Genomic DNA, 144,179 nt, shown 5'->3' with positions numbered 1-144,179 from the left:
GTCCAGCAGGGTGGTGGTGTTGCTGTCCTTGTTGTTCTCCAGGTGGAAGTTGAGGTCCCCTAGGAGGATGTAGTCAGCGGAGGAGAGGGCGTGCGGGCTGAAGAAGTCTGCGATGTCTTCGCTGAATTGTGTGCGGGGTCCTGGGGGTCTGTAGATGAGGGTGCCTCTGAGTGTGGTCTTGGGGTCGGTGTGTATCTGGAAGTGGAGATGTTCGGCGGCTGTGAGGGTGTCGTCGGAGTTGGTCGTGATGCGGATGGTGTTCTTGTGGACGATGGCGATGACTCCTCCTGTCTGGTTCACGCGGTCCCTCCGGGTGCTCTTGTATCTGTCCGGGATGGCGATGGCGATGTCGGGCGCTGAGGAGGCGTTCATCCATGTTTCCGTGAGGAAGGCGACGTCTGGAGATGTGGTGTCGAGCAGGTTCCAGAGTTCCACGGCGTGTCTGTGGACGGAGCGGGTGTTGAGCAGGATGCACTTCAGGTGGTTGCTGCTGGTGCTCGGCTTGGCGGGTGCGATGCAGGTCCGGATGCAGGAGAAGTTGCAGGCTTGGCAGCAGAAGGGTCCGTAGGTGCGTTGCGGGGTGGCTTGGTAGCTTTCGGGGATCCTGCCGGTGTTGAGTGCGTTGAGTGTGGCGTCGTCGTAAGTCCGGCGGGTGGGCTGGCATCTGCGGGGCCAGGGGTTCTGGTGCTGGGCGCGGTCCAGGCGCAGACGGGCGCAGACGGGCTTGCCTTTGGCGGGCCTTCGGCGCACAATCGGGGCGCCCACTGCGCGTGAACGCTGCGCGTGCGAGGGGGCGTCATAAGAAGGGAGCCGGGAGGGTCCGCTGGGTGGCGGGAGCGGGGGTCCTATCGGCTGGCAGGGGCGGGGCCGCAGGGAGGCAGCGGCGGGAAAGTCGGGTGCGGGCGGGCGGGCGGCTCAGCGGCGGCTGGGTCGCCTGCAGCGAAGTTAGGAGCAGGTAGCAGGAGGAGCGTGGGGGCGACCAGGCCTAGGCGAGGCACAGTGGTTGCTCCCGAGGTGGGTCCAGTGGTCCCCTTAAGAAGGGAGCCGGGAGGGAGGGTCCGCTGAGTGGCGTGAGCGGGGGTCCTGTCGGCTGGCGGGGGGTGGGGCCGCAGGGAGGCAGCGGTGGGAAAGTCGGGTGCGGGCGGGCGGGCGGCTCAGCGGCGGCTGGGTCGCCTGCAGTGAAGTTAGCAGCATCAGGATAATGGATAACTGGGAAAAAATATAAGTTACTAACTGGTACCATGCCGTTTGCAAGCAGCTCTTTAAACAGTTTATAGGTCCCTCTGCTAGATTACGATTGTCTCTTATGAAGTGCACAGTAACGAAAGAATCTCTGTGACAACAGCAGTAACCACGAACCTATGCACATAGAATACTGCTTTTTAAAATGCATGTTACACGTTCTTTGCAGTAGGCACATTAACCCTCTGTGCTACATTAGTTAAATCAAAGCTGCCACTTGACAAAACTCTCCTCACGCTCCAGCAGGTACATTAATCACTGGCATTATCTTGACACTTTTATTGTTGCTGGAAGGTTGCTAATTATACAAGAAACTTCTCTGTGCTTTTAAAACTGTTGCCACGGATCCTAGTTTGGGAAACACTGCTCTAGGCCCACATACTTGCGGAATAAAGCACACACACACACTAGTAGGGTACTGGTAACTGGCCCAGGGCACTTGCGCCCTGTGGTAGCGCTCTAGTGTTTCTAGAGCGGAACAGGAAGCTGTGAGAGAGGAAGCGGAAGGCGGCCATATTGTTTGCCTGGCGCCGACCGCGAGAACAGCTAAGCCCCGGCGCTCCGAAATAAAGATTTAATTAACTACACAAGTCTGGTGCTTTACATCTTTACAATGGCGACGAGTCGGGATGCTTAAATACCCGAACGCTCACGAGAACCCAGCGAGCGCACGCATCTAGCGTGAGACACCGAAGGACGACGGAGCGCGGCAGAGGAGCCCAAGCAGAGCGGCAAAGTGGCGCGAAAGGGAACCAGCACACCCTCAAACCAGGGGGGAGCCCAAAACTGACACCAGGGCCTAAAAACGGATTCTGCCCAGTGGAACCACACCCAGAAGGGGAAGAGTGCACAGCAGGGCATCAGAGGACAACCACAGAGAGACATCAAGGTACCAAGCTCAATACATCACTGTGGGCCCTCGTTAGTGTCCAGGCACCAAAGCAAAGCGGCGCACGCTGGCGGAGTCTGCAGGCCCATCGCGTCCAGGGACAGGGGGCAGCTCGCAAGCAGCATCTATCACCACAAAGGGTGGACTAGGGGAGGACAGCGAGGGAGAGAACAAGGAGGACGACGGAGGGGAACAAGACGCCCCGGGAAGTCCGGCCAGACAAACAGTCACTGTAGCTAAGGTCAGGAGGAACGCCCCAGCCATGGCCAACCAGAGCACGTCCCTCACCCAACTAGTCCCATTCCTAACGAAAAGCGGGGAACCGGAAAGAAAATGGGAAGACTGGAAGAGGTACTTCCTTAATTATCTGGAGGCACTGGAAGAGGAAGGAGACACCCAATTTACGAGCAAAAGGAAAAAGAAGATTTTGCTTCATAACTTAGGTCCAGAAGGGCTCAGGATATATGACACCATTGTGAAAGGTGAGAGAGCCGCAGGGGACCCTGAGGTGTTTGATCATGCCATCGAAGACTTAGACGCACATTACAGGCCTGTGGTGTGTGTCGCCATTGACAGATTCAACTTCTTTCAGAGGAAGCAAAAAAGCGGAGAGTCTGTTGACGAGTACGTCGTAGCACTGAGGAAGTTAGCTCTCACGTGCAAATTTGGGGGACTGCATGATGAATTCATCAGGGACCAGATTATTATGCACACTTCCAGTTCCCACATACAGGAGAAATTGTGGGTGAATGGCGACGCTCCACTCAAGGAAATCTGTGCGATGGTCAAGAAAGCCGAGCTATCGAGAAGGTGTGCTCAGGCAGCGAAGAGAGACGCCCAGGAGTCGCAAACTGTATGTAAAGTAATGGCGCCAAATAGAAACGATCGTTGGAAGCAGAATGAGACACGGAAGAACCAGGGAGGAAATAGAGCTGATTTCTCCGCCAGATCACAAGCGGATACCAAGTCACACAAAACAGGAAAAACCCAATGTTACAGGTGTGGTAGCAATGCCCATCTGGGAAACGACAAGGCGTGCCCCGCCTTCAAGGCCAGATGCTCATACTGCAACATCTTTGGACACTACGAGAAGGTGTGTCGCAGGAAACCGAAAAACGCCGTAGTGCGCTTGGTGGACCAAGATCAGCGAGACGATTCCAGCGATCAAGAAGACAAGGTGGAGGAAGAAGAATTCCTGTACATTGATGTCCAAATTTTAGAAATGGATGGTTCCAACTCAGATAGACCCCGGCTCGACATGCACATAGGGGGAGTACCCCTGGAGATGATTGCAGACAGTGGAGCGCCTATATCCATCGTTCAAAGACGGGTATGGGAGGACAACTTTGCGTCGAGAATCAAAGAAACGCTCTTGCCCATGGATGTGAGACCGGTTACTTACACCGGACAAAAGATTCCCATGTTGGGATACTGTCCACTCATGTTTGAGTTTAGAGGCCGTCACGCACAGTGCAATCTGTATGTCGCAGAGAGAGGCCCGTCCGTGCTGAGTTGGAAAGATCAAGGAGCCTTGGGGATCCAGCTCAACCCGGGTGGTATTGAGAAGATCCTACTCATGGACATGGAGGTCAAAGAAAATGTGCAGCTGTGGCAGACGACGTATCCCAAAGTCTTCAACGGACAGATTGGTGAACTGGGAAAATACACGCACCTCATCAAGCTGAAAGAAGGAGCGGTGCCGGTGGTGCACAAAGTGAGGAACATCCCGTTCCGCAGCAGAGAGGCCGTGCAGACAGAACTGGACAGGCTGGAAAGGGAAGGTGTCATCAGGGCGATTGAGAGCGCAGAGTGGCTTTCTCCCCTGGTTGTTGCCCAGAAACCAAACGGCAAGGTACGTCTCTGCGTGGACTTAAGGGAATTAAACAAGAACATTGTCATAGACAAATTCCCCTTACCGCGCATCAGTGAAATGTTGGCGAAAACAAAAGATGTCACATGGTTCTCCACGGTGGACTTGTCGTCGGCCTACCATCAAGTGAAGCTTCATCCGTCGTGCACCCACCTCACATCATTTATCACACCGTTCGGGTGCTATGAGTTCGTGAGGATGCCTTTCGGCCTAGCTTCAGCCGCGGCGGTCTTCCAGAAGATCATGCACAAACTCTTGAAAGACCTGAAAGATGTCCTTTTCTTCCAGGATGACATTCTGGTAATGGGGAAGTCGAAGCAAGATCACAATGTAAAACTACACAAGGTGTTACAGAGACTGCAAGACAACGGGTTGACTGCTGAATGGACAAAATGCAATTTGGAAGTCCAATCTGTCACGTACCTTGGCCATGAAGTGAGCGGACAAGGAATAACCCCAAAGAAGACAAACATGAGAGCCATTAGGGAGGCGCCCACTCCGGAAAAGAAGGAAGATGTTCGGTCATTCCTGGGAATGGCAGAGTATTACAGCAAATTCATTCCTCATTTTGCAACGAAGACCCACTATATACGACAACTGCTCAAGGAAAGGAATAGATTCCAGTGGGGAAAGGAAGAGCAAAGGGAGTTCGATGCGCTCAAGCAAGAAATGGGCACAGCCATTCCCCTCAAGGGATTCGACCCAAAAGCAGAGTCCATTCTCACCACGGACGCCAGCGACCGCGGCCTCGGAGCGGTACTGATGCAGAGAGCAGAGTCAGGAGAGATGTCAACGGTCAGCTTCGCCTCTCGCTCGTTGGCGCCCAATGAAGAGAAGTTCAGCGTGGTGGAGAAAGAAATGCTGGCAGTGGTCTGGACGGTGGAGAAATTTCGGCAATACTTGTTGGGAGCCAAGTTCCTGGTGAAAACCGATCACAAACCCCTAGTTCGTGTCCTGACATCAAGCGGACATGATCATGCTACACCGAGAATCGCCAAGATGACCCTTCGGCTATTGGACTTTGTCTATGAGGTTGAGCACATTCCGGGGCCACAGAACAAAGTGGCCGACTTCCTGAGTATCAGGATTCAAGCAAGCCGGGCCGAAGACGCCTGAAATGGCAGAAACCGGTCCCCGGAAGCTTGTTTCCTTCCCAGTGTAAGAATTGGCTTTTGTAGTCTGGTCTGCCCTGTTCCCATGATGCACTGGGCCAGGGACAGACTAATTTGCATACAGCCAGGTTCTGAAACTGGGATGGTGCAATGAGCTAAAAAACGGTGTTGGATCTAGCCCTGATCTCTTGACTGGGTGAGAGTACTCTGCTTAATTCAGAGACTCTGTCCATCACCACCCCTTGTTGTAAATTATTTTGTCCACCCTAAGCGTGGAAGGGTATACTCAGATGTGAGTCCCTTGCTCATTGCACCATCAGGATTCAAGCAAGCCGGGCCGAAGACGCCTGAAATGGCAGAAACCGGTCCCCGGAAGCTTGTTTCCTTCCCAGTGTAAGAATTGGCTTTTGTAGTCTGGTCTGCCCTGTTCCCATGATGCACTGGGCCAGGGACAGACTAATTTGCATACAGCCAGGTTCTGAAACTGGGATGGTGCAATGAGCTAAAAAACGGTGTTGGATCTAGCCCTGATCTCTTGACTGGGTGAGAGTACTCTGCTTAATTCAGAGACTCTGTCCATCACCACCCCTTGTTGTAAATTATTTTGTCCACCCTAAGCGTGGAAGGGTATACTCAGATGTGAGTCCCTTGCTCATTGCACCATCAGGATTCAAGCAAGCCGGGCCGAAGACGCCTGAAATGGCAGAAACCGGTCCCCGGAAGCTTGTTTCCTTCCCAGTGTAAGAATTGGCTTTTGTAGTCTGGTCTGCCCTGTTCCCATGATGCACTGGGCCAGGGACAGACTAATTTGCATACAGCCAGGTTCTGAAACTGGGATGGTGCAATGAGCTAAAAAACGGTGTTGGATCTAGCCCTGATCTCTTGACTGGGTGAGAGTACTCTGCTTAATTCAGAGACTCTGTCCATCACCACCCCTTGTTGTAAATTACGACTTCCTGAGTAGGGCGGCAGCCATGGACGAGGCAAGGAGCGAAGAGAGGCAAGAGTGGGAAGGTTACGTGGTAGCCACCATCCAAGACACTGAGGAAGTGATAAGCGCCCAGGACTGGGAAGAGGCCTACAAGGAAGACACAGACCTAGAGGCCGTGAAAGGATACGTAGTCCATGGATGGCCAGAGAAGAGACACTTGAAGGAGGAACTGAAGAGATACTGGGAGGTCAGAGAGGAACTGTCATTGGCAGAGAACCCGGTGTTCCTACTCCGAGGTGACAAGGTAGTACCGCCCAGGAACATTCTGGAGCGTTTGATGTCCTTACTGCATGAAGGGCACCAAGGTATCACGAAAACGAAAGCTTTGGCCAGACAAGCATACTGGTGGCCTGCCATCGATGTGCAAGTAGAACGGCACGTGCGCACATGCGAGTCTTGTGCAAGGTCAGACAAGTCCCAGAGCATGATGAGACCGCCTTTGGGAAGATTTCCGATTCCGGATGGCCCATGGGAAATGTTGTCAGTGGACATAATGGGGCCAGTCCTAGACAAGGAGGGTACTCAGAAGTACGTGGTGGTTGCAATCGATAAGTATTCCAAGTGGCCCCAACTACAAGTCTTGGAACGAGTGGACACCGAGGCGGTAATACGTTTCTTGCGTGCCACATTTGTCAGTGAAGGCATCCCAAAGATCATCACCTGCGACAATGGTCCCCAATTCACTTCGGAAAAATGGATCGCTTTTACCAATAGAAACGGCATCGAAGTGAAGCACACCCCGATCTACCACCCGGCGGGAAACGGCCAGGTGGAGCGTTTTAATCGGGTGATAATGGGCACCATACAGGCAGCCATTGAAGATGGTTTGGACTGGGAGAAGGAGCTAGAAAAAATGATTTGGGCATACCGCATCACGCCAGGGAGCACAGGATACAGCCCTTTTAAGATCTTAAGAGGTAGAGAAGCCTTCACCAGAGACAACACAGCATGGAGGAAATTGGTGATACAGAGCAAGTGGTCACCGGCGGTGGTCAGAAAGAATCTAGAGAGAGCACAAGAAGTCTACACTGCTCATTACAACAAAAGACGAAACACTCGCAGTACAGAACTGGACAAGGGGGATTGGGTGAGGGTGAAGCTAGCCATCATGAAGAGAAAGGGGGAAAGCAAGTTTTCACCTCCCCTCAAAGTAGTGGAGCCCTATGCCCGGTCAGCCCTGCTGAGCGACGGAAAGATATGGTCTATGGACAGAATGGCAAGGTGCAGCAAGATACTGAAGTGGGAAGAGGAGACGGAAGAAGGAACAGAGCATGTCTTCGAGGAAGGAGAAAGTGAAGGTGGAGAAAGGCAAGGAGAGAACGAGGAGGGTGCAGAAGGACAAACAGTAGGTGAGGAAAGCGTGCGGAGAGAGACAACAGAAGGAGGAAGCAGAAGCGAAGAAGGTAGTGAGAAGAAGGCAAAGGACAGAGAAGCAGAAGGTACGAGAGAGCGGATGGAGCACAAGACGACAGGAGGAGAGAGAAAGGATGAGAGAGTGGAGACTCGAGCAGGAAGAAGAGTTAAGGTACCTGAGAGATTCAAGGACTATGAGATGGACTGGAAGTAAGACTTTTGTAAATTTGTTTATTGTGCATTAAGGGGGGAGATATGTGGTAGCGCTCTAGTGTTTCTAGAGCGGAACAGGAAGCTGTGAGAGAGGAAGCGGAAGGCGGCCATATTGTTTGCCTGGCGCCGACCGCGAGAACAGCTAAGCCCCGGCGCTCCGAAATAAAGATTTAATTAACTACACAAGTCTGGTGCTTTACATCTTTACACGCCCGGGCCGGACTCTTTTATTTGCAGGGTTATCTGAACTGTGACGCCTGCGATGGACGGGTGTAAAGAGTATTCACATCACTCTCTGAACACTAGAACGTGTTCAGCAGGATACTAAACACCTGACTTTTTTTCTCATTATACACTGTGCCTAATGTTTGTAAATAGATAGCAACAGCCTCGTCTGCTCCAGTCAGTATTTTCCAGCTAAAACAATCACCAGAGTCTCTCTTTTGTTTGGGTTTTATATAAAAATAGTTATTCTCCATCCAACCAAGAAATTCAATATGAAATAAAACACTGGTAATGGAAAGTAGGATAGTGGGGACAAAGTTGAGAAACCACCTATGATAACACAAACACCGGAACTGCTCTACGTTTACACCATGAGAAGAGCACATTCAGAACATTTGGCAGACTCAACACTCTGAGATCGGCTGCTTCTGCCTGTGTGTGTAGGGGCGGGGCCTGTTTGCAGACGGCAGCGGGACACGTATTCCATGGGATAGTTGATAAACGTAAACAGCGCCAGGCATGGAGGAGGTGTTTCCGCGGGAAGAGGTCGACCTCTTTTCCGAGTCGTACAGCGACGAGAGCCGGTTTCAGTACTGCGGACAGGAGCTGAGGATCACCCAGAACTACGGGGCCCGCCTGGGGGTGGCGGCCCCGGTCTGGGAGGCGGTGAGGGCTGAGAGGGAATGTGGGTGAGCACGGACACTGGTGCAAAGTGAGCGCGGCGCCAGTGCAAAGTGAGCGCGGCGCCAGTGCAAAGTGAGCGCGGCGCCAGTGCAAAGGGGATGCTTCTGCAGCGTTCGGTGAAAAGTGCCCAGGGGATTTTTTTAATTTATTTATTTAATGCCATTTTCTATAGCGCGAACATTACCCGAAGGTGTCCCAGCGCTTCACATAAGAACCAGTAGCGATACACAAGGATTTATGATTACATGAGTTACATAAAAGATAGAAACAGAAAAAATTTGCAAATGTACAAGTTGTAAAGTCTCACAAGGAAGAGATGCAAACAGAAAAAAAAATTGCAAATGTACAAGTTGTGCAGTCACACAAGGAAGAGATACAAACGGATTTTTTTGTGCAAATGTACAAGTTGTAGTCGCACAAGGAAGAGATGCAATATAGTGCATTATATCATTTATAGGGAAGCACGTGTATCGGAATTTGGAGTGTGCTGGCGTTTCGTTAGCTCAGGCGCTGAAAGCGGGTCGTAGCAACCATGAAAATCCAGTCAAAGAGATACAATAAGGCCAGTGTTATTCGTTACGTTTAGCTGTTGAACTGCGCGCAGCATTTAGCCCGACCGTGATCTATTGCACAGTAGTGAAAATGCGATGCAACTTCTCGGTGCAGCAGGTGTAGAGGTATTAGAAGACAGTAGATCGCCTTTTACCAAGTTGCTACCATTTATTAACTTATAATTGTAAGCGAAGGCGTGTTTGGGAGTGGTGCATTTTTATTTACTTTTAACTTGTATGTTGCAAATCCTCCGAAAGAGTTGCAAATATTACAGATCCATGTCTACTGATTGTGTTTTTTTAATTTTATTTAAATAAAGTATGGATTAAACACTACAATCGAGTCTCGTGTATGACACGTAAACATTAGCCCCACTACGCACTGGAAACGATCTTGGGACAATGCTTGCAGTATAAGCAGCTCGCCGACGGATGGCGACATTGTATCATTGCAGTAACTGCGCCGTTTAGTTTCATTGTAGGTTGTGTACTGCTGCCAGACATGGGCGGGGAAGCGTGTTGACCTATTTTCACATACTCTACCTTTTTCTGTAGAGTACATCATACACGTGTAGGAGACTGGTCGGAGGCTACCTCCAGGTATATATGTATTAATATTAAACACCGATGAGCACAAGCTTCGACGGTTTATGAGATCTAGACTAAAAACAGCAGTCAGGACATCACACGAGATGTGTTCAATCCAATGCATGGGAGCTACCGTGGGAGGGTTTGGTTGGGAGTTCTATTATTACCACCAGAAGGGTTGTCTGGTAACTGGTATTGTTGAATAGATAAAGACATGTCGTTTTACCACTGTCGATTGGAACGTAGGAGGACGGACAGACTTTGCCAGTATTGGGGCCTTTTTATCCTGAACACAGTCCCCCTTTTTGTTCCTACAAATGTTAGGGGGATGCTTGGCCGTATCCTATTATTGTTTGCCGTATTATAACGTGTGCTATTACAGATCCTGTATGTAATTGGAAAATGTCAATAAATACATTTTAATAAAAAAAAACCCAGATGGGCACCATGTAATTGGAAAATGTCAATAAATACATTTTAATAAAAAAAACCAGATGGGCACCATGTAATTGGAAAATGTCAATAAATACATTTTAATAAAAAAAAAACCAGATGGGCACCAAGAGCGAGGCACTCCACGAAAGAACTAATCTTAGAATGCATTAATACAACTTAGTGGGTTGTTTTCCTGTTCTCTTCATGTAAACTGATGGGTCAGTGTTTGAAATTCAGCGGGGTAACACAGCTTCCATCTGGTGCTAGAATTCTAGAAAAAATATGCCAGTAAGTGCACAGTCCTGAAAAGGCTTCTCCATCACTAACAGTTTTCTGGTTTTTGTTGCAGGCTATCGCCCTCTGTGACTACTTTGAGGAGCAGAAGTTTGATTTCCGGGGGAAAAAGGTCATTGAACTGGGAGCCGGAACCGGCATTGTGGGAATCTTGGCGATTTTATTAGGTAATGAAAACCACTTCTTTCCTAGTGTGGAATAACAGAAGGACGCTGTTTTTAAGAGACCAGCCTGTACTTTTCTTCATTTAAAATGTATTATTGTTTGTTTGCAGTATTGGAGACTCGGCACAAACTATAGCCCAGAAAGAGCAGGTTACAAATTAGAATTACACACATCTCATCTTATCTCATCTCAAACCTTTGACACGGACTACATGAAGATCGTAAAATATCAATCCTCTATTTTCAATAAAACCAGCCTCTTGGCAACATCTCATGTACACACTCAAAATTCCACTCTTCTGCTCATTATTTGCACCACCCTACCCTTATTCCTTATTATTTTACCTCTTAGGATTCCATAAGGCAGAGGTAGACTGATGATCTAAGTTTGCCCACAACTACAGACTTTCTCTCAAATCGTGTATTCTGTCTTTGTCACGGTCTCCGTTGGACCCACTTGCTCCCAAATACTGGAAGGTATTGGTCGATCAGTTAACCGTCCCTCTTCTGACTGTTCTCAAATATTTATTGCAAACAGCTAGTTCTAGCAGGCTGTAATAAGCCCATATCCTACCTCTGCTAAAGATAGCCACATCCTATCCCACTTACCTTAGTATTTACCGACTTTAATCACTCCTGCTGTTTTCAGGCAAAATTCAGGAAAAATGTTAACAAGAATATCAGCACAACTGGATGATCATTCGCTTTTGGACAAGGCTCAATACTGCTTCTGGCCGTGACATGGGACTGAGGTGGCCATGACCACAGTGGTGGTTGGCAGTGGACATGGGTCTTCGGGTAGCACTGGTGCTGCTGGTCTTGTCCGCAACTTTTGACACTGTCAGTCCTTATGTCCAGGTTGGCGGAGGTGGGAGTTTAAAGGCCGGCCTCAACATGGTGCAAATCATACCTATAGGGCAGGTTACAGGCAATACACCTACCACTGTATCGTTCTGTTTTTAAACCAGTCAATCGTAGTACCTCTGAGTTCTGCCTTGAGCCCCACATTTTTCAGTACTTATATGAGATCACTAGTCCTTCTGATAAGATCACATGCCTTAATCTTAGCTACTAATGCAGCAGGCACCCAATTAACCATTATTTTTTGATCACACCACCCAAGAGTCCAAATCCCCTTTCATAAGATTTCATAATTGCTAGGGTGTCAATTTACCTAAATTTAATATCACAATTGCATGAACTTAATACAATCCATATCCATACTAATATTATAAAGAGAGCCCAAGCCTTTGAGGCGGGTAATCTCAGTAACCACAGCACCAATCACAACACCCAATACAGCGTTGGAAAGGGCAGTTGCAGCAGAAGTACATAGGCTATGCAGATGGCCACCATATACATTTAAAAGGTAAAAGAACCGTGCCAGCAAAGTTATTGTTATTATTATTAAAACAGTTTTGTATAGCGCGTAGTTACCCTTGAGCATCCCAGCGCTTCACCAACCAGAGTATAAGATTAGAAAGAAGAAGAGCAGAGCGGTCTAGCAAAAGAGAAAGGTTTTCAGTTGTTTACGAAAACGCAAAAGGCATGTCTCTGAGCGTAAGCCTAGGGGAAGTGAGTTCCAGAGAGTAGCAAAGCAAAGTAGTCCCTTGTGGGCGTGTCTGCGTTCTGCTGTGGGCGTGTGCTGGGGGCGTGACAAACGCTGGGGGCGTGTGGTACGTTCCGCCCTTTATACCATGTGAGTCGTAACTGCACCGCACCAAGGGGCACGCTGGGGGCGTGACACGCTGGGGGCGTGACAAACGCTGTGGGCGTGTGTCCGCCCTTCATACCATGTGAAGCGCTAATTACGCATTTGCGCCGCATCAAGGGGCACGCTGGGGGCGTGACAAATGCTGGGGGCGTGTGCTACGTTCCGCACTTTATGCCATCTGGGTCGTACATTAATCAGATCGTCTGCTGTGGCCGTGTGCTGGGGGCGTCACAAAGGCGTTCACCTCGAAGCGTGGTAAGTAACCATTCGCAAGACTCCCTTGGGGGACTGCCCGTTGTCTCACACATACTGGGGGTGCCGAATGCAGTGTGTGCCTTGGCCTGGGTGCGTCTGAAAGGGCCGAACGCAGTGTGTGACTTGGCCTGGGTGCGTCTAAAAAGCACTCGGGCCAAAGAGCGTCGGAGTGGGTCATAAAAAAAATAAGAACAGCGGGAAACAATCATTCAAGACTCACACAATTCTAATTGTTAGACGGTCGCCGCTGGCCCTCAAGCGGGGGCACACGTGACTGAGCGTGCCTGTGGGGACAATTACTGCAGCCTCTCATGCGCGCTGTTACTGAACTATCACATTAAACCAAATTACACGCGCCTGCTAACATCAGCCAGGGCTGTAGCCGTGCTCAGGCGGCGGATCACTACACTAATTACATGCGCCTGCTAACATGAACCAGGGCTGCAGTTGGGCATCAAGCGGGGGGGGACACGCGCCTGCTAACATTAACCAGGGCTGCAGCTAGGCCTCAAGCGGGGGAACACGCGAATGACCGTATCTGAATACACACATTACACACATTCTATTTCATACCCCGACAACGTTGGGACGGGCTGCTAGTGGTTTATAAAAAGAAATAAATAGCACAAAATCTGAAATCACGTTCTTCCGTTTAGGAAAACCTAGGCAATTTTTGCCCAGTGGCGTTTGGCCCTTGGTGGGCAATTCTGCCCCAGTTGTATCACCCTCTGTTCAGAACCTGGGGCTGCAAATGGATTGTAAAACCTCGCTTGTGTCCCATGTTAACATATTGTTCACCTCCTGCTTTTCTCTGATTTTTTTTTAAAACAAATTTTATTAGTTTTTATGCACAGATTACACATCTTAATCAATCATCATCCGCGTACATCAACCCTTCCCATATTCCTTCCCAGCTTAATACCTAAGGGTCATCCAATAACCTATCAATTCAACCCAATAGTGCTCAAACTGTTCTTATCTAACCTTATTATACATCCCTGTACTGTGATCCATAAATCTCTTGCTAAAACTGTCCCCAGCCTCGATCTCTCTCCCCCCCCCCCCCCCCCCCCCCCCCAGTGTGTGTTACTACAAACAATCTGCCAGGCTTAGTTCGTGATGTGGCTACCATTCATAGTAATTCATATTATACCAGTAAGGGGACTGCAAACTGCTCAATTCCCTCCACCTGTCCTTCCTTTGCATGGTGATCAGCTAAGGATTGTACTAATGCCTCCCATGCATGTGCGGATTCTAGTGCTTTTTCGTTGTTCAGACATCGCGCATGCTGATATCTAATGGCGCTCTCACTACTCGCCCACTTCAGGAACTCAGCTCTCCATCTCCTGCTGTTAGGGCCATCCTTTGATTTCCAGTGCCTCGTGATTTCCCTCTTATCTAGTATTAATCCCATATCTACGAATTTGCTTGTCACCTTGGTCTTGGATGTGTGCGCGAACCAGTGCAGTATGCATGTTGCTATGTCAAAAGTTATCTGTCGCTCCGTGATCACATTCAACACGTCTCCTACGTCTTCCCAGTAGTCCCCCAGCTTAGGGCACCCCCATAGCATATCTTCCAACTCTACTCCTTTGCTCGCACACCGAGGGCATGCTGTGTCCTCTACTTTAAAATACTTCCTGATCTTACCCGGAGTTAAGTACGCCCTATGCAGTATAAAGAAATGCACTAACTGAAACTCCTGCTTTTTCTCTGATGACACTCTTGCATTCAATTCGGTCTCTACTTTCCACTCACTGGCACCTGGTAATAGTGCATGGTGGCATACTGAGTAGACCAGACTATGGAACGTCCTATTCCTGGGAGCCCATCTTTACCTATTAACCAACTATCCAGGATTCAGTCCACTGCAGCAAAGTTAGCCTTGTCCTTACCACGTGGAGCCCCACTACAGCAGCATTGGCTGGCCTCTAGTAGCTCTTGTTCACAGGCGTATCGTGTTTAAGGCTTTATGCATGGCTCACAGGGCTTTTTTTCAGGCTGGCCAAACAAATTATAACAAAACACACAAAAAAAATTAGTTAGGGTCAGAGGCCAAAGTTTAAAGACCAACTGGAATATGTAGCCCCAAACTGACATGTAAATACCTTTTTGACATTCGAAAGCTCTGGTATTTATAGAGCCAGTTTGTCACCTTTTACAATAAAGGATACCCAAATGATAAAGCTGATCACCAGGCTTGGTGAATGATGGGAATCCATACACATACATTTTTATGTTATTTTGCCATTTCACAATATTGATTCTTGTTAAGAACTTTCTTCCCTTGTTCTCTTATCACTTAGACGCTGGACTATACTTTGTATTTACAAACAAATTATAACACTATGTTCCTCATAGACTCCTCTGGCCCCCTAATGGTAACTTGCCTAATATAACTCGGTTTAACAAAGCACAGACTGGTGGGCGAGCTGTTCAAGTTGCTCAGCTCCAGCATAGTCAGCCCCTCATCCTTAGGGCTACGATCATTCATCTTGATTTTAGGGATTGGCTAAAAATGTGGCTTGGCAATAAGTAGTTCATTTCCTTTTTTACATTTGATTAATTGATTAAGGTGTAAGTGTACTGGAAGGTAGCAGATACATTTTTTTTGGAGGTTAGTGTCTTGATCTGGGGTGAAGAAATGATGCCGCCTAGGACTTTCAGATTTAAAATTAATGACATGGTGAAAGAGGGCCATTTAGGTGGTTCCATGTGATATCTTTTTCCAAAGCACATTTTTCTAAACTGACTTTTACAAACCAATTTTACAATACTTTTTTTAGGATGCGCCTAGAGCCAGGGCGCATGCACTGCTCTGCGAGACTTATTGTAGAGGAGTAGGAAATAGAAGCCCCGCCCATATTTGCCATTGGCTTGTCATTTTCCGTCCTAAATGCTGGCTTTTGATTCATCAATAGGCTTTTTAGTCCCTTCTCCTCTTCATTTCTCATCACCCATTGCAACTGACCCCTATACTTTGGTTTTTGCACGGTACGTCTTATTTAGACTGTGTGCACTATTTTCTTTAATGAGGTTCTCGTACTGCAAGCCTGATATGCTTTTGTGCCTTCTCCCCCACCCTGCCCTCCAGTTGTCTGTGCCTTCTCCCCCGCCCTTCCTTCCGTTGTCTGTGCCTTCTCCCGTTGTTTGTGCCTTCTACCCCGCCCTTCCTTCCGTTGTCTGTGCCTTCTCCCCCGCCCTTCCTTCCGTTGTCTGTGCCTTTTCCTCATGTTGTCTGTGCCTTCTCCTCCCCGCCCTTCCTCCCGTTGTCTATGCCATCTCCTCCCAGCCCTTCCTCCCGTTGTCTGTGCCTTCTCCTCCCTGCCCTTCCTCCCGTTGTCTGTGCCTTCTCCGCCCGCCCTTCCTCCCGTTGTGTGCCTTCTCCTCCCTGTCCTTCCTCCCGTTGTCTGTGCCTTCTCTGCCCGCCCTTCCTCCCGTTGTCTGTGCCTTCTCTGCCCGCCCTTCCTCCGGTTGTCTGTGTCTTCTCCGCCCGCCCTTCCTCCCGTTGTCTGCCTTCTCCCTCTCCCGCCCTCCCTCCTGTTGTCTGTGCCTTCTCCCTCTCCCGCCCGCCATCCATTTGGCTGTGCCTTCTCTCTCTCCCCCGCCCGCCCGTTGTCCGTGATGCCTACCATTTGCAATGCAATATGTCTAGCATAAATTTGAGACCTATTGCATTGCAAATGCTTGTTTTTCTGTGTAGTCTATTATTTGGAGACATTATAAATTTCAACCTCCCTAAATTTCGTTATAATTTTGTCTTTTTTGCATAATATTTTTTCTGCGCATAGACATGTGGCGGGCATAATAATTCCTATTTGTAAAGCGCAAACAGGGCGATTAACTGAGCTATTGCCCAGAGTCACATGCTGAGTTGGTGCCCGGGATCGAACTGTGAACCCTGCGCCCCGGAGTCAGACGCTCTGGCCGCTGCACCACACATCTCCCAGGCATGAATATTAAATGTTTTATTTACCAAATTTAAAATTGTGACTCTAAATGTGTTAGTGTGTTACTTTTGTTCAACTTTTCGACCTGAGTGTCCAGCTTTTTTTCTGTTTATTTTTTCGAATTGGGGCAGTGGTGAGGGGGTGGTCTTGGTTTCACAGAAGGACCATTTGGTGCCTGGAACAACTTTCAGTGGGAGAAATGGGACATGACAACAGAAAATAAAGCAAAAGGACCTACACTGTGAGGACATCAAGCCAAATTAAAACACTAAGGGGCATATTTACAAGCCCTTATCGCAACCACAGCGCCACTTTTCACGACATTGTAGTGGAGATAAGGGCTTTTCTTTATTTCCAAGGCCGCGTTAAGCCACTTAACGCTGCCTTTTAAATAAGGCACCTTTTCACATTATACTTATCATGAAAGGGGAGGGCAATGGGTGTTGTGGTGGGTGTTCCGCTGCAACACCCATTGATTTTGACGCTGCCCCATATTTACACGGGTGGCGTAAATATGGGACGGGGACAAAATTAAGACCAAAGAAAACCTGGTCTTACCCTTACGCAATGAGCAGAACATTTTAATTTCTCTTTGTTTTTGCTGTTTCCACGTGTGGGGTTGATTGTTTATGTGCAGGATGGTGTCCATTCCTGCACATAAACAATCATTAAAAAAAAGACATTTTGCAACTTCTATGTGTGCTGCATTAAGCAGCATACATAGAAATTACAAAACGCCATTTAAAGATTGAAGGGACCTTCCTGCACATAAACAATCTTCCCCTGAAACACAGACACCCTTGCACTATGGTGCTAGGGTGCCTGCATTGGCACTAGGCTGCTAATTTTAGCGCGGGCGCAGCAGGAAACGCAGGGCTGCACCATATTGTTGTAAATATGGTGCAGCCCTGCGTTTTAGAAGTGATGGAGTGCGGCGTTAAGCCAAGGAGGCTCCGCCGCTTCTATTGTAATTATGCCCCTACATTTAGAGACTGGATTGGCCTGGTATTCCTCTTGTTTATGAATTTGACTTGCTACAGAGCTCATTGGTTATGAGAGGAGGGAAAATATTTAATATCTGTGGATAGTGCCAAAGGTGGTTCAGTGAGTTAAGCAATCTACACTTAAACCTACTGTAATCTGTAGGTCACAAACTCAAATTTGGGCAAGGCTAATTGTCCCTTTTAGTATTTATGTAGGGTAGATTGAGCATCATTAAAGTGGGAAATAGTAACACGTCATTTAAGGTCGTAAAGGTAGAAGAACTGTGGTTACAGGATATAAAAAATATATACATTATGTGCAGACAGGAAAACACAAATTGGGGTATTATTGGAGAGAGCTGCATGGCAAACTGCATCATCAGCGGGACTAAGAATGTGTTCCCAACAACATACATTCTAGCCGGCCAGAAACTTTAAAGAAACCAGACCACCATCTCAGAAGAGTTTGTCTGCCGGCATCCATCCTCGCCATCCAAATTTATGAAAAGAGCATTTTGCCCTTTTCTTTACTGTGTTTAATTCACATAGGCAGCAAGTTGGCTGACAGAGTTCAGCATTCGCTTCTGGTGTCTGCTTCTGACACGGCCAATAAATCCTTGCAAGGTCAGTCAAATTAATCAGTGTTAGGAGGTCTCAAGGCGCTGAGGGTTGGGGTTTGGAGGGGCTGCAGGTCCTTATGGGTGCTACGGTTTAGTCGAAGAGCCAGGTCTTGAGATCCTTCCTGAATTTCGCCAGCGACGGGAATAGCCTGAGGTGGAGAGGCAAACTAAGGGCAATTGATTGAGTTGTAACGACACCTATGAAAGGATGTAGACTTGCAAGAAATAAATACCATGTATGGTAGCATACCAGAAGAACGCTATCGGCATCCGACACAGCAGTGAGGAGAGGGTCCAACTGACCTCTAACTGGACCCTCTCGTGTTTAGTTTTCGAAATTCTGTTGTTCACTCATGACTTAACATAGCATACAAGTATACATTTTCCGGCACATATAACGTTATAACAGCATATTGTACCTGGGTGTCTTTGGAAGTTGTATAGTTACTTCTTTAGGAATGTTAGTAACATGACAACCTTTCAGCATCCCCGCTGTATTCGTATAGGTGTTTGTTGACTGGGACAGTTGGCGAATGATTAACACAGCTGTTGGGATGCTGGTTGGTGGGCTCGCTCCATTGGATGTATTCATCTGCAAAAAAGGTCTTTATTTATTCATTATGCCACGACCTATTGGCAACAACGAGGAGCGTCTTTCCACGCACAATGAGCCCATTGATCAGGAGCCAGCCTTCATGGCAGTGATGACCTGCAGCTTGAGCCCTGGGGTAAGGAATAACCCACAAGGCAGTTTGAAAAGATAAATCAACATTCCTGACCGATTTTGTTAAGTATTTAGGACACATCATTACTTCTGATGGTATTGAATCTAAAGAGGATCTCATCAAGGGATTGAGGGAGGTGTCGTGGCCAAAAAACATGGATGAGTTCTGCTCATTCATAGGATTGTGGAACTAAGATTTAAGATTCGTGGAATACTATAGCACTGTCATGGAAACACTAAAGAGATTGTTGAGGAAAAATGAAAAGTTTTGGGGGGAAACAAAGGAACAAAATGTGTTCTTAAAGATCAAGAAAATTACTGGCTTTGAAAACTTACATCAGTGGTCATAAACATATTATTGTAGCTGATGCCAGTGCTGTGGCATTGGGTGCCGTTTTGGGCCAGAAAATTGGTACTGAGCACACTATTGCCTTTGCCTGCAGAGTACTATCTGAGGTGGAAAGGAAGTATAGTACTATTGAAAGGGAGGCCTTGGCATGTGCATTTTCAATTGAAAAGTTTAAAACTTAAGCGTGGGGAACTCACTTTACTCTTCGCAGAGCTCACAAATCATTGGTATCCGCTGAGCAAGCAAGTGTTGTCTGCTGCATCTTCGAGGTTAATACAAATGCTGTCTAAATTACAAGTGTACAAGTTTAACGTCAGATTCGCTGTGGAAATGGTAAACCAGTTTTTCGAAGAGGGCATACACACTGTTCTCACTTATGGTTAAAATGTGCAAGGTTTTATAAGCAGCAAAATCTGGGCATCTCCTAGTATTACAGGCGTTGCTCCCTTTACCATAATGAGGGTTAGGAAGTCCCGAACGGTATTGGTTCCAGGATGGTTGCTGGACAGATCCTATTCTGTACAGAAGGAAGGAAAGAAGGAGCAAGATGATTGTGATCTTGAGAAAGTTAGAGCTAATGTTAAAGTTGCTCAAGATAAGATTAAAAGTTATTTTGATGGAAAACATTGTAAAGGGAGAAGCAAAGTGTATGTAGGGTGTTGGTTTCTGCGAAGTCCAAAGCTGAGTTTTCGTTCAATGGTCCTTTTCAAGTTGTTGAGGTGGCACGGTCTTCTGTCAAATTAGCCTGTGGTGGGCAATTAGGAACTTGGTTGCTCTTGATTTTTCAGCGGTCAGTCATGACTAAGAGGATGTTGAAACGTGATGATTCTTTGATGTTTCCATGTATTGTATAACACATTGTATGATATTCCTGGGCTATTGCAAGGACAATCTCTGTGTGATGCAGAACCCTGCATCCAATGCTGCCATTGTGTATGAAAGTGTTGATAATGGGTAACGCGCTGTTACAAGGAGTGGTCAGGCCTCCAAGAAATCAAGCTATCTGCAGGTGTATTGCATGTACTAACTGGAGTTACATGTATGCTGTACTTATTCTATATTTTATTGCCATTGTTATTTTATATTGTTTTTCTCTCTTCTATCCACTTTTTGCTTTGTCTGTTCAAGGAGGAGAGGTGCTGTATCAGGGGTTCTTTGGATGTGCTTTAATTACCTGTTTAGGAATGTTAGGAACATGATGACCTTCCAGCATCCCTGCACCATTCGAATAAAGAGTTTGTTGACTTACTGATAGTTGGCGTACTAGTGCGTGAGCTGTTGGAACGCTGGTTGGTGGGCTTGCTTCATTGGATTTACTAATCTGCAAGTAAAGTGATTTGCTCTTCAACTGACTCGTGGGCCGTTCCTTACCCCACGATACAGCACTTGGAAAGGGCAGCACCTTTGGTAGGAAGCATAATAGAAAACAAAGATGTTTTTCATTGCTAACCCTCTTTTATATTGCATTGTTTTAATTTTCTAATACGATACTATATAACAAACATTCAACTGAACACATGAAACTTCATTAAAAAAAATGTTTCGACACATAACTAAAGTTTCCTAATTTTTTTTACCCTTTCATAATCCCATTAGGTGCCAATGTAACGATTACAGACCTTCCAAAGACGTTGAAGCAGATACGTCAAAATGTTGCTGCCAATGTGCCGCCGGCATGTTCAGCCAAGACCCAGGTGTGTGCTCTGTGTTGGGGAGAAGACCAAGAAGATTTCCCCAGGGATTATGACCTCATATTGGGAGCTGATATTGTATACCTCCAAGACACATATCCTGCCCTGCTCAGGACCCTCCAACACCTGTGCAGCTCGCGTGCCACCATCTACCTGTCCTCCAAGATGCGCCAGGGCCATGGCACGGTGGACTTCTACCAGAGACTCCTCCCTCTACATTTCAACGTGAACCTTGTCTATAGGAAGGAAGAGGAGGATATCAATATCTACAAAGTCACTCTGAGAGCGGATAGCTGAGGCCGAGCACAGAGCTTGCCCAGACAGGAATAAAGGTGATGGCTCAATAGATGCTTTGAGAAGCAGAAGAAAATATGCATACTTCACACCTCATCCCCCTTTTGTCTTTTCCAAATTAGAAGAATGCCCTCTTGATGGAGTCACTGACTTCAAACAATTAATCGACCATTCCAAAGAAAAGAGCAATGGATCGCGTTGCTATATTTTTAGTGGATCATGAACTTTTTGGAAATAACCAGGGAATTGACTCATTACTTTATAACAGGGTAATTGAAGAAAAATATTTTTTTTAAACGTGCTTGTGTTAATAATTGACCAATGAACAGTTTCCTCCCACATAAAGGGATGACTTAATATTTTTTATTTTTAGATTCCTTATTTAAAATCGTTTTCAGCACAGAGATGCTTGGCACCTGCAGAATGTGTAACATTTTCACTTGGAGCCCACATCAAGGATGTCCTTCACAGTTTACTTACGGTGTGCTTAGTGTAAAGTGGGTGGCAGTGTGCAAGCCATCTAAATTATTCTTGCAATATATTTTCAGTAAAAAAAAAAAAAGAATTTTATTAATCAAAAGCAAGGTATCAATACATAGCGCATAAACAATGCAGGGGTAACAGAGAAAGAAAGGAAAAAGAAAGCAAAAACAATCAAGAAATACATTGCAATAAAGTCATTAACAATAGTTCATCATGGGCAATAAAGTCAAATGTAGAGAATACAGTAACTGCAAGACAAGGTCAAGGAACAAAGTATACATAGCAGATAATAATGTAGGAGAGATGAAATGCAAAGGGCATTCAGGGTGGTTTAGAAACCTCCTGTTGAGCGGGATGTGGGCGTGTTAACCGAGCGGCACATTTATCAAAGTACAACGTAATGGGAAGCCATAAGTCGGCACGTTTCGCTGCCATCTGAATGGGAAAAACAAAAGCAGTATCTAACCTATGGTTATGACAAACATTATACCACCATGCCTTAAGGGAGATATTAGATGATGCTTTCCAATTGGTAGTAATTTGCTGGCACGCAACAGCAAGCAGTAGATCAACAATGCGAACGTTAGTCTCCGCTCCTCCCCAACACGGTGAAAGACTACCAAGGAAGATGTGAGTGTGAGAGAAAGGGATGCGGGTGTGGAAGATTATATTGATTTGTGCCCACACCTGTATCCAGAAATCATGTACAGATTTACAAAGGAACAACATATGGAACAAGGTGGCATGTGGAGAAGAGCACGACCAGCAAACACTTTATAGAGAGCAAGACCTATTCTCTTCTTCTCTTTGCAAAGAATGGCTGCAAGACCACCAAGCAGCAGTGATGACTCTGATGAGTTTATCCAGGAGGACCCTCCTCAGCCAAAAGTGAAGGAGCACTTCATTTGGAAATTTTTTACAATTCCAGAAGGGGAGAAAAAGGGTAAATGCACCTAAAGTGGAGTGCAAGATTTGCCACACTGTTCTTTCTCGTGGTGACCGCACCAAAAAATATAGTTTTGGGAACTCTACAATGATAAGGCATGTGCAAAGAAGGCACCCCCAGAACTATGCCCGGGAGAGTGTCAAGGACCTGGCACGGAATGCCCCGAGAGATGGCGCCTCGACTTCCACCGGAGGAGCAACATCATCGGGGAGAGGAAGAGCAGTGGAGCTGATACCCAACATTCAGCCTGTTTTTACGGACATTAGCATCAGTTGTATGCAGTGTGACGAACTGCTTTGTTATGGGTAGCAGAGTATCCTACTAATTGTACGCAAAAGAGAAGACCACTGCTGCCCTCCCAGCCCTAATTTTTCCCCTTTTTTTTGCTCCTGTTGAGCAGTTTGGCATTCCCTATTTTTGTTAGGGCCCTATTAATTATTGTCCTTGACCTAACCCGGACATGTGAAGATTTCAGCCCTCAAAACTGAGAGCTGAACTAAAACCCGACCATTACTGCATAAATTGGGTGGAACAATGGGACTAAGAATTCAGTGCGAGCTTAGTCGTCTTGTCCTCACGGTTCAGTTTGCCTGTGTTCTGCAAATAATTTAATCCCAAGAAAGACTTTGAATTGCAAGTTTTTCTTGCCTCTGTCACTTATTGAGAACTTGGAATGTAGGTGTCCGGTTTTCCAAAATAGTGATTCATAGTTGGCAGTACCCTGTTTCAAAGCGCACCCAGTTTCGGGAGTTGAAGCATAGGGCTACAAAGTCACTGGCCCATGATGACACTATGAGGTCAGGGTTGACAGCCAGGATTAGAGCGCTGATCTTTGGGCTCCACGGCCTACAAGGTCATCTTGTGTGGTCACATTACTTCTTTCAGTGATTTTTTTTTTTCTTTCAGTTTTATACATTGCTTAATGGTATGTATTTGCATGACTTTATGACAAAAACTGGAAAAGTATCAGGTTGATGACCTCATGCATTGAAAAACCATATTAACACCAACTCTCGTTAATGTTTTTCAAAATTCCAAAGATGCCTTGACCCCCCCCCCCCCCCCCCTTAGCCTCCATTACCCTTTACCCCACTGAGCTGTAGGACCTTCTTTAATGTGTTTGGCAAATAATGATAAATGTATCAAATGGCCCAACTAGCTGTGCCTCCACATGAAGCAACCCTTTACTACTATTGAATTGTAAAGCCTATGACATTTTGTACTAATAGATTCTGAACATTCCCCATTTTGTAATTTTTGACAAACTATTTTGAAGTCTGTGCCTTTTTTATGTTGTGAAAGTAAGGACCAATCGTAAGGGAGCATTCACTCGGGAGATGTGGATAAACTTAAAAAGGACCAATTCGAGCACGTTTTTGCTGAACAGCCTGAAATCAGTTTTTTATGACTTTATAAGTCTGCATACAGCAGTAGCTCACCGTAAGAGGTGTTAAATTATTGTAATTTTTACTATCATGTTTTACATGTTTATGTGCGATTGTTTATTTAGGTCCGACGATATGGGAATATGTTTTATCTACTGTTTCCTGAGGGCTAATGGAACGTAAGTGTAATAGAATATATGTGGTTTTTATGGCATTTTCACTCATTTTGTACTTTGAATGCACACAAAAAATGGAGACATTTTTGCTTCCCTTTTTCTTTACCAAATTTCTATTTTTTTCGCTCATGTCTTATCTCAATAAAGATTTTTTTCTTTCACTTGTTTATTGCTTCTTATGTGGGCTTTCATATTGGAACTGCTTCATTTTAATCCTCTGCACTTAAACATAGCCTGCAACTTCTGCTCCACTGGAACTGTATCCTTCTGGGAGATCTTAAAAAAATAAGAGTCTCCCAGAAACCAGAAAGGACTGGGTATCAATAGTATAAACAAAAAGAGTTCCTTTCTGTGTTATGCTTCTAGTTGGTGACTGAAAGGCCTACACACAAGTCATGATTTACTTTATATTCAAATTGTGACGCAGATAATCATTACTACACAACACTAGATTTACTTTTGTCTCTCAGATTTTATTTACTTAAAGAATTTTTTCTCTTTGGTTAAAACATAAGCTAGTCAAGCATTCATTTATATGTCATGATTAAGGTCATGTGCTCTGGTACATAATATCAAAATCTAACTAACAATTCCAATTTATGGTCACTGCCTCAGAGTCACTGATCCTTATACTTTGCTCGAAATTTCACTTGAATCACAAATCAATAAATGAACATAATACATAAAATCAGTTAATAAACATAATACATAAATTTAAAGAATATATAAAAAAAAGTCCTTTGGAACTGTATCCTTCTGGGAGATGCCACCAAAGTCCCTTTGCATCCAGCTGTAAATGCTCCCTAAGACCAGTGCTTCTGATCATATGCGGGATGTGTGCCTGCACCTTGCTTTGCTGTGCATCTCTTATTCGAGTCACAATGTTGATTGTGACACACCTGCAAGGCCATACTCTGCCTTGCAGTAAATCTGTTGATGCGATGAATGTGTGTGAGGCCTATGTGCCTACATCCGCCACCACCACTGTTCACCACTTTTAGCTGTGTTACTAATTGATTGAAACCTTATAGGGGACAACGACGACAAAGGTTTGTGCAGGCAGTCCGAGATTCGCGGAGGTGAGCCCGCCTTCATTAGCCAGTCAGTGAGGTATGGGAAAACATGTATGTTCGAACTATGAATTCAAAGACCGGAGGGGCTAATAAAAGGCAGGACAGTGAACTAGAAGTGGTCTGATCCCACCGGGGAGCAGAGATACCTCTATGGGACTGCAGGATTGAAACATGAGTGCAGGTCCAGGGACACGCCTCATGGTTCAAGGTCAGCAGAACCTGCACTTGGATCATCATCTTGAACTCCTTGAGTTCAGAACTGTTAGGAGTAAGATCAGTCTCAAACCCATGCCATCCTTGGAGAACAGAAAGCAAAACGAGTAACAGCCCATTTCTTGCACCCAATTCAGGTTCAAGCTCAGTTGGTGAATAACATCAACACTTCTTTGGACACAAAGGTATAATTTAGTCCTTTCACCCAGTCTTTTTGCACTCCCGTGTCAGTGGCTTCTTCTGTAATCCATAACCAGGCCTTCGATCTCATGGTGCCACCATGTGTGACACAATAACTGCTCCCTTCAGATCCTCACCCGGTGAGGAGCCATTGTGCACACAATTAGCTGGAAACTCCTACAGGCAGCTGGTTTTCAGCTTATTGTTTGGAGGCTCTGAGCCGATGATGTCCAATAGCGTGTGTGAAACCTCCACAGAATATGGGCAGCAGCTTAGTTTTTTGGTTTAGTGGAGGGGGAGGCAGTGAATTTAAAGTGCCTGGTGCTGATCTCAGCCCTGTCCTCTCCAATGCCCTTCCCTCCTCGCACAATAAATGTTCACAAGTTGCTAGGTCTATATTTCAGACCTCGAAGGTCCTTCGTCAGAGGCGAACTGGATCAAACAATGCCTCTTACAACGCTCATTTTGGTAACACCACCTTTTCCCTAGCTGCCTCTCAAGTTTATATAGTGCAAGCATGAAGCCTATTCTGGGGCTCCTGAGTCCGTCGCTCGCAACTGGGCATTAGCCCGTAGGAATCTGACCGGTTAGCTGTGCAGGAAGAGGGTACACTTTGCCATGTATTGCTTTCCATATCAAGAAAAGGCATCTGTACTAAACCGTGTGAATCTGTGCTTTTAAGTACACTTAAATATATTTAGACCATGTCAGTGATTAAAAAAAAAGCACAGTCCACTAAAACATTTTATTTGGAACAAGTGTAATATATGAACACGATTTGACCACTTATTACTAGAGGGCAGATCCCATTTTCGTACAACACTACAGGGAGTAACCCTAAACATCAACCAACTAAGTTGCGTTACAAAAGCCCTAAAAAGACTAATGTTACGTTTATAGTATTCAAAAGTAACATAGGGTGCTGCGCAGAAGGCACATTAATATTACCATTAAACCAGAAGACTGGTAACAAGGTGCAAATCAGGTCTGGATGTTGCTTGAGGCAAAATGTACCATTAGAGCTATTGAGAAGTGGCATTGTGGGCTGCACAGTCCGTACAGATGCATTGGGGAATAAGTGAGCTGGGGTGCAGTACGTAGGATGACGGGGAGTTAAACAGTGTGTAAGGGACCCCGGAGAGTACATACGTCTAAAGGCCGCCACTGATGGTTGAGAATCCTGTTTCTGCAGTCCACCTGAGAGTTTCTCAGGACAGGGAGAGTTTCTTGGATGGTGACCATGGACTCGTTTATAGTTAGTAATGGTCTAGCTTGGGCATGTGTCTGACTCCTGGCTGAGCCAATGCGAGGGTAAATGAGAGTGAGCAGGCAATCTGTGATGGCAAGTTAGAGACCTTTTAACAGCTAGCAGAGAGTCACTGAAGGCCTATAACGGCCAAGCCTAAGCGGTGGCTGGATGACGCACAAAGGTGCTCTGACCGATATAAGGTGTTTAGTTGATGGAGAGGCCCCAGCTGAACATCCCTACCCCAAAACTCCCAGACACTTCACTCACCATCGCTCCCACCTCACATATAGGAGCACAGTAACCCTGTGGTAGGTGCACACTGTCAGGAGTACACTAGTACGCCGCTGCCAACTCTAGCCGACTACATACATTGTTAGAATCCGCAGGAATGCATAGAAGTGATCCCAGCCTCAGGCTTGACATTCTGCTGTTTATGTTATACCGGCTGTGTGGGAGGTAAGCTGCTGCGTACGCTGTGCCTGTTCTATGTTTGAGGATAGCATACGCTGCTGCTGCCTGCACCGTGCCAGTTCATTATTTAAGACTGCATGGCTTCTGGATGTACAGTCTCCGGTCAGTGGACATGCTCTGGAAGCTTACCCTTGCTGCTGCTGCTGTATATTATACACTGTTGGACCCAATTTATATTTATTGTTTGGAGGGCAGCAACCTGCAACATTGACAATTATATATTTGGTTGTCTTTGAATTCTTCCACAAACAGCTTAACTTCTAAAGCTTTCTGCTGGCAGCATTCTAAGTTGTCATTTAGCAGGTTACATTACCTTAGGCTTGGAGAATAAAAGGTTTACGTAAAATGTCTAACACCCATTTGTAGCAAAATCACTAGTGAGTTCACATGTCAAACAATCCTTTTGCAGTTCATGCTGCTTTTTTGCATCAAGTCTGTGGTCTGCTTTCTACCCCAGTTCCACACCCTATAGCAGGGGCATCACTTGTTGCTTCTATGGTGGGTGGAGACCTAGACTTACTTTCAACAAAATAGGGGTATACGGAAACCCGCTAGGGTACTATCTCTAGGCAGTAGAAACTACCAGTAGGTACTTTGTTGAAGGTAAGGAATTGTGACTAGACAGAGTGGGAGACCTGCTGGTTTCTTGTAGAACAAGGGGAAGAGTTCCTTTATAGGATGAAAGCCCTCACCCCAGCCTAGTGACATGCTTCACCATAGGGCTCCTCCTTTGGAAACAATATCAAAATAACAATGAGCAATACAGTTTAAGAAAAAACTAGAGGATTGCAATAAAACCATTACAGAGAACAGAGTATCTGACACAAATGAAGATCAATAAATTAAAGCGACATTAAGAAATACTCACATGCCAGAGTTAATCAAGATATCAATGGTAGTCAATACTACGATCAGACCGAATCCATGACAGAGAAAGGACAAAAGTCCCAGTGATATGGTAAAAAGGGGTGAGAAAGGATCTCCGATGACTAAAGTAGGGAGGAGGAACAAAATAGAAGGGGGACTCAGGACCGTAGACCGTACTAGAAATGTATTCCACCAGCACCTATGGGGCACCAGATCCCATGGCAACACCAGACACTTTTAAAAGGCCCACAGAGCCATTTTTAAGAGGGAGGCGATGTACAAGGAACAAAAGGACAACATGTCGAACGAGACAGGTCAAACTCATCACCTCAGACATGCTGATTGTTAACCTTAATGAGAAGATCTTAACCCCTGAACTGATGTCAGCATTAAACAAATGATTGGGATTTTTTCAGACTAAGGAACATGATGATTTTGATACACATATTGAACCAGCTTCCTTCTTTTATAAAATACAAATAATATTCCACTTCTATATGACACCAACAACACACAGGGAACTAACCCAGGATTTAAGAAGAAATTTGGTTTCATACCTCCGGTCTGGACGACACCACCCGAGATCCCCATACTAAAGGATCTGGAGAGCCCTACACAACATCTTCCATAACCTCTCTACCAGAGAAGAGACACCTAAAAGAACTGACTGACAATCATAGAAATACAATCAGCAAATAAGGGTGGAGCAATAGTGTTGATGGCAAAATAAGACTGACACAGAATGCCTTTGATTGCTGGGGGACAGGAAGATCTACAGTCCCAATCCAACAGGACCTAACCCTGAATCTGAAAAGTCAAATTCAGAAGTTAGTCACATGAGGCCAAGAGAACCAATAGATTACCAAACGAGTGAATTTTTTGACATCCGAAAATCCCATCACTCCCTGCTTCTATAAAGGGAGAATTTCTCCGCCTGGGAGGCCGATTGTGGCCGGGATAAACTTGAGTTACTGTATTTTCTTGAATAGTTTTCCGAGACCTAAGGTCAAAAGAATTTTTCATACCTCTAAGATACCAACGATATCCTCAAACTGTTAACAGATACATTTTAGAGTAATTCCGACCTCTTGATAGGACTGGTTGTTGAGACATTATATAAAAGCATTCCTCCGAAAGAAACACTATCCATAATGCCCCATCTATTCGAAGAGACTGAACGAGGTTGCTTAACCTCTACTGAATTCATTAAGAGCTGTGCCACCATAGCAATGTTGGAAAACTTTTCAAAATGCGAAGTCCAACTATTCCTCCAAGTGATTGGGACTGCAATGGGGAGTACATTTTCCCCGGGCATGGCAAATCTCTATTTGCACCGTTTTGAAAAATCATATATGTACACAGACTAATCTATACTACAGGTTGATTACAACATGGAAGTGATATTTTGAGGACGCTTTCATTATCTGACGAGGGAACGAACCAGTACCCTGGAATTCATTAATTGACCGAGATCCCCACCTAAAGTTCACACACACACAAAAAACGACTTCTATTTCTGGACCATTTCATAACAGCTGAGAATGGGTATCTCGAAACAGAATTACTGGAAATCCACAGGTAAGAACTCATTGCTCCATTAGACTAGTTTCCACGCTCACTTTCTCACAGACCTTACCAATAGGACAGTCCCTCAGGATCAGACAACCTGCTTGTATCTGACCTCATACAAGCTACACACAGACATATTTTCTAGACAACTGGAGTCATGCCCTCTATGTGTCATTGATAGTGGCAAGAATAATAATTGTAATGCCTTCCAGTACCCTTTAACAGCCAATCCTCAAATCGACTAGCATGTGTCACCACTTATAATGACCTATCTAATAAAATCAACAGATATTGGCACATACTGAACAATCTGTTAGAGAAACCCTATTTTAGACACAAAATGAATAGACGCTTCAGGGACAAGGTGATACACACTCGCTCCAAGATAACAATCCAGATCCTATGGGTGCACTGCCTAGGATCATCGGCCACTGCTCCTGTGCCAATTGCAATTCCTGCCACCTGGCCAAACAACAAGAAACTGATCTAGGACACAGGACACCTGGGAGCTTAGAAATTACAACAACTGCAACAATGCTGATATCATATATATGATCACTTGTCCATGTGGTCTCTAGTATATTGATATGACCACCAGGAAGATTGAAATCGTGATATAGGAACATCGAAGCAACATCAGATGTAAGGAACAGATAACTAGGATGCCACACATTGTTTTTACCACGAGACATCAAGACAGAGACCTCTTCTGGAAGGTTTTTTTTAACAATCCCACCCATGATGCATTTTTGTTATCAAGGAACAAAAATGGATGTTCAAACTCCGGACACATGAGGGGTTTGAATGATGAGATCCTGTGGATAAGTCTGGGACTCAAAAACAGAAACAGACGATAAGCCACTTTTCTAGTGTACCAGACAGGTATGACAATTATTCATTGGTGAGATAGGACCCTGGACTGAACAACAAACCAGCTTCCCAATTCCTGCTAGATGTGGAGTGGCCAGTCATGTCACAGTGCACAGCCAGTTCAAAATCTGTTCACAGTAAACATGTGACAATATGTATCAACAGTCAGACAGAGAAACACATTTGCTGCCTAATGGTTAAGGATAGCCATCACGGAGCGAGCCTCCACCTGTTTTTAAAATAGTATATATTGTTACTGAAATTCCCTGGCACATATATTGCCAGCATGTCAGCCATGTAAAGCTTGGAAGCAGATAATGTTTTACCTCCGGTCATTGCCCAGAGTACAGACTTCTACATTTAATGTGACCAAGAAATTCTGTATCCCGATATCACCGAATGCAGTGACTACTCTTTGGTAGAGAAGTAATTTGGACCTGACGGCTTGTGTCGCAAAATGGCCAATGCAGAGCCATTCTTAACCCTTTTGTGATTTTAGGTGACAAATTACGTTGGGACTCTACTCACAGATATACAAGAATTTTCATCCTGTGTGGACTACATATCCTGATATCCCTCTTTTTGTCGGCCTCATGTGCAGGTATTTTGTTCCTACAAAATTATACCCTCAAACATGGTGACAGTTTCTGCAAGGGTCAATTGTAGGAGAGGAGTGACTATATGGGAAGTAAGTCACTTCTGTAAAGAATAGATGATGGAAAACAGGAACTTTTTTTTAGCTGGAGTATTATTGAATTCCACCTCAATATTATAATCTTTATCATGTTGGACAATATTGATAGGGGCATTGTTAGACCAGGTATCATTGGCGTGAGCCCCCCTTCAATTTTTTTTACCGATTGCCTCCTCTGTTTTTGATCGGTTTTGCTGGTTAGATGTTTTGGGCACTGTGCCACTGCTATTCAGAGCCACAGTGCAAGTGCTCCCTATGTTAAATTGATGTATTGATTAGTGACTCCATGATTGGGTCATTTGATTTACTTGTCAGACCCTAGTACAGTGCACCATGTGTACCAAGGGCTTGTAAATCAAATGCTGCTGGTGTGCTTTTGTAGTCTGGTCTGCCCTGTTCCCATGATGCACTGGGCCAGGGACAGACTAATTTGCATACAGCCAGGTTCTGAAACTGGGATGGTGCAATGAGCTAAAAAACGGTGTTGGATCTAGCCCTGATCTCTTGACTGGGTGAGAGTATTCTGCTTAATTCAGAGACTCTGTCCATCACCACCCCTTGTTGTAAATTATTTTGTCCACCCTAAGCGTGGAAGGGTATACTCAGATGTGAGTCCCTTGCTCATTGCACCATCAGGATTCAAGCAAGCCGGGCCGAAGACGGCTGAAATGCCAGAAACCGGTCCCCGGAAGCTTGTTTCCTTCCCAGTGTAAGAATTGGCTTTTGTAGTCTGGTCTGCCCTGTTCCCATGATGCACTGGGCCAGGGACAGACTAATTTGCATACAGCCAGGTTCTGAAACTGGGATGGTGCAATGAGCTAAAAAACGGTGTTGGATCTAGCCCTGATCTCTTGACTGGGTGAGAGTATTCTGCTTAATTCAGAGACTCTGTCCATCACCACCCCTTGTTGTAAATTATTTTGTCCACCCTAAGCGTGGAAGGGTATACTCAGATGTGAGTCCCTTGCTCATTGCACCATCAGGATTCAAGCAAGCCGGGCCGAAGACGGCTGAAATGCCAGAAACCGGTCCCCGGAAGCTTGTTTCCTTCCCAGTGTAAGAATTGGCTTTTGTAGTCTGGTCTGCCCTGTTCCCATGATGCACTGGGCCAGGGACAGACTAATTTGCATACAGCCAGGTTCTGAAACTGGGATGGTGCAATGAGCTAAAAAACGGTGTTGGATCTAGCCCTGATCTCTTGACTGGGTGAGAGTATTCTGCTTAATTCAGAGACTCTGTCCATCACCACCCCTTGTTGTAAATTATTTTGTCCACCCTAAGCGTGGAAGGGTATACTCAGATGTGAGTCCCTTGCTCATTGCACCATCAGGATTCAAGCAAGCCGGGCCGAAGACGGCTGAAATGCCAGAAACCGGTCCCCGGAAGCTTGTTTCCTTCCCAGTGTAAGAATTGGCTTTTGTAGTCTGGTCTGCCCTGTTCCCATGATGCACTGGGCCAGGGACAGACTAATTTGCATACAGCCAGGTTCTGAAACTGGGATGGTGCAATGAGCTAAAAAACGGTGTTGGATCTAGCCCTGATCTCTTGACTGGGTGAGAGTATTCTGCTTAATTCAGAGACTCTGTCCATCACCACCCCTTGTTGTAAATTATTTTGTCCACCCTAAGCGTGGAAGGGTATACTCAGATGTGAGTCCCTTGCTCATTGCACCATCAGGATTCAAGCAAGCCGGGCCGAAGACGGCTGAAATGCCAGAAACCGGTCCCCGGAAGCTTGTTTCCTTCCCAGTGTAAGAATTGGCTTTTGTAGTCTGGTCTGCCCTGTTCCCATGATGCACTGGGCCAGGGACAGACTAATTTGCATACAGCCAGGTTCTGAAACTGGGATGGTGCAATGAGCTAAAAAACGGTGTTGGATCTAGCCCTGATCTCTTGACTGGGTGAGAGTATTCTGCTTAATTCAGAGACTCTGTCCATCACCACCCCTTGTTGTAAATTATTTTGTCCACCCTAAGCGTGGAAGGGTATACTCAGATGTGAGTCCCTTGCTCATTGCACCATCAGGATTCAAGCAAGCCGGGCCGAAGACGGCTGAAATGCCAGAAACCGGTCCCCGGAAGCTTGTTTCCTTCCCAGTGTAAGAATTGGCTTTTGTAGTCTGGTCTGCCCTGTTCCCATGATGCACTGGGCCAGGGACAGACTAATTTGCATACAGCCAGGTTCTGAAACTGGGATGGTGCAATGAGCTAAAAAACGGTGTTGGATCTAGCCCTGATCTCTTGACTGGGTGAGAGTATTCTGCTTAATTCAGAGACTCTGTCCATCACCACCCCTTGTTGTAAATTATTTTGTCCACCCTAAGCGTGGAAGGGTATACTCAGATGTGAGTCCCTTGCTCATTGCACCATCAGGATTCAAGCAAGCCGGGCCGAAGACGGCTGAAATGCCAGAAACCGGTCCCCGGAAGCTTGTTTCCTTCCCAGTGTAAGAATTGGCTTTTGTAGTCTGGTCTGCCCTGTTCCCATGATGCACTGGGCCAGGGACAGACTAATTTGCATACAGCCAGGTTCTGAAACTGGGATGGTGCAATGAGCTAAAAAACGGTGTTGGATCTAGCCCTGATCTCTTGACTGGGTGAGAGTATTCTGCTTAATTCAGAGACTCTGTCCATCACCACCCCTTGTTGTAAATTATTTTGTCCACCCTAAGCGTGGAAGGGTATACTCAGATGTGAGTCCCTTGCTCATTGCACCATCAGGATTCAAGCAAGCCGGGCCGAAGACGGCTGAAATGCCAGAAACCGGTCCCCGGAAGCTTGTTTCCTTCCCAGTGTAAGAATTGGCTTTTGTAGTCTGGTCTGCCCTGTTCCCATGATGCACTGGGCCAGGGACAGACTAATTTGCATACAGCCAGGTTCTGAAACTGGGATGGTGCAATGAGCTAAAAAACGGTGTTGGATCTAGCCCTGATCTCTTGACTGGGTGAGAGTATTCTGCTTAATTCAGAGACTCTGTCCATCACCACCCCTTGTTGTAAATTATTTTGTCCACCCTAAGCGTGGAAGGGTATACTCAGATGTGAGTCCCTTGCTCATTGCACCATCAGGATTCAAGCAAGCCGGGCCGAAGACGGCTGAAATGCCAGAAACCGGTCCCCGGAAGCTTGTTTCCTTCCCAGTGTAAGAATTGGCTTTTGTAGTCTGGTCTGCCCTGTTCCCATGATGCACTGGGCCAGGGACAGACTAATTTGCATACAGCCAGGTTCTGAAACTGGGATGGTGCAATGAGCTAAAAAACGGTGTTGGATCTAGCCCTGATCTCTTGACTGGGTGAGAGTATTCTGCTTAATTCAGAGACTCTGTCCATCACCACCCCTTGTTGTAAATTATTTTGTCCACCCTAAGCGTGGAAGGGTATACTCAGATGTGAGTCCCTTGCTCATTGCACCATCAGGATTCAAGCAAGCCGGGCCGAAGACGGCTGAAATGCCAGAAACCGGTCCCCGGAAGCTTGTTTCCTTCCCAGTGTAAGAATTGGCTTTTGTAGTCTGGTCTGCCCTGTTCCCATGATGCACTGGGCCAGGGACAGACTAATTTGCATACAGCCAGGTTCTGAAACTGGGATGGTGCAATGAGCTAAAAAACGGTGTTGGATCTAGCCCTGATCTCTTGACTGGGTGAGAGTATTCTGCTTAATTCAGAGACTCTGTCCATCACCACCCCTTGTTGTAAATTATTTTGTCCACCCTAAGCGTGGAAGGGTATACTCAGATGTGAGTCCCTTGCTCATTGCACCATCAGGATTCAAGCAAGCCGGGCCGAAGACGGCTGAAATGCCAGAAACCGGTCCCCGGAAGCTTGTTTCCTTCCCAGTGTAAGAATTGGCTTTTGTAGTCTGGTCTGCCCTGTTCCCATGATGCACTGGGCCAGGGACAGACTAATTTGCATACAGCCAGGTTCTGAAACTGGGATGGTGCAATGAGCTAAAAAACGGTGTTGGATCTAGCCCTGATCTCTTGACTGGGTGAGAGTATTCTGCTTAATTCAGAGACTCTGTCCATCACCACCCCTTGTTGTAAATTATTTTGTCCACCCTAAGCGTGGAAGGGTATACTCAGATGTGAGTCCCTTGCTCATTGCACCATCAGGATTCAAGCAAGCCGGGCCGAAGACGGCTGAAATGCCAGAAACCGGTCCCCGGAAGCTTGTTTCCTTCCCAGTGTAAGAATTGGCTTTTGTAGTCTGGTCTGCCCTGTTCCCATGATGCACTGGGCCAGGGACAGACTAATTTGCATACAGCCAGGTTCTGAAACTGGGATGGTGCAATGAGCTAAAAAACGGTGTTGGATCTAGCCCTGATCTCTTGACTGGGTGAGAGTATTCTGCTTAATTCAGAGACTCTGTCCATCACCACCCCTTGTTGTAAATTTTTTTGCTGGTGTGCTTGCAGCACTGGTTGTGCCACCCACAGAAGCAGCTTGTAAAGTGTGTCTCAGGCCTGCCATTGCAAGAGCCTGTGTGCAGTCTAGTACTGCCATGTTGACTTAGCAAGTGCGCCAACATGCCAGTCCCTAAACCTTCCCTTTTCTTCATATCAGACATCCCTAAGGTAGGCCCTAGGGCAGGGTGCGTTGTATGTAAAAGGTAGGCCATGCCCTGATGTGTGTGGCATGTCCTGATAGTGAATTACAGACATTTTCGTTTTTCACTATTGCAAGGCTACCTGTTACCCATAGGCCAGAAAGGGCAGTTTGATTATATCATCTTCTAATCCTAACTGACCCTGGGGACATGGTAGAAATTCGACTTTAACTCAGAAAAATACCACTTTTAGAAAGTAGGTATTTTCTTGACCAACTATCCAAGCTTACCTCTGCAAGGTGCGTATTCCTTGTCTGGAAGTTTGAGTGACAGGGGCTGGGGGATTCCAGGAGAGAGGGTGAGTCAGCACAAGATTGACTAGAGCTATCTGCATGTAGATGGGTCGGAGGAGTTGCACCTGGGTCCTGAATAGGGCTGTGCCTGCCTTCCACAATGCTGGCTCATCCTCCTGTGGTGTTTCTGATGTCTCTGGCCCACACTGTTAAAGGAAATAAAGTGTTCGAGGACTGCACAGAACTGGTTTGGACTAGGTACAGGCCCCTCTGTCTTCAGAGGACAAAGGATTTTGCAGTATAAATATGGGGACCCAGACACCAAGACTTTAGATCACTTCTGGGAACAAGACAAACCTTTTTCTAAGGAGAAGAACCAAGGAAGCAGCAGGAGTTTGGACTGCCCCTCTACCAGTGTGCTGTTTGCTGGGTTGGCCTGCAGTGGTCTCTACATTGCCAAGGAAAGGAGAAGGAACTTTTAAACAGCTTTCATCATCTTGCAGAATATTTCTCCAAAGGCTTGAACTTGTGCTTGCCTCCCGCTGACGTCTCAGGGACAAAAGACTTCACCACCAGCTCCCCTCTGAATTTCCTTGCTGGGAATTCTGTCTGCAGAAGCCTGTGTGTCGCTGGGAACTTGAAGAGCGATGCATCGAGAAGAAGCGCGTCTCCGCCGCAGAGGTTGCCGCCGCATCACCAGAGAAGCATGCCTTCGTCAAAGCTCTTACCCAACGCATCACCGGAGAAGCGCATTGCCGCACGGTCGCATCACCAGAGCAGCGTGTCGAGGGCCTGTCGCAGCTCCAAAGCTACAGAGTTTGCCGCAGGGCGTGCACGCATCGTCTTCACGTCGTCGCATCAAGGGCACAATCTTATCGCAATGCACCGGATTGTTGCATCGCATCGAGGCGCCATCTTGTTGCATCGCAACTGGAAAGAATCACGAGAATCTACGCATCACCTCCTCTCTGGTAAGAACCAAGCCGCATCCCCTACTCTGCGCAAGCATTGAGGCGGGAAGCCTCGTCTCCCCCAAAGCAAGGAACCAACGCATCTCCCTTCCTGTGAACCTTTTGTTTGTTTTGCGTTACGCATCCAGGTACTTTTGTGAGAACTTTGTCGCATTCATCATCAACTTGAATTAAGTAACTTTTACCATCTTTAAGTCTATTTTAAGTACAGTATTGTGGATTTTTGTTGTTTGTGGTCTTGTGTTAAGTCTATATAAAGAATACTTATTTTTATAAAACCTGTGTGGTGTCCATCTGTAGTGTTTTCACTGTATTACTGTGTGTCTTCACAAATGCTCAACACACTGCCTCTGAGATAAGCCTGTCTGCTCGTGCCAAGTTACCAAGGGGGTGAGCAGGGGTTATCCAGTAGTGTAATCCCCTTTCCCTGACTTAGAAGCAAGGGTCCCTATTTGGTCAAAGGTGTATACCATTGCCAACTAGAGACCTCCAGTTCTAACAGGCATGGTTATTCATTCCCAACAAAACCATTTGCTCTGAGCTAGCTAATTATCGATGCATAGCATTTTTCAACTGTAAATAAAGTAGGTCTCAAAGGGCAGCACCCGTTTACTTGAATTGGGGCAATGCTGATGTAATCCAGGTTGCCTAGTTGTTATGTACAGTTGGCCCCCGAACCGCTATCCCTGAGCAAGGGGTCCACGGTGGACTGTACAGGGCTAAGGTTTCTAGGGACATGATTTAAGACAATAATTTGTAAATAGATTTGGGGGTGGATTCGTGTTTTGATATTATCTCCTGTCTTACATCTCCTCGACCAACCAAGAGGATCTAATGAGACGTCTTTAAAAACGTCTTTTAAGAGCATCTTTAAAGACATACAAGGTTCAAGTATTCTTTTACTTTACATAGCTCAACAAGGCACACGCAGTATAGAGCAACATTCTGACATTACTTGGACCGAAGAAAGCATGTTTGCACCCTCATGAAGGGGTTAGTTAGGACTGAAACAGGTCGACCAGTCTTGGAGGGAATTGCTCCGCTTGCCATTTTAACAGAAATAAAATTGCTGTGGACTACGGAGAGATTTTTTAAAAAGACTTTTATTTAACAGTCATTTTCTTTAACTCTGCTGCTGTTCTCTCTGACGGGGTTAATTTTACCCTTTGATATTCACCCACATGGCTGCCCCAGTCATAGGGCCTCCTTCTTAACACTCTAAGAGCTCCCCTGCCTTCTCAGGGTTGTAGCCCACAGGTGTGAGGAGGAACCCGGAGATGAAGTATACCACCAGGTTGGTGAGTGAGGGCTTTCGTCCTATATAGGAACACTCACCTTGTGCTACAAGAGGTCTGTAGGTCTCCCACTCTGTCTATTTAAGATTCTTTGCACTCAAAGTACCGGTTGTTTGTTTCCTAGACTTCCCTAGTCCTATAATCGGCCAAGCATAACCAGCTTCACATACCTCAGTCACAGACCAGGCTTGTTCAGGTGTACTCTAGTGAATGTATAGGCTGAGATATAAAAATTCCATACTCTCTAGTACATACAGTGACAAAGAAGTCTCTGGTACAGAATGCCACTGATCAGTTAAGCACTGGCATTAATAAATGTGTCTCTACTTACATGACTTCATGGATTTCAGATATTGTGGAATGAGCGGCAGGAATATTGCCACTGCAATGGGTAATAACCAACCATTATAGGAGGAGAAAAACCTTATTGGCAGCAACATTTACTCTACCATGGGGTAACATATTGTTGGCAGTAATTGCACCAGTGCTGGCGATCCCATTACAAAAATAAATAAAGCTGATAGTTGGTCATATATGAGAAAAATCTGGGTCTGGCTTCTGCAAAGTGAAATGCTAGTTATGTATGGACACTGAACACTCAGAAGTGTATTGCATTTTAGGCATTTTATCCTTAGCACTGAAATTGGAATCTACTATATGATATGTGATTGGCTGTATGTTAGCCAATGGCAGTAAACTGCATCCCCTGTAGTTGTTTTAGAATTCATTTATCATCAGTTTAATGTACGAACCAGTGATTAACACAATCATTTGTTAAGCTAATAAATGAAAAGCTACTGGTACTGAAGGTCATATTTAATTTTTTAGGGCTTGCCTCAGACAGGGCATGCTGCACGCACTGTCACTTGCAAAGCTCTTTTGTTACATAAAAAAAGCCTTTAAAGGGTTTACTTACCATTTGCTTGGCTTTGTCACTCTTATTTGCTTTCTTTTGATTGGTGAGCTTGTCTGCTTTTAGTTCATCTCTGTGTTTGTTTCTTCCATGGACCATGGATTATGGACTGATTGATTTCTTGATAAGTGTTCTTCCAAGCTGCTTGCTCTCCGATTTTGTAACTTATTTGTTTACAAGACAACTTGATTACTGATAATTTTGGAGTGTCACGCTTGCATCCATTTACCTCTACCCGCCACCTAACCTTAAAACAACCCTTACCTCCATTTACTCATACCCATCCCTGAACCCTAAACTAACTCTTACCTTCCTTTACCCACCCCAAAAACTAAACTCATCCTTATCTCCCTTTACCTCTACCCATCCCAGAACCCTAAAATCACACTTAACTCCTGTGAGACAATGGGGTTCTGTTACAGTATCCTCCACACTTTTTGCCTGGCTTTGGATGCAACTTTGACTGCAGAGCAGTGGGCACCCGATGTCCAGGTTTCCAGTATCATTGATTTTTCCCTAAAAACAAACCCCCAATTGGTACTGCTGCCTTCTGCAAGTCCCTAGTAAATGGTACCCTGGGTACCAAGTGTCTGAAAGCTGAAGGTCAATTGGGACTCTCCCTCATTGGGACAATGCCACTTCCCATGCAGCCTGCATGCCCCTGTGAGGGAGATAATTACAAAGTAGACATGGCACCCTGCATGGGTGCCATGCCAGCTAGCACTGCCTGACAGTATAGCCAAGTCACCCCTCTAGCGGGCATCACAGCCCTAAGCAGGGCGCACTATACTCCAAGCACAGGCATATCTGCATGAGCAGATGTGCCCCTACAATACTGGGCACCATTTCTAAACATTGTCCCAGTGAAGCCATAGAGTACATGGGCTGAGAACTCAAGTTTCACAGCACCATGATGGCTTAACTGAATATAGGAGTGTTTTGTACCAAACTACTCCTTTCAATAAATCCGCACTGATGCCAGTGTGGGATTTATTGTACCATGTACCCAGAGGGCCCCTCCGAGTCCCTTCCAACCCTAGTGTGGTCTCGGACCGGCTGTAGGCAGCCAGCCACCACCAGACATGTTTCTGGACCCCCCTTCCCCCGGGTAGGGAGCCCCTGCTCTCTAGGACCGGAAACAATGCACTTCCTGGGCAGAGGTGTCATGCCTCCTCCCACAAGAGAGGCCAGTGCTCGAAAAGGCCTAACACCTTTATAAGGTGACCCCCCAGACTTTGCTGCTAGCAGCAGATGGCAGCCCCTGGTTTACACACACACACACACACACACACACACACTTTGGACCAGAAAACCAGCGGAAAATTCAAAAGGATAAAAGGTCTGCCCACCTCTGCTAGGTGAAGCACAACTTTCAGTCCTGCCATCTTGAAGATGGGGGGGGACGCTCCAATCAGAGCAATGTCTATGCACCCTTCCAAAGAAGGGTGGCATATTAGGGGGTGTAGTCACCCAGGGTAAGGTGCCCATTGGCCCTACCTGCTACTCCCCTAAAACGCCTGCTAAATTCAGTATATAGGTGGCTCCCCCAGAACTGACCTTCAGATCTGCAACGACTAAGAAAGAAGACACACTACAGCAGAAGTCAACTGGCTTGGCCCCAGCCCTACCGGCCTGTCTCCAGCTTCAACGACCCTGCGACCGGTCTTGCAACAATTATGTCCAAAACCCCTGGGAGGACTGTTGACTTCAATAAAGACTCAAATCTCCTGAGGACAGCGGACCTGTAAAAAAAAAAAAATACAACTCCAAAGATTTCGGATCCAGGCAGATCTGCGTCCCCAGACCACTCAGCACCAAACGCCCACAGGCCGAGTCCTTGTGTCTCACCTGTGCAGTGAAGTCTCCCCAGTGATCCTGACCTCGTGTCCAGAGTTGGATGACCTCTCCTGTCCTCCACGACAGCACCTGCCGTGTGACTCCAGAGGCTCCCCGTGACCGGCTCCGGTAAGAAGACTCCGACTTCCAAAGGCACCCCTGCACCCAAATCCCCTGGGCCTTCGTGACTGTGCCCCTATGACCCCCTACATCCCAACTTATCTCTGCTGTCACTTTTTTTCCTCCTGTAACCCCAGAGCTACACCTGCAGCTTCTTTACCGTCAAGAAAAAACTCATTGAAAAACATTGGGCACCTGACGTCAAAATAGCACCATGCATCCAGCAGCTCCTGTGCCACTGGTGGTGTACATTTGGTGCGGCTTTGTGTCCCCCATTCTTAACCTAATCCCCAAAGCTTATTCCCTGCAACCGATCTACTTATCTGCAAGCAGTGTTGCTCCCGGCACCCCCTGTCTCCATTGGAAAGCATAGGGTCAAACTCCAATTCTCCAATTCCAATTCCAAAAATTCTTTATTTCGGCCACATGGGCCATAAAAGATGCAGTAAAAATACATATAGATAAAACACAATATATACAATAAAAACCAACTGGACCTGCAATGTTAGAAAATACAAGGTAATATGAATTAACCAGACATTTTCTTCCTTATTATCCATGCTGCCATTAAAAATTTGGAAACCGCAAACACAATATGGCCCAGGGTATTAGTTTTCATAACCCTGTAGGCCTGTAAATAGTTCCTGAAGCCCAGGTTCCGACATAGAGGAGCTAACCAGCGCCTCCTCGGGCTCCGATAGGCATGGCAACAGAACAATATGTGCAAATCGTCTTCATCATTAGCTTTACAGCAAGAGCAGAGCTTGTCACCCCCTAACGACCATTTATAGGTAAAAACTTTAGTAGGAAGCGTGCCAAACCTCCATTGCAGGAACAATTTCCTCGCCAAAAGAGGATAGATAAAATCCATAAAAGGTTCAAAGACATAAGAATTTTTGGATACTATAAAACGTCCCGTCAAGGTGCCACTATCATAAGCATTGTCCATATCAGCAAGACTTTTGTTCTTGTAGAGCTGTGCGAGGGTTTTACGCGAAATCTTTCTACAGCCCTGAGCTGGATCATCCCATAGATCTGGCAATTTCAGGCTAGACAGTTCCGACTTGATAAATGCCAGCCAAGGGATCTTGCCATTAACATCCAGCCTCATGACGTGTATAAGGTCCTGCCTGTAGTGATACAGTTCCTCGGTGGTCCATATCCGGTGCCAGAACTTCACAGGTTTCGACCGTAGGTCCTCTGCAATTGACGGAAGGCCCAGGTCGAGTCTTAGAGGGAGGAGTGGTGTGCCTTGCGGGAGAGCAAGTAAGCGTCTGAGGAAACAATTTTCCACCCCTGCCATGACCTTCCCAGCTTTATGTCCCCACAGCTCACTGCCGTAGGAGGCAGCTGCCTTCGCCTGGGTCCTGTACGTTTCCAGGGCCGGACTAACAGGCTTGAAGGTGGACTTGTTGGACACCCTCAAGAGTGCGCCCGATAGCTGGGAAAGTTTCAACCTAGATCTTGCTACCTGGGAGTCCCATGTCAGATTTTCTTGGAGTGATACCCCCAGATATATAAAGGTCGAGACCCTTTCAAGGCTAGTTTCCCCCAGTTTTGGATTGGGTCTGGTTTTGGTGGGGGGGTTGAAGATCATGAACTTGGTTTTTTCCGTGTTCACCTCCAGCCCATGTTGTTGACAGAAATGGCCAAAACCGTCCACAATCCTCTGGATCCCCATAGGGGATTTGGAAAGAAGGAGGGTATCATCGGCAAACATTATTGCCGGAACCCTCCTTCCTGCCAAAACCAGGGCGTCATTGTCCCCAACAGCGTCAAGATGTTGAATGACGCTGTTAATGTACAGACAGAACAGTGTCGGAGCCAAAACACAGCCCTGTCTGACCCCTCGGCGGACCGGGAATTTGCCCGAGGGCTTACCATCCCTCCCACACCTCACTTGCGCAAAGTTGTTCTCATGCAGCCTAATGATGATTCTGAGGAGGTGGGGGGGAACTCCTAGCTTCTGCAGAACCTCCCATAACTTCCCCCTCGGGACCAGGTCAAAGGCTGACCTCAGGTCCACGAAGACCATGTACAGTCGACCTCCCTCTAGCGTGACCGTCTTCCAATACAGGAGAAGGAGGCGAAAAATTTGGTCCATGGTCGACGTGTTCTTCCTGAAGCCAGCCTGGAGGGGGCTCATGATGTCATTGTCCTCGACCCAGTCTAGGAGGTGGTCCAAGATGAGGCGCGCAAAGAGCTTTTGGGGCACATCTATAAGGCTTATAGGCCTGTAATTGGAGGGGAGCAGAGTAGAACCCTTCTTATGGATGGGTACAATCTCTGCCCCCAACCACGACCCAGGGATCGCCATACCTCCAAGAATGGCATTGAAGAGAATGAGAAGGTATGGACCCCAGATGTCCGGGTGGTGCCTAAATAGATCCCCGGGTAACCTATCCAGGCCTGGTGCCTTCCCCACTGCTAAGCGTTCTAGGGCAAGTTCCAATTCCCCCAGGGATAGTTCCATTCCAAACTCCTGAGTACCCAAGGGCAGTTGCAGCTCTGCGTCCGGGCAGGAACTAGAATCTTGGTAAAGAGCCCCAAAGTGGGCCTCCCAGACCGAGAAACTCCAATTCTGGTATCTGCACCTGGCCATCCATGTGACGCTGGTGGGCAGTTTTGGTACATACCCAACCCATGGCCCTTGCTGACTTTTGGCTCCGAAGACTGAAATTGTACGTTCGTTACCAGCTTAACCGCAATATTGTTTTCCCCATATGATAACATTGGGCTGTGTGAAAAAGTGTTTATTTTTGCAAGTGTAAAGTATTTTTAACTAAAAACGTACTTACCTTATTACGAAGACCTGGGTCTTATAATAAAGTGCAAAGTATAATTTTATAAAATTGGTCTGGATCTCCTTGAGTTGTGTGTCCATTATTGATCCTTAGAGCAGTAAAGGTCTTACTCTGCTCTGTATTAGGCCTATAGTCGCTCGTCCACGCTACCATAGAACACTTTCAGTTTTACATTGAGCCACGTACACTTTTGTGGAACGCCAGAACTCTGTGCACGGTATTACCATCTAGTGATGAAGACATATACAGATCCCGCTTCCTACAGCTCCCTTCACCTCAAGCAACTCCAGAACCCTAAAAAATCGCCCTCATTTCACTTCCCCTCTACCCATGCCTAACTCTAAAATCACTTTTTAAGTAACATAAAAGTATGTTATATATAAAAAAAAATACTTATCCTGCGGTATAAAGTCTGCATGGTAAAGGCCCTAATGTTTTGGAGGCACGGTCAGTTTTTTTATGACCTGCGGTATGTTTTGCAGGCACCTTTACCTCTGATAGTTTGCCCCGCTCCTTTCCTTCCCTCCCCACTCTTGTACTTTGAGTCTTGCCTGAGAGCACATGTGCTGTCGCCTGCGAGACATTTTGCTTACTTACAGGGAGCTTAGTGTGTGCCCGTTTCACTTCCTCGTAATGAGTGTGTCCCTACCTTGGAGCATGGTTCAAATACTGCTTCCCTTGCCCAGTGTCCTTTTACTGCTCACTACTTTCATTGGTCCCCCTCTACCGTTGTGGCTTGACCAGTACGCCTCCTTCCCCACCCAGTTTGTTACTTGCCCACTGCTGTTCCACTAGAAAGAAAGCACCGACAATGCACACCAACAGGCTTCTAGATGCTACATATGAGATGCAGACAGACGGCACTGCGCCCCCTGCTCTGCTTGGCCTTTTTGATGCTGGCTTCATGCAGGGCCAACACAGCCAACTTCAGCTCCGAAGTAAGGCAACTAAACAAGTGAATTTTTCCTCCGAGTGCCTTTTATGTAGTGTGAGCGTTTAAACATCATAGCTATGCAATGAGCCTTCCCGCATTTGACAACCTCTGCAAGTAGATCACTGCCATCCATAAATGGCTGGGAGGGATGCAATCATTTATTTTTGTAATTGTTGCTTAATTTATGTTTTGCCCAGCACCCTGAGCCTTTGGCTCACATTTCGTGCCCCCTTTAAAACAATTGATACTTAAATGTGTATTTTAATTTCTTGTTACATTATGGTTGCTGACAAGGTGTTATTGCCATTTGTTCTTTAACCCGTTTTTTGGTGAAGTCCGAGAATGATCCCATATTCAGAAAATGGGTCACTGTCCTTCGGGGTCAACACTGGCTGCATAATAGCACTTTCTTTTTTACCCTACAGTCATGCTGCTGTACAACATGACTTAAAGACATTGAAAAAGCCAATAGCTCTCGCATAGGCAAAACCTATTGAGTTTGCCAATGTTTGTTTAACCAGAAGCCACGACTTACCACTGGTGGCATTTCCCATAGTAAAATTCTATACTCTTGGTAGTAATGCAAAATTGCAATCACTCGAGGGCGCATTCTATCCTATTGTCTTTTGCCCACAGTGCCACTGGTGAAACCTCCTCTAGTAGAGAAAACAAGCAAACCCAGATAAGCATCAAATTTAACACCACGACCACTTTTTCCATCCATCTAGGTAGGACGATCAGCAAGTACGTTCTATGTTGCTCCATTTCTCTCACAGAAAAGCATGAGTCAGACAAAGCTAGTAGTAAAAGTGGTCAACGAGGGCTTTCCCATCAGTGAATACTTCAAGTGCCTTCAGTATGTTGTCTGTATGGGCACAAACCAGCCTTAAGGAAGGCAAGATAGACACAAAGAATGTGAAATTTTAAGTCAGGCAATGTGGGAGGATGGCCATCACAGTGTGCATGAGCTTTTAAAGGGTTGTTTGACACCATATCGTAGTTGTAAATACAGGGATTATATTCACTACATCGATCTATCGCCGTATTGTTAGCTAAGTATATAATTACTATTCTTTCCTCCAGCCATACTTACCTGGGTGGATGAATAAATCAAAGTCATTATAAGCTTGCCTTACAATGTAGTGGCTGGGTGTATATAGTGCAGTGACAAAAGGAGCGTGCACATTTAGTGGTGGATATAGACATATAGGATACAAATTAGTGTCATGAGATACATCACTTGTAATAAAGTGACCCACCACCTTTTAGGGCCTTGTTCCAATTTCTGCTCTTTCAGGGGACTAGCCTGTCTCAGAAAGAGGGTCACTAATTCACACCACTTATAACTTTGGAAAATCAATACCTATTTATTGTCCAGTTTGAGGGGGAAAGATAGAGGTCAACTCAGTTAGTAGAAACGGATATTCAAATTCATCCTTCTAGATATATTTTAGGGCTCTTCCTAGCATGGCAGACAATGTCAAAAGAGAGCTCACCTTTTTCCTGTCCTACCATTAAGAAATATTTGGATGGACTATCGAGGAACATCACTCTCTGGGGTCCATGTTGTTCTTGCTGCGGTTGTAAAGTTGATTTGAGAACTTAAATGGAAATCCCCATTTCAAGGTAATTTCATGATTAAGTTGGTAGGTTTCGGGCTCTTTAAAAAAAAAAAAAGAGAACCTATACCCAAGGCACTCATTACATTTATAACTTAATGGTGTATCCTATGTCGCAAAACATTACAACTATCCTCCCCTCTTTTAATTAATGGGGTAGGAGATACATCCACATTGTGCCGTAATTAAAAATTTGCCCAGACCCTATTAATAAAATAACAGCTGTGTGTGAGCGAGATGGCACCTCACGGGCGAACCACCAACGGAAACCTGGCAGGTACTCACCAGGATTGCCCTGCTCTCATCATTGGTGCCATCAAGCCAGAGAATATGTGTCCAAATCAACAAACAAAAGTAGTGTTTGTGAAAACATGCAGTGTAAACAAACAACAATGACACAAATTGAAGTCAAAACAACATAAATACCACAAGCAACACGGATCTCCAATTTTATTCTTTCTCCTTAGTGTTGGTTGTGGAGTGTTAAAAAAGTGAGTGTGGTTACTACTTATCCAACCATACTCCACTTGGTGTGTCGGGGAGGATATATAGGTTTCGGTCTCTTCCCAACGGTTTAAAAAATATATAAAGGTACCTCTGTAGATTCAACAATCCTTCGTCCAATTTGAAACACTGATACATCAAAACAGTGATGCTCACCCAAGTAAGTATCTTTAACTTTAGCTGGCTATTGGATTACTAAAGATCTCCCATTGTAACCAGATGGAAGGTCTGCCTTTTCCCAAAGTTATCAGAAAACATTCCACCGAAGGCAAAGTTCTCTCTAAAGCTTGACTTTGAGATGTACCCAATGTAGGGGAGGATTTAGAGGCAGAGGTTGTAACGATACGGAGCCGTAACACTCCATTTGGATTTATGCCAGACTGGGAAAAGAGAGTGAGACTATATTAGAGTAACAGGGAAGGGACAACTAGGTTGTGGAATGTGTTAAGGGCCACCACGAGTGAAGCTGCCGGGAGGAACTGAGGTGCAAAGTCACCAACTTGGATCAGAGAGGACTGAGGCTGGTGAGGGACATCGCAATAAAAAGGGAAAGGACACTGGGGCACAGAAGCACAGAGTGATACCAGACAAAAAGCGGGAACATAGTGATGGATAGGTGCAAGGACAATCAAGTGGTTCAAGTGTATACATCCAAGGTTGAGGGTATTAAAGAGGAGAGATATGGAAAAGGAAGTCGCGGAGTTTCCCCTCTGCTTATTTTCTCTACATTGGCCAGAATGCTGGTTTCAATGTGTGTTGACACAACATCTGGTTTGCTGCTCTGTGTCGAAGTGATCCTGAACTATTAGAAGAACGATAGAAGCAGCTCCTTGCTCTTTTCTACATGTGTTCTGTACAAATTGCTCATGGAATGAAGTAACAGATACCACTGAGTTCGGTCAAGTTGTTCCTTAGAACCTAATTCTAAAAGCTTGGTGTATGCATTACCTTCCGTGTACGGGCAAATATTAAGGAGCCAGATCTGGGTTCAAGGTAAGGTTATCGTCTGTACCAGTCTCATACTTTAATCCCTGGACACCAAATGTGTGAATCTGGAAGCTACAAATGACCAGAAATAAGAAAACGGCTTTGAGGGGTTGGAAATTACTGGGGCTAGACAAAACGCAGCCCCTTAACTCCAAAACCTTGAACACAAATTTTTCCTTAGTTCAAAATGTACAATAAATGCCAACATCAAGCCACAAAGAGTTAAACAACATCTTAGTTAAGATCTCGCTGACTACCCTTCCACTGATGCAAAATGTACTTCTTTCTAGGAGACTTTAGCAAAGAAGAATAATCCCCATCTCCATGCAGGTGTACTGCTAAATAGGGTTTAAAAACACTTTGCAACCCCAACAAAAACCCCAACAAAATAAATGCAAAATTGTTTCCTTTTAAATGCAAGGACTCTGCTAAATTTTGAAGTGTTCACTGCAGGTTTCTAGAAATAAGATAGTCAATTAAAAAGGCAAAAATGCTCCCAAGATTCAAGTACAGTTTAATCACGAAACACACAATCAGGATATCAAAAATTGTATTTCAATACATGAAACAACCAGCCACTTGGGTGTCCGAAGGAGCCAGTAATTGGATGAAGTAAAGTGCTTAAATACAACATCTAAAAGATAGTTCCTTCACCAAACAGAAATGTGGTCCATTTAAAAAAGGTATGATGCTCGCGAATTCACAGTGCAGACAAAGAGTTCTAGTTCATTTACTTGGGCAGATGTTTCTTGACAATAGTGATGTACTCTTGCACATCCTCTGGGGAGCCCAACACAAAGGGAACCCTCTGGTGGATTTCTTTTGGTTCTATATCCAAAATGGCCTCCGTTCCCGTGGTGGCAATTCCGCCAGCTCTCTCCATGATGTAAGCCATCGGATTACACTCGTACAGAAGCCGCAACTAGAAAAGCAAGACATGATTTAGACTCCTTAGGAAAACTGCCTTCACTTCACTTCATCACTTGGGCAATAATATTAATTTTTCTGAAAAGTACCTTATAATTAGTTTAGAATGTTTTGCAACCAAAGAAGTGCAGCATAGTAAAAAAACAAAAAACATTTTCTATTTACTTTAAAGTTAAATTTTCACAACTTTCACCTTTGGGACAGAAAGGTCATCTGCATGGTAATGGTCATGTACTCCTGCCTGGAGTGTCCAACTCTACTCATGTCTAAATCCCCAATACTGATTTTTGATGTCATAGGTAAACATGGATCATGCATGTGCCTGTGTCATGGACTGCATGGGGCAGTCAAATTGCCCCAGGAGGGGCGCCTAAAGCACTACCCTCATATTGGTGGAAGGCTACCACTGTCACCAGGAATTAAGCAGCACAAGAGCAGTGGTGGCAGCTTACTGTGTAGTCGTCAGTAGGAGTGAACAGGTCCTTTTAACCTGTGCCACTGGAGTGATGCCTACAGGCTCACTCAACTTTTTTTTAAAGTTCTGCTCCTGAGGGCTTAACTCACAGCTGACCTACACCAGTAAGATGTGAATTCTGCACATTGCAGGAGTGTAGACTCAGCACTGGTTGTGTGTGTGTGTGTGTGTGTGTGTGTGTGTGTGTGTGTGTGTGTGCCTGTAATGGGTGCAGTACATAGATAGAGTAGTGCTGTGCAGTTCCTGCATGATCAATGCATGTCCTGGGTGTATGTGTACCCAAGAGGACTACAATACATGAAGGGTGTAGTGTTGTGCAGCGCACACATGTTGAATGTGTGCCTGAAAGTGAAACAATGCAGAAAGGCTAAAGTACTGAGCAGTGTGCACACAGTGAATGTGTGTGTTGAATTTATATGTGCCTAGGGTGGCACAATACAATGAGGGTGTGTCGGGGAGGATATATAGGTGTACGTGTTAACACCACCACCAACCCCAACCCCCAGCACTGCCTAGTGAAGATATGGGGAGTTAGAGGAACACCCCTGCTTCCCCCAAAACACATTTGTATAATGCTGCATTCCTGTGAAAGACGTAGAGCGAGGCTCATTCTGAACACTTCAAAGAGCGTGCTTTGATTCAGTGAGAGATCACAAAGAAGGGACCTGGACACATTTCAGGAAGGAGATGGGCTGATGAGGGAATTGTAAAGAGAAGGGCTGGGAGACAGAATTAACCTTTTTGATGCACATATCACTGTTTCTGACATCCAGGTGTGAACTCTAGGCACTCCCATGACCATTTACTAAGTGGGATATTGCATAGAAGGAAGCACCACAACATACCGCAACCAACCTTGAGAAAGACCTATTCCTGATGACCATGTAAGGGCAAAACCCGTGTCGGCTGACAAAAATCAGATACCGAATATTGTAACATCTTGAAAAAATGATGAAAATCATGAATAAAAGGATAACAGAAAATCATAGTCCAAGATCTTGCATTATTCTACATGTATCAAATTGAAATAATGAAGAAGATGCACTCGTATACCTCAAACTCCCATGACCAGTATTGTGGGACTATCAGCTTTGGAGTCTTTCCTAATGTGGCAGACAGCCTTTCAAAAAGAAATGGGGATGTGTAAGAAATCAGGCCTTTTTGCAGATGCCACCCATTATTGGGCCCCATTTGGACTACTAGATGCTGGGTCTCGACTGACCGTGCACTGAAGCCTGCTGAGAAGGCCAAAGTTCCAGTGCGCTCTCCCTAAAAATAATAAGTGTGAATTGGTAACCCCAATTGGCAAAGGACTTTCACCCCTTATACGTCCCTATTATATGGTACCAGTGGTATCTAAGGCATGGGTGTTAAAGGGGTTACCAGGGCCTGAAGAACTGTTTGTGCCACTGTGTGTGACCCAAGTAATCTACTGACAGCAGGTTTGCCACTGCAGACTGCATGAAAAGTGCACATTGGCTGAACTCGACTTCGCCCTCAAGAAATGTAGCATAGTCAGTTCAGTTCATGAAGCTTTTATTCGGTGCAAATGTATGACCATGAAAGCACAAGGTAAACAGTAAATACATCAAGTTTAAAAAAGATTAAAATACAGAGGTTTAAAAAATCCGTAAATATGGTACATTAAAAAATCATATTTTTCCTGGAGTAAATGCACTTATTTAAAAACGTTGCAGTGTAAAAACAAATATCTGATGATTGTAAATTTAAAATCAGACACATGGCTTCCTTAACTGTACGTGCACCATATTTGTTAAACATAGGTTTCAAAAACATAGTGCGCTGTTCCCTGTACAGTTCACAAAACAAAAGAAAGTGCTGAGTGCTTTGGGTAGATGTAGAATCACACATACATGGTCCTGTCGGATGTTTCTTAATCTGGGGATGAGCCACTAAATAATGTGCCATCCCGAACCGCAACCTTGTGAGTACAAACTTGTGTGATTGTTTGGTTACCATCAGGAGATACAATGGAAACACTTCTCCTGTGACAAATGAGTTATAAAACAGTACAGTAGATAATGATCCAGAGGCTAATTTACGCTTTCTGTCTGCAAATCCAAGAAAGGTATTTTTCATTTCAATCTTAGTAATATTGGATACTGCAAATGGGTCACTAACAATTTTAACACCATAAATTTACGAAAAACAGACAACAACATATTTAATCCATGGGATCGCAAAAAATTTGTCCATTAAAAGGCAATCCTCGATAACTGATCTGTTAAAGGCCTTCTCTTCCCTGAGCCAGATGGAACGCCAAACCATCAAAGGCCTAAGGGATAACAAATCACCTAAAAAGTGGATATTAAGCTCTCGATGGGTTAATTCATTAGAGGTTGAGACAGGTAGGCACAGAAGCTTTTAAAAAAAATAATTTTCTTCAATTTGTAAGCTATCATGCCGACTATAGCCCCATATGCCTGCGCCATATAATGCGATAGACACACACCTGGCCTGATAAATTTTAAGCATGTCTAAGGTGCGCCTCTCCCCCACTTTTGAGGCAAATCTATAGACACCATAGGCATTCTTGGCCATTTTATTCCGGATATTGGTGAATTTGCTGGACCATTTCCTGTCATTTGCAAAGGTAATTCCCAGATAACAAAATTTGTCCACATGTTGGACTTTTTCTTTATCCATAAAAAAGGCATTTGGACACTTCCTTTTTTCCCCACAGATCATTATTACAGTTTTCCCTTTGTTTATCACCAATTTCCTTGCTTTAATAAAGGCTGAGAAACTATCCATTAGGCGCTGTAATCCTATCGGCGTTCTTGATAGTAAAACAGCGTCATCAGCATATAACACTGGGATAGGGTCGCCATGGATCTGGGGGGCATCAGCCACCACCTTCTTTAAAATATTATCAATCCCGTTAATAAATAAAATAAAAAGAAGTGGGGTCAAAACACAGCTCTGTCTAATTCCCCGCTTAACATCAAAGTTCAGGGTACATTCCCCCCTTTACCAAAACGAACACAGGTCTGCAGTTTATCGTATAATCTGGCCAAAAAGAATACTATACCCTCTGGGGCACCTAGATTGAGCAGGGTGGTCCACAAGGTGGGGTGATCCACTAGATCGAAAGCACTGCTCAGATCTGCAAAGCAGAGGTATAGGGAGCCCTGTTTAGCCTCAGTGTACTTCCCGATCAGCAGATCCAAATTGATGCACTGATCGAGAGTACCCCTACCCCATCTGAAGCCATACTGGCTATTAGCCAGAATACCCTCCTGCTCGGCCCATTCCTCCAATCTTACTAGCAAGACCTGACTCATAATTTTAACCGACGAATCAAGGAGGTATATAGGGCGATAGTTTTTGGCCTCTGACCTGCTGCCTTTTTTATAAATGGGTACAATGATTGATTGTCCCCAGGTAACAGGTGCATCACTACAAACAGCAGCATTAAAAACAGATGCTAACAGAGGTCCCCACAATTTGGGTTCAGTCTTATATACATCGATGGGTACCCCATCGGGGCCCTGAGCCTTGCCACCTTCACTAAGTGTATTACAATGTTCTACTTCCTTGGGAGTGATGTCAAGCGGCACCACATCCCACCCCTTGGGCTCCACTGCCACTGTTCTATTTGTGTCAAAAATGTTGGAAAAATGAGTTATCCACCCCTCACTGGACACGGTGGAGGTTAGTTCTGGGGTATCGTCCGCTTTAAGTAATGGGGAATTTGTTGCCCAGAACAGGGTGGTATTCGATGTCTCAGCAGCTAAATTTAGTGAATCCCATGCCTGCAATTGGAGTTCCCTCTTCCTCATAGTAAGAGCGCATTTATATTCCAGTCTTGATTTGGCAATTAAAACAGGATCCCTAGGTTTAACCGATAATGCCAACTTCAGTGAAGTTAAAGAAACTGTACAGTGATGATTAAACCATCCTGGATTCTTCCTCGATAGAGTATTGGCTTTCCCGGTGAACTTCCTACTAATAGCTAGGTTAATACTTTTAAAACACAGTAATACCCTCTCATGATCATTAACATTTGCCAAAATTGAATCAATTTCTGCAAAGCTCCCCTTAATAATACAATTAGATAAATCCCCGGCTTTATCCCCTGCCCACCTGAGTCTGACACCATTAGTCCTATGGGGTTCCAAATTAGAAACAGTAGGTCCCACTATAAGTGACTTATCCGCCCAGAAAGCAGTTTCCATTGTAATACAATTATGATCACTGGTATTACAAACAACTATTTTCGGGCTGGCGCAATAAGAAATTACATTGGAGGATATAATCACATGGTCAATAACCGAGCCTCCTAAACCGTTCTTAAATGTAGGAACAGTTAAACCATGTTCATCTTTGCAGGGTTCCAGGATTTCCAAATCATAACAGCTCATTAATTTATGCAATTCATCTCCGTAGCTGCCATGGCTAAAATGCGGAGCATACCAGCCATCGTTAGTTGTAACCCCACAAATCCCCAATGTTGAATGTTCACATAACTTTATATTGAAGTCACCAACCCAAACGAAGTCAAATACAACCTTAGAATCTGCACATAGATTTTCAAGGGCGTCAGCTAAATCATGTACCACTTTGGACCTAGTATGGTCAAAAATATTATTATAATAGTTGATCAATATAATGTTTCGAGCCCCAGTCTCGACAAGCCAAAGGATCTGCCCATGAACACCCATTTGCAGGTATTTTTTCACCACAATAGGGCGTAAAATAGATATTAAAACTACAAGACCCCCTTTAGCTCGCCCTGGGCCTGAACCATAGGCAGGTAGGTTATAGGACTCAAAGCCCTCATAGCTAATCTCCTCCCTGCTCCATGTTTCCTGGAGACACAGGATATCATAACTATTAACAAAATCAATCCAACCTGGATCCCTCTCCATTGACCTAATCCCTGCCACATTCCAGCTAGCAAGTGTTATTCCCTTCAGGGTGTGACCACCGTGGTTGATCTCTCTACTCCTACAATCAGCCAGGCCACAGACTTCAACAGTGTTACTAACACCCCTGTTGTCCTGGACTACATTTGTACAATCTACAGCCTCATACCCGTGGCTGATTACTGACTCCGGGTAAATAGGAACAGAGTTATCGCTTTTTCCTATTTTTTCACCATTATCATATTCTCCCTGAGCAAAAGACAAATGAGGCACAGGGAGTCAATCGTTACAATCTAATGAACTAAGTGCATGGAATCGATTATGCATCGGTGTCACAAATGCAGGCCCATGCGCCGGTATAAATAAACCATTCCTAGTACTAGTACTGGCCTGATGGGAAGTATTAAGGTGACAATAAAAGAATGCGAGAGAACGTACACCCACATTATGGTCAAATACAGGCAAAGAGGCCGCCCTTAGGAGAACAGTGGCTGCATGCTGAGGGTACTTAAAATTAACTATGATACAGTCACCTTTACTGCTTTTCCTTGAGCTTCCGATCCAATTAACCCTCCTGGTAGTTAAAATTTGGTCACGATATTCAGTAGGAAAACCACACTGCCTATTTAACCAAGATACCGTCTTATTTTTTAGGGAATCATGTGTTTCTTCAACGGTATCATTTGCTACCTCAGGTACATTGGTTAATACAACCACATAGGGAGCACACTGTGGTGGTAAGTTAATGGAACGCTTGCGTCTAACCTCAGTCCAACCCTCCTCTCTCTCCTTACCCTTGGTTGCCTCAGCTGCGGACCCCTGGATAACAGGGGCTACCGCTTGCTTTGGGTCAATAGACGGGCCCTCTCCGAATGATGAACCCCTCCCTGGCCGCGCTACCAAGTTAGAACCAGCGGCTTGTAAGGTCACCAAGCCGCCGCTGCTACCTTGCGCAGTCGTGGGGTTAGGGACAGCTACCTGGGCGAACGACAATGCTGTGCCGGGGCACGACATCTTGGTTACAAGGTCTCCCAATCTCTTGACCTTTAAGGCCATTGTATTAATTTTGTCTACCAAGGGTTTAATAATCCCATCTATTTTTGTTTCTAAGAAACTTGCTAAAAGGTTGAGCTGGGTAGTGTCTAATAGCACGCTATCCTCACTGTCCCTATCTTCACCTATTTGGATGGTGTCACTTGAGGGGACTACTGCCTTTTTACGAGGTATCCGAGCGCCCCCCCGCTTAGGTAGGATTTTTCTACAAGCCCTGACTGCTCAAACAACAGGGGTGATAGGGGTGGCTGGGGTGATGGGATGCTGGACGCTAATGTCTTGTAAATCTACATGTTTGATTAGAGGGATATCTTGTTGCACCACCAAGCCATCCGGAGTTATATCCAGATTAATCGAATGATTGAATACCTCCCCATCAGTGGTAACAAAGGTTGTACATGGGGTTGAGAGTGGCGGGGAATTAGTAAGACCCAGGGATATCCTCCTATCGCTATTTATTTTACTAACAACCTTCACGAGGAAATTGTCCATAGTTACTGTTGCAGGGGCCGAGGGGACCCTGTTTTTAGACATGTTGTTGAATATTTATTTTAGAAAATATCTAAAGGGGGAACAAAATATAACAATAAAATTATTTTCACATGAACTGTCCACATATAAAATAGTCTTTTTCCTAGAATCAAGATCTTCTATATCATGAAGTCTCACTATACCGTGGGGTAGTCCCGGTAGACCGTTGAGATGGGAATTGGTCCAGGGGTCGTGGCCCAGCCCTGCCACCTCCTGCCCCGGACGGCCACAGCATAGTCAATACTCTATTTTTAATATATGCCAGTCACCCCTAAGGAAAATTACAAGAGCCCAGAAGGCACGGTGCTGGTACCTGGGCAAACCAGAGGTTGGCAGCTCTATTTTGGTACCGCTTTAATATGCTGATATTGGTATCAAAGAGCATACCTCATCGCCCCCGACACAAATCTTTTGGCGAGGATGATGTGGCATGCACCTAGGTGGCTACATTAGAGGTTGCCCACTCTGTTGCGCCAGCCTCTCCGGTGCTCTGGCTGCCAGCCTGCGCTTGCTGTAGCCAAGACAGGAATCAGACCCTCTGCCACGAGGTGTAAACTCTCCTAGAAGTCAGAAACCATGGCCTGGAGAGAAAGGAGGTCACACCTCTGTTCAGGACAGGTGGACTAGTAAAGTAGCACATCAAGGAGGTGAGCTTCAAAGGCTATATCGCCGGTTATATGCAACCAGGCTGCCTCCCAAAGAAAGAAACAGCGCTCCTCTGCTCCCCGGCACATTTGCACCAGGGCGGGCAGGAACATTAGATATTCAGGAGGTGTAAAACCCCAGAAGGCTAGCCACATCTCTAGGGTGGGCTACCTAGTCTGTACAGCTAAGAAAGCTAGCTTTGTTGGGGCAGGGTGACATACCCTGAAACTGGTCCCAGGATGCTGGTTTTGCGGTCCAAGGAGGACCTGGCCTGGCAGTTTGGTCTTGACTGTTCCCACGGGGCACAGGGTCAAGACTGATTTGCATATGGCGGAGTCCAAACTGGGGTGGTGTAGAGGGAAAAAGAACAATGGGTTTAACTCAGATCTTTTGACTGGGGAAGAATGTTTGCATGTTCTGAATTCCGTCCATCATTTGTTTGATGTACCCCAAAGTAAAACCAACATCCAGGAACCGAAGAATTGCTGGCCATCAAGCCCTCTGAGTGACTACCCAGAAGTAGATGGTCCAATGCGTTGTGGGAAATACAGTCCTGTCCTCCACAACGTTTCAGGTGGCTACTGTGTTGCTCAGGATATCAAATTAACTTCCTACTGTGCTTACCACTACCAAGGCGTGTTGGTCGCTAATCTGGCAACTGTCCCTTTTACTCGACGCTGTAGCTCAAGGGAACTCTGCAAAACTTAAAACTTTCATCCGACATCAGCAGTGGCTTCGTTGTTGACTTTTTGCACCCTGTTCCCCACCAGCACCATGTAAGCAACAAAACAAGCTCTCCCTCTGCTCATGCTTCAACATCAAGGACAGCCAGGAAACTCTGCACCCGGGATTCCCGGCCAGGTAAAATATAACGGACTATCGTTATGTGGTTCTGGAACCTGCATCACCTTTATACTCCTTGGGTTCCATGTAACTCAACCTGCAAGTGACAGATAGTCATTGCCACTTTTTCCCCATTGACCACAATGCAAAAGTTCTGCAGTAGGGAATTGCTGTGATGAATGTTTTCTTCAAAAATCCATAACTCGGGGGGGGGGGGGGGGGGGGAGGGGGGCAAGATGGCGAGGAGTGCGGTCGCACTTTCCGTGAGCTCCCTAGACCCCTAAGCCCGGTTTAGCCGCCGATCTCCCCCCGATCAGCCCGAAACCTCGCAGTGGGGGCAGTGGTGCTCCTGGTGATCCGCCGGAGGTTCGCTTTTGCCCGAGGATGGCACCGGAGAGGCACAGGCCAGTACGGACACGTGAGCGGGGAAGACCGCGGCCTGTCGCCTAGCGGAGCACTGGCTGCCGCTGTGTCCGCCTTCACAGCGGTTCTAGCTGCAGCGGGCTGCCCGACGGAGCACGGGAGGCTTCCCCGGCCCAGAGACTACGGGTCGACTGGCGGTGGCTGGCGGTGCAGGCAGCACTCTTACGCCGGCGAGGAGCTTCGACGCAAGGCCGGGGATGCGGCCTGGGGGCGGAGCGGCCTGACTTCCGGCACCAGTCCGAGCGGCCCTATCCCCAGGTGAGGTGAGGAGCCGGTGGTGACGGAGGGATCAAGAGAGAGCATACCTCCGTGATGGCCACGAGGGAACGGGCCCCATACGGATCTCGCCGTGGGAGTGCGGCCGCCTCAGAGTACGGCGAGCGGCCGGTTCCTCAGCGGATGCCCACCAGCGCCCAGCGGGCTCTCCCGGGCCGGACCGGCCTCTAAGTCGCGATGGAGATGGGACTCGACTGAAACGAGACCCGTGGAGCGCAGCGCTCCGGCCGCCGGCCACCGCGGCGGGACCTCCAAGTTGGAGCTGGAGTAAAAAGAAGTGGTGCTGCCGGGGGCGGCCCCGGACTCGGAGCGCTGAGCAAGGAACCTGCAACGATCAGACTGAGACATGCAGAGCACACCGGATCGGCGAAAGCAGCTCCCGGGAGCGCGAGGCTGACACGACTCCCGTTGGGGCTCGCAGAGGTGGGAGCAATGGCGGCCTGCTGGACTGCACTGTAAACTGCGCAGAGTCCTGAAGTGGAGGTGCGGGCCTAGTCCTGAAGAGCTGAGACGGACCTTGGGCCCACGTGGTCCCTTGCAGCGACCAAGGGGGTCGGGCCTGAACGAGACGGTCGGCCCGGGGACCGTTCCAGGGGCGGTATCGTCCGCTGCGCCCACCTGGTGGTGGGTTCGATCGTCTGTGGAGGGCGAGCTAGTGGCGACCTCAGTTAGCGGCGACCTCAACGCACTGCTGACGATCCCCGGGGACCCGAGGCCCGATAGGCCTGGCATCAGCGGCGCCCACGGTTGCGATGGCCGGCAACAGAGGTGGCAAGAAGGGCGAACGGACACTACCGGAGATGATGAACAGAGGGACAATGAAACAAGATAAAGGGCAGCACTCCCCAGGCCCCTCGAGGTCCTTGCTGGAAGCGGGAGGAGGGGAACAGCCGGTCACTAGGTCCTTTCTAGAATCCCTCTTCAGTTCCCTGCGGGATGATTTTCAGACATTGAAGCAGGAGGTGGCCGGGGAAGTCCGCTAGGTACGAAGAGAGGTGGATGGCCTAGGTCAAAGAGTGGCAGCCATGGAGGAAACCGGACACTCGAGGGATGAGGAGATTGGCCACTTGCAACAGGAAGTGCTATGCCTGAGAGAGCAACAGCTGGACTTGCAAACGCACAATGAAGATTTAGAGAACCGGTCCCGCCGGAACAACATTCGGGTCCGGGGAGTGCCTTCCAAAGAAGGAGAAGACCCTGCTGGGTATCTGCAAAGCATGTTCAGGGAGATATTGGGTGAGCCGGAGGACTTTTCTATCAGGATCGACGGGGCGCACCGCGTGGGCTTGGCGCGCCGGGCCTCGGCACCCCCGCCTGACCTCCTAGCCTTTCTGCCGGACTTCCCCCTTAAGGAACGAATCCTGCGAGAAGCGAGAAAACAACAAACGCTGCAATTTAGAGGACATCGAGTTGCCCTTTTCCAAGACTTATCGGCGATCACGCTTCAGAAACGCAAATCGTTTAAGATCGCGACAGACTTTCTAAGAGCCAATGAGACGCAGTACTCCTGGGGGCACCCTTTCCGCCTCATCTTCCGGTGGAATGGCGTCCTTCACCAACTTCGGTCCCTCCAGGACACCTGTGAAGTGCTAGACTCGCATACACCACGCCGTAGACGCATCACCAGAGACAGCTGGCAGAGAGTATCCGGTCGCCGGTCATTTGCCTCCTCTGCTCGACCGGATTCGCCAGCCATCCGGGCCGGAATGGACAGTGCACTCCAAGAGACGGCCGGACACACTACCTCGAGTGATGTCGCGCTGACAGCCTAAGACGACTCCGGGGGGAGATCGACACAGCCTTTTCCACGATGCAGGTTTGGGGATTCTGGTGGGAGGGGGGTGGGGGTGAGCGGGAGTGTAGTGGCTGGACGTCCACATCAGTGACTTACCACAGACTCGTTCTTTGTGGACCGGCCTGGGACTATGAAGTTCTTGAATCTGATGAGGGGAGGAGGGGTGGGGAGGGGGGGGGCTGGGGATTGTTTTGAGGGGAGGGGTAGTTGGGGAGTTTGGCTGGGGGGGGGGGGGAAGAGTTGGGGAGGGATTGTTCAGAGGGAGCTGATGGGGGAGGGGGTAGGACCGTCCGGTGCCCTAACACCACATACTCTGGCTAGACGACGCCCCAGTACACTGCTCAACACGGTAGCGCCCTGCCTGGGCTCTAATTCACAGCTTACGCTAATACTGGCCCACGACCATGGCAACTCTTAAGTGGTGTCCGTTAACGTGAGGGGACTGAACAACCCAGTCAAGAGGAGGGCGGTTCTATCCCTACTTGAAAACACCCAGGCGGGTATCTGTCTCCTACAGGAGACCCACTTGCTAGCCCGTGATTGCCATAGGATGCGGTCCCGTAAATTTCCTACACAATTCTTTTCTTCTAACACTACCAAGACAGCGGGGGTGGCAATCTTGATTTCCCGGGCGTTCAAGGGGGAGGTTTTACATAAATCTGCTGAACAAAAAGGGAGACTTCTAGTATACAGGGTTCGGCTAGGAGGCCTAGTATTCACCATAGGGTCACTGTATAGCCCCAACGAGCAGCAGGAGCGTTTTTTTCACTCAGCCATAGTAGATGTCACAGCCACCGCAGACGAGCACGTTATCATAGGGGGGGACCTGAACATGGTGTTTGACTCGTCCTTGGATAGATCGGCGCAGCGATACCCACAAACGGGGGAGATTTCCCATGAGGGCAAGTCCCGCTTGAAGGACCTAGATCTACATGACCTCTGGCGCCGCTTTCACCCCACCGAAAGGGACTACTCCTTTTACTCGCACGCGCATAAGACATATGCGAGACTGGACCACCTCTTGGTCACGGGGCCGGTTTGTGCCCTAGCCACGGCGTCAGAAATAGAGGTTCTCTCCCGGTCTGATCATGCGCCCGTAACGGGCACCTTTTGCCTCCCGCCGGTGTCTTCGTCTCGAGGGGTTTGGCGCCTCAGGGACATGCTTCTGCATAAAAAACCTGTGGTGAAACATATCATAGACGCTATCCGTGAGTATCAGACCCATAACGATAATACCGACACCTCCTTAGCGACGCAGTGGGCAGCACTGAAGACGGTGCTCAGGGGAGAGTTCATAGCAATATCCTCTGCGGAGAACAAGGAAAGATGGCTCAAACGAGACGAACTCACACGTGCAGTTCGTGAGCTGGAACAGGTGCATCAGCGCACGGGGGCCCCTAGAGTATGGAGGCAGCTCAAGGCGGCACGGAAACTCTTATCGGCTCTGGACACAGACAGAGCGGAATATGCAGTGCTGCGCTTTAAGCATGCGTACTATACAGGAGGGGACAAATGCGGCCGGCTCTTAGCGAACAAGCTCCGAGTGGCGCACCAACAGCATCGGGTGAAGGAGCTACGGGTCTCCAACGATGACGGTCTCGGACGACGCCCAGATAGAGACTTTCCGTAAATACTATGCGGAGCTCTATGCGGGCGAACCCCCATCCCCACGGACGGAGGCAAGTTACCTGGACTCGGTCGTCTTTGGTGTTCAACTGCTATAGACTCCCATTGGCGGTAGTGCGGGTGAATGGTCTCAGCTCCCAGAGGTTCAACATAGAGAGGGGCACCAGGCAAGGGTGCCCACTGTCACCATTGCTCTTCGCCCTCTATATGGAGCCTCTAGCTCAGAGGGTACGCCTGAACCCGGCCGCGACGGGAGTGAAGATGGGGGGGTTTGTCCCCACGATCAGCCTCTATGCAGATGATGTTATATTGACGTTGGCTAACCCGAAAGGGGCCCTTCCGGCATGCATAGCGGAGTTAGACGCCTTCTCCTCGGTGGCGGGATTCAAAATGAACATGGGGAAGTCCGCAGCCCTTGATATCTCACTGACCGCAGCCACACGATCTGAACTCCAGAGTCTCTTCCCCATGCACTGGTCTTCGGATATTGTACCGTACCTAGGCATCCTCTTGGCGCCCACCTTGCCTACCATTGTTGCCGCCAACTACGCGGCCTTGGGAAAGAAAATTAAAGAAGAATTGAGGCGCTGGGACAAGGGCACTTTGTCCTGGCTGGGCAGAGTAGCGGCAGTTAAGATGACAATCTTGCCACAAGTCCTATATCTGTTCCGAGCCCTGCCGCTCCAGCCCCCTAAAGGGTGGATTCAACAGACGCAAGCGGACCTTGCGCGGTTCATTTGGCAGGGACGCAAACCCTGGCTAAAGAGAGCCCTCACCACACTAGCCCCGGAGGCAGGAGGTCTGGGTATGCCGGATTTACGCAAATATTTTCAAGCGCCGCAGTTGCGCTATCTCGTTGAATGGAGCAGACGGGAAAACACTGGCTTTTTCAAGACCAGGCAGTAGCGGGCAGGCCTTTACAGGAAGTACCCTTCTTGCGAAGAACACACCGTCCACCCAATTTATATGCATCTTTCATCATGCGACTCCCACTGCAGGTATGGGACACCACTAGTGTTGCCCATGGTCTCACCACGTTCCCCTCCCCGTTTACGCCACTGATTGACGACCCAGATTTCACCCCCGGGATGGACCTGGGTGCCTTCTGGCGATGGCGAGAGGAGAGGTGTGCAGCACTATACCATATGTACACTTCTGAGGGTATTATTTCATTTGAGGAGTTTAAGCACGAATATCATATACCTGAAATGGAAAGGATGTGGTATCTGCAGGTACGACACTGGGCGCTGCAACCACAGTTGCGTGAATCAGCGGATAGGAGGCTCTCGCCCTACGAGAAGTGGCTGACAACACGTACCTCAGACACAAAGCTGATCTCAGATCTTTATCAATTTCTGCAGCCCCCCTCCTATCATATTCATAACCCGGGTAGGGAGCGGTGGGAACGGGAACTGGGTAGGACACTGACTCATACGGAATGGGACCAGATTTCATACCGGGCACGACACTCCGCATACCACACCAGCCTCACCGAAACATTCACTAAAGTGACTACCTATTGGTATTACACCCCAGCGAGGCTGCACGAAATGAAACGTAACATTGAGGACACATGTTGGAGGGCTTGTGGGCAGGTGGGCACTCTTACGCATGTGTTATGGGACTGCCCCTTGCTACGCCCCTACTGGAGGGAGGTCCTGGATGAAATAGACACACACTTTGATATTGAGCTGCCACGCTTCCCTGCCTATGTACTGCTGGGCTTTCCTAACCGGTTAATGTACCCTCTAAAGTCCCGAAGAGGCCGTCAGATTGCAATTGCGCTGGGCTCAGCCGTTCAAAACATTCTCATACACTGGCGCACCACTACACTCCCCTCTATCACGGGCTGGCTGCATAGGTTATGGCATGTCTTAGGCATGGAGAAGTTGTTGCTTACAGTAGCGGGTGACGTGGAACAATCTGATGACCTATGGCAACCATTCCACTCGCTCCTGGTTACCGAATTTAAGGAGCTCACATGTCCACGGTACCTTAGACTCTTGCGGCTGACGTCACCTACGAGTTCATTTGCCTGATGATTTGAGGGGGGGGGGGGGTGAGCCGAGGGGAATAGGGCGGGGACCGAGGAGTGAAACAGGGACACGATCAGGCACTGGACGGGGGTGGTGGGGTGGGAATGGAAGAATTGGGAGGGTTAGGGGGTGTTGGTTAGGGATTTGTTTATTAGTGTGTTATAGTCGCTGTATGTGCATCGACAAGGATACCGGCTGGTCGCCTCTTTCGCAATGACTTTATATGCTATACACTCTCGAATGACGATCTTGTGTTTCGAATCTAATGCGACTACTGTTTCTTGTTTCTGTGAATAACTCAATAAAATGCTTTAAACCTAAAAATCCATAACTCCAGTTATATGTATCTGATCTAGTTCATGTTGATGTCTAAATTAAGATAACATCGGTTTTATTTTTATAAATTGGTGTTGAATTTCTTTCAAATCAAGTCAATTACTTATCGTTCATGTTGCTATTCTGAAATGTTCAACACATGTAGCTCTAGTAAAGCCTGACTGCTCTTTGCCACTCTACCGGAACTGAGCAAAGGATTTATTATTGGAATCTAAGGACCATCTTTGGGGTATTGTGAGGGTATTGCACGGTGAAGCCTAACCAGCATCACCACATAATACTCCACCTTCCTACAGAGAGGATAAGTATGTACTTCAAAGGAAGCAGAACCCCAACATAGAACTCCAAAGACCCAGACCCTAAATCACATTTGGTATCTGGAATTGGACTAGAAGATGTGATTGAGACCCCAAAAAGTGTCATCTGCTAAGCAGCCAGACAGGCTGTGTGATGAGGGAAAGCTCTTCAAGAACTGATGCTCGTGACCGGGACTGGGAGCTAAGGCCTGCTAGTCTCCCTTCTGGGTGAGGGGACATGACACACAGGAATCAAGTCAGCCTCATCTAGAGCCTGGAGCACCAGCGCCTGCCTGCTTGCCAAGACCAGTGTTGCCTGTAAGGAAGAGGATAGCCTTTGAGGAAGTGAGATCAAGTAGGGATACTGTTGAGTGGACTCTCAGTGAGAGGTGTGAAGAGACGACTGCTGCATGGATCAGGTCATTGCCTGCGTTAAGATTCAAATCAGCAAACCTTGTATGCCAGGAGAGGGCCTCTGTGTAGATAGTCATTAAAAGTGTGCCAAGCAGTGAGAGCAAAGCCCATGTAGCACCACTGTGGCGACCCCGTATGCCGGGAGGAGCTGCTGTGGAAATTACTGATGGAGGACATGGGGTGAAGCCTGTGCTGGTTTGTAGTGTGCCATAACGGGCTGCCGTGGTACAGACTGCTGTGTGGTGAGGGCCAGTGCCTAGGAAGCCAGCAGAGGCTGCCAGAAATAAACGTGGTATGAGGATCAGGTTGTAGCCTGAGAACTGTGAAGCTGTAATGACCCATATATAAGGAGCATCAAGGACTGCACCTGAACTGACCCCATGGACTGAGTGAAGACGCCATAGGCACATCGCACCATCACAGGGACCCAGATCAGGAGCATCAGTTTGAACCCCTCCCCCCCTTTCACTGCTGGGAAGCGCAGATCTACCTGCTCCTTCTGCACGCTAAGAACACCTTTGATCACTGCCGAAGACAGGAGCATAGGTGCAGAGGAGAACCTGCACTCGGGAGTGCTGCCACACTTCCCATGTGCAGCCGACACACTAAGCAAGAGTGGAGCCTTGCAAGTGCATTGGAAAGGTCACCCGCTAAGACAAGGCACACTTCCTCTTGGCAGGAGTTGGTAAGGCTGGTCACAGGCCTAGCGGGCCCCAGGGGACCCGCTGCTAAGAGTGTTGTAGCGCCAAGACCCTTTTGACTATTTTGGTCATTGCTCATTTTGGTTATTATTTAAGAGTTGGAGTGGATTCTTGAGTTAAGGCCTACTAGTGAGCATTCCCTGGATATGGCCACCACTGAATGGGGAATAACCCAAACCATATTGCAATAAGCTAGTGGGAAAGGGAAACACTAGAATCCTGATCTCAAGGGGGAAATGTGTTGTCTATAAATGTCATAACCTACCTTTGAACTTGTAAAATTACAAACAAAATAGTTCTACCATTATAAATATAAGTATTTGACTGGGCATTGATTTATTGATGCTGCTCTGTGCTCATTGAGTTATGAGTCATGTTCACTAACCTGTATCCACAATATTCTCCCGGGAGATCCTTTGACTGCTGATCGACAGCTACCCTTGAGAGTCAAGTGCAAAAGGGGTACTATGTCTAGTTGCTGGGGAGTCCGTCTGGCTAGTCTGCCCCCTGGTTCATGATTCTTGGTAAACAGACAGCAGCAAAACAGATCCTCTGTTCTGAAATTTAGGCCTCAGAAATCTTCTCAGGCCGCTACAGTTGTGTCGGTCTGTACCAGAATTCCCTTCCCTTAGAGAAGCCGATGGAACCACACAAAAAAAAAACCTGCTTGTAGCAGCAGGATGTTAATATGGGGCGACTATGGAAGACAAGTTGTTCTGGGAGTCAAAGCCCATGACCAGACTTGTTTTCAGAGCACACCCACCTAACTTGCAACCATAAACCACAGCAAAACATCAGCTGAGCACTCTAATACTACCATGTCACATGTATCCTGAGAGCTCAATACTTTTTGGGACAAGTGTTTCTAAGTAGCTTTTATCGGGGAAGTAAAGCAAATCTAGGGGAATGTGACTCTGCATTAAAATTACAGAAACAACAGTTTATAGATCCATAAAGACCATTTCAATTTCAGGGAACGCACCCTCTTGACAACTTCTCGCAATGCCTTTGTAATCTTCTCGTTCCTCCACGTTTTCCATGTGTATTATGTTACTGTGAAGCAGACCTTAGGCAACACGAAGCCAAGTATGAAATCAATAGTCAGACAACATTTTCCTACCTAGCCTGTCAACCCTACTGTGTCACTGGAGATTTCCCACTAAGATACTTTTAGAAACAGCACAAACCACATGTTGAGAAAAAATACAAAATCTTAAATATTCGTTCTGCAAGCAACATGCGCTGGAGACAGTAAACAGACCCATACTGCCAGAACTTAGTGTGCCACACAAACAAGAAAAAAAGAAGAAAATAAAAAAAAGCTTGTGGGTCCACTCAACTACTGAAATGCTCGATGACTGGAGAAGAACACACTGCCAAGAAGCTAGACAGACGAGTTCCCTTTTTCTCCAATTGTGGACTGGTCAATCTAAAGAACAAACCTACAGAGTCCCAAAATTTCTCTACTCCATGAGTGAGTCACAGTCCAGTTTCTTTTCTTTGCATTATGGGACTTGTAAGACCGTTATAACAAAGGTAAATATAAGACTACAAATATTAAAATTTCGAAGATAAAACCTAAAATGGCTTATCTTCTGCCACGATTTATGGGTATGGTGGTTAGGTAACCACCTACAATTTTGACAATTTAGAATAGAGTCCTTGGCGAGTGACAATTTTCTCTACGTTAAGCCTTGAAAAACACATTTTCTTACCAACTTTCTCGCTTTCTGTCCTTTCTTTTAGACATCCCCCTCCCCTTCATGTTTCCATGGTTACTTGTGCCTACTGGTTTCAACTATATGTTTAAGAGGTTTTTTCCAGCTACATTTTACTCCAAACTATGAAAACCTACTGTATAATTGTCATTTTCTTTATGGTGGTCTGTTGATATATGCACTACTACTCTTTAAGTCAATTTGTCACTGCTTTGCTTCTATATTGTTTGGCAATAGCTACTGTTCACATATTTGCCTCATCCTGGTTCCCTTTGCTTATTGTTTTAATTCCACTACTTCTGCATCATCCTTAAATGTTTACCTTCTCTGGCGCCCACCACCTCAACTCTCAGGTTTGCTGACTGCATAAGAACAAGGTGTCCACCATACACGCCTCAAACGTAAGAAAGAAGTTTAATATATTTAATAGCTGGCTGTCAGTAACCCCTTCGGCAAATCTTGCTGTTACAACATATTTTATCCTGTCCTCATTTCCAACAAGACTTAGCTCCTTCTAGGCTTCAATCTTGTATGCAGTTGATTTTCAATTTACCGGAATACTGCCCCATCGGTCTACCACGGTGACAGCTTTAAAACTCACCCAGCCTAAGAAACGTCAGATTACTATTGTTTTTTGCTCGCCTATACTTTGTGCTGGGTTTCAAGTGTGCTCAGATCTTTCTTTTTTATATATATCACTGTTTAACTTGCCTAACTGTACTTCTTTTGCTTGACCAGCGATTTGATAAAAATATATGCACAAATGTACTAAGAACATAAATGTAAACAATTTGAATATGAGACATTTGGGAAACAGCTTATCAAAACATGTAAAGCAAAAAGCAAAATGATGGTTCTTCTTCACGCTCTTAGAAGTTTTCTACAAGGGGCACTTTAATCCTTCCACCCTATGGAACTAGGATGTCTCTCTTTTCAACATTCTAATGGAAGAAGCAGAAACAGTAAGAAACTTCAACTTTTCTAAACTCTTTTTCATCTGCAAATCTGTTGGAGATGGGGAGGGGGTTGGAACCGTGATATCCTCCGGCAATGGCCCATGTGGTCAGACTTGCTGGTCCAACCTTGCAGATGCCTACTATAAAGCTAACAGACTACAAAGCGTAGTAAATAAAGTAGTGCAGTATGGATTCAGGAATAAGTTCTAGAAATAAGTTAGGCATTGAGGCCAGCCTGCTCACCTTTCCTTTGGGACTCTTCGAGTTGGCAGGATACAGGAAGATCCCTCCGTAGACCAGTGTGCGATGGACATCTGCCACCATGGAGCCCACATATCTACTGCCATACGGTGAGCTGCCGTCCTGCAAAAGGTAACAAAAAAATAAACAAAAAATGAAGCTACATGTACTCATGTACTTTATTTCGGCCCAATAAAGATAACATTTACTTCTGATGACACGAAAATAACCCACTAGGCTGCATCGAGAAATCAATTTCTTGGGCCATAATTGTGGCCCAATATGTATTTCCTGTATCACTTTTACTTTGGTTCAGTTTACATGCTACATTTTTTCAAACAGGAAAATGTTGCTTGAAAACTACCACATCCGCTTTGATGTACTGACCTACCTACTTTACTGTAGCATTCCTAAAGTGTACCGGACCTCTCGCCCTTCTGTTTAGGGCTGTGCTATTTAAGTATATTATTTGAACAAAAACAGTACAAGAACATTTCAGCTAGAAACTATGTATACAGCAACAGCTAGAAAAAGTACATATGTTGAATAAAGCATAATGGTATTACTGGTGTTGGTCAGTGAGCGTTACAAAACATTATATACATTAAAATAACTTACAATCTCTAAACATACATAGAAATTTGGTTGAAACCGAATCATGTCTTTGGGCACGGAGGGAGGAGAAATGTGAGATTATGATGAATGATTAGTCAATATTACCTTCTTGTTTGAGAAGGTATGTTTTTAGAGCAATCTGAAAAGTGGAGCCAGAGGAGTTGAAAAGGAAGTAAAACAAGCAAGTTAAATCGCTCAAATGTTAAGGGGCAGACAGCCCGTCCTACACATTGCCTCCTCAGTGCAGAGGCCCATGTATGACCCCATCAGACGCTACCGCAGAAGCACTTAAGCATGAACCTCTGACCCAATTCCATGAACTCCAATGAGGGTCAGCCTACCATGGGCACCCTGGCAATCCTTTATGCACTAGATGTGGCCTAAAAGGACACAGGTAAGGGTTGCAGCCTGTCTCCAGTGCCATTGCTCACCCCTAAACATGTAACACGTTAGGAGAGGCCTTTCTCAAATGAATCCCTACTCATGGATTGTATTGCGCAGGAATCTGCCACTAGGCATGACGGAGGAGTTGTTGAGGGGCGTGCTAACACCCCCTCGACCCCCCCAGAAGGAACATATTTTAACGAATGGATTTTCTCTTCCAAAAGGGAAAAGCAGTCTGTCTTCTATCCTCTTGATTGACTCCTGCGAAGTAAGGCAACCATTTTGTTTTTGTTGACGCATGGGGGCTTTGTGCAGCTCCTGAGCACATTACTTAATTTAAGGGGTATCATTGGGGAGATTGGGATGAGAAGAGCCTTCCCTATCCCGAGGTGCCCCTCTTGGAAGGTGGTGATGATCCTTGAGCAGTAACCGACCCTAGACACCAGATTGGTGGGTTGTCTCCCCCTGGCAGAGAACTACAGCCCAGCCTCTCAATTGACTCAGCTTGAGAATCAAACAGAGATTATGATGCAAAAAATAAATAAAATGGTGGCTGGTAGCCTTTTTTTCCTCCCCAATGTTGGCACATGTGAGCTTTGTGCTGCCCCCAGAATATCTTTCTGTAAAAGTACACTCTTTGTAATGGTGCTCCTCGCTTATCGATTCCTGCCTGGGGAATCATGGCTGGGCTTGTGAGGATCCACCACTAGCTACCACAAATGTGTTATTTGGACGGGTGCGTCCCCCTGATAAAGGGACCAAACCTCCCAACTAGAGCAACTATAAATCTAACAATTTCACTTCTCTCCTTGAGGGACGGAAAAATGTATGGTAAACATTTCGTTTTTCGTGCTTGTGGTCGGGGGGCTTTGTGATGCCTCACATAGTTCCACAAAAGGTACATTATTGAAAAGGGATTCCCCTTTCTACTGCTGCCCCACTTATATGTATTCCGGTTTGAGAATTGCAGCTGGGCCCGTAGACCTTGAGCGGGAATACACCTCTACTCACCAGGGATTTGTTGTCTGAGCAGGTAAGCTCCACAGCATATGGGCCGAACCCCCCGCCTCCCCAATGAGAGCATTATACATTTGCCATTTTGCTTCTCCTGGGGTGACCGATCAGGCCTCGTACTCCTCCACTGGCCACTCCCAATAGTTAAAATGGGAATATTATTATTATAATTGCATTTGGTTTGCTTTCATGTGTATTTTGCATGTTGTAGTATTTTTTCTTTATCTTGTCTTATAGGTTGACTTTGGAATTCTCTGGAGCAGCTTCATGGGAAGACTTCAAGGAAAGACCTTACATTCTTTTCCTCCAGTGATTTCTTATCTCTATTACTTTTGTTTCCCACTCTCGCTTGCAATGTATTGTATTTTATTTTCACTTTCTGCTCACATCACACACCACTTTCTCACTCCTTTAACTTTTCTTCCAAGTAATTGAGCATTCCACTAAGCACACATCATTTGAGGAATAAAGATTTAGAGAGGAGCCACACATGATGCCTTGAATGACTGCGGTACAGGCCTTAACTCAAATAACGAAGAACAGCTCTGAAGCTGGTTCTGAAACTGAGACTGCATCTGAGGGAGTGGATCATGAATCAGAATCTGGAAGTGATTTTTCAGTTGTTGGAGTTCCATCTGATGACTAATCCTTTAACAGTGATTGAGAAGCACTTGATTGTGCAGCACAGCAAGGCAGTTGTGATGTCCCTTTTGTAGGTGCAAGCTGTGCCTCTGAGAGACCGTGGGAATGTAGCTCCATCTGTAGTGCAGGCAGACACCCATGCAGAGTACAGGACTAGTGCTCATTTGGCAACGTTCTTAAAGATTTCAGCCGCAAATGCCTCCTTTCACTGGAGATGATTAATGTAAACTCAATATAGCTAATTTAGTGCCCATTGACAACTTCCAGCTTTTTGTGGATGACATGTTCCTGGTAAAAATTGTGCAGCAAACAAATATACGTGCCAAACATTTTTTGAGGGAGCATGGAGGCCCTCTTGTGCCTCATTCAATCGCACGGCTGTAGACTCTCCCTTCACTTGGGCATTCAAAACAATTGGGGCCTTGCCCTGGTCATGGAAATACTTTGCAAACTGTCTGAAAGTCTCACGGGTCGTCTTGTATTGTCTGGGTACCACACAGCAGCGTATACTGCATTTTATTGATAACTCTACAGCACTGCTGCGGGACTATTCAGACCATGACAGGTTTTTTAAAAATCTGCCTGACATGTAACATTTCTTTGCTAAGTTTCCTGAGATCTCTACTCCAGGAAAGAATATAGCAGTCGTTGAGACTTTAATCCTGTACTTATAGTGGCTGCTGTTCAGGCAGCTTATACGAAGCAAGTGAGCTTGGTACGCATCAAGCTGTACATGTTGTGCAAGAGCTACACTGGTTAGGCACATAGTCTGAAAACATATACGGGGGAGGAAACCAGTATAAATCCTGCAGGTGGTTCTTCCACATTAGGAATTAGTGAAAAGATTGTGAGAGATCTTGTTCAATCACTTCTTCATAATGATTATAACCTTTATGTGGACACTTTCTACACAGGACTAAAGACATTCAGTGAGTTGTACAATGTTGGTACTGTGGCTTGCAGTACAATCCAAAGTCAAAAGCAAAGGATTGCCTCAAGAGCTTGTATATGAGAAGCTCCAAAAAGGTCAGAGCAGTGCTTTGAGCTGCTGGCTGTGAAAATCTCAAGTAAGGGGGAATGTATAGCTTGTTCGGTCAAGATTTTGGGACAGTAGGCAGAAGTGTAGAAGATCAAGTGTATACTTGATTATACATAAGCTGGGCGTTAACCAATCTGACCAGCTACTGCATCCCAACCATATTGTGGTATATAAATAAATAATACCGGATCTAGGTTTTACTGGACATAGTAATAACAGATAGCTCAATAAATAAGAGTCAAGATTCGAGGTAGTAGGAGTTTGCAGGTTTAATACAGCATAAAGGACAGGAACAGGACAACCTGCACAGGAATAGGATGACAGGGCCCTGCAGGGGGGACAGGGAATGAGCGCGCTGACTTTAATAACAATACACAAGCATATATACTAAAACAGTTGCATTGCAATACATATGATAGGCGGAGCAGTGGGTGTGGTCAATAGCAGTCGCGAAAGATAAGGGTGAAAGTAGGTGTAACAGGAGGCGTATACATAGACATGTGATGTAAACGTAACAGAATATGTCATAAATGGGGCGGAAACATGGAGGGGGCTACCTGAGGAGCCGGGACCTCTAACCTAATGGTGCGCGCAAACTGACAATGACGTGTTACTAGGAGAAGCTGGGGGCTATGAACTCTGCGCTAGGAGTAGAGACTGAAGTCTGGAGAGTCAGGGCGACATGTACCTAAACCCTATCTAGTATCTAATGTTTAGAGGACATGTTGATATAAACTAAGAGTCAGGAGGGGAGAGGCTAACAGACTCTAAGACTGGAGCATGCATTATTCTACATGTAGTGCGTGATGAAGAATATTAAATGACCATTAATACAGTATTTCTCTTACATGGAGACGTAAAGGCTAGACAATGACGGAAACTATTGATGCGATTCAGTAGCTTAGGAATGCAGAGAAGGAGGGCTGGACTGATAACTAGAATCATAACATACTCTTGGCAGACTCGTAGGCAGAGCCAGGCCGAGCCGGGCACTGTGAGGCAGGAAGTAAGTGAAGGGTCGAGGATACAGGTGGGGGCTGTATCGCTCCTCAGCGAGGATTCAGGAGACAGGAGCTGAATCTGGTGTCCGGGCCCTTTTGAGGCCTAGAAACGGGGACTTTACAATGAAATAACGTGCACACTGAGAAACGTGGCAACGTAACTTTACATAGGCCTGATATTCATAGTATTCACGAGAACTGGAAACTGGCATACTAGAGATGGACACAACTGTAATTGCGTCTTTAATCGAACATGGGGAATACATATGCATATTAATCATGCACACATAACATAAGATGGAGGACACGTAGGGACACAGAACATGGCAAAATTTACTTTTCCACAATATGACATGCAAGTTTTTACAAGTCGGTTGGAACAAGAAGTTGGCTGTCCATCTGATCCATTTGGCAATGTGCAATGCATATGTTGAGTTGACTATCATCAGATTACCATGGGAAGAGTGATGTCCTTCCTTGACTTTGAGTTGGCAATCACCGACAGTCTTACTGTTGTAAAAGCCGTAGCTTCTACTTCATCTGTTTGGGAAGACATTGGCAAGGCTTCAGAAGTGGCATTTGGTCGACTGCAATCTTGCAATAGAGGAAAAGAGTCCAGCATATCACAGATGCAGGGATTTTACTCAGCAAGGAATGAGAAGAAACATTTCTACATTCTCAGCCAAGTAAAATAGTCAGATTGTGTGTTAGACTGGAACTTTGAATGGCTGTGCATGGCTACACACCTTTCAGGGCCCATTAGTGGATTCAAACTGTTACAGCAAAGTTACCAAATCTTCCCCAAATGCATTACTATCAGTGCACATAACAGTGGAATGGACAGGTCTCATGTTTTCAATGGAGTAACCAGTCTGCTAAACTGTAAGGTTCTTAGTGCTTCTGGAAATATTTTTTAGGTAACTTGGGAGAATCTGCCCCAGGATTTTCACCCCATCTTTTCAAATATAGGCCTGCTCACACTATCCAAGTAATGGCCCACAGGACATGCTTGGACACCCTCCAATTAACTATCACACAGTGGAAGGAGTTGGATTTAGCACAGTGAGCACATTACAGAGAAGTCTTCCTGAGCCTAAGAAGGCTACCATGTGGAGGCGTTGGAAAAGGTCCACCTGGCATCTGCATTGAATTAGTCTGGAAATTGAGCTAGACAGAGGCATAAAGAGATAGTCAAAGCTTAGCCTAGGCTTGCTTTCATAGGGATCTCATGTTGGATGAAGGCAAATGGTACGAGTGACCCGCAGATCACTGCACTCAGCACTACTCACATGGGTCCCACTACAAACACCAATGTCTCTAACCAAGTATATAAGTTCACCTTTAAACTCTCCACGCTTGTGGCATTTGTGAGCTACACAAATGATAGACAACACAAGGCTGATCCTCTGTTCAAGGTTGATCGTCCAATAATCTTCAGTACTTTGGTTGATTGTGCGTCGTTAATGGTGGTGAAGTTTGAATTCGCCCTGTGGCTGATGGTGTCCATATGGTCCATAGGCTCTCTCTGGGTCATCAATACAGTAGTTTGTGTGATCTGCGTTCAATGCAAAATTTGTTTCTTCTGGCATTGATCTGCATATTACACAAGTGAAATGGGCCTCTGAAAGAGTTTAACTGGGGACTAGCTTTAGTCTTCATGTTCCACGGACATAGCATGGACACAACTTCATACAAATTGTCTCGGTCCCCTTTGATGCTTTCCAGAAATTCCACTTCAAAGGCTTCTTGAGGAAAATCAATTGTCATCCTATGCAGACATGGCAAAATGAGACCAAGGCACTCTCTTCATTTTATAAGTTTTACACACAGAGAAGCTTGACAAGCTCATCTCAGGATCTCTACACAAACACTAAATTTCAGCCCAGATGTTCTCTCCCTCCCCCCCCACGTCCCCAGCAATAATGGGTGTTACAGTGATGGCAACATATAAGAGGTAGTTTACAAAATGGTTACTTCCACTCTGATGGGGCCTAGCCGGAGGACAGCAAAACCTCTACCACAAAAGTAAACTGGGCAAGGCCTTCAACAGGCGTGTTCTGGATGCAGGACCGGACCTCAGCACTCCTCTATAAACAATTTCAACGAAAACTAGTGATCCCTGGGTGCTTGGACTGGTTCTTTTGCTATGCTCAGTGAGCGCTGGGTACAAGCCAGACACTCAAGCATTAGGCTAAAAACAATAGTTTTATTTTAAATCTTGTCTTGTGCATAAAAAGCTAAAAGATTAACTTATTTTGCTTTCTATACATTTTTGGGTAGTTTAATGCTATACTTTGGTCCCTGACAAACAACAGCTCCACTGTATATGGCCTTTTGCTGTGTGCAGTGGGTCCTGGGTGCATGTCTTAGCCTTCGTCTGATCAGCAAAACAACAGCTTAATGCTTTTGCTGGCCATATATGTACGACTATAAACCTTGTTTGATATATGCAATATTGTGTGACCTTCCTCGCCTGGATGTAGGCAAATATGAAGCAGCAACATTTAGGCTGAGCAGGAGTTCGTTACATGACCCAAGCTTTCTTAAAATATGAATGTCACAATGTTCTTTAATTAGAGCCTGCAGCAATAAAAAATCAATGCTTATGAATTAAATGATACAGAACTGTTAGCAATAAAATGTGATCCTAACATGCTGGGAAGGTGGTCTGAAAATAATCCATAAGGTACAGCGAGGAGTGGTTTTTAGTCGTCACTAGAACTCCGAGAAGGCGGATTACGAGACTGGCGGTCCACGGACTGCCAGACTCGAGGGAGTGCGGCGATGGCTGTCCTCGACCTCCCCATTAGAACCAGGGTAGTCGGGCCTCCCTGGGATCACCGCAACCGCCAGGGATCCCTGGAGGTGGCGCTGTGGTCTTGAGGCTGCAATATGCTTGGCGAGCCACTGAGGCCCCCCACCAAGCATATTACGCGTTTCCGCACTACCACACTTTTCATGGCGGAGCAACAGCCCTAAAGAAGTGTGGCAGTGAGGAAACAAAGGGGGCCATACAGGGTCCCCTGGTGCCTCACGCCATGTAGATGCATACAGGGGAACAAAAATGGTGCCCCCTTGTGTGGATTTACACCAGTACCTGCACAGTATGGACTGCAGCAATCTATGACATGCAAGTACTGCCTTTGACGTTCACATTGGGGGGCTATATGCATCGCCCTGGGAACGCCAAAGGCCCGCCCATCAGACCAGAAGAAAACTCCTGATCTGGCGGGCGATTCCTACATGGGTTTGATAGTGCAGGAGCAAGGTGTCCCGGTCCTGCACTGCCAAACTCATAATAAGGCCCTCAGTCTTCAACTCAGGAAGCCCAAAGTAGGATATGATATCATCACATGCAGGCAGCTGCGGCCTATGTATCTCATGAAGTCAAGGTGATCATCCAAATTTTCCCGTGCGGAATTACCATACCAATATCATGCTTTTCACTAACCAAGCATAGTGGAAAATGAAAATCAATTCTAAAAATGGCAAGAGCGCAAGTACATTTACATACTTTCTGTAAAATGGGCATACATCCAGAAAAGGCTTTTAGTATGGTATGGGCAACAAAGACAAGGGGAGACCTTGGACATCAGCACTGCATCTCAGTTTGATTAGCTCACCAAATTGGCAAAATGTCTTTAAAACACATTCAAGTATTCCTAATTTTTCATGCATAAAGCAGCATAAAGGTCCAACTAACTATTATAGTGAAATAAAGTAACATTAGAAACATTGTGTACTTTAACGATCATCGCATTGAGATGTCCAACGTTGATTCATAAGGGAAAGAGTAATATTACATCTTCAGTATAGACATTTGAAATAAAAAATGCACACAATCTAGAGAGAAATATTTTCACAGTAGAATTTCACTGGCCAAAATAGACCTTTGTTGTAGAAGAAGCAGCCGGTATCTGGGAAAAGTGGCGGGGGGGAGGTGGGGAACGGACAACAAAATAAAAAATTTAAAAAAATAACTTGCCTGCATCCCCGCTCCGATCTGGCTCGTGAACTGCAGGCACAGGCTATCAGAATCCCCTGCAGCCAATTCTGGTGCTGCATTAAAGCAGCATTAGGATTGGCCTGAGCACCATGGATTTGAGCTCCCAGGTAGACAGAGAGCCTGTGCCAACTCTCTCCAACCCAGCAATGCAGCCGGGGTTGGAGAGAGCTTCAGTGCGCATGAGAGTTTGACCGTCGTGAAACGGCCGGCCAAACAGTCATGCGCATTGATTGCAGTTCAAAACACTCCTCCATCAGCCTGTCATCTCTTGCCCTGCCCCCAAGCCTCGGCTCAGACAGCCAAAAGAAAACGATAATAAACAAGCGTTTATTATCGTTTTTGTTTTTTGTTATTTTGGCTGCTGGCTGGTGGGCGAGGGAGGGAGCAACGCTTCTTCGCCATAGCGGAGGAGCCGCCGCTGCTTTGTTGGATAACCATTTTATTGCATACACCTACACTGCTTACAAACCGGTTAGTGAAATTGGAAAATACATTCCTTATCCAGGTTCCAGGTATATTGTAGACAGAAACCACACAATAAGAGTTAAACTGAACAAGAACACATACCTCTGGGAACTTCTTTTTGTTAACATATTCCGTGACGGCAGGATCGAAGAACTTGGCATACCCTTCATTAAGACTGTAGATGTTGCCTTTCTTTTTTATTTTCATGTCCTTTTCTACTAGAATGAATTCTCCAATTGCCTAAAAAGGTATATAAAGAAAATAACAGAACTTAATGGGTAGCAGAGTGTTTTTGAGTAAATAAAGTTAGGAGAGATTCAGAAGACTTTTTGAAAATAAAGCAACCTAGTATTTTTAGGGTAAGATTTGGAGCCCGATATGAAACCCATTCCTTCTCCTAGGTAAGATCCCATCAAGTGCCCTTAAAAAACCATTCACATCTGCTACACTGAGTAAGTTGCAAAATACCGACATTAGTACTAACTCGCCAATATCATTTCACTTAAGATATTGCTTTCTACACCTTACAGTCCATTCACTGGATAGTTGATTTTTGTTGATAATCTGATATTCCTCTCAACTAGAGGAATTCAGAATTTACAATCAATTAAGTTTCTCAGAGTGAGAGTGTAGATCATTCCAACAGCATCATGACCATCTCTTTTAGGGATCCCCACTCGAACGATTTCTCAACCAAACCCTGTGCCGGAAAGACGAGTCTTCTTCGTGGTATTAATTTGGAGAATGTCTACATGTCAGATACGTATCCATGCAAGAACACCACAAGTGTAATTTTAGGTTTGTCAAGAGTGACAGATACATTCCACTAAAATGGGGAGCCTTTTAAGGAATATTAATGGTATGAGGACTCGTTCCTGCTCAGCATCCCACTATTGGGGGTGCGCCTGGCGTCTCTGTGATACTATACGAGGGTACTCACCAACAAAGCAGATACTCTTAGCATGAGGTACTAATATTTAACAGTTTTTGGAAGCCTCTTACCGGATCTAGCATGAACCCATTGACTCCAAATTGTGTGGCCAGCACCACCATTGTTGCGCTTCCGTAAAGGGCATAGCCGGCTGCCACGATGTTACGTCCAGGCTGCAAAGCATCCTTCTCACTAGGCTCATCATCGGAAACCTGAACAAGAAAAACAAAAAAAGTTTTTAAAAAACCACGGTCACCTGGAGACACACAAGTAAAATATCCAACTATCATACTTCATTTATAAGTGTAATATAATCACAACTCATAACCATTGACATTCGCCAAAGGTGGTGACCATTCAGAATGTTGAATTTCAGTTTAAAACGAACGGTCATATTTATAAATTAATTTGTCCATTTGGAGGGGTGGGAGGATTACTGGATGAATGTAAACCAGATCACCAAAGGCGCACATAAAAGTGACCTCTTTCTTCAAACTACAGTATTATAAATAGTACCACACTGTGAGACTTGCGAGTCTCAATTGTAATACTCAGTTTGCACTTTTTGTTCCTGCACAGCATATTGCTAGCGTTCCCTCATCTGCATAGCACAGGAGCCTGGCCCCATGAAAAAGAGTGAATCATTTTGACTGTGTGCCATATAACTGACACACCCATATGGGCAAAGTGGTTCTAAAGAGGGAACTAACTATGCTGCACCTTGAATTGGTAGAGGTTTACCCATCATTCAAGGACGCCTTCTGTGAGAGAGCTAGGAAACACCCAGAAACAGCCGCCCGCCCTCACCCCCTTCTAAAGGAAGGCCAGGCTCACTGGGAATGCAAAACAGAGCAGCAGATTGAACTGTTGTTCTTTGTCAATGATATGCTCTTTCATGTATAGGTGCAAGCGCTATTGTTTTTTGTATTCAGATGCACGGTTTCAGGCTGTGCCAAACACACCCAATAAGCGTGTACAGTGGTAGAGACCAAACTGTGTTTGACTGGGTGCAGACCACATCCTGAACCTAGAACCCATTTGGAAAAGTCACTATCTGAGTTTATAACATTAATAGTGGGGCACTTGGTGCAGCCAAAATCTGTGGCCACTGGTCACAGAGGATGGTGGCAAGTGAATGCAGGACAAGCCCATCATGTACTGGGTATATGAAGGGTTTTTTTGGAGCAAAATGTGGTCAAAGGACTTTAAACCATACGGATGGATCAGTATGCACATTTTCTAATGGCCTCCCTCACTTAACCCACGAGTCTGACAATAAAAACAAGACTAGGCAAAGCCCGTTATTGAAGGGTGGCCACAGACCGCATGATTAGTCAAGCTGTGAAATCTTGTAGTCCACCTGTGCCTCAATTACCTTTCGACTTCCTCAGCAGTCCCTCTTTCTCCAAGAATGTATAAATGGCCCCATTATAACCAGGGCCACTGGAAGTATGTGATTTTGCATCTGCGGTTTTTTAGTTTTGCATAATTATGAATTTGGAACATTGTTGCACATAATTCATCGTCTGCTGCATAATCTTCAGATTTTAACAAAAAATATTTTTTTGTAGGTCAAACAGATCAAAAGCTACTAGAAAGGCTGCAACATGTGTTGGCGTGCAGTGGAAAGGTAATTGGCAATTTCAGTGGTTTATTTCTGTATTTGCTAGGTAACCTCGTACTAACGAGATGAAATATTTGCCCAAACAGTATTACCATGTCTAAAAATTATAAAAATAATGAAACAATACCATCAAAAAAAGTGCCACATTATGCCGCATAATGTAGTCAACCCTGCTGCATAATTTGGTCCTCCCTGCCATATAATTCCAGTGGCATTGCAGTGGTTACAAGGGCTCCAGTTTGGGGAACAAATTAAATCCAATATACTGTCATTTGATCCTCTGGCAATCTATGAAACACCACCCAGTTGATACTGAACCAGACCACTCAGAGATCGCTTCTTTGTTGCGCTGGATGCTGAGAAAGCTTTTTTTGTGGGCTGTAGGGACTGCCAACCCAACCCTGAAAGCATCCCTGTGAGAATGAGCCGGTTGCACATCACAGTAACAGATCTGAACTGTCACGTACGTGAAGAAAACAACAGCTTTACAGTGACTTCACAGGTCACTGTCTTGACCGGTCCTTTCAGTTATGATACACCAACCCACAATCTAGGGATACTGTGTTCATTGCTAGACGTTCGGGAATGGAAGATGGTGGGACTTCTGCTGTTAGCTGCAAGTTATGGAGATTTCCGTCACATAAATGTGCGGAAATTGAGATCTTTCACCCATGCTTTGTTGTTTGCAGGGCATTCAGTGGCAGAAATAGTGGTGGGATCCTTACAAGCCATATAACCCTGGCTTTGCCTAGGTCTCTAGTTTACAGAAATACATGGGGTTGGTAGGTTTCACTGGGTGTCTGTCTACCGTAGACTCCTACTGCAGCCACCCTGTTGGCAAACGCAAGGAAATTTGGGTTTCTAGGCATAGTTATGATGATTGCAGGGCATTCGTGGTAAGGATCCATGATGGAATCCACTCAAGCTGTAACATTTTAGATTCCCTTGGGTTCCCAGGTTTTTAACATGCCCAGGCCTGGTAGGGCTATCTTGATACTGGCTCACCCTGGTTGAAATATTTTATTTGATTGTAGGATTTATATAGCGCACGATTGCCCGGGGGTGTCTAGGCGCTCAGCGGATAGTCAACCTGCATCTGGATTATGAAAGTGGAATTTAGCTAGCAAATAACCAGGTTTTTAGTAACTTCCTGAAAGTGAGTAATGTCGGCCTGTTCTTGATCTCTATTGGAAGTAAATTCCACTTTTTTACTGTACCCAGAATGAAGCTTCCTCCTCCCAAACGTGCTTTCTAATATTTGGGTGTCTGAAGAAGTTTGCTCTGAGATGAACAAAGATTTCTAGCAGGCAGGTACCAAGAAAAATGTTGTCTCAGAAACATTGGTCCTGTTCCCTGCAGAGCCTTGTAAACTAGACAAAAGGATTTGAATTATGTCCTCCTGATCATGGGAAGCCAGTGGAGTTTCTTTAATCCAAGGGCAATAGGCTGGAATTTGGCAATGTCCAGCAGCAATCTGGCAGCTGCATGTTGTGCCTGTTGATGTTTGATCATGTATTGCTTCTGAAGGTCAATATTAAAGATACCCCCCATAGAAAGTGAGGCAATTCGTTTTTTAGGTAAAATTGTAATGTTTGCAGAGCATTCTGAGGAAGAAAACAGGTTATGTACACAAGCTACACCCCTCTGGATTTATCAGGGTGTCCAATTTTTTTAAATGTCTGCAAATGCGGCAGCTACTTGCACCCCATTGATCAATGTGAGCAAAAATCCTTATGTTTACCAGTCCGTTTTTTAGACTTTACAGGTTCTCTCTCACATATTCCGGAACTTTCCCTGTGAGGAAATGTTACGATTCCACCCAGAGTTTGACATTTGCACAGCATTCTGGGTAAGAAAAAGTAATGGGCTCCATGCAAGCCATACCACTCTGTACACCACCAAGTCTCTAGATTTCAGAAATCGCTTAGGTTGTTAAGTTTCAGCATTCCTTTATAAAAAAAAAAGAAATATATTAGTTTTATTTTTCTACCCAACAACACGTGTTCTGGCAGTGTCAGATACCTTTACCTTTCTATAAATGGCAAAAATCGATCCAATAGATGCGAGGCAGTCGATGTTTGATGAGCCGTCGAGAGGATCAAAGCACACCACGTATTTTCCCTGGAGAATCAAAAGCATGGAGATAGTAAGTGCAATTTGTCCAATAATTCGATGCCTTTCAAGCCTGAACTCTGCCCGATTTAAAGAATAAATATAGAAATATTATTTCAAAGCAATTGAGTTTGTGTTTACAACAAAAATCTTTTCTAAGAACTTTTTCAAGCCTAAATCAGTGTAAAAGAGGATTTTAGAAGATTTATGAAACATACAGTGTGTATGACAGGTGAAAAACAACAAGACTGTCTATGTGGCAACATGTTTATTTATCCTAAAGTAATATTTAAATTGGTTATTCGTCATTATCGTCGGTCCTTCAAAGGAATTAATAATGAAGCAAAAAATGCATTAATTTGTTGTCTAATTGTAAAACAAATAATGAGGATCATTTCAAAGATCAAACAATTCCTCCCAGTAAGCATCAGAAGAGATTCAGAATGTAGGCCTTTATTGATAAGGGATTCAAAGACGCTGCCATTTGAGACATCGATCTAGCTAGGACTAGATATTGTTATTAGACCATACAAAAAAGTTATAGAAAGTAAACATTGACACACGGTGGCGAACTTGCTTAAAGTGAGTGTGTCACTGTCGAATAACGCTGGTATTTGTTTAAAATGCACAGTCTTTGTGTATGTGCGTTTCCCTTTTAAATTTATCTCCCGAGTAGTGGGGCTCACTGGTACTGCCTTTCTGTTTGCATCGGTAATTTCCCCATTAAGACCAATGGCACCATGGGGGCGCTGTCGCTTGCGTTGACGGGCTGAATGTCGACAGTTAATGCTCCGTCACGCTTCGTATGAAGACAGTTATAGTTTTAATTCCCTTCACGGTGAGCGACTATTCAACATACCTTTTCCCGAGGCTTACGTGTTTGTTTTTAATTTCAATCCGCTTCCTCTGGGGTGTGAATATGTCCTCTGGTTGGGTTTCCTTTTTCTCGTCTTTTTTTTCCCGCTGAACTCTGACTTTCCTTCTTCACGTTATCTTCTGCCTTCAACTGTCGCCAAAATGTTGTAAAAGGAAGACTGGCGGCACACCAACGTTGTGTAGGTTAGGGTCTTTATTTCAGCAGAGACGTAGGAAAACCCAACCATCAAGATCGGGACCAAACGGGCAACTCACAGCCGTTGGACCGAACACTGGACATGTCATCAAGTCAGGCAGCACGAGCTCAGCGCGTGCGACCTGGACAGCAACACGGAGCATAGGGTGAATATAACAATTTTCGTATCTCATGTGAAACACCACTAATAGTTAAGGATTAGTGAAACGTTGAAATATACGTAAAATAAGTGTTTGAGAAGGGGAACAGCATCAACAAGTCACAATTTCTTAACATGAAACCTCTCGCAGCCATCGCACGCCAGCACAACCTAAACATCATCTCTTACGCCGACGACACCCAGCTGATCCTCTCCCTCACCAGAGACCCCGACACCGCCAGAACCTGCCTACACGAAGGGATGAAAGACGTCGCCGAGTGGATGAAGGACAGCCGCCTGAAACTGAACTCGGACAAGACGGAAGTCCTCATCCTGGGATCTTCGCCCTCCGCCTGGGACGACTCCTGGTGGCCCCCAGCCCTGGGCACCGCACCCAAGCCAACCGACCACGCACGCAACCTGGGCTTCATCCTGGACCCCTCCCTCTCGATGACCAGACATGTCAACGCCGTCTCCTCATCGTGCTTCAACACCCTGCGTATGCTTCGCAAGATCTTCCGCTGGATCCCGACCGAGACCAGGAAGACTGTCACCCAGGCACTCGTCACCAGCCGACTGGACTACGGAAACGGCCTCTACGCCGGAACCACAGCCAAGCTACAGAAAAGACTCCAGCGCATCCAGAACGCCTCCGCCCGACTCATCCTGGATGTCCCCCGACGCAGCCACATCTCCAGCCACCTGAGGAACCTGCACTGGCTCCCCGTCGACAAGAGGATCACGTTCCGGCTCCTCACCCACAAGTCTCTCCACGACCTGGGCCCCAAGTACCTCAACGACCGCCTGACCTTCTACACGCCCACCCGCCAGCTACGGTCCACCAGCCTCGCCCTCGCAGCCGTACCACGCATCCGAAGAGCCACCGCCGGAGGAAGATCCTTCTCTTACCTGGCTGCCAAGACTTGGAACTCCCTCCCCATCCACTTTCGGCTGACCCAGGACCATCTCGCCTTCAGGAAACAACTCAACTCAAGACCTGGCTGTTCGAGCAGTAGCATACCCCTCCCCCCAAGCGCCTTGAGACCCTCCCGGGTGAGTAGTGCGCTATACAAATGGCATGATTGATTGATTGATTGACTAACATGTTGCAGCCCACCATGTAACAAGCATTGTTAAAGGTGTGAAACATATTGATTGGCTTAGCCCCAAAAAATTGGTTTTGGAGATGGCCATTGCAGACGTGCACAGTATTTTGAAAATATTACAAAATGCATAAAAGATTTGGCTGCTGTGGATGTGCACAAATCTATGGCAGCCATCTTCGAATGCATGTGTGTCACAAAGTTGGAAATACTGACCTCGGTAAACTTGTTCCAAAAGTTCATGCTGTCTCTTTATTGCATAGTAGACCTAGTATCTACGTGCAATTCATTTCCATTTCCATTTCACCATTAACTTCATAAAAGCAGGTTCGTTTTCCTTATTTAAGGTGTGCTGTTTATGTCCAAGTCCAAACAATGACGTTAAAAGGCACCATTGTCTAAACCGCGTATCACACGCAAGTCATTCATTCACACTAAATGCCATCTTGGGTTGCCCCATGTCAGTGTCGACTTTCTCTTTTTTCTGTCTATTCTCATACTTGAGGAGGGAGATGTGTGGCCCAGCTGCCAGAGCAGCTGACTCCGGAGCAGTGGCGTAGCAAGGGTGGTCGGTCCGTTTTCGGCGACACAAGTTGTGGGGCCGGTGGCCTCACCCCCACTCCCGCCCCACACTCTTACCTGCAGCCATTGCAGGGCGGCACCCGCAGGAAGCGCCAGTACCCCCCCGCCAGCTCTTACATTCGGCCACCGTAGGCGACAAATGCATCGGGCCGCGGCGCCAGCGGCAGTTCAGCATCATGTGTCTCTCGGTAATAGCTCACAATCTCCCCGATGGCCCCCAGCAGCTGGATATCCTTCGGGGTGATACATGTGCGGTTTACAAATGTGGAATTATTATACTTACAGATTTGCTTTTCCAGATTACTAATACAGAACTACAAATGCCAGGGAAAACCTTACTTTCAAAATGAGACAGAGGTGGATTGATCTGTACTTTTCATAGATCACGTACTGTAGGAGACCCACTTCATAAAGATTCAAACTATCTGAAAGTTGGAATAGCTGCTGCAATAAAGCAAAACATGTGTATACGAAATAGCACAGAGAGACAGAGGTAAATGCATGATTGCTTGAGATCACGAAGAATAGATGCTGCTGGTCTGTTTTCCTTGCCGTTTACCAGAACACATTTTGTTCAGATCGACAAGAAGTCTCTTGGTTCCCATAAAAGCCTCCTTAGGTAAATCTGCACTGTAGGGTTCAGTGTGGCTCAGTGAGAAATCTGCAATATTTGCAACGTGTTAATGACCACTAAGGGCCAGCAGGACCTCGACCACTTGGAAGGAAACTCCTGGGGCATGTGCCACACGCCTCCACAGCAGCACAGAAAGCATAGATGCCAAGTGGATCAATGTCATGTGCGACACCGCCGGCCAATCCAGATTTTTCAGTCAACAGTGCTTTCCATGCAAAGCTGTTGGGACAGGCTTGTAATGCGAAAACGAGGTCTCATATGTAAAGTACTGCAGGGGACTCATCCAGGAACGCCTTCCAGGGGCGGCTCTAGGCTCATGGTGGCCCTGGGCAGGGAGCGTAGGTAGGAGGCCCCCGGAGGAACGCAGGCGCGGAGGCCAGTGAAGAGGGGGGGGGTCAGGGTGTTTGGAGGTGGAACAGAGCCGGAGGCCGCCAAATTCCTGCCAGGGGCCACCACGCAAATATGTATCCATCCTCAGAGGATTATTATATTAAGGATATATATTGGCGTGGTGGCCCATGGGGTTTGGTGGCCCTGTGCAGGTGCACAGCTTGCACGTGCCTAAGACCGCCCCTGCGCCTTCCGAGGTCAACTCTTCTTTGCCTATGTGGAGTTTCTCCATCCCGTTCAGCCCCTTTGAGCAACTGTATGTGCGGAGTGTAATGCACCATGGCCCTATAGTTCATCCTAGATGGCTTGGAAGTTAAGCATGGGGACCAGGATCTATCCACCATGCTCTTTACTTTAGTAGAAAATACTTCGGGAATGCACGTCTCGGACCAGTAAATACCTGAAGAAGGCACACAACTGTCACTGACCGATACAAACCCAACTGAGCAGATAACAAACCATTTCTATGACAAACTATGCTGGTCTGCCTCTATCGTGGCAGGTATGAGAAAAAGACAGTAGTTTCCAGGGCCATACGAGCTGGTGAAGTATTATCTGAAAGGAGGTGGCAATTCTTGGGACTGGTTATGGGAAAGGCCTGAAGAGTCTACTTAAGAGACCTCTGCTAAATGGAAGACCACAGTGAAACCTCCCACAAACTACAAGGGGCGCCGCTTCATTGTTGACTTCCATTCAACTGTCGTCCTGCAGCCCCTTCTTCCTATGTGTCCTCACTGAACTCTAGAAGTTGGCATTTTTATTTTTAATTCTTGTCACTATCCCTATTTTTGTAGGTGCTTGGTTACATTTTTTGTTTTTATGCTTTGTTGCTTTTTCTTAGACGAAGAATGCAAAAACAGCTGCATCTACTAGAGGCCCAAAGTTCAAAACCCATTTTTCAAAAATGGACTAAGAAAAAAAGAGAAGAGTTAATCTCAGTATACATTTTACAAACATACACTGTAGAATCTAATGGATCAGGTGACCAAGAAGCATACCAGACGGCACGAGAATTCCCAATCATGAATGTACAACAAAAAGGCATAAGGACCAATAAGCAGAAGATGAAAACCATAGAGCGACTCATCTTTTTCACCTAAATAGTCACTGACCCAGGTAGTGTATAATATATTTTTTTTTAAATGACAACTTACATTTCTCGAGGGTACAAGCTGGCATTAGTATTTAGTTCTCATCTAGAAAACAGTACCTTTGATATCTCATGGACCCCACGAATGAAGGAATGGATGCCAACTTCAGGAAAGCGTGACAATACAACTTAAATAATTAAATTCCCGAGCAGGCCCATTTAGTTCAGGATGATTATAAAAGACATGGAAAACTTTAGCAAAAGAAGTTATAGTACAGCTCAAACAGTACATGTCTTGCGTACTGCTCACAGATGAATGCAACAGTTTCTAACCTCCTGCCACCAGGACCAAACCTGCCAGTTCTATGTAGCTAGGCTTATAAAAAATGTCAAAATTCGCCCCTTCCTAAGTAGCTAGTAACAAACGATGACAAAGCAGTGCACTGAGGAACAGCCAACAAAAATTAGCACTGTCAATCGGTCTTGCATTTTAATGACGATACCCGATTTTATGGCTTTTGCCAATTCTGTGGGGCAAAAAGAAAACAAACATTTGCAATGCAATAGGTCTCGCATTAGGAAAGTTGGAGCTATTGGTATTGTAAATGACAAATATTTTATTTATGTGTTGGTTTTGAAAATAGTGAAATTAATAGCTTTGTCATTTACAATGCCAATAGTTATAACTTTAGCAAATGTGACACCTATAGCATTTGTAATGCAACATGTGTTGTATTTACGTGACTTAGATGTATTGATATTACATATAACAATGGCTTTACATTTTTTTAAATAATTAATACTTAAATAAAAGTTCTTGTAATTTATAATGGCAATAGCTTAAACTTTTGTAAATAATTTTTGTGAAGATTATGTTCAGTGTATTTTATTGTGACGAAAATCCAAGAACAGAATTGAAATATTAACATCTTTTTGTGACATTTGTAATAAAGCTTGAAACATTGAGAGAACATATTTGAACCAGTTGTTGTTGAATGGTTGCACAGATTGATGCAGTGGTGGCGCAGAGTGATTTTGTGGTGTCGACGAGTGAGCAATAGATAGATAGATAGAGTCAGGGCGATAGATAGATAGAGTCAGGGCGATAGATAGATAGATAGAGGGCAATAGATAGTTAGAGTCAGGGCGATAGATAGATAGATAGAGGGCAATAGATAGTTAGAGTCAGGGCGATAGATAGATAGATAGAGGGCAATAGATAGTTAGAGTCAGGGCGATAGATAGATAGATAGAGGGCAATAGATAGTTAGAGTCAGGGCGATAGATAGATAGATAGAGGGCAATAGATAGTTAGAGTCAGGGCGATAGGTAGAGTGAGGGCGATAGTTAGAGTGAGGGCGATAGAGTGAGGGCGATAGAGTGAGGGCGATAGAGTGAGGGCGATAGAGTGAGGGCGATAGAGTGAGGGCGATAGAGTGAGGGCGATAGAGTGAGGGCGATAGAGTGAGGGCGATAGAGTGAGGGCGATAGAGTGAGGGCGATAGAGTGAGGGCGATAGAGTGAGGGCGATAGAGTGAGGGCGATAGAGTGAGGGCGATAGAGTGAGGGCGATAGAGTGAGGGCGATAGAGTGAGGGCGATAGAGTGAGGGCGATAGAGTGAGGGCGATAGAGTGAGGGCGATAGAGTGAGGGCGATAGAGTGAGGGCGATAGAGTGAGGGCGATAGAGTGAGGGCGATAGAGTGAGGGCGATAGAGTGAGGGCGATAGAGTGAGGGCGATAGAGTGAGGGCGATAGAGTGAGGGCGATAGAGTGAGGGCGATAGAGTGAGGGCGATAGAGTGAGGGCGATAGAGTGAGGGCGATAGAGTGAGGGCGATAGAGTGAGGGCGATAGAGTGAGGGCGATAGAGTGAGGGCGATAGAGTGAGGGCGATAGAGTGAGGGCGATAGAGTGAGGGCGATAGAGTGAGGGCGATAGAGTGAGGGCGATAGAGTGAGGGCGATAGAGTGAGGGCGATAGAGTGAGGGCGATAGAGTGAGGGCGATAGAGTGAGGGCGATAGAGTGAGGGCGATAGAGTGAGGGCGATAGAGTGAGGGCGATAGAGTGAGGGCGATAGAGTGAGGGCGATAGAGTGAGGGCGATAGAGTGAGGGCGATAGAGTGAGGGCGATAGAGTGAGGGCGATAGAGTGAGGGCGATAGAGTGAGGGCGATAGAGTGAGGGCGATAGAGTGAGGGCGATAGAGTGAGGGCGATAGAGTGAGGGCGATAGAGTGAGGGCGATAGAGTGAGGGCGATAGAGTGAGGGCGATAGAGTGAGGGCGATAGAGTGAGGGCGATAGAGTGAGGGCGATAGAGTGAGGGCGATAGAGTGAGGGCGATAGAGTGAGGGCGATAGAGTGAGGGCGATAGAGTGAGGGCGATAGAGTGAGGGCGATAGAGTGAGGGCGATAGAGTGAGGGCGATAGAGTGAGGGCGATAGAGTGAGGGCGATAGAGTGAGGGCGATAGAGTGAGGGCGATAGAGTGAGGGCGATAGAGTGAGGGCGATAGAGTGAGGGCGATAGAGTGAGGGCGATAGAGTGAGGGCGATAGAGTGAGGGCGATAGAGTGAGGGCGATAGAGTGAGGGCGATAGAGTGAGGGCGATAGAGTGAGGGCGATAGAGTGAGGGCGATAGAGTGAGGGCGATAGAGTGAGGGCGATAGAGTGAGGGCGATAGAGTGAGGGCGATAGAGTGAGGGCGATAGAGTGAGGGCGATAGAGTGAGGGCGATAGAGTGAGGGCGATAGAGTGAGGGCGATAGAGTGAGGGCGATAGAGTGAGGGCGATAGAGTGAGGGCGATAGAGTGAGGGCGATAGAGTGAGGGCGATAGAGTGAGGGCGATAGAGTGAGGGCGATAGAGTGAGGGGCGATAGATAGATAGGGGGTTGTGTGTGTGGGGGGTTGTGTGTGTGTATGGGGGTTGTGTGTGTGTATGGGGGTTGTGTGTGTGTATGGGGGTTGTGTGTGTGTATGGGGGTTGTGTGTGTGGGGGGTGTGTGTGTGGGGGGTGTGTGTAGGGCGGTGGGTGTGTGTGTGGGGTGTGTGGGGGAGGGGTTTGTGTGTCTGGGGTGTGTGTGCGGGTGTGTGGGGGGTTGTGTGTGTGTGGGGTATGTGTGTGTTGTGTGTGTGGAGTTGTGTGTGGGGTTGTGTGTGTGGGGGTGGGTCTGGGTGTGTGTGGGGGGTGTAGGGTTGTGTGTGTGGGGGACTGGGTGTGTGTGGTTGTGTGGGGTTGTGTGTGTGTGTGTGTGTGTGGGGGGGGTTGTGTGTGTGGGGTGTGGGGGGGTGTATGGAGGGTTGTGTGTGTGCGGGGTTGTGTGTGTGGGTGTGTGTGTGTAGGGTTGTGTGTGTTGGGGTCTGGGTGTGTGTGTGGGTGTTTGTGTGGGGTTGTGTGTGTGGGGGGTTGTGTGTGGGGTTGTATGTGTGTGGAGTTGTGTGTGTGGGGGTGTGTGTGAGTTTGTGTGTAGGGGGTTGTGTGTGGGGGGTAGATTAGAAAGCACAGCTAAAGTGGGCCTTGCACACTGTAAATTAGACCGTGAGCAGTAAAGCTTTGGTTACACTTGAAACCCCATCAGCGACGACAATAAAGCATTATTAAACTGAACCGAAAGTGTGGCAGAGAAGGGACGTGAGAAGCAGGGGCACAGAACAAAGATCTAGGGAAAGAAGAGGAGGAGGAACAGAAGAGCAGAGAAGTGACAGAATGAGAAGAAGGGATAAAGAATATGCAATGACACGGCGAATGAAGGAGAGAGGGGAGCATGTAAACGGGTCTAAAGGGACGTTAGTAAGAGAGACAGAGAACAACAGAAGTGAGTGGAAGGCAGAATGTTCAGAGGAGGAGAGAAAATAGAGAAATACGAGGCGTTAGTGGGAGAAGAAGGGAGGGGACAGCAAGGCAGAAATAAGGAAAGAGGAATAAAAATGGAGCACGAGGGGGCTTGAGAGAAATCGTAAAAGGGAATGAAAAGACATAAAAATAAAAATGGGGACAGAGCATGAAAGAGGAGAGAGATAGGAGGAGGGGAAGAAAGGGGAGGGAGAAGAAAGGAGGGAGGGAGACGGTGTGAAAAGGGGAGAGAGGACAGAAAAAGAAGAGACAGAGGAACAAAGTGCGCGAGAGGGTGAGCCAGATACCAGTAGAAGATAACAAGCTCTGGGCATTGCGTGGCGGGGAGCGGAGGTTTATCGCTTAATACCCAACCATATACGGGGAGGATCTTCTTTTTCTGTTGCATGCACCAGAACTCCTGGAACAATTGTCTAGCTCCAACAAATTGAATACTGGGGCCACGGGTTTGCTCAGAAGCCCATAAATGGCGCTACACATGTTGTCGAAGTGCTGAATACCAAGGCTGCCTACTTACTTTTGATTCCAGCTCATACCTCTTTCATCCACCACTCCCTGCTCCTTTATTTCTCTCTTTTATGTACTTTTTCATACTTGCTTCACTGTTCTGCCTCTTTCTCTTACTCTTTCTTTTCTCCTTTTGTGTTTTTTCTTTCTTGCTCTGGGTGAAGAAGGTCTGATGAGGAACAGTAAGTGCCGGTCCCCAAATCAGAGTATTAGTCAACGTGAACAGCAACAACCGGCTCAAATTAAGCACTGCGCGACCACTGTCATGCCCTGTGTGGCTGGTCTCATGGAGTACAGCTAAGGGGATTCGGCTGCAGAGTCCCCACCACCACCGAGGAAGGGGCGAAAGTTGTCACTGAAAGGAGGACACGACCCCCTGCTTCAGTGACACCTGCTGCCTGGGTACTAAACAGGCAGACACTCTTCATAAAAGCACGCCCGGGAGTCTCCTTTCAATACAAAATCCCTCTAGCTTGGAGTTTACCTCCGAGCAGAAAAAAAAAAAAATCATTTACACTTGGCAGGCGGTAATTTATCTGACATACGTGCCACAGAGAGTCCTTTGTACTGTGCTAGGCAGGTTCGATTTCAGCGGTTGTGCCTTGAAAGCCCAAAACGAATTCCTGAAAAGAGCCAGGAGCTCACACAGCTGACAAGCAGGGATCAGATTCAGTGCATCGGCCAAGTGCGCGCCAGTGCAGCCGAAACCTGATGGCGCTGGGCGGCTCAGCATTTCATCATTGACGCACGCGCTTGTCAACACAGCAGTTCAAAGGTTCAAGATCTGCTCAGTTTTGGAGTTTTTTTGTGACAAAAGTGCCTCTGGAAGAGGCGAGGGCAGACTGGGAAGCCCCAAGAGGACCAGCGTGAATGCCTGAGGCTGGCAGCGGGGACGGGATGGCACTCTCGCAGCTCTGTGCCCCTTAGATTTAAACTTTCAGTGGGCCCTGGCACCAGCGATAATTAACGGCTGATTTATCGAGATGATGCGGCCACCTCGCCATTTTGTAGGTGTGCACGTGCATTCAAAAAGTATGCGCACGCTTACCAAAAGACACTGGTTGTGTATTTAATTATAGATTTTTTTTAATGGAAATAAATGTAAAGCGTAGTGTAAAGTGCTATTTTAAATCACACGTTACGTGGCTGTGACATAAGCGTGCTAATTACTGGACCTAAAAAGCTACTGGAGGTAAATAAATAAATAATCCTGACTAGACCATGGCTTATGGGAATTAGCACACAGGGGTCAAGGATTCCTTGATTTTGTTTGTAAAATAAAAAAAGCAAATGTTACATTACATGAGGCAAAAGTGATCATCGTGAGCAAACAAAATACAAGAGGAGCGAACGGTGCATTACAGGAGGAGACGAGAGAACAATCACTGCCGCAGCCCGGAGGAAAACACCGGAAGCAGATGTCCGGCCCGCCGCCTGGTTGTGGGCGGGGCCGGGAAGAGGTGTGTCCACTCCCACTGCCTTGCCTGTTGTGACCGGAGATGCCGTGCCAGCCATGGCGCCCCGTGCAGAAGATGGAGCCCCCGCTGGAGAAGGAGAGACCGGCCCGCCGCCGAGCGCCAGCCGACCCGGTGAGTCCCCAATAGAGAGGAGGGGCGTCTCTGTATGTGTGTGTGTGCGTGAGTGTGTGTGTGTGTGGGTGCGGCACGGGGGGGGAGGGGTGCGCGCGCGTGTCTGTGTGGGCCTTCCTGCCTGCGTGTGCATGTGTCCCGGGGTGGGGTGGGAGGGGTGGGGGCTGTCTGTGTGTGAGCAAGTTACTCTGCGCAACTCTGCGCATGCGCGGCTCAGACGCGCGCTCACGCGGTCAAAACTGGAAAAGAAAAGCTCGTGTCAGATTGGTGTCCTCAAAACTAGATACGGGTAGCAATAGGTCTGAAGCAGACACCTCAATGCTCACGCATTGAGAGTACGTCTGCTCGACCTAAAAATATATATGCGATAGTCAATGTGAAACAGCAAAGACAAATAAATACATTGTCAAACTCTAATGAAAAATACACATACATGCACCACCATGCTTGTGCAAAGCTAGATTATGATGGGACAAACATATACATATATTTTTTACTTTTAATTTACCATTCTAAGATGGAGGACACCAATCTTGGAGAGGCAATAAAAGTATAAGCGAATGTGCATGAAAGACAAAAAGGTGCAGCCCAGTAGCAAATTTCAGCTACTAGACCCGCCATAAAAAAATATTTTTTTTAATTAAAAACCCAATGAGGAGGGGCGGAGAAGCAATGGAAGAACAGATGCGGGTGGCAATGCAGAAGCTGGGGGACCGGAGAGCAAGACCGGAATACAGCAGGGGAGCAGAAGGGTGGGGAGCATTGGAGAATGGGGAGCTGGTTATAAAATAAAAAAATGTAAAAACTGGATAGGGAGGTGTGAGGGAAGAAAAGGAAGAACTGTTAGGGTAGGAGAAAATAACACAGAGCTCAAGTAGAATGGGAATGTGAGAGGGCAAGCAACATAGGAGGGAGAGACCAACAATACATACACATCCAATTAGGTGCTGGAAGAAAAATGGAAAAAAAAAATAGTTCCCTGAATATAAGCAGTAAAAGGATTCAGGTAATGCAATCGAAAGGATACACTAACAGAAGAGTAAGGAAAAACATCAATAAGCAAGCAAATGAGACAGCCAAGAAAGCCAACCAATGATAAGCAATGGGCTGAACAAAGCCCAATGCAAGTGTTGGTATAGTACAAAATAGATCTACAACTTTAGACAGTTAAAGAAATCTAAAATTAAGAAGGGAAGCGAGACAAAAAAAACACAGGTAGATTACTAACCCTCTTCTCAGCTTCCACTATGATGGCATGTGTATCCTCTTCTGACACAAGAACGCAGGCGCTATAGGATGCCTTCAATGTGTTAATGACCATGTCATTGGAGAGAACGTCCAGCTTCTTTACCTGGTCGCCCGTCACATTTGTAGAGCCAGCAATCCCATACCTAAAATGCAACAAAAAAAAAGGCCATTAATAAATAAAGACAGGGTGATGGAATGGTAAATATATTGAATAATCGACCAACTGTAGAAATTCTTGTAGATTCCCTGCATAAGCTCAATGAATGATCCACTCTGCCCACATAACCAATAAGCGAATGCCTTAGCTTTCCCACAACTCCTCAACATAAAAAAAACAAGACACCGAGTTGTCCCACAAGCCCCTATTGTTTGGACACTTAAGTCCTACACCGAAAATCAGCACAGTCCTAGGCATTTGTTAAACCGGTCCTCCTTAGGATGGTTTCCCCTAAACATTTTGCCTGCTTACCTCCTCTTTTTGTTGGCTTAGGTCTCTTAGCACTTTATCACCGCTGACCAGTGCTTAACTTAATGTGCTTCTCCCCTAAACATGGTAACATTGATGTATACACATTTGACATATTTAATTTTCTTATAATTCTGTTGTAAAGTAGTATAATATATACTCAGGGCCTGTAATTTAAAAGCTACTAGAGGGCCTGCAGCACTGATTGTGCCACCCACATAAGTAGCCTTTCAACCGGTCTCAGGCCTGCCACTGCAGTTTACTGCCACTTCACCTTGGCATTTAAAACCCTTTGCAAAGCCTTAAACTCTCCTTTTATTACACACTAGCGGCCCGTCCCGTCGTTGTCCGGGTATGAAATAGAATGTGTGTATTCAGATACGGTCATCCGCGTGTTCCCCCGCTTGAGGCCCAGCTGCAGCCCTGGTTGATGTTAACAGGCATGTGTCCCCCTGCTTGAGGCCCAGCTGCAGCCCTGGTTCATGTTAGCAGGCGCATGTAATTAGTGTAGTGATCCGCTTCCTGAGCCCGGCTACAGCCCTGACTGATGTTAGCAGGTGCGTGTAATTTGGTTTAATGTGATAGTTCAGTAACAGCGCGCATGAGAGGCTGCAGTAATTGTCCCCGCAGACACGCTCAGTCGCGTGTGCCCCCGCTTGAGGGCCAGCGGCGACCGTCTAACAATTAGAATTGTGTGAGTCTTGAATGATTGTTTCCCGCTGTTCTTTTTTTTTATGACCCACACCGACGCTCTTCGGCCCAGAGTGCTTTTTAGACGCACCCAGGTCAAGCCACCCACTGTGTTTGGCCCTTAAAGATGCACCCAAGCCAAGGCACACACTGCATTCGGCACCCCCAGTATGTGTGAGACAATGGGCAGTCCCCCCAAGGGAGTCTTGCGAATAGTTACTTACCACGCTTCGAGGTGAACGCCTTTGTGACGCCCCCAGCACACGGCTACAGCAGACTATCTGATTAATGTACGACCCAGATGGCATGAAGTGCAGAACGTAGCACACGCCCCCAGCGTGCCCCTTGATGCGGCGCAATTGGCGCTTCAGAGAGCATGAAGGGTGGACACACGGCCAAAGCTCAGACACATGCCTACAGCGTTTGTCACGGCCCAGCGTGCCCCTTGATGCGGCGCAATTACGACTCACATGGCATGAAGGGCGGAACGTACCACACGCCCCCAGCGTTTGTCACGCCCCCAGCACACACCCACAGCAGAACACAGACACGCCCACAAGGGACTACTTTGCTGGCACGGTTCTTTTACCTTTTAAATGTATATGGTGGGCGTCTGCATAGCCTATGTCCTTCTGCTCCAACTGCCCTTTCCAGCGCTGTATTGGGTGTTGTGATTGGTGCTGTGGTTACTGAGATTACCCGCCTCAAAGGTTTGGGATATAGATATAGATACCCCTCGGTTCCATTTCGCCGGTACGCAAATTTCCGCGGCAGAACCACGCCGCATTTAAATCCACAACCAATTCCACCTGCTGGGAGAAAAACGGGACGAACTCGCGTTTGTCTTCACTTATGTGCTTTTTTTATTTAATCCTCACAGCATGGAGTTTCTCAAGCAGGCAGGCACAAATCTACGCATTGCGGGATAGCATATCCCTTGTTCACGATCAATTTGGCTCCAGGCTCTCAGTCTCAATATAGTGAGTCACATTATTACATCATTTCCTGTTTGATGTTATTTTGGCCCTCGGCCTTCTGGATGATGTAGTTTTTTGCAATTTTAATTTTTTTACCCGTCTGTATTGGGTGTACCGATTGGTGCTGTGGTTACTGAGATTACCCGCCTCAAAGACTTGGGCTCTCTCTTTATAATATTAGTATGGATGGATGAGTCCTCTATAAGGTAGGCCCTAGGTAGCCCATAGGGCAGGGTGCTATATAAGTAAAAAGGTAGGACATGTACTTTTAAGTTTTGTATGTCCAGGTAGTGACAGACACCCACATTTGTTTTTCACCACTGTGAGGCCTACTCCTCTCATAGGTTAACATTGGGAATTTCTTAATACACTTTTAAGTTGTAATCCCTAATTAAAAAGGAGTAGCTTGGTCATGTTTTATATCTTTGGAATGTTAATGATAAATCCTCTTTACTGGTAAAGTTAGATTTAACATTACTATTTTAGAAATGCCACTTTTAGAAAGTGGACAATTCAATGCTCCTACTGAATGCAACCTGACTCCAATACACGTCTGGGGTGGATGACAGCTTCACTATGCATTTCCTCTAGACATCCACAAACACAGGCAGTTTAGATTAGTCTGAGCACTCATCTGCATTCTGAAGCCCCTTCCTTGACAGGAAGGTAGGAAGGAGCCGACACTTGCACATGAACTGTTCTCAGGGGCGTGGAATTTAATAACCTATCTTCTTGTCCATGGGGCAGGCTGCTACATAAATCCACTTGTCCCTTTCATGCCTTGTAGAGTAGTGACAAATTACGGTACCAATCTCATTATATAAGAGCTCTGATATAGCCTCTCTGATTATGCCAGGGTTCATACCATAGTAGGGTTTGACTACTAGCAATTCCCTTACTTTGCCACCTTTCCGCAGATCTATATACTGCGTCTGAAGGTAATGGTAAGCAATAGCCCCAGGATTGGAATGCCCTTTTAAGTCTGTGCAAAACTACTAACTTGCATGTTTTAAGGGTTTTCACCAGCTCTGCTCTAATCTTTTCCCATACTGAGAAAGTCCTGGATATTTACTTCTGACAATGGCAGACGTAAGATTTCTTCCAGGATTGGGAAAAACGTGGCTGGAGGGAAAGCGAACTTGCAAACGCATGAGCAAATCTACACATGCTAAAATGCAGTTCACAAATATTTTCTAGGACTACAATTTCTTGACCTACTTCTGTAAATTCTTGTGAATTTATGAAAGCTGTAAATCAGCACTAATGCAAGCACATATACCATGGGTGCACTTTTGAGATTGCTTTAATAATTGGGCACCTAATTAGGTCTGGAGTTAACAAAGACCTTTTGTGGTTATTCAAATTCTATCTCTTTCTATCTATCGATCGGCTGCTGTCACTCATGCTGCTCTTTCACAAAGAGCATATTGCCACACAAATTCGTAGTTTTGTTCAGTGCCAGGAACTAATATGACAATGTGTGCTTTTTGAGACCAAACATTTCTTTTTTGCTTTTTACCAATGCTTTTTATACTGTTGAAGGCCCGGCAGCTCCAACACCAATAATGTTTTACAAAAACCATGCCAAAACACACAAATTGACAAAACCAAAAGGCTGACCACCAATTTCAAACCCACTGACTTTAACAATTATTAATTATTTTTATGTTTCCCATAATTTTGTTGAAACTGGTTACACCGATTTTCCATTAGGATTATTTTTTGTAACACATTTTATAAATGATGCTGCAAAGAACTGGTACCAAAAAGTTGACAGTAGTTAGGCAAAATGTTTTTTTTTCCCTAGCTGCATTTTTTTGTGAACATTTTATTTTAAAAGCCAAGAACCATCCATCTGATTTTCAAGCTTCTGCAAATATTTGCATCTAATCGTAGACCATTCTGCGAGAATTGTACATAGCCTCATACTGCTAAACATTGAAAACATGTGTACAAGTGTTTTTATACTGGAACCGCTGTCAGTAGTGCAGTACGAGCTTACGAAATTTCCTTAGGCATTCTAAGGAAATTTCGTAAGCTCGTACTGCACTACTGACAGCGGTAATATTAAAAGCTTTGCATTAATGAACCATTAATAAAAGTTCAAACAGCATTAACATATGAACACAAAAATTACCTTAACTGCAAACAATGCCCTTCCCTGATCCTTAATGAGGTACTGAAAACAGGCAGCAAATGTTTTGGGTTGCAGGGAGATTGGCCAACTTGTCCCAAGCAAACAAATACACATGAAAACTTGTTGTTCTTGACCAAAAAAAAAAAGAGGTCCTGGGTGACGGGCTATAGGAATGCTACACTCCTACCCCCTTAATGTCTGCAATGTGCGTGGTGTGTCTGTCTGTCTCCACAGCTCTCCTGGGTCCACCCGCTGCATGATCTGGGCTGGCGCCTCAGCTGCCTCCAGGCCATCAGTGAGCCCCTCCCTGCAGCTGGGGGCTCGGACCACAAGCTCGCCTCCATTCAGATCCATGCCTCCTCAGGGGTACTAAAGAAGTGAGCCCAACCCTTGTTGATTACTTTCAGGTACACCAAGAACAGCAGTATGTAACGTAGTCCCATAGTCCTCGTTTTTTGTTGAACTACAGCGAAGGAATGCCGCAGGTGCTGCACCTTACGAGTATAGTCTGGAAAGATGCAAATTATATGATTCTCATATCTGGGAATGCCCACCCTGCAGACCGCCTGTCGGATCACATCTTTGCCACTGTTTTTTAGGATTTTAGCTTATATTGCTCTCAGGATGCTCCCACAGGTGGTTGGGGAGCCAGTATCCTGTGGGCCCTCTTTATAATGAACACTGGTGACAGGACGCTTGCAGCAAAAGTAGACAGGATCTACTTTAAGAAACAACTCCGGTGTAGTGGTCTGGATCGCCTCAGGAAACACAACAAATCTCAGGTTCTTACATCTTGAACTTCCCTCCACATCCTCAGCGTGGTCTTCCAAGTGTCTAGTGACCTCTGATAGTGCAGAGACCATGGCCCTTAGATTTAGCTTTATTGTCTGCTCTGTTTCTTGCAATCTCTTAATCACTTAGCTCGAGTCCACCACAGGAGGTTAACATCTAGAGCGATGGCATCAATCTTTGTTTCAAGCATGGATATGGAGTGTTAGATTGCGGCAATGATTTGGGTCGCTTTGGGTCTGAGATTGCTGGCCCCGTCTCTCCACTGGTTGTCACAGGCCTCCTCTGTCTGAGCCGTGTGCATTGTATTGGTCTATTTTAGTCTGCTGGGTGCTTCTGAGCTGCCTATCCTTCCCCATAGTCACCAGCAGGCCTACGGGCCCATAGTTCTTCCCCTAGGATTTCCACTCACCTAAGCAGCGTACGATAGAGAGTTCCTCGCCCCGCGTTACCGGGGTCCACTGAGGCCGGTCACCTGGCACCCCCTCTTTCAGCAAGGCTGGCTAGTGTTGTTGCACCTGCACTATGTGGGAGGCCCGCCTTCATCAGTACCAGGGGGTAGGGGATAAGACCCCCTGTGAGGCAGGAATGCTCGCCTCCCCCCTTACTTCACCTGCTTGCAACAGTCACTTCAAAGGGGGGCAGAGTTTCCCCATCCAAGGTGTCCCAATGGGGGTTCACCTCCCCCCCTGTCCCTTATGTGAGGGCAACAACAGTGTCCATCAGCAGGGCAGTATCCCTAGGAGTCTGGGCTGAGCGCATCACCGTGGGTCAACTCGATGCCGAGCAGCAAGGGCCATCGGCTAGCCACGTACTGAGATGTTTCGAGTGGACCCTCCCACGCATTGCTCATCCCATCACTTGATTTGGGATGAGGGAGGGTGGTAATCCCTGCAACCTCCCCCCCCCCCCCCCCCAACTCCTGGGTTCCACCTGCCTCCGTCCACAGTGGCCCTTGCCCTCACTGGGAAGCAGAAGTGCCAATGCTTGTTTCCCCGGCACCTGCAGCGATCTTGCAGCCAGCTAGACACATCCAGCATCCTTTCGGGCTGTGGGCCTGAGCAGTTGCCTTCTGCAACTCCTGGTCTCTCTTGCAGGCAGAGGTCCACCAAGGGGAGTCAGCTGCGTCAGCGCCGCTTCTGGGCCCTTCCTAGCCTTGGGGTTACGATGCCGCTCAGCCGTGGGTGACCAAAGCCATTCTTGCAGTCTAGTGGGAATCCCAGCGGTCATAGCATCAGCCTTCTGACACCTTCAGGGCAAATAGCCACAACTCCTCTTCTCCCCACAGTAAGCATGCCACCCAGTGGAGCAATTGCACCTGCCCCATCTCTCAGGCCCTTTGCAACTCCAGGACTGACTTTTCTTTTCATGCCGCAGGCTCGGGAACGGTCAAAGTCGCTTTTGTGGCCCCCAGGGAGCCGTAGGGGTCTCGGTCACCGCTTATCTGCCTCTCCAGATCTAGCTTGATGCAATCGCAGCACCCTAGCCTTCTCTACTGGATCTCTACTGGGGGCTCAGCAGCTGCTTAAAGATATTGTTGGCCTTCATAAATGTGTTAATGTCTAAAAAACATTCTCTTTGTAATGCACTATTGAATAATGAAAGCTTTGTGCAAAACAGTAATATTACTAGCTAGAAAGCGAAAAATCTCCTGGTGTGATCTCTATAGGAGTAGTCTCAAATTTTCTAAAACAAAAATCATACAATGAATACATAAATGGTATTATATCTTTACCAATGCAACAGACTATACTTGCTATTGAACATTTTATGAGACATATAGGACATGAACTGCCTTGAAAAGTGTATACATGAAATTACACATGCTTATGTTTAAGTATATACCTGCATATTAATCATGCTATATTGCTTTTAAATGTGTTAACCTTGACCTTGTTCTGGAGGCCTGGGTTTTTCTCAGGAGGTCTGTGAGTAAGTATTTCATTACAGTTCTCTCTCCTGTAGCATTCTTGTACTTTCACATGAGAAGCTAGAGGAGTGGATACATATTATATCAGAATATTGATATTTTCCTGAGACATGGACTCTAGCGGCTAGCACACGGGAAGCTCCAGTAAATGAATTGCCTTTTGTGAAGTAACCTGAGTGCCTGTGACAGACAATTATTTCCATACTTGCTGTGGGAAAACTTACAGCTGTTGCCACTTGCACCTTGTGAGCGGAAGATCACCTAATGGATGTCGGATGATGATGGTGTAACACAGTGGGTGTCACCTCCGGAACGATTAACTGGAATTCCAAATGTTCCCTGGAGCGCAGGGCCTTTGTCTTAGTCTTATTGAGATACGATTGAGAATACGCTTTACTATTGCTTTGGGAGACACTTGCGGACTTTGATTAGAACCCATGCTTATACTGAGAGAACTTTGCATACCTTTCCCCACCATTGCAAACCATTGCAAACAGCAGGAACCCCTTGCCTAGAGGACTTTCCTTGGCTGAACCATCAATTTGCAATGCCAAGACAAGCTTCCCTTTGAATTGGTTCTTTCTAGCCCACTTCCATGAGTTGTCCTATGAACTTTGAGAAATGTACTCCTTTAGACTCTGTTGAACGTGTGGTTTTATACTACACCTGTATTTGACGTACTGCAAAATCTCGACTGAGCTTTCTAAATGTTGACTGTGCTTGGTTTTACTGATTCCTACTTATTATAATCTTAAATTGAAACTCTTTAGTGTCCGAGTCTTTTAAATTTCATGAATATTTTTTCCACGGGCATTGTTCTTGGGATACTTAGATTACTAATGTATAGCAGAGATAATCAAATTGCTCAACGAACACCAGGTTCTGGTGCTGCTGTTCTGTATTGCAACAGCAGAATTGCTAGTCTGAGTGATTCTTACCCATTTACATTTCTTCAGGAGCTTAGGACTTCTTGTTGCCATCTTATACATTTACAGTACAGTCCTAAAGGGTATATACCTACATCTAATCACGAATTTGTAATTTGGTTACTAATTTGTGTTCCTTGTTGGGTAGCTAAATGTTTGACTGCCCTAATTTCCTTCACCCCTCATTGCGAAGAGCTAGATTTATCAGAGGACCAAGTCTAGAAGAGAAATGAACTCTGAGAATTATTATTATATTGTTTTGAGAGCCCAGTAAAGTCTGGATCACCACAAATGATCCAACTTGTGCCATTCAAAGGATCTAAATTCAGACACATGCACTTGATTTTACGGTTAATTCTACTGAGAGAGAATTCGGGAGAACAGAGCAGGGGACGGGCATTGTACAGAGCAACAGCGGCTAACAGTTATCCATGTGAGACACTGTACAACTTAGGTGTTCTATACATACAGGTGACACAAACTGGAATTCAGTCTCATGTATGGGCATACAATCATGGAAATGTAGGTGTCCAGATACGACATACTGCTGAAGTTTGCCAAGTGGAGATAGTAGTCGGCCTCCCCAAAAAGGTGCAGTTAAAAATACCTTTACCCTGCTACTATACCCAGTTGTCACCAATAGTTAGTGGCATCTTACCCTGGTCAGGGGCTACTAGAGCTCCTAGATAAATTAAGTACCAGGGGTGTAACAGCATTGTGCAACAGAGTTTGGCAGTCGGTTGGTGAACAAACGACTACATCAGGTAGATCACTTATGACACAGGGCTCTTGCAAACAAACAAAAACTTACGTGGTCAGAAACATTATTAAGTGAGGAGAAGGTTGTCTCGTGGAAATAGCATCAGGTACTTTTGCCCCACCAACATTAATTTAACTAGCATTGGCAAAGCCAAAAGGTATGGTGATGGCCGTCAGCCTTTAGGCTTTGTCAATGCTCGTTTTGTCATGGGTTTTACAAAACATTATTGTTTGGGAAACTGCAGGGCATTTGTCATTTATTTATTTTGAAAGTTTTATAGAGCTAGAAAGAAAGAAAAAAACACTGAATAAAAGCAAAATATAATTTGGCCTCAGAAAGCACACATTGCCATGGAAGTCCTTGGTATTGATGGAAACTGCTTTGTGTGTGGATGTAATCCATTTATTTATTTATTTATTTATTTTTGTGATTTTTACAGCGCAGCAATTACCCGTGGGTGTCTCGACGCTAAGAGCTAGATCCATTACCAGTGTTTTTAAGAGCAGGTATAGCGATCTATGTCTAAGGTGCTGATTAGTTTATTGAGAAAACAACCACGTTTTCAGTTGCTTCCTGAAAATAAGCAATGTGGGACTGGATTTTATTTGGAAAGGAAGAGAGTTCCATATTCTTGCTGATGCGATGTTAAAACGTCTGTCTCCCCAATTAACTTTCCTTGGAAGTTGGAGCAAATTAGCGGTGTTGGAACGAAGCGTTCTGGGGGTTGGTAGAGGCTTAAGAGAATTTCTAAGAAATTTGGGTCCCATGTTGTTTATTGCCTTATATACAATACATAAGGACTTAAATTTAATACGGCTCCTTACTGGGAGCCAGTGTAGTTGAGGTAGTTGTTGAGAGACAGAAATAAATTTTGGGACACCAAGTAAAACTCTAGCTGAAGCATTCTGAATCATTTGCAGTTTGGATATAACTTTTTCTTGAGCGTTGAGGAAAAGGGCATTGCAGTAATCCGTACGTGAAAACACTAGGGTAGAAATAAGAGTTTTGCCAGCAGTGGTAGGAAGGTATGGCAAAAGCTTCTTAATTTTTCGCAAGATGTTGAAAGACGATGAGACTACAGAATTCACGTGATCGTGGAACTGGAGTTTGTCATCGAATATGACTCCCAAGTTTCTCACCCTGCTGACTGGTTCAGGTGGAGTGCCCATTTCCTCCGGCCACCATAAGGGAGACCAGACCGGCTGGACCTTACCGAACAGCATTACCTCGGTCTTAGAGGAGTTCAATTTAAGACAGTTGGAGGCCATCCAACTGCTGATGGCCCGCATGCCGTCTTTAAAGTTGGCCGCTATAGTGGAACCGTTTTTATGAATAGATAGTACCAGCTGGGTATCATCAGCGTAAGTGGTCAAATTGATGTTATACGCTTTTATTACCCTCGCTAAGTCCGACACATAAATATTGAAAAGGGTCGGACTCAGCGAGGAGCCCTGTGGGACACCGCAAGGAAGGGCAAATGTCGGAGAAGTAAATGAGCCCAGCTTGACAGCCTGTTTACGGTCGGCCAGGAAAGATGCTATGAGATCCTTGGCCTTGTGTTTAATACCGATGGCCTCGACACGGCCGATCAGAGTAGAATGATCGACCGTGTCGAAAGCCGCCGATAAGTCCAGCAGAATCAAAACCGCCTGGCCGTCGTTGTCCATTATGGTTCTTATTTCGTCAGCGGCCTTGATCAGAGCCGTTTCTGTCCCGTGACCTTGTCGAAAACCGAACTGGGTGTCATCTAAAAGGTCATTCGTTTGAATATAGTCAGATAGTTGTTAATTCATGACAGATTCAAAGATCTTAGCAGGAAATGGCAATGATGCAATGGGGCGATAGCTGGAAGGTTCAGAAGGATCAAGCGATGGTTTTTTCAGGAGTGGTTTGATTATTGTGTTTTTCCAAATATTTGGATAAACACCTGATGAAAACATGATATTACAAATGTGTGTCAGTGGTAGAGTGATAGTATCTGAAATAGTATGAAGTATAGAGGGATGACAAGGGTCCAAAGGGGAGCCAGATTTAATTGAGGAAATTAGTTTGTGTATACAATTTGAATGTACCTGAATAAAGTCCGTGAAAGTAGATGGGTTCCATGTGAAAGGGCAGAATGCCATCATTCACAGCGAAGTTAGCCAATGACTGAAGTGGGCTGCCTCATTGCCACATACTGTATGCTATAGTAGGCAGAAGGAAAATGTGATTCTTGGTTAACACCAGATCTAAAATGGAACTACTGAGTTTATTTTGTGCCTTTCTTAGAAGTAGAACTCTCTGCAAAATATATCAAGGTGGTCCAGTTTACTATCTTTTACGAAAAAGCACCTCAACACCCATAACTTGCCCCTGCCCCTTGCAGATACAGAATCCTGGTGGTAAGGGACACCTAACATGAGGCTTTCAAGCAGCCTCTCAGGGCCTCTGTCCTCCTGCTCACAGGTCGCCAGCAGGTGCATTAACCCATTGCAGATTCCAGTGCAGCGAAAATTGCTCAATCAGCAGCTTGTGCACAGTGGTGACAACTAGTATATTTGACCTCCTGAACTTTTGCAGGGATTGGAATCTACAGATTGCAGCCTCCATTCCCAGTGAAATTGCTCAACAGAGATGTGTGAGTCGGAGGAAGAGCTGTGCCTATTGCCAGCCTCTTAAAAAGGAGCTTATTCAATGTAGCTCACCCCTTACATCTCACCTCTACCACTATGCCTACTTCATCACAAGTACAACTAGGTAGAAACATCTGAGTCAACTTAGAACAAGCATTTACAATGCAATGGTCTCGGCAATATTATAGGTAGAGCTATAGTTTTTTTTTTACCCTAAATAAATGGCATTGTAATTTCTGTTGGCATTAGCGTAATATTTTGGATATGTGTTACCTATTGCATTAGCAGAGAGGCCTATGTGTAAACTACACCAAATAGTGAAAAAAGGGCTTAGCATTCTAGGAGCAGGGGAGGGGGGGGGGGAAGCTTTTCAGACAAGGTGTTAAGAGAACCACATGTGGTAAATACAAGGTTAAGCCCCAGCCAATGCTTGTTTTATTATTACTTTCCAGATGAGCACCACCTGGCAATGTCCTTTGAAATTAATGCCTCCAATAAGCACTGAATGCTCATGATGCAAGGTAACTCATTCATCGTAGCATTTTGAATCTGCAGGGAGAAAAAAAAACAACAGCTGAAAAAACAAAATAGCATACCTATGGATCCAAGAACCTTGCATGTTTATATGTTCTGGCATTCAGTACTGTTGCATCAGAATAACGAGTATGCATCTTTAAATTACGTTACACGTTATATTTAAATGCTACATTGTGCTTGGTAGCCTCCCGGGCTGTGGGTTTTGCAAGGTCTGCGGTCTGATGCCGAACTGCACAGTGACAATGTGTCTTCTCTTGACGTTCCCAGAGCAGCTTCGATAAATCCTACAAGTTTTACTTATGCCGTATTCACCACGAGAATGGGGGAGTGCGAATCTTGGGGGGGTTGTTTTCACTGTTTTAGAAGTCAGCCCCCAAGCTAGAGCGTGCAGCGGACTGAAACGGCTTTAAGTGAACGTGTGGTCTATTTATATAGGAATTTGTAAAGTGCTTTACTGCATGAGATCGTATCAAAAAAAGTGTTTGCAAAATAGAAGCACCACTTTCACAACGTGATTGAAAAGAAATAAAGGAGTGTGTACACAACGCGATTCCAAGGCTGTGACACTTTCTGTAATTCTGTCTTTTCCTGCCGAGTCAGCGTAGTGAATGCTACTCGGACCAAGCTCTCTTTGAATCCAGAGTCCCCGATCTAAGGCAAGGAGTTTCTCCTTCCAGGAGAGAGTGGAAAGAGATTTCCATGACATGTTGTAGCGACGCCGCGGGCAGCGCGCCGCTACAGGGAAAGAGTGGAGCAGAAGTACCTTATGAGGTGTAGAGACGCCTTGAGCACGGCACCACTCCCGGTAAGGAGCGAGAAGGATCTTTCCTCGATGTGGCGTGGAGATGTCTCGGTCAGAGCGCTGCTCCGCATCCAATTACCGGTAACAGAATGGCAGCCGTCTAATTGTAGACGCTGCTAGAATCCCAAACAAACCAGGCTTGAGGAGAGATAAAAACGGGTCTTGCTCTCCTTCCAGGTAGGTTCCGTGACCTCCAGTAAACTTTTCTCCCTGGCCACTCACACAGCACATCTGCACCGCTCTCATTGCTAATGAAATTAGTTGGCCTGGTGTGGGAGGGGGTGGGGGCAGCGGGACGAAGGAGAGCTGCGGAGGGAGGGGGGTGGGAGCGGGACGAAGGAGAGCTGCGGAGAGAGGGGGAGACGAGCAGAGCAGCTCTGGAAACCACCACCGTCTTTCTCCGAGGCAAAGCAGAAATGCCTCGGAGAAAGCATGGTAATTTTCGCATTTGGGGGCGTGTGTTTTGTTGTTCTGAGTGACGGGTGACGTCACTGGCGGAAGAACAGCAAAATGTACGCCCCCAAATCCGAAAAAGTCGGAGCTTCTTTGGAGGGACGGCTCTCTCCTCCAATGGCTGGCCTCCATTTAGGAAGCCAGCCAATAGAGGAGAGACGAAAAGAGAGGCGGGATGTTGCTGCACTCTAAGTAACAATAAATCTCTGGACTTCCGGTCTTGGCCTACGGCCAAGCCTACGGTCCCGAGACCTAAAAAACCACGAGTTCACGTCCTATTTGACCACGAGTAATTCCAATGAAGTTTTGATCGGACTATTGGCATTGGTGTCACCAGGGAGTAAACAATGTTATCCCCCAAGTCAACACGTTAAAATGTGTTGCAGGCAGATCAGTTGACATGCCATGAGACTGCTTTAATGGGTTTGAATATTTCAAGACTACATGTTCAAAATTGCTTCATAAACATTTTTGCTTTCTCAAATTTACATATTTACCACTTTTTCCGCCAAAAGTTTCTTGGAAGGAAACTCCTCCTCCCACCGACCACCCTTTTCTCAGTCAGGCTTGTTTGCTCTGCTCTTCCCCAACTTTTATGTCCCATCACTTTAAAAATTCACCAGATGCCACTTCACCCACAGAGCGCAGCGTGCTACCAATGTGGATAAGTGCTTCAGCACTAAACAATGCTGTAATAAAATATTAGTTCACCTGTACATGTGTACTAAGTGCTTTAAATATAATGTATTTAACTTCGCTCTGAGTGACGTAGGCCACACCTATTCAGAAGGGTTCCTGTTAGGCTTGTTAGACTATATCCCTTTTACAGGCCCTCATTTTTTTCATTCCACTTAAAGTGCTATTTGAGGGAGAGCGTGCATTGTGGCAGCTTGTGTCCTCTGCACTTTGTGTATTTTTAAGTTTGCGCCACTCCTGCCTGTGCTGTGGTTACTAAATGTATGTGAGGGAAGCATTGTATACTGCTGTAACACTGAATGATTTGGGCAGCGTTTGGTTCGCGCACCCCTGAATATAAAGTTTATTCAACGGTCTTTGATTTTTTTTAGCTCTGTTGTTTTTCTTTTTAGCTCGAGTGGTCCCAGGTATAAAAAGGTTGTAGACCGTTGACCTAGAGGAATGCGCCTTTAGTGAGGGATGCGGATGCACAGGCTGTGAGGTCTTTTATATAGTGCTTACTATCCCTGATGAGGGGTAGGAGCGCTTTCGGACGAGAAGCCCTCCACTTTCGAACTCCAGGTCAGTGGTTAATCCAGGGGTTCTGGTTTGTTATTTGGGTTGGTCTTGTGCTCTCGAGGACCCCTTCCATGGAAATACTCGGTCTTCTTTGTGGTGCTTGTGTAGTTTGTGGGGGTGTTGGCAGCATGCCATAAAAACACAGGGAGAGGATGTTGAAATCGGAAAGCAATTCGGAACAAAGGGCTGCTTCTGTAATTGTGTGCTTTACCTGGCCCATGCTTTGCTGCTCCGATAATAGAATATACGAATACAGAAGTGATGCTCGCAGGAGAGGGACAAAAGGGTTAAAGATCCGTTGTTGAGCCTTGAGCGTGAATGGAGGAGGCGTGTCTGAAAGTAATTCAAGTGTGTATTGACAATCCGAATATGGTCTTGATCCTGTGTGAAAGTTATCCCCCTTTGCAGGAAATGGAAACTTATTTGCGTAGTGGCAGCATCGTTTTTAAACGCGGGTTGCATCCTATAAAGGGCTTTCAGAAAGTGAGGAAACCGCGCGCACGACGAACTGTAGTCTGCAGACAAGCAGGAGCGTAGTGCAGACAGCAACGCTTCCGTTGCAGCCATGAGGAGTCGGAGAATGCCCATCAACCTCAAAATTATCTACTGTGCAGGGGCGGGCAAGGAGCCGTTTGTGCAGGTATGCCTGGCACGTATTTACTTCGCTTCACGCGTTTCCTGTAGTAAATCTGAAGCTTACTGTTAAGGCGTGTTTCAGCCAGAGCACCGTTGCGTTTGTGCAGGCAGTGGTCGAGAGCACGTGGCAGATGGAAGCGCAGCATTCCGCTTTGCACATAGTGTTTGATTGAAACTCAGCAGTCACGTTTGTGGATACCAAATACGAGGCGGTTGTGAGCAATACCATCATTAAGTTTTAGTTCTTACTGAATACAATGGTTTCTAAAGTTGGTGGCTGAGGCTGCTTTTGTCCGGTCAGTGAGTGCTGTCAGGCGTCTCTCTGTTTACACTACTTTAAGAAGTACACATGGTTTCATTTCCGGCGTTGGACGTTTTAATGCAGTGTCTCGCGGGAAGCGGCATCCGTCGGTCGAGAGCTGGGGGTGGGAGTGGGACGAAGGAGAGCTGCGGCTGGAGGGAGGGGGTGGGAGCGGGACGAAGGAGAGCTGCGGAGGGAGGGGGGGGGGACGAGCAGAGCAGCTCTGGAAACCACCACTGTCTTTCTCCAAGGCAAAGCAGAAATGCCTCGGAGAAGGCATGGTAATTTTCGCATTCGGGGCGTGTGTTTTGTTGTTCTGAGTGACGGGTGACGTCACTGGCGAAAGAACAGCAAAATGTACGCCCCCAAAATCTGAAAAAGACGGAGCTTCTTTGGAGGGACGGCTCTCTCCTCCAATGGCTGGCCTCCATTTAGGAAGCCAGCCAATGGAGGAGAGACGAAAAGAGAGGCGGGATGTTGCTGCACTCTAAGTAACAATAAATCTCCGGTCTTGGCCTACGGCCAAGCCTACGGTCCTGAGACCTAAAAAGCACTCCCAATGCAAATAGGTTTGACATCACTATGCATTCGTGTGGGCAGACTAAACTCATGCAGACATGCTACTCACCTTCCAAGCACAACGGCATTGCACTTCCATAGATAGGTTCAGCCCTCACCCAAGACAAACACAGTCATACCCCTCTCACAAAGGCATGCAGTTCATTATACACTTGCACAGACATATTACTATCTTTACACAGGCAGTAAAACCCCTCACCCTTCACTCACACAAACTTTTCTTATACTCCACTCAGGCACTCCCCTTCACACCCTCCACTCTAACAAACTCCCCGTGATCCCTACAAACCAACTGACAGTCACCCCACTCCGCACTCACACATAGCAAAACCACGCACTCTTGTGTCACACTGATCACTTTGCATTCACAAAGGCAAAACTCACAGTACCCATAGACACATTACTTCCACGGGACTCACAAAGGCACTTTCCTTCTACTTAAAACATTACAATGCCATACCTCAGGTCCCCCTTACAGTTTTTTGTCATTTTGTTTATTAAACTGCACTCTATTTTTACTAATTCAGTTTGGGATTTATATTGTTGTGTATTTTGACTTTATTACTGTTTTAGTTCAGCTTAACTATGTTACACATTGTCCTTAATTAAGCCTGTTTGCTCTATACCATAGCTTTCAAGGGATTGAGCTCAGGTTAATTTAGTGATCAAGAATTCATCCTGATAAGGGTTGCGATCATTACTTGAGGGGGGGGGGGGGGGGGGGACGTCACCCAACCCAAATAATAATCCAATTTTTATAACAATGTACTCAAACATTACTCACCTCTTATTTTCACAGAAACACTGTTGGTCCTCACTCACACAGGCACCCCTCTAGCCAGGAAGTCACACATGCACAACTCACAATACACTCATACAGACACTGGCCCTGAAATTACACACGCACTTACCTCACCCTCCTACGGGTCTCCAACCATCCTTAAGTCACAGTATACTCCAAAGCCCTTCACTCACGTAGAATACCTACCCGCCACTAATACAGACACTCCCCTCGCACCTCCCACTCACACTACCCCGCAACCTCCTTTTACAGACATTCCACATCACCCCGCACTCATATGCGGACCACGACGACGCACATCACTCAACCTGCACTTACTCTGCTCGGCCTCACTCATACAAGCATAACTTTCTACACTCATTCAGACACACACTTCCCCTGCACTCACACAGGCACTGCCCCCAGTCAAGGTTCATTCAGGGCCTCCCTCAACATGTACTTAAACAATTACCAAAGTCTCCCCTCACAATACACACCACAATGCTGCTGTCCGATGCATTACTGTCTCAGAACTCCCACAGACAGTTCATCCTTACATGCCCGCACACTAACACTAGGCATCCCTCTCACAATGCACTCATACAGGCACACCAGTACACTTTGTACTCACACAGACACACACCACACCCTCCAATCACATGGCACAATTTGCAGCACACTTCTACAGACATATCTGTGCACCTACACCCCGTGCCTCACCCACTACAAATACCAGGCTATGACATAGACTTTGGTAGCATCCAAAGACGCGCAATCTCCCCACCACTAGCACTCACAAGCTAAAGGCGCTGTTCTTCAGCCCTACACAATGTTCACTGGGCACAGGTTTCAAGCATTCCCAGAATATCATTACCAACTGTGCAAAGTACTCAGAAACGTTTCTTGCGCTCTTGCATAACAATATTCATGTATGGGAATTTCACTTGAAAATGTAATTTTGGGGACTTTATCATAATTACCTCCATCGTGACCAACCCATTTTCATTGCCTGCTCTAGGGCCATTGGCACCTTTGCTGTGCAACTTTTCACATGATGTCACATGATGGGGGTTGTGGGATAGGAGCTGAGAGCGTTACCAAAGCAGAACTCCAAGGTTGTCCAGGTCTATGCCTTAATAGATTATCTAGTCCAGATTATTAGGTCTTGCCTGAGATAGTGCATGCGCAGTCGTTCACACATTTTTTTCGCAATTTTGGGGAGCTAAGAACCCGTCCATTGCCTACCATTCATTGCCTTCATGGACAGTCTTATTTGCTGGCCCCTGTTGGTCAGCACATGCTGGCCTTGCTTTGGCTTCACTGCCCGTTTGTATGTGTACTTAAAGATGTGCCAGAACAAGTGAAAGAAATCCTTCTTTTTGTTTAAAAAATTCCAATGTGTTGCTTCCTTAATGTTACGATGCTTGACTCCTTGGAAGATTCAGAGTCATGCAGAGCCGAGGCGGATCATAAATCCCTGAGACAAAAAGTAAGAACATTACAACAGCCAACACGTGTTTCGTCCCCTCACATTGGCCTTTTGGCCTGGGGCTTCCTCAGAGCGTGGTTTGTACTTTGATGCTAAATCCTAGAACAATCCTGTCTCCGTAACTGGATGCAGTAAAAATCTTTGGTGCCAATTGCAGGTGGTCTCTATCGGTCGGCGAGGGCGAAACACGTGTTGACTGTTGTATGTTCTTTCTTTTGTCTCGGGGACCTATGGCCCGCCTCAGCTCTGCATTACTCGGAATCTTCAAAGGAGTCAAGCATCGTAACATTAAGGAAGCAATACATTGGAATTTTTTTCCACAAAAAGGAAGGATTTCTTTCACATGTTCTGACACATCTTGAAGTTCTGTACCATTAATGGGGAAGGGGTCTCCCATTGCCAAGGACAAGTGATCTACACTTTATATACTCTATTGATGTAGGATTGCTAAGGATCTGGACCCATTATCCCCTTATTTCTTTGACCGTTTGTATGTATACCCTGTCCCTGGATCAAGTACTGCTTCCTGTGTTTTTTTTAAAGACGAGCCTTTCCACTGCTTACACTTTGTATGAATTTTCAGGTTGCCTCGCTCCTGTTTTTTCTTTCTGCTTTTTTTTTTTTAACCACTTGTTTCCGCCATCTGTTCCCTATTACTTTTCCTTCTACTTTTAACACCAGAAGACCACAAGTTGTTAGTGTTGCTTTTAACAATGACTTCAAAATACATTAATGGCTTTGCGCCATAATCACTCGTTTAGATTGCCACAAAGAGCTTTTTGGGGGGCGCGTTTCATGAATTATGGGATGCCTTGGGCATGATACAAATGTTTTATGCAAAAAAATAGGGTGTGTTTTCAACTGGTTTATGTTTGCTGCACAATTATGTGTTATAAACAGGCCCGGACCGGCCGTTGAGGGCACCGGGCAATCCCCCAGTGCGCCGTAAGGGTGGGGGCCGGTTTTGGGCCCTGGAGGCCGTTTGTTACAGGGCTGTTTTTGCCGCAAAAGCGGCCCTGTAACAAAATCGGCCGAAAACCGGCCCCGCCAAAGAGCTCGGTCGCACCCCCTGGGGGCCGGCCGAGCACTTTGCCAGGGCCGGTTTTGGTTCTCAGTACGGCCCTGGTTATAAAGAACATTCTGGCGTGAAAATATATTTATAATGTAAAACACTTTTTTGCTTGCTCCTATTGCGCTCTCTCTTGTAGCTCAATGTGTACATTGTAACAAAAGATTAACACACCAAACTATACAATGTCAGGCCATACCATACCCTACAATGACAAGCCACACCCTATCATAGTATACAATGACAGGCCATAGCATACGGATGTATGACGGTACGAAGCAGGCTATTACCACGCGTACCGTTAGAACTCGTGTTTTACAACGTAAGTCGTTACCACGACTTGCGCTGTAGGGTGCGGACTTAGGAATAGTTTAATTTACTATTCCAACACCAGTGCCCGTGGATAGTAGGGAAGGTTTTGTAATAGTAAATTAACTATTCCTTGTCCTTGAGCGCCCTCCATCGCAAGTCGTGGTTACGACTTGCATTGTAAGAGACGCGTCGTAATGGTAGCGCGGGGTAACATCCGCGTCCTAAAGGATGTTCCCCATAGCATACTATACGACAGACTACACCATACAATACAATGACAGCCCATGTCACACTATATACAATACAGACCATTCCATACTATTTAATGGCAGGCCATACCATACTATACAATGTCAGGCCATACCATACACCGACAGGCCACGCCACACTGAATCATACCCATAACATAGTATACAATGATAGGCCATACCTTTCTATACAGCGGCAGTCCATACCGTACCATAATATTCAATGAGAGGTCATATCAAACTATACAATGACAGGGAATACCATACTACCAATGGCAGGCCATACCTTCGCATTATAGGCTATAACATAGCATTGTAGGCCATAACATAACATACATCCCGTACCATGATATAGCATACCATACGATATACCACACCACACAATGAGAGTACATGCCAAGCCAGCTGATACCATATCATACAGTACAATAACAAGCCATGCAGTAGCACACCATTGTGTAGATACAATGTCGGGCCATACTGTATTATACCATAGCATACAGTGAGTGGCCATACCATAATATACCATAGCATTCAGGGACAGGCCATACTATATTATACAATAGCATACAATGACACGCCATACCATATACCCGTAGCATACAATGATAGGCCATACCATATACCCGTAGCATACAATGACAGGCCATACCATATTATACCCGTAGCATACAATGACAGGCCATACCATATTATACCATAGCATACAATGACAGGCCATACCATATTATACCATAGCATACAATGACAGGCCATACCATATTATACCATAGCATACAATGACATACCATAGCATACAGTGACCGGCCATACCACTGTACAAAGTTTATTATACAATCATATTATACTGTTATATACATATTGTATTATGATATATACAATTATGTAATAATTCTTTTGTTTGTTTCCTTTTCTTACGAGGATTTGGAGTATTTATCAGCCTAATATAGAATCTTAATTAGGAGTCTGACCTGAATAAACTACTCGTGCATGGACCTTGGAACACTGACCTGTTTGTTGTGCGTAGTAAGGCACAAGACCAGGGCTCTCAAGTTCCCCTTACTTGAGTAACTCAGCCAGTCTAGGTTCTTTTTTTGCGTAGAGAGATAAGTGTTTGAGGTTTTACAAAGGGCTGAACAAGACTACAAGTTCCAGAACGCAAAGAAAAATCTTGGCATGAACGAGTGACTCATTGGAAATTTGAGGGATCGGTCGCAGATCAATTCACCAAATGGGGGTATACCAACCAATGGTGCGGCAGCAGTGGCCAAGTGGCCCTTTGAACCATGATTAGCACTGTCTGTTTCTACACAACTAGAGGCCAAGGAACACATTTTCCTTGCCTACTCTAGGACCCATATCACGATTTCTTTGCCACTGAACCCATGTCACAGAGGTAGGGGACGTAAAAGTCCACCAGTCAATGTTAAAGCGAGACTTGCTCCTCAAGTCCAGGGATTTTCTTTGCATTATGGGATTTTAAGTCCTTTTAAAAATCCCATCATTAAATCAGAACTACATGACGTAGAATTTAAGAAAAAAGTTGAACTTGATGAGCTGCTCTCGCTTGTGAACGTAGAAATCGTTGCTAGTGAGGTAGTAAAATGTTTGCAGTGTGGCGAGGGCCATGAGAATAGTTTCTTGAGCCTGCAGTCCAACTGGCAGAGACGAAGAGGCTTGAGGAGCTAGGCCAAAATGTTACAGGACAAAAGTGGTGCCAGCGAAGAGTAAGAATCTTTCCCGCCTCACGATGGCCACAGTCCCAGGCCCATCACAGTGCCCAGACAGGTCAGATGAGGAAGCCCATTTGCTGGCTGCAGAGTGGCAGTTCACCCTTTGGATAATTATCTGCTCAGTACCCGAACAGCGGCCATCACCTGTGACCTGAAGGATGCAGCAGAGGCTGAAGATTTGCAAGCCAGACCCCAAGGCCAACAGTCTACAGGGCAAGCCACAAAGGCCTCAGCCAGTTTGCTAATCCCCACCTTGCCCAGAAGAAACGCAGGATTAGGAACGAAAAACTAGAATATCAATGACCTATCCACAGGCTAGCACCTTTGATGCCTAAAGCCTTGATTTACTCCCCAGTCCAGAAACAGGGGGGGGGGGATCAGCTGCATAAGCACCCCGAAGGCCTAGTGGGTTTCTAGGAAGGCACAGGTAAGAACTACTGTGCTGATCAACGTGATTGGCCCGGCAAGATTTAAAACGCCTAATCGGCAACGTAAGTCTCCAAAATGTAGCCCACTGATACTAACCAAGCAATGTTCTGCGAGAGGTCGGGATTCGCGTACTTGTGACTCTTGTTTGGCGAGCCTAGGGCTATTTAGGTCCCAATCTGAGCCTAAATTGAGAAATTAAAAATACATCGATATTATGCATGGCTGTTTCTGGGAGTTTAAATGCAGTCCTAAAGCGGTGGCGAGACAAGGCGTGCCGCAAAGCTGTTTTACAGGTTGCAAAGTTCAGGCAGGTAAAAACTGTGGGAGGACAACGCATGCAAAAGGCCGAGACGGCATCACTATAGGCGCCTAAAAACCTTACAATCCAGAATTTACACTAAGTTTCAGAGAGACCAGGGACAAGGGCAAGGAAGTGGTTTCGATAATTTTTCAACTTCAAATATTTCTTACTCTCAACAAAAGGTTACCTTCTGGACGTGAAAAAATATTTGCATAGGCGTGTACAAACATTTCACAGAATCTTTACAACTTGTCGTGTTTCTATTAATTTCATGGAGGCATTAATGCCAAAATCGCATTAGACCCGCTATAAAGAAATCAGAGAGACAGACAAGCTGTAAAGAAACCGAGGACACGCCCTCAAATCCAGTAAGATTTGGGCGGCGATTTGTTAAATTGCGGGTGGCGTTCTGGTACCCATGCAAAGCGGCCCCTTTTGGAGCTGAAAGAAGTCACACTCACAGGTTGGCAAGCCCAGCCTTCCGGACAGCTGAGGAGATGGCTTTCACGGCCGTGCAGAGGGAGTTGAGCAGTTGGGTCAGCTCTCCTGTCCCCTTGGCTTTCCTGCCCTCCTCCATCACAAACCGGGTCAGGGTGATGACATTGGTGTCGAAGGGAGCCTGGTCCGACATGGCTGCACCGGAGTAGGAAGAGAGAGTCAGGGGACTGGTGAGGAGTAGTGTTTACAAACTGCCGCCGACTCGCACAAAAGTGAATTGAAGTAGAAGAACACACCCCCTTGACATAGGGAAACTTAACCACGCCCCACACGTAAATCACACAAAATACGTCCTGGTCTAGAACTTCAGCAGCGGAGGGAGTGTCGGTGGGCAGTGGCGAGGGAATGTCTCCCGATTACGTGCAAAGAAACACGAGAAGATGAGCTGGAAGTCGGGGAGAGGCGAAATGTCGTACTCCTCTTCGATTGGCTGCAGTGTACTAAACTTAATTTCTTCCGGTGCCTTAAGCCACGAGGAAAGAGCTTAAAAAATGTGTCGAACAGTTCCTGGAGTTGTGTGAACCCCCCTCTCTCGTTACTCTTTTGCCACTCGTGGCCTCTTCCTCCCTAGGAACGCCTTCCCCTTCTGTTCGAAAAGTTGTCGTTGTGATACTGTTTCCATTTTTTACTGAAATGCCTATAAAAACAAATGAAAAAAAAAGACAATTCGTGAAGTTTACAAGCGCTCGGCATATTTCTGAAGCCAAAGGGTGGGCTGTTGGTCACCGAAATTTGCAATAACTTGACGGCCGAATTGTTTATAAAGAAAATCTTGGACTCTGTTATAGTAAAAAGTTGTAGTCTCAAACTTGCTGCAGCAAACATGACATCGGGCCGTAACATTGATTTATTTAGTTACCTCAGACTAAGTCAAAGGTAACATTACTTTTGAAGTGCGTCTTGAATTGTATTGTAGATTTATTTAGTGCTAACTACCCCTGCACAAAAGCACTTACCTACTTGGACAGCCAGCCCAGCTACGACAGGTAGAGTGTGTGATTGTAAAGATATCTGTATTGATTATATGTGGGAAGTGTTTCCATGTTGTGGCTGCTGTGCCTGTGGGTGATGACCGCCAAGGCGTGGCTATCTTGCTATGGAAGGCAGACAGTACTTAGCAGTTTGGTGGTTGATGAGGTGTGAGAGACAGACGTGCAGGTAATGGTTTTCTGTGTACTTCACAGAATAAAAATAAACATCTCAATAACCCACATCACCTGACAGCCTAGGGCAAAGTAACACTTCAAAGAAATGGGAAAGATTCAAGTTTGAAAGTTTTTGAAACAGTGGCGTGTAAATGGTGCCACGTACAATATAATTGAGCAGTGGCGTCTCGCACAGGTAACGCTGTGGGGCAGTGGAGTGTGACATACGATGGGAAAGTCGAGAGTAAGGAAATAAATAAATAAAAGCACTTACTTTGTGCTTGCAGCATCGCCGACTCAATGATGCTGCGAGCGCAAAATAAGTGCTTTTATTGATTTTTTTCCTTACTCTCGACTTTCCAGTCACATGTCACATTCTACTACCCCCGCCCCCGCCGGGTCTCACAGTGTTACCTGTGTGAGCCGCCTCTTTAATTGAGGCAGGAAAAATAGAACCCCTCGAAAATCCAGGGTTGAGTAGTAACTATGCATATATTCACTTAAAAAAACCAAAGGTAACAATAAATCAATCAAACAGCATTTGTAGAGCGCAACACTGTCACCCCTAGGGGTATCTGAGCGCTGTGTCTCTGTTGAAGAGTCAGGTCTTGAGTTTCTTTCTGAAATCTGCCAGCAAGGGGGCGGTATGGAGCTGAAGGGGAAGGTCATTCCATGTCTTGGCAGCGATGTAGGAGAAGGAGCGGCCACCGATGTGGCTGCGACTGTTGCAGGGGGTGTGTGCGAGGGCGAGTTAAGAAGTGCGCAGGTGTCTAGACGGTTGGTGGAAGTTCAGCTGTTGGTTGATGTAAGCAGGTCCTAGGTTGTGGAGGGCTTTGTATGCCTGCATGAGCATCTTAAACTGGCATCTCTTCTGGATGAGGAGCCAGTGGAGGTCTCTCAGGTGGATGTCGGTGTGGGTTCATTTGGGGATTGAAGTACCGAAAATTATATTACCACCTCCCAACAATAATCATTACATTACAGAGTCCCCTTCCCATTACCAATAATCAGTCGGTCGGCAGTGCAGAAGGTTCAAGCGTTTATTACACAAACACAAACTCTGCCAGAGGAGCTCCTTGCGACCTGACCCACGAGGTCCGCCAAGAAGACTGCTGGCACATTGTCAGCACATCACATATATACAGTTGCGTTGGCATCATCATGGCCCAACATGGAAAAATACAAATTGGTACAGGCTGGTACAGAAAAAGGAAAAACCATATAAGGCACACAAAGGGCTCCTGGTTTCGCTCAGGCAGGATTTAGCAAGGTCAGACGGGTGACTCCCTTCTGTCTTCCCAGAGACGGTCCACCCTGCACCCCTCCCGGAATGTGCTTATCGGCCCTTCTTCAGCTACCTACGACCTTGTCGGTTCTAACGAGCTGAAACAGCAGTTTCTGCAACAGTTGGTTTCTTTCCCAGGAGCAGGACTTCAGGGCTAAATGAGAATAGGGCCTGTGTATGCACGACATTATGTGAGGCCATAATATGGTATTCACATAGCGTAACGTGGTGTGAAGCTAAATTAAAGAAAATACCGCAATGCTACTATATGCGTGCCTAAAGTGTGGGGTTTAGGGACACCATGCTAATCCTAACATATCGATTATCAATACAACGTGATCAGAAATCGATTCTGGTACCTCAAACCCTCCTTTTAGCGTGGTGAAGCTAAACAAAAGACAAACAGCTAATCTTCAAATATTTCTTCATCAATGGCCATCATGTCATGTACCTCCTTCTGCAGCATTTGAGTTTTAATAGGGACAGGGGTTGGAACGCACAGTGTGGTGACACGGGAAGCACAGTAAGAGCAGCAGGCTGGACCACACTGTATCAAGACACAGCACGTAAAGATGATGCCAGCAGCACCGCCTAAGATCAACATCAGCTTCCATCCCCACGTGGACAAGAGTCCCCAAAACCAACCTGACAATGACCAAGACCCATTTTCAGTATGCATTTCAGAGGCAATGCGGTGCAGCTTTTGGATGGCTAGATGGACCGAGGGGGCGGAGTCAGGAATATAAACGCAGCAAGAACTGCCGATGACGCGGCATGCTCCACCCCGATCAGCTAAGATAACATCTAAAACCATACGATTCTGAAGCGCTACGAGTCTTGTAGCCTGAAGCTCCACGGTGAGGTTCGTTAAGATATCAGTGGTGATATTAATAACATTCTCCACTATTCTAGACAATCTCCTAATTTCCCTACTATTAAAGATAGGCCCCCAGAAGGGTACTAAACCCTTACTGAAATCCGTGAATTGCTGCAAGGAGGTATCTGTTTGATCAACTTCCGTCATATCAAGCTGCCTACGTGATCTGTATAAGAACGCAGTATTGGAATTGCCAGAGATCACAGCGGTAGAGCTTGTTACCGCTGTACTTGCTACAGTGGCAGCCGTATTCTCAGGAAGGGATCGTACTGGGTACAACTGATGCGTCTTGTGATAATTGGAGGGGGCCACATAAACAGGAGGAAAAAGAAAAGATAGATAGCAACGTCCCGCCCAATTCCGTGGTAACCAGGTGTATGCGTGCTCCCCACACACAAAATACACATTGTGTGGAATAATCAAAGGAGGACTAATACGTTTCTGTAGTTGATAAGTATAATTGCAAATGCTATTCCCCATTTGTATCCTACCCACCCCTTGCACACAAAATCCTGCAGAAACATTCAAAATAGGGATGGGTACAGTACGATCTCTGGTAACATTTCGTTCAATGAAAAGCTGAAAGTATTGTGTGGCATTAAAATCCTTAAAGTCATACAGTTCATCTTGCAACCAAGTTTTGTTCATTACTGCTAAATACAGCTGTATGCAGCCCTGTGGGTCAATTGTCACCCGATCCCCATTGCCCGTTTGGTTGAAAGCATAGTGTGCTCGAACATAGTCAAGAATGATATTATGTTCATTGACATCGAAATCCCTGCGATGCTCACCCCAATGCCGGTATATTGCCAGAAACAGTTTGTACCAAGCTTCACAACTACCTAAATAAGACAGAGGGTGGGAGAGAAACAGATCATGATTGTGCACTACAGAGGGTAGGAGCCAGTGGTCGAAGTGGGAAAACAAAAGTAGGGGAACTGTGGGTGGAGAATCAGGGGGTGGGAATAATCGAAGATTGAATCAGTGGGCGGAGTCAGGGGTGTGGCTAGAAATAGCAAAACATACCAATTTTTAGTACGTTTAGCATTTCACTGACCAGTTACAGCTTATAACATTATTTAATTAAAAGAATGGATATGTTTATTTGAGGTTTAATTCAGGAAAAGCAAACACGCACAGGGAATACATGTTTATGTAAAGCATGTGAAATATGAGCAGGAACAACATGTTAGCTTAATGCTTTTACTCTCATTGTTCAGAAATCCATGATTATTTTTTGTCTCAAACATTGAGGACATGAATACAGGGCTCCTTATGTACACATGTGTTAAGCAAGGCTCAGAAGAGAAAGGGACTCTTCAGGAGAATCTAGACTCAAGGAAACCCACAAAGGCTCCTTCATATTCATGTCAGCCAGCTAGCTGCTCAATCATAATATAGCAAAAAGAACAACTGGTGGACAGAATCCAGAACAATATCATACATTCACCCCAGTACATAGATCTGGGCCTAAATCCATTGTTTCTTTGCTCACCATGCCATTCCAGTTTGGACCCAGCCATATGCAAATCAGTTTTGATCCTGCACCCAATGAAAACAGTCCAGCCCGAACTGCCAGGCCAGGTCCTCCCTGGACCGGAATCAAGCATTCTAGGACCGGTTTCAGGCTTTCAGCCCTCATCAACCAGGATAGCTTGATTCCAGTGGCATGGAGAGCACGGGACTATTGTCTGAGCATACCTGTCCCACTCGGGGTGGCAAATGCAAAAAGAACAATTGATGGACAGAAGGCAGAACAATGTCATACATTCACCCCAGTTCAGAGATCTGGGCTTAAATCCATCGTTTTTTGCTCACCATGCCATTCCAGTTTGGACCGAGCCATATGCAAAGCAGTCTTGATCCTGCGCCCAATGTGAACAGTCCAGCGCGAACTGCCAGGCCATATGTATTCAAGTGTCATTTCATTCGGGAAGTGAAAACAAAGCAGTACCCACTGAACTATGCACATAACATATTGCTCTTTGATATGCATAGTACATGTTCTCTTTGCAGCAGGCATATTACCACTCTGCACTACCTTAGATGAATAAAACAGCCACTAGACAAAACATGCTCCCATCTCTCTCCAGCAGGTACATTGATCACCAAAGTTATCTTGGCACTTGTATTGTTGACCGAAACCTGCTGAATATACAAAGAACTTTGCAGTGTTTTTAAAACTCCTGCACTTGTACAAAACCGGTCCCCCCAAACTAAACTGGCCCCCTACCCTTCCAGTCGCCCTGGGAAACGCCTGCTCCTGCCCTTTCACTGCTCCAGTCAGTACTCCTGCTCATGCTCGATCAACACTCCTGCTTCGTCAATTCCCCTGCCCCCTCCCTTCTCCTGGCCCCTCCCTTCTCCTGGCCCGTCACTTCTCCTGCCCCGTCACTTCTCCTGCCCCATCACCTCTCCTGCCTCGTCACCTCTCCTGCCCCGTCACCTCTCCTGCCCCGTCACCTCTCCTGCCCCGTCACCTCTCCTGCCCCGTCACCTCTCCTGCCCCGTCACCTCTCCTGCCCCGTCACCGCTCCTGCCTCGTTCACTGCTCCTGCCTCGTTCACTGCTCCTGCCTCGTTCACTGCACCTGCCTCGTTCACTGCTCCTGCCTCATTCACTGCTCCTACCTCGTTCACTGCTCCTGCCCCGTTCACTGCTCCTGCCCCATTCACTGCTCCTGTCCTGTTCACCGCTCCTGCCCCATTCACTGCCCCTTTCCTTTCACCGCTCCTGTTCTTTCACCGCTCACGCCCGGTTACTGCTCTAGCTCATGCCACGTCACCTCCCCTGCCCCGTCACCTCCCCTTCCCCATCACCTCCCCTGCCCCGTCACCTCTCCTGTCCCGTCACCTCTCCTGCCCCATCACCTCTCCTGCCCCGTCACCTCTCCTGCCCCGTCACCTCTCCTGCCCCGTCACCGCTCCTGCCCCGTCACCGCTCCTGCCCCGTTCACTGCTCCTGCCCCGTTCACTGCTCCTGCCCCGTTCACTGCTCCTGCCCCGTTCACTGCTCCTGTCCTTTCACCGCTCCTGTCCTTTCACCACTCCTGTCCTTTCACCACTCACACCCCGTTACTGCTCTAGCTCATGCCCTGTCACCTCTCCTGCCCCGTCACCTCCCCTGCCCCGTCACCTCCCCTGCCCCGTCACCTCCCCTGCCCCGTCACCTCCCCTGCCCCGTCACCTCCCCTGCCCCGTCTCCTCTCCTGCCCCGTCTCCTCTCCTGCCCCGTCGCCTCTCCTGCCCCGTCGCCTCTCCTGCCCCGTCGCCGCTCCTGCCCCGTCGCCGCTCCTGCCCAGTCACTGCTCCTGCCCAGTCACTGCTCCTGCCCAGTCACTGCTCCTGCCCAGTCACTGCTCCTGCCCCGTTCACTGCTCCTGCCCCGTTCACTGCTCCTGCCCAGTTCACTGCTCCTGCCCAGTTCCCTGCTCCTGCCCCGTTCCCTGCTCCTGTCCCGTTCCCTGCTCCTGTCCCGTTCCCTGCTCCTGTCCCGTTCCCTGCTCCTGTCCTGTTCCCTGCTCCTGTCCTGTTCCCTGCTCCTGTCCTGTTCCCTGCTCCTGTCCTGTTCTCTGCTCCTGTCCTGTTCACTGCTCCTGCCCCGTTCACCGCTTCTGTCCTTTCACCGCTCCTGGTCCTTTCACCGCTCCTGTCCTTTCACCGCTCACGCCCCGTCACCTCCCCTGCCCCGTCACCTCCCCTGCCCCGTCACCTCCCCTGCCCCTGCCCCGTCACCTCTCCTGCCCCATCACCTCTCCTGCCCCGTCACCTCTCCTGCCCCGTCACCTCTCCTGCCCCGTCACCTCTCCTGCCCTGTCACCTCTCCTGCCCTGTCAATTCTCCTGCCCCGACACCTCTCCTGCCCTAGTACCTCTCCTTTCCTGTCGCCTCTTCTGTCCGTCACTGTGGTCACTGCTCCTGCCCAGTTCACTTCACTCCATGTACAACATTGACAAAGGTGTCAAGTTCCCCACAGTACTCTGCTTGGGGAAAGCTCCTCTCTAATCACCAACTCCGATCTCAGGGGCACTTGATATGTTAAAGGCAGAGGGCGGGCGCATTGTCATTCTAAAGGGGCTAATCTGCCTCAATCGGAATGACAATGGCCTGCCCTCGGTCTGTGGGAGCTCAGGGGGCGGGGGCTGCTGCAGCCTCTGGAGTACAACAGAGAAGTGCAAGCAGCCCCTGGAAGCGGAAAGAAAAATGTTATCATTTTAAATTTGGACTGTTCTTGCCGTCCCGGGACGCTTTTTTGACAGCAAGAAGTAGGGGAACGGACTGAACAATTTTTTAGAAGTAGGGGCACGCCGTGCCCTTCCGTCCCCGCCCACTTCTATCCAGGGGCGGTGGGTGACATTTGAAAGTGGCGGGGCGCAAAGTGATTTGCATACAGCACCGCAGCGAGCGAGCTTAGTGAGCGAGCCCGAACCCCAAATGGGGGGTTTGGGGGGATAACCCCCCCCAAGAAAATTTTGAAAAAAAAGAAGAAAAATCGTGCATTTTCAAGCAAATTTGAGAAAGAAGGAAGGTTAATAAAGCAATTGTGAAAGTGCAGTTATTACATTAATAGATGGCATAACATAGGTAGCTGCTTATTCAGTATAACCACAGAACTTCATGCATTCACTACCCATGGATGTGGCCTGCAGAGTGTCACGTGAAGTCCAGCGTACCCTTGTTCAAATGGAGTCCAATCTGCCCACCCCATGTCACTTGGTTCACAGCCTGCTTGACAAAGCATGCATCCGTCTTCTGATGCTCACTCTACTTGTTGGAATCTACATGAGATCGTGTTGAGTCCAGTCAGTGGCGAAGACCAGATCCCCCATAGGGTTTTGACTCTTACACAGTGTTACCTCATATCCATGCCACAGAATGAGACTCATGCAAGGTGTCCCCTCATGGCCACTCCTTGGGATGTCAACCAATCAATCAAAGATTTATAAAGCATGGTTCATACACTACCACCTCATGCCCACTTCAAAGGGTGAGACTCCTACACAGTCTCAAGAGCGACAATCTGAGGAGAGGACATGGGGTGGTCCAGGGCAGGAGTAACATCCCATGGAGAGGTCACTGAGAGTCTGTGACCTCTCCATGGGATGTTACTCCTGCCCTGGACCACCCCATGTCCTCTCCTCAGATTGTCGCTCCTGCCCTGTACCACCCCATGTCCTCTCCTCAGAATGTCGCTCCTGCCCTGTACTAGCTCATGTCCACTCCTCACATTGTGACTTCAACCCTGTGCTATCTCATATCCACTCCCCAAGATGGGTTTCCTGCACCGCAAGACCTCATGACCCATCCTATGTGAAACAATTTTTTTTTTGCGGTTTTATATAGAACGAACTCGACCCGATGGTACTGGAGCAAAAGAAAAGAGAGCATCTGAAGCGTCTGGCGCCATCTAGTAGCATAATTGTGTTGGTTGTGTCATCATTAATAAACAGACCAGACTTGCTCCAAAAATCATAAATACATTTGGCAGTATGGGCGTTGGGCCCTGGAAAAGCCTGGGGAATAATGACCACCTGTACCCACCCCATGCCCCCTGTCCACCTTCCGACCACCCTGTCCTTTCATCTTTCTTCATAAAATATCAGAGGAGCATTGTACAGCCTTCATGGCTTGCCTCACATCTGTCTTCAATCGGCATTATTTATCTTTTTGGAGCAGTGGCCCCGGACACAATACTCTAGATGTTCTCTCCATTAGCAGACAATGTTCTTACTTACGGATTCAACCTGCAGGTGCGACCTCCACAACCAGGGCTGGATACACAGCATACAAGACAGGACATAAAAACATCATCCAATTCTACAGTTACAAGACTGCATGAATAAACTATTAAACCTGTTGGCAACATACTTGGTTAATTTTATAGTGGCTGGTTAACAATTTGGGAGCACAGGGACTTGCTGCATATTAAATAGGCACAGCTTCCATCCACTTGGCCAATGGCTAGACTGATAAACAGGGAACTAGTGACCTCCATAAGGGGAGGATTTCTGCTCAAGGGCAACACCCATACAGCACTATCCTATATATTTAATGTTTATACATCTTCCAGATTCCTCGACCCACAGCATTATGGCGTCTCCATCAGTAGCTGGGAGGGTAATCTTGCAACCGACATCCTCCACAGGGAGCATTAAAAGACTAAATACTTCGAATATAAAAAAATAATTTTAAAACCATGTCAAATAATTACATGTGTACAAAATATTACTTATGAAAACAAAAGCCTCACTGACATGAAAGTCAACATCTGTTTCAAGAATAACGACCATGACCTCAGCTAAAATTGGTAGAGACTATTTGCGACCTGCTGAGAAATTCCGGACTCTCGTATCTTACTTTAATTGCTCAATGCTTAAGAATCACATTTTCTTGAGAAAATTCACTGCCATAAAAATGCATGTTCAAGTACTATTTGTGAAGGACATCAAACATCACTGTGCGACACAAGAGATTTCAACGTAGCTTCTGTCCAGTGTAGAACCCCAGTTACTATGAGCGCCATTAGCGCTTTCAAAAACTGGAGGTGATGCACATCTTCAAAGTATTAACACTGGAGTTAAAAAGCAATCCGGTGAAAGATGTCAGAATACATCTCAAAATCCAAGCTGACATTAAACAAAGTAACATTCTAGAATGCCTATAGCTAGTAGGTATTAGCGTTGCAAGCCTAGATAAAGAGATCTGATTTTCTTCTCCACACTGGACTGGCCACTTTAAGTGTGTGTAGTTCACCATTCTGAAACTCATGGTGTAAGGACACAGCCCACTGGATATGGAGCACTTCAACAGAAACCCAGATACATTTAACACACCTTTATAATATAATAATTCCAGATGACAAACTTTTTGTAACAGACTTAAAAATATAAACTGCCACAATATTGATCTTACATAAAAAACGACGTAACATTTGTTCGACTTATTTAATTCCCATTTCAGATAAACACACATCACAAAACTCATTAGGACATGGTTAACTTTTTCCTCTAATTCCAGCCTAGTCACGCAATGCAGAACCCCAGTTAAATGCCACGTTTGCATCTTAACAGACAACATAATGAGACCAGCTCTCTATTACTTGCCCAGGGACTCTGGGATCAGCCATTCACAGATGTCAACAAATGTTTTCCTGTCTGTCCAGTAAACCTACCCCCAAACTATACATTAAACCTCAAAAGTAGTCAAAGATTGAGATCACAGTGAAAATTCTGAGTGTCCTGCTGATGATAGCCACCCAATAGCTGCCAATAGGCTATATGCCACCTAATATGCCGTCATCAAGAGCAACAGTAATAGCTATGGACACTTTGTAACTTGATACGTGTAGTTTTGTTTTTCTTTTTTAGAAGTGTTGTCAGGTAGCACCCGCATTGGCAGTGATGTTGGCAGACTAGGAAGCCACTTAGCAGATATGAAACCTTGCCTAATCCTTGAAATCCTAAATCCATCAACGTCAATTGGTGATACGTGTTAAGGGTTACTTTTAATCTGACCTGTTTATGTTCAGACTACATGTATAGTAGTGCAATGAATCCCTTGCCTACAAATGGATTCAAGTAGCTTGTAGGCTCTGACAGTTTTACTCCAGAGCTCTGACGTTTTCTAGGTCCACGTGGGAATAGCTTACTCTAGCCACTGTTTTTCATTAAATCTGGGACTTTCAGTCATGTGTATGCCTTTATAAAGCCGGGACAACAAGCACCAGAATGCAAAGAAAAACATGGACTGGATCAGCTACTCGGTCATACAGAAACGTTCCACATAATTGCTGAACAACTTTCTTCGCTATAACATTCAGGTCACTTGGAAAATGACACATTCTTATTTTTAAGTTTATCCCAAGCATAGATGAGGTACATGCTTATCCAGTGTCTGATGCCTCATTTGTAGTTCGTCCCAAGCCGGCCGGTGATTCTCAAAAGTGCTCACACCCCAGATCAGACCACTTAGCACCCAGTTCATCAATTTCCCTTCAACTGAGCTTTTTAAGCTATTAGACAGGCACTCACTCAACCTTTGTATATACTTCACAATAAATATTTAATTTATATAAATGTAAGTCAAACCAAATTCTGTGCGACTCAAGATGGGCAAGCTAGCGCTGAGCAAATGGAAAATCCTGCTTGTAGTAGGTAAATCATCATGTCTAGGCTGTAAGTTAATCGAATTAAACCTGCCAGCAGGTGACAGTGAATACCCAGAGGTAATGCAGCTAAAACCTGGCAGCAGGTGACGTAAAACACACAGAGCATAGGGACACGGCTGAGCAATACTTGGCAGCAGGTGACATTATAAAACACAAGGAAATCCGTGGCAGGATACCTGTCTGCAGCTGCTTCTATAAAACACCCAAAGCTGAGAGTTAAAGCCAAAACCTCTGAAAAATACTTGGCTGCAGGTGACAGTTTAGAACAAACAGCTCTGAGGCACCAATGAAGAATACCCGGCGACATGTGACAGTGTAAAACACACAGAGCTCAGAAACACCGAGGAATATCTGCCAGCAGGCGACACTATAAAACACCTCCACCCACGTTTTGGAGGATTCTGAAAAAAAGAAGGGTGTAACGCAGATCATTACTCTCCTACAATTCGGTTCAAAATGTGACAGCCCAGGGAAATCCTTTGGCCTATTCCTCCAACAAGTGGCAAGCCCTCCTGAACAGAGCTTTTTTTTCCTAGGAAGGACGGCTAATCAAACAAGCCTGCCTGACCCCTATATCTGTCCATGCATTATCAAATAAAAGCAAAGCCACACCGCATGCATATCCATGTCCCCGTCTCTTCCCCTTTCACCCAAACTGATAAACTGCGCATCTTCCCGACATTCACATACGGTATATGTACATACAAAGAACCCCTGCGAATCTCGTTGACTTTCAGGAGGAATCCTGAAAATTGTGGCCTGAATCAAGCCCTCTGGGACTTCAGTTCGGCATGCATAAATAACTAAGACACTATTCAGTCGGTGCCAGTGCACCTCACAGATAACAAACCTTCTCGTTGAACAGCTTCTAGAAGGCATGTGCCATGATCAGCACAGAGAGATGGTAGATTACCTTCCAAGCAAAGAAATATATGCCACGCACTAGGGTGCTTTTTTAGTGGACAGGGAAAGGAATTTATTTGAAGCATCTGGTGGGATACTCACGAGAAATAGGATGAAAAGTCCTGTATTTTCAATTACAGCTGTAGGTTTGTTAAATATTAATCTTTGTGCAGGTTCAATTTTTTGCATGCAAATGTATTCACAAAAACTCAATTTGAAGCATTTCCCAATCACTTTCAGACAATTAGCAGATTTAGCTTTTTTTTGCTTCAGATAAGTCACTTAAGGCAATGTGAGCGCTTGGAGAGACAAGTGGGAAGAATGGTAAAAGCAAAGACAGTGAGCGAAAGAGAAGTACCCATCAGCATGTAAGGACAGACTTTGAAGTGTGACTGACCTACCACCACACCTGTAAAGGTTTCAGAAGATGTCCAATAGAAAATTGAGAGACTGAAAATTTGACATGATAAAATCAGAATGTGCATTATCTGGCACCTAGTTTCTACTCTAGCCAGGGATCCATGTAGAGCCCAAACAATGCAGGATTTTCATGACCTGGTGTAAACAAGGTACATTAATCTGCTTAATATGCGCCACAAGACCTTCTGCCCAGTGGCTTCAAGAAACCTTACAGCACCTGGGACGAGATGTGAAAGAGGAGCAAGAGCATGCCTGTGTACTTTAAAGTAGCAAGGATAAAATGCTTCAAATTGGGGCATTTTCCACATCTGCGCTCTGCCAGTAGTAAAGAAACATTCTAATCTTCTTCAGATGCCAAGTACATTGCTGTGTGCTGAATGGCTATTAAATCATACCACCGAAGAAAACATTACAGCAGGTAGCAGTGTAAAACACAGAGCTCGCAGACACTGCGGAAGCCTGTTTAGTACAGATAACTGTGTAAAACACACTCAGAGAAGCGAGCGAGACACTCCCAAAGACTACTCTGCAGCAGGTAACAATGTAAAACGCACACAGATACACCGCTGAAGAATACCTGGCAGATTGTGAGACTGTAGAACAGCGGGAGCCCAGAGGCACAGTCAAACGCTTGTGGCAGCACATGACAGTGTACAACACACAGTGAGCAGAGCCACTGCTGAAGACTATGTGGCAGCAGGTGACAGTGTAAAAACACACAGCTGCACTCGCTGTCCTGCCTCATCTTCACTCTTTTCCTGTCTCACCTCACCTCACTATCCCCTTGCTTTCACTGACCTGTCTCACTTACACTACCCCATCCTACCGCAACTATGTTTTTCTGCCTCCCACTGTCCTGCTTCACACGCTGTGCTTTCTCATCTGTTTTTACAGCCCTGTCTCACCACCTCTTACTGTCCTGTCACAAATGTTCTCCAGCTTCGACTTTCTGTCTCACCTTATCACATTGCCTTTTCCCACCTGCCTTCACCCCTCTCACCTTCATTCACTTCTCACTTACATGCATTCACTCACTGCCATGACTCACCTGCCCTCACCATGTGTCTCCTCTCCACTTCCTGACTTGTCTCGTCTGCTCTCACTGCTCCATTTTACCCACACCTACCCCCAGTCTACCTTCTCTGCACTCGCCATACTGCCCACCTGTACTTACTGTAATGTACCATCAGCTCTCACTGCCCTGCATTGCTTGCTCTCACAGTGTTCCACCTACCCTCACTGGCCTACTTCATCTGCTTCTCTTCTTCATCGTGCCCTAACCCAGCTACCGTCACCTCGCTGATTTGCCTGCGCACACTGTCCTGTTACTTGCGTGCCCACTGCCCTCACAACTCTGCCTCAGGTCAGGTGACCCCCCCGCCCCCCCCCCCCAGGACCACAGAACAGACCCCACAGGACCACATCACATCCAGGGCTGCTCACATTCCTACCTCGTTTGCTCGCACACCAAAATGCTGAACAGACATGGTACACGCCTGGAGGTGCGTGTCACTCAACCAACATGAGAACGTTCGGCCTCCTGCTACTGCACAGCCCGACACACACAGCCATCCCCCGCACGCTGAGAGATGGGGTGCTACGACGTGCACGTCCGTAATTGTAGAAACGGCCCTGCACAGACCACAAAGACACCTCCAATTGACTTCCTGGCCGCAGATGACAGTGCAAAACACACAGGGCTCAAAGACACTGGCATAAATCATGCGAACGCATATAACGCAGTAACTGTGGCGTGGCCTTACCTGTACCGGTGAGGCGGGAGTCACACACACGGTCTGCTGCCTGCGCACGAGGCGAGCTCCAGCTCCAGGCTACACGTCACAGCGGCGGGCGTCCCGAAATCAGACAGTGATTGGTCTGCAGCACTGGACCAGCCAATCCTGGCGCTAGGGGGGCACATTTGCTGCTCGCCCTGTCGCCCCTTCAAACCCGGGCTAGGCTGGCCAAGAAGTACCCCTGGGCCCCGCTGGGGAACTATCATTGCGCATGCGTGGGAAAGTTGAATCCCAACTCGCACTTGCGCACTACAGTCCGTCTGTCTGCTGCAGCCTGAGTGTACTGTCACTCAAGCTGCAGCAGGCCACCCCTCCTGCACATTCCGAAAAAGCCGGGTGTGTCCCGGCGGGCCGACGGCTGACTCGTACACTTCTGTTAGTAATTTTATTGGAAGAGGATTGCGGCCGCGATGCGGGTCCATGTGGCTGGTGGGGCTCCGCCCCTACGCCCCAATGGACGCACCGCTGGGAGCCCACAAACCCAGCAATCCGTAGTGTTAGTAACATTGTGTGTCTGGTGCAGCATTTCTATGATTACATTTTTAGCATATTTCTGGCGATGTCTTTCTTTGTGTGGTGCTAGGGTAAACAGGAAATGTTCAGGGGGTGCAACAGTGGTCGGCAAAAACTTCTGTAACGGGTATTCATGTTCTAAATATACGAACAGGCCCATGAACACAGCTACTATAACAGTTATAATCACAACAAATGCTATTTTGACCTTCGTGGTCCATGTGGAAAACATAGGTTCATAAAAAGGTACGTGTCGAGGTACAATAGGAAATTCTTTGTGAGAAGTTGGCCTGATATATCATGTTCACTATTCTAGTGAGCACTTTGTATCAGTCCAAACAACCCTTATTGATGATTGGTTGTAAGTCAACCTTATAGACCAGCTATCCTAGTAGCATGGATACGAGCAGTCTAAGGCTAAGACTCTAGAGGGCGTGTTAAGCCAGCTGTTTTACCATCACATTACCCCTTGAACACCAAGTGAAAGGACACCACACAAGTTGTTATGAAAATAAACAGATATTTATTTATAACAAGACTACCCTGAACTCTTTATGAGTCAGGGAGCTGAGCACATAACAAAACTCTTACGAAAATACTTTAAGTCGTACAATTTACACAAATGCCCGAGGGGCACGAAAAACCATATATTACAAAAGTGGAATGCGAACTACTAGCAGGTAAGTAACTATTCTCATAGACTTTAGAAACGCTAGTCCTACAATGCTAAACACTTAGATTAGTTGCAGGAGGCCTGTGGACGTCGTGTGCAGAGTGGGAACTCTCACGCGTAAGGCGGGAAAAAGTCTATGGAGGCTAGTAGTCACAAAGTTACTGTTCTCGGGCGAACCCGACTAGGTAGGTCGAAAACGGGGGTGGATCCGAACACTTAGGGTGTTGGACTATGCTGAAGCACCGGAGTACTTGGTTTACCTAGCCCAGGGGCTGCGGCTGCATAGGGTTGAAGTTGCGTCGGAAACCCACGTTGAAGATCCAGGAGCCTGAAGAAAGAGTTGCTGGCAGGCGGCCAGTGAAGAAAGTTTGGAGTGATCCAAGCCTGGATCAGGGAAGAAGAAACCTGTAAGCAGAGGGGACCAAGTTCTGAATCACTAGCCAGTGATTTGAGTGGGCACCAGGGTGGCACCGGACGAAGTCACCTCAGCCAGGTGAGTGGGCGCTGCTGGGCTCTGCAGTCTCTCGGACCAGGAGGCGTTGTCGGCGACCAGGATGGAGGTGCGAGCTGTCCCACGAAGGTTCTTGCTGTCGACGTCGCTGGACCCAGGATTGGGCAACAAGTCTTGGCAAATGCAAGGCCCACGCGGTGGACCTAAAATGGCGTCTTGAGTGGACCAGGAGGGTCCAGGGTGCTCCTCTGTTGGAGGGGAGCAAGGGCTAGTCTGGAGCAACCAGACCAGCAGTAGTTGTCGTCGTGGAGCGTCGTGAAGGGGTCACTAGCCAACGGGCAAGCGACCTGGACAACGCGGTTGGCAGCAAAGAGCAGAAGGGCCCCACGCAGATCTCGTGGATGCAGGGGGGCTGGACTTCAGTGCTGGAGCTGCTCAGGGTCGGGGCTTCTCTTACCCCAAAGCACTCAGTCGAGGGTAACTCGGGAGTCGTGCTGGACAAGCGTCGTGCAGTTCTGAAGATGGCCGGTCCCTCGAGGTCTCGTCGCACCCACGGATCACAGCTGGGCTGATGATGTAGGTTGAGGTCAGAGGTGCCAGGGAAGCTGGTTCTCGTTGTGCTGGAGCAGTCTTGATCCGAAGGAGAGACTGGCAACAAACCGCGATGCTTGGTTGGTGCCTGCTGCTGCAGGGTGACTACTCCTTAGTCACAAGGGAGAATCTTGGGAAGAAGTCTTGAGTTCCTTTCGTGGAAAGTAGTTTCAGGATTCAAAGATGATCTGATTTGGAAGGGGGCCAGTTCCTACCTTTATCCTGCAAAAAGGGGCTGGCACGCGACTAAGTCCTGCCCTATGGGTGGGACTAGGAGGGGGGTGGTTACACCCCTCTCCTTTGGCGGGCTTTCCCCAGGCCAGGGGCTGGAGTGCCCCTGGAACTGGTTTCAGCCGGCCTATGCACAGTGAGCACCGGGGTGCCACTTGCAGTCACCTTCCTCTAAAGCCCTGCCTACCTAGGATACACAAAATCCTGTCTGGGACGGTGCTGGCACCGCCCCTGACAGGAAACCCTTTGTCCTTGCCTCCTGCTCTGGGAGGACTCCCAGCAGCAGGAGGGCAGACTTGTGTCTCGGTGGCAGCATCCATTTTGTGGAGCTAAGGCTATGTCTGACTTTTAACCGGGGTTACAGGTTACATACATGTCGTGTCCCTCTAGAAGGGTGGAATGCTAACCCCGTCGCCAGAATTGGCAAGGGGTTAGTATTCCAATTCGTATGACACCTTACTCGACATGTTTTGATAAAGCGATACCAGAGTTGGCATATAACCGCGAGGATTATAATGCACTTAAGAGTATATGGTATGCGATATCATGGAAACGGCTAAGGGATGGATCCCGAAAGCCGCAGACAGGCTCAGCTCATGCCAGGGCACTATCTCACACGATTCCAAGCACTCTGCCTTCAGGATTGTTAAGGCCTGCCATAGGAGTGACTGATAGGAGATCTGTGTGTCCATTTTTAGGGTTAGATATAGGTATACTATATCTAAAGCAAAGGGTGATTACACCACCTTGCCCCAGCTGTCAAGCAGCCAGTTGTGTGTGTTTGGTTAGTCAGTCCAGGGGTGGCATAATACATGCTGCAGCCCCTGGGAGACTTCTGGGTGCACCTCAGCCCTGGGTACAGGGACTTAGAGAGGGCCCAGTGCCAATTCAGTACCTGGGTACAATTTGGAATAGAGAGAACAGCTAGGCTGTGGGTCTGATTAGCAGGCCCACAGCCAGGGAAAGTCGTAAACCAGTGAAGCAAAAAGCAAAAATCTGGGTGATCATAGGATTGCAGACCCTACTCTCCTACATGACCCCCCCAAACTTTGGGACAATAAACTAACCTTGACCAGGTGAGTCTTCTTGCTCTAAGTGGAAATACCTGGAGAGCCCATCGGCATTGCCATGATCAGTACCAGGTCTGTGCTCCACTGTAAAATCCATCCCCTGTAGGGAAATGGACCACCTAAGTAGTTTGGGGTTTTCACCCTTCATCTGACTTAGCCATAAGAGGGGCTTATGGTCGGTCTGAACTGTGAAGTGAGTTCCAAACAAGTAGGATCTCAACTTCTTCAGGGCCCATACCACAGCAAAGGCCTCCCTCTCAATAGCTGACCAATTTTTCTCTCTGGGGGTCAGCCTTCTGCTAATGAAAGCAATTGGCTGGTCGTTGCCATCAACATTCAGCTGAGATAGAACAGCTCCCACACCCAACTCAGAAGCATCTGTTTGGACAATGAATGGTTTGGAGAAGTCTGGACTCTTTAGGATAGGTGCTGTGCACATGGCCTGCTTTAGGTCATCGAATGCTTTCTGACAGCTTGCTGTCCACTGAACTTTCTTTGGCATCTTCTTGCTTGTCAGGTCATTAAGGGGGGTCACTATGGACCCATAATTTCTGACAAATTTCCTATAGTACCCAGTCAGGCCCAAGAAAGCTCGAACCTGAGTCTGGGTGATTAGAGGAGCCCAGTCCTTGATGGCCTGTATCTTACTCTCCAATGGCTGAACCTGGCCTCCACCTACAAGGTGGCCCAGGTATACAACCTGTGTCTGCCCTATCTGGCACTTAGTGGCCTTGATAGTGAGGCCTGCCTTCTGCAGGGCCTCTAACACTTTCCTCAGGTGGACCAGGTGATCCTCCCAGGTGGAGCTAAAGACAGCAATATCATCCAGATATGCTGCACAGAAGTCATCCATCCCAGTGAGAACTTGATTCACCAGCCTTTGGAAGGTGGCAGGTGCATTTTTCAAACCAAAGGGCATTACCACAAACTGATAATGCCCACCAGGGGTAGAAAATGCTGTCTTGGGCCTGGCTTCCTCAGCTAACCTGATTTGCCAGTACCCAGATGTCAGGTCAAATGTGCTTAAGTAGTTGGCAGAAGCCAATCTATCTATAAGTTCATCTGCCCTTGGTATTGGGTGGGCATCAGTCTTAGTGACTGCATTGAGGCCTCTGTAGTCTACGCAAAACCTCATCTCTCTCTTACCACCCTGGGTGTGAGGTTTTGGCACTAGAACTACTGGGCTAGCCCAAGGGCTATCTGAGGGCTCAATGACTCCCAGCTCCAACATTTTCTGCACTTCTGTTTTGATGCAGTCTCTGACATGATCAGGCTGTCTGTAGATTTTACTATTGACAGGCAGACTGTCTCCACTGTCCACTTCATGGGTGCACCAATCAGTTTGACTGGGTGTCAGAGAGAACATATGTCTGAAGGATTGCAGAACTTGTCTGCAATCCTGTTGCTGATGTTCAGAGAGGCTGCCACAAAAGACAACACCATCTACTGATCCATCATCTGGATTCTGAGTGAGCAGGTCTGGGAGAGGGTCACTCTCTTCCTCCTGTCCCTCATCTGTGGCCATGAGGAAGCTCATGTCCTTCCTGTCGACATATGCCTTGAGCCTGTTCACATGGAGCACCCTGAGGGGGCTCCTGGGGGTTCCAAGGTCCACCAGGTAGGTGACCTCACCCTTTTGCTCAATGATGGTGTGGGGCCCAGACCATTTGTCTTTGAGGGCTGCTGGGGCCACTGGCTCCAGTACCCACACCTTCTGTCCAGGCTTGTATGGAGTCAGGACAGCCTTTTGGTCATGCCAAGCTTTTTGGAGTTCTTGGCTGGCCTCAAGGTTTTTGGATGCCTTTTCCATATACTCAGCCATCCTGGAGCGGAGACCAAGTACATAGTCCACAATGTTTGTTCCAGGCTTTTTGAGAGGTCTCTCCCATCCTTCCTTTACCAAACAAAGGGGTCCTCTTACAGGATGCCCAAACAGAAGTTCAAAAGGGCTGTAGCCAACCCCCTTCTGTGGGACCTCTCTGTAAGCAAACAAGAGGCAGGGTATCAGGACATCCCATCTTCTCCTAAGAGGTTCAAGTAGTCCATGAATCATCCCTTTAAGGGTCCTGTTGAATCTCTCAACAAGCCCATTGCACTGTGGGTGATAGGGTGTGGTGAACTTGTAGTTAACACCACATTCCTTCCACATTGCAGTCAGATATCCTGACATGAAGTTTGCACCTCTGTCAGAAACAACCTCCTTAGGGAAGCCCACTCTGGAGAACACTCCAACTAGGGCCCTTGCCACTACAGGTGCTGTAGTGGTCCTAAGTGGAATAGCTTCAGGATACCTGGTGGCATGGTCCACCACCACCAGTATAAACTTGTGCCCTGATGCTGTCTGGGGTTCCATTGGACCAACAATGTCAATCCCCACTCTTTCAAAGGGGACCCCCACCACAGGTAGTGGTATGAGGGGGGCCTTTGTTGTGCCACCTGACTTACCACTGGCTTGGCAAGTGACACAGGAGCGACAAAACTCCTTGGTATTCTCATTCATATGGGGCCAGTGAAAGTGTGAGACAAGTCTGTCCCAAGTCTTTGTCTGACCTAAGTGACCTGCAAGGGGAATCTCATGGGCCAAGGTGAGAAGGAAACCTCTCAGAGACAAGGGGATAACCAGCCTCCTGGTCGCACCAGGCTTGGGGTCTCTTGACTCAGAGTACAGGAGTCCATCTTCCCAGTATACCCTATGGGCACCTGTGGCATTCCCTGCAGCCTCAGCAGCAGCCTGCTGTCTGAGGGGTTCAAGGGAAGGGCAGTCTAACTGTGCCTTCCCCAGGTCTTCTCTGGAGGGTCCCCCTGAGCCCAAAAACTCAACTTGATCAAGTTCAAGCTCTTTAGGCTCAGTTTCCCTCAGCTCTCTCAGATCAGCCTCCTCAGAGACTTGATCCTCAACCTGGGGCAAGGGGGAAGGCAAAGCCTTAACCCTACTGCTCTTCTTCTTGGAAGGTGTCTGGTCCATTCTTTCAGGATCCAGCACCTGTTCAGTGGGGCATCTTCTGGCCTGTGACCTAGTCACAGCAAGCACATGTGCTGGCAAGCCTAACATTTCCATGTGAGTCCTCTGCTCCACTTCTGACCATAGTGATGACTTCAAATCATTGCCCAACAAACAATCCACTGGGAGGTCTGAACTAACCACAACTTTCTTTTGGCCACTTACCCCTCCCCAGGAGAAAGCAACAATCGCCATACTATGACTGGTAGTGACGTTGCTGGCATTGGTCACCAGGAAATCTGTACCTGGCATGATCTGTCCAGGGTCCACAAAGTTAGGTGTCACCATGGTGACACTGGCACAAGTGTCCCTATAGGCCTGAGCCATTTTGCCATTTATTAAAGGTGTCTGCCTGTATTTGCCCAAAGTATTGGGACTTACATCAGGGGACATATCCATATCCCCTGTACAGACAAGGACAGCCTGAGTGAGTGTGCCAACTAAGTTGTCAGACCCCTCAGTTCCCAAGGTTAACCCAACTAATGCCTTGGGAGGTGCACTACCACTACTGACTGTACTAGGGGGTGCAGTTGCCTTAGGGGCTGTAGTGGTAGAGGTTTGCCCTCCTCTTTTGGTGCACTCACTAAACCAGTGAGACTTACTTTTACAGTACTGGCACCACCTTTTTGACTGGCCTTCTTGAGTCTTCTTTTTCTGCTGTGAAGCCTGACCCCCACCCTCTTTGGTTTGTTGGGGACCTGTTGAAGACTTCTGGTCATTTTGTTCACTTTTTGTATTACCCTTCTGGTCTGCTTTCTTCTGACCACCCTGGTTCTGGTTCTGCTTGATCCTTGTTCTGACCCATTTGTCTGCCTTCTTTCCCAATTCTTGGGGAGAGGTCAGATCTGAATCAACAAGGTGCTGGTGCAACAACTGGTTCTGACAGTTATTTAAAATTTGTTCTCTCATCATCAGATTATACAATCCTGTGTAATCAGTAACCTTGCTACCCAGCAACCAGCCCTCCAAAGCCTTAGTGGCACTATCCACAAAGTCAGACCAGTCCTGAGACTGAGTTTTCTGGGTGTCTCTGAACAGCAACCTGTACTGCTCAGTGGTTAAACCAAACCCATCAACCAGTGTATTTTTCAGGACCTGGTAATTGTTAGCATCCTCCACTCTTGTAGTGAGGAGCTTATCTCTACCTTTACCATCAAAGGAGAGCCACAGTATAGCTGCCCACTGACTCTGGGGAATGCACTGCACAGTGCAGGCCCTCTCCAGAGCAGCCATCCATTTCTGGATGTCATCCCCTTGCTTAAAAGGGGGCACTATCTTAGTCAGGTGTTTAGTATCTAAACCCTTCTCTTTATCTCTTGGGAGATTGCTGCCACCAGTGGGAGCTAACCCACTCATCTGCTGCTCTCTTGCAAAGGCAAGCTTCTCTTTGGCCAGGGCAAGTTCTTCCATTTCAATCCTCAGAGTAGCCTGTCTCATCCTAGCTTCATGCTCCATTCTCTGAGGGGAAGTCAATCTCCTCTGGGGAGAGTTCCTTCTCCTCTGAGAAGAGGCATTAGAGTGCAGAGATCTATTGGAGTCCCTAGAAAGAGATCTATCTCTCCTAACTCCAAGGTTAGGCCTACTTAGGGTCAGTACTGGGGGTCCCCCAGATCCTAGCCCAAGCAAGTCTATGTTGGCCCTAGTTAGCCTTCTGATTACCTCAAGCCCTTTGTCTACCTCATCCCCAGAGAGTTCCTCAGGATCCTCCTCCTCAACTGCATTTACAGTGTTGTGGAGGTCTGGATCCCCAGTGGTACCCTCTAAGGCTGGCATATTCCCATCTAGCTGAGAAAGCTTTCTCGCATCATAGGTCTCTAAGAGTCCTATCAGAAAGGGAATGGTGGGGTTAGACCCCTGTTTCAGTTTCCTGGAGGTACACACCTGTCTCATCTCCTGGAAACTGAGAGCTGCATATCTTGAAGTGACCTGTGGAGGGTCAATAACCACAAGGGGAGTCTCTGAAGACTCTCCATGGGTAGACATGCTTTTCTAATGAGGTGTAAGTGGTGCACTTACCTACACTATTTGTTTGCCTACTGATCCCTTGCTAGAGTTGTAGTTTAGGGTGTGCTAGGCCCTAGGAGCTACAACAGCTGGTTCAGTAGAACTCAGAGTATTCTAAGCTAAGTTATATGTACCTTTAGTACTTATGTGATCTTTCACAATGATATTCTTAGGATACGTGTGGTAAAACAACAGCAAGCTCAAATCCCAACCGCTGCCCACCAATGTGAGAAGTTGGCCTAATATATAATGTTCACTATTCTAGTGAGCACTTTGTATCAGTCCAAACAACCCTTATTGATGATTGGTTGTAAGTCAACCTTATAGACCAGCTATCCTAGTAGCATGGATACGAGCAGTCTAAGGCTAAGACTCTAGAGGGCGTGTTAAGCCAGCTGTTTTACCATCACATTACCCCTTGAACACCAAGTGAAAGGACACCACACAAGTTGTTATGAAAATAAACAGATATTTATTTATAACAAGACTACCCTGAACTCTTTATGAGTCAGGGAGCTAAGCAAATAACAAAACTCTTACGAAAATACTTTAAGTCGCACAATTTACACAAATGCCCGAGGGGCACGAAAAACCATATATTACAAAAGTGGAATGCGAACTACTAGCAGGTAAGTAACTATTCTCATAGACTTTAGAAACGCTAGTCCTACAATGCTAAACACTTAGATTAGTTGCAGGAGGCCTGTGGACGTCGTGTGCAGAGTGGGAACTCTCACGCGTAAGGCGGGAAAAAGTCTATGGAGGCTAGTAGTCACAAAGTTACTGTTCTCGGGCGAACCCGACTAGGTAGGTCGAAAACGGGGGTGGATCCGAACACTTAGGGTGTTGGACTATGCTGAAGCACCGGAGTACTTGGTTTACCTAGCCCAGGGGCTGCGGCTGCATAGGGTTGAAGTTGCGTCGGAAACCCACGTTGAAGATCCAGGAGCCTGAAGAAAGAGTTGCTGGCAGGCGGCCAGTGAAGAAAGTTCGGAGTGATCCAAGCCTGGATCAGGGAAGAAGAAACCTGTAAGCAGAGGGGACCAAGTTCTGAATCACTAGCCAGTGATTTGAGTGGGCACCAGGGTGGCACCGGACGAAGTCACCTCAGCCAGGTGAGTGGGTGCTGCTGGGCTCTGCAGTCTCTCGGACCAGGAGGCATTGTCGGCGACCAGGATGGAGGTGCGAGCTGTCCCACGAAGGTTCTTGCTGTCGACGTCGCTGGACCCAGGATTGGGCAACAAGTCTTGGCAAATGCAAGGCCCACGCGGTGGACCTAAAATGGCGTCTTGAGTGGACCAGGAGGGTCCAGGGTGCTCCTCTGTTGGAGGGGAGCAAGGGCTAGTCTGGAGCAACCAGACCAGCAGTAGTTGTCGTCGTGGAGCGTCGTGAAGGGGTCACTAGCCAACGGGCAAGCGACCTGGACAACGCGGTTGGCAGCAAAGAGCAGAAGGGCCCCACGCAGATCTCGTGGATGCAGGGGGGCTGGACTTCGGTGCTGGAGCTGCTCAGGGTCGGGGCTTCTCTTACCCCAAAGCACTCAGTCGAGGGTCACTCGGGAGTCGTGCTGGACAAGCGTCGTGCAGTTCTGAAGATTGCCGGTCCCTCGAGGTCTCGTCGCACCCACGGATCACAGCTGGGCTGATGATGTAGGTTGAGGTCAGAGGTGCCAGGGAAGCCGGTTCTCGTCGTGCTGGAGCAGTCTTGATCCGAAGGAGAGACTGGCAACAAACCGCGATGCTTGGTTGGTGCCTGCTGCTGCAGGGTGACTACTCCTTAGTCACAAGGGAGAATCTTGGGAAGAAGTCTTGAGTTCCTTTCATGGAAAGTAGTTTCAGGATTCAAAGATGATCTGATTTGGAAGGGGGCCAGTTCCTACCTTTATCCTGCAAAAAGGGGCTGGCACGCGACTAAGTCCTGCCCTATGGGTGGGACTAGGAGGGGGGTGGTTACACCCCTCTCCTTTGGCGGGCTTTCCCCAGGCCAGGGGCTGGAGTGCCCCTGGAACTGGTTTCAGCCGGCCTATGCACAGTGAGCACCGGAGTGCCACTTGCAGTCACCTTCCTCTAAAGCCCTGCCTACCTAGGATACACAAAATCCTGTCTGGGACGGTGCTGGCACCGCCACTGACAGGAAACCCTATGTCCTTGCCTCCTGCACTGGGAGGACTCCCAGCAGCAGGAGGGCAGACTTGTGTCTCGGTGGCAGCATCCATTTTGTGGAGCTAAGGCTATGTCTGACTTTTAACCGGGGTTACAGGTTACATACATGTCGTGTCCCTCTAGAAGGGTGGAATGCTAACCCCGTCGCCAGAATTGGCGAGGGGTTAGTATTCCAATTCGTATAACACCTTACTCGACATGTTTTGATAAAGCGATACCAGAGTTGGCATATAACCGCGAGGATTATAATGCACTTAAGAGTATATGGTATGCGATATCATGGAAACGGCTAAGGGATGGATCCCGAAAGCCGCAGACAGGCTCAGCTCATGCCAGGGCACTATCTCACACGATTCCAAGCACTCTGCCTTCAGGATTGTTAAGGCCTGCCATAGGAGTGACTGATAGGAGATCTGTGTGTCCATTTTTAGGGTTAGATATAGGTATACTATATCTAAAGCAAAGGGTGATTACACCACCTTGCCCCAGCTGTCAAGCAGCCAGTTGTGTCTGTTTGGTTAGTCAGTCCAGGGGTGGCATAATACATGCTGCAGCCCCTGGGAGACTTCTGGGTGCACCTCAGCCCTGGGTACAGGGTCTTAGAGAGGGCCCAGTGCCAATTCAGTACCTGGGTACAATTTGGAATAGAGAGAACAGCTAGGCTGTGGGTCTGATTAGCAGGCCCACAGCCAGGGAAAGTCGTAAACCAGTGAAGCAAAAAGCAAAAATCTGGGTGATCATAGGATTGCAGACCCTACTCTCCTACATTCTTCTTCTACGATAATGCGACCAAAAGGGTACATTGCTAGCTAAAAGTCCAAAAGTAGGCCTAGCAGTCCGACCTGCCAGAGGGTTCTTCTTTTCTGCGTCCGTCAGAGTCTCACAGGCAGACTCGTATCCCTATCCCAAAGTAAAAGCTGTCTTGCTGAACAGAATCTTCTTTCTGAACAGAGCACAATGATCAAAGTTCCAGCTCCCAACGGGTTCAGTCCAGTGTCTCGCTCAGCACCCCAGACCTGTAGTCTAGCAAACCCTGTCTATGCAATCGAGTCTTTCCTTATCTCCTAAGAAAGGGGTCTGAGGCGCCGTGTGCTGGCTTCCTGGGCCGGAAATTGTATCGCTCATTACCCGGCACTTCAGGGTCCGAAAAGAGCACACCCGGGGCTTTCCGTACCTGTGAGGTTTGGTCTACAGGGGTACTTGAAACAGGATTCGAAGCTATTGCACATTCACTTGCAACTTCAGTGGAGACCAAGTCATCTGATCTCGCCGATCCCTCCTCTAGCCTTGGTTCAATCACACCGGCGTCAGAAAAGGGCACAAATGCATCAGCTCTTTCAGTTTCCTGTGTCAGAATTCCCCCTCGGCGTGGCCGCTCACCAGGAAGTGGAAGTGGTAGTCGCTTGAGATGCGAAACATGTATCCAATGCTTGCGTTCATCCACTTTAACCGCCGTCCGGGTAGCCAACAAAATCTGCCATGGCTCAGACCATCTAGGAGCCAAGCTGGTGTCCCGCTCGAACTTTTTGACCAAGACCCACTGACCGGGCTGTAAACGATGACCGGGGCCCTCTGGCAGCGGCTGCAGTACAGAAGCTACCTGCTGATGAACAGAACGAAGGTCTTTAGTCAAAGCATAAAGGTAATCAATCAACATAGGATATTCAATATCTGCAAAAGAACGAGGTCTAGGTACCCCCCACACGTTAGCAGGCCTACCAAATAGTATCTCATAGGGAGAAAGGCCAGATCGGGAGTGTGGGGTGATACGTAAAGAC

General features: G+C 46.6%; 2 protein-coding genes across 2 annotated transcripts; one reads left to right on the top strand and one right to left on the bottom strand.

The window, feature by feature from the left end:
- The first annotated feature begins 8,349 nt into the window (after positions 1–8,349).
- EEF1AKMT3 (EEF1A lysine methyltransferase 3) lies at positions 8,350–24,342 on the top strand. The gene is made up of 3 exons (XM_078676627.1): positions 8,350–8,561; positions 10,503–10,614; positions 20,803–24,342. The coding sequence occupies exons 1-3, from the start codon at positions 8,415–8,417 to the stop codon at positions 21,192–21,194; spliced, it is 651 nt and encodes a 216-aa protein (XP_078532753.1). The 5' UTR covers positions 8,350–8,414; the 3' UTR covers positions 21,195–24,342.
- A 24,331-nt stretch (positions 24,343–48,673) lies between these two features.
- Positions 48,674–117,491, bottom strand: LOC144818838 (fructose-1,6-bisphosphatase 1-like). Its single transcript, XM_078676626.1, has 7 exons — positions 117,077–117,491; positions 94,382–94,544; positions 82,112–82,204; positions 78,531–78,671; positions 77,631–77,768; positions 68,366–68,485; positions 48,674–49,104 (listed from the first exon to the last, which is right to left on the bottom strand). The coding sequence occupies exons 1-7, from the start codon at positions 117,244–117,246 to the stop codon at positions 48,913–48,915; spliced, it is 1,017 nt and encodes a 338-aa protein (XP_078532752.1). The 5' UTR covers positions 117,247–117,491; the 3' UTR covers positions 48,674–48,912.
- Between the last annotated feature and the right edge of the window lie 26,688 nt (positions 117,492–144,179).

The sequence above is a fragment of the Lissotriton helveticus genome, chromosome 2_1, assembly GCF_964261635.1.
Source record: "Lissotriton helveticus chromosome 2_1, aLisHel1.1, whole genome shotgun sequence".
Lineage (NCBI taxonomy): Eukaryota > Metazoa > Chordata > Amphibia > Caudata > Salamandridae > Lissotriton > Lissotriton helveticus.
The sequence above is the reverse complement of the archived record's forward strand: the minus strand, read 5'-3'. Positions and strand labels throughout refer to the sequence as shown.

Excerpts from the sequence above, each read along its gene's own strand:
- EEF1AKMT3 (XM_078676627.1), top strand. The coding sequence starts at position 8,415 with ATGGAGGAGGTGTTTCCGCGGGAAGAGGTCGACCTCTTTTCCGAGTCG. Across the intron at positions 8,562-10,502 it reads CGGCCCCGGTCTGGGAGGCG|GCTATCGCCCTCTGTGACTA; the intron begins GTGAGGGCTGAG and ends TTTTTGTTGCAG. Across the intron at positions 10,615-20,802 it reads AATCTTGGCGATTTTATTAG|GTGCCAATGTAACGATTACA; the intron begins GTAATGAAAACC and ends TAATCCCATTAG.
- LOC144818838 (XM_078676626.1), bottom strand. The coding sequence starts at position 117,246 with ATGTCGGACCAGGCTCCCTTCGACACCAATGTCATCACCCTGACCCGG. Across the intron at positions 94,545-117,076 it reads AAGGCTGGGCTTGCCAACCT|GTATGGGATTGCTGGCTCTA; the intron begins GTGAGTGTGACT and ends GTTGCATTTTAG. Across the intron at positions 77,769-78,530 it reads ATGGGTTCATGCTAGATCCG|GCAATTGGAGAATTCATTCT; the intron begins GTAAGAGGCTTC and ends ATACCTTTTTAG.